The following is a 144179-nucleotide window of genomic DNA, read 5'->3' on the forward strand; positions in this document are numbered from 1 at the left end:
TTAAATTTTTTTTTTTTTTGCGGGAATTGAATTCACTCTTTTCTATTCTTACCTCATATTCGATATTTTTTTCACAAACGTTTTGATAACCCTTTGTCTCTGTGGAATACGATCCTGGACTTATTCTTGTATTACTTTGACAGCTTCTATGCTTGGAAGATAAAATTTTAAGCTGATCAGCACACAAGAATTTGATGTAACATTTAAGAAAACACAATCAAATACTGCCTTACCTTCATTTTACAACTACATGGATCTAAATAATTCAACCAATTGTCATAGATTAGTGTATCTAGTTTACCTTTAGACCATAGAGCTCGAGCAAGCACTTTGTCTGCAGGTCCTCATCTCTATTTGAAGGCAATGCTGATTTAAACAGACTAACACATAAGTGATCTATTCTAAAAGATTGACTGGATATAACTTATAATCCAGAAAATGTATTTAAAAAAAAAAAATACATAGTAGAACAACTTATTGTGTGGAGATCTTATAGCAACTAGTCTATGAGCGCTTTATACATACATATATATATAAGTAGTTTAATCTATCAATACTTAGAGAAACCTTCTTAATTTTTAAAAAAAAAAGTAAATTGCACATTGATCACAAAATGGAAATTAAAGTTGGTAAAAATATGTGAAAAAAGATGTAATAGCAGGACCCAAATTTTACACCAACAACCCCACCAACTTTTGAACCCTAAAGAAATCCAATTTCACCAATCCAGAACCACAACTTAGATGCACAAAACAGACCCACAACACAAATGAATCAAAAGAGACTCACAACTCATATGCACAAAAAAAGAACCACAACTATCTTCTGCACTAAAATGCCACTGCACTAAAATAGAACCACATAATAGATGAAATTTGTAGTGCGTCCAGTCACAAAGGCTAGTAGAATGCACAAAACACAAGTTGAAGAACACTTCTCTTTCTTTTATATTTTCTTTATAAGTTTTACTAATTTGAAATATAAAATAGATGTTAAACATGTGTAGAGCATCTGAAGGCATGAACCTTATTGTTAAAAAAATAGAGAAATGGACTAAAAATTGAGAGCAGTTACGATATGTGATGAGTGAATTTGTGAGTGAAAAACTGAAATGAGTGTTGCGTGAGTAGAGGAGAAATGAGAGGGAGCTTACTCCCGTGAGAGATTCTCAACAGCAACTCAAAATCGCACTGCAATATAGGAAAAATCCCCAAAACCCACCGACTGCACAAATGAAATTCATTTCATAGAAATTTCATGGGAGTGAAAATTAACTTGAAGTCAATGTGGATGTGTTCGTGAGAAGCAGAGAAGGAGAAGGGCCTTACCACCGATTGGCAACTTAGAACTCCAAGAACTCCCACAAACGCGTTCAGCATCAAACCCACAAGAAATCTACAGTGGAGAGAGAGAGAGGGTCTACTATGACGGCTCTAGGGTTTGAAGTTAGAGGGTAGAACGAATGTGAGAGAGAGAGAGAGAGAGAGAGAGAGAGAGAGAGAGAGAGAGAGAGATACGAAGATGAGCACCGTGCGAGAGAGGAAGAGAATATGAGCTTGGTTTGACCGTAGCTTACGTTGGAGGAAAATGGGGTGGAGGAACTAAGCTTGGGGTGGTGACCGAAAATGGAGATGAAATCGACGGAAATTGGTGGAGTAAGCAAGTAATCTGGACTGGTGCTTGTGCAATTTTGGAGAAGGGAGGAACAGAGAGAAGTGGAGAACGAAAGAAAATCGGGGGGGGGGGGGACATTTCGGGAGAATTTTGGCGCCCTCTACCTAATACGATAATTATTTGGGTGTTGTAATGTGTTTTTACTTCTACCAACGATCAAAATCGCTGTAAATACTATATTTTTTGCTGCAAATAAAAATTTGATACTTTCGAGTAAAAAATCAACCGATGATTCTAAAATCATTACCAAATGTGACTTATTGCAAAGATTTTTTTTTTTTTTTGCAACAATATAAAAATTGCTGCAATAGGTGATTTTTCTTGTAGTGAGTATCTAAGATCACTTCACTACCCCAACACAATCTTAGGCTATACTCGTGAAGTGAGATGTGTTGAGAATATCTCATTTCATCTTAAAACATCTCGTAATTTCTTATTTAAACATTACTCTAACACAAGCACTATTCAATTTCAAGTTTTTAAAATTTTCATCTAATCATTATTTAATTATTATAACTTTTTTAAACTTTTAAACAAAACCCAAAATACAATACAATTTATTAAATTTTAAAATAAAAATTATATTAAAAAATTATATTCAAACAATTTTTTTACTTTATAATATATTTATTTAACTTTTTCTCTCTCATTTTTTCAAAATCTAATAAAACATTTTAAATCAAATCATATCACTATTACAAGATTCTCATCTTATCTTATTACTCAAAGATGTTTTAAACTTAACATAGGTTCTAAGGGCTTGTTAGGAGAAAGTTTTCATCAAAAAATTGTTATCTCATCTCATGTCATTTTATCTCATTCCCAGACATCATTCAAAGATAAATACTTTCAAACTAATCATTATAATTTTCTCAAACTTAAAAAAAAAAAAAATCAACATTTTCAAATAAAAAATAATAATAAAAAATAATATTCTAACAATATTTTAATTTTATAATATTTTTTATTTAACTTTTTTTTTTCTCATTCCCAAAATCTCATAAAATATTAAGGGCTTGTTTGGGCAGTTCATTATTTTATCATTACTTTTCACATTCTTTTTATTATTTTTTACTACTATTCACTACTATTTAATATTTTATCATTATTTTTTCACTACTTTTTTCTTACTATTTACAGAATATCTAAGATCATCTCAGTATCCAAATATAACTTAACTCAAATTATCTCAATACTATTCACAAACTATCTTACTATTATTTATAAAATTCTCATATCCTCTCATTCCTCAAATTTGTCCTTAGTATTGGAGAACCATTATATGGTATATATCTCTCTCTGAAAATTAAGAACTAAATCTTTCTTAATCTAAAAGATTTATGTCGAAGTTTAGAAAATTTTAGGACAAATAATTTGATACTAAAAGATATTAGTCTATGTTATATTGAAGTCGTTATAAATGGTGATAATCAAAATTTTGACTTAAGTCACTCTAAGGTAACAAGATCTAAATCTCAACTTAGCTGCCTGCCCATAGCAGGGGCCAAGTTTGGGCCCCGAGCCTTGACTCTGTTGTTGGATGGGGGATTGGCCTATAGGCCTTCTGCCCGCAATCACACACTGTTATTGCATGGACAAAGAGACCTGAGAATGATGATGAGATTAAGGAGAGAGATTGTTATGATCGCACATCGATTAGTTAGTGGTTTATAAGCCCCTTGGTACCCTTCTTTTGTAAGTCGGTTTTCAATAGTGAGTTCTACCTAGTGGATTCATAACAAATGGTATTAGAGCCACCTCACGTATGAGCCATGTTGCGACGGTTGCAATCATGCAGCACAGGGGGTGATGCTGGCATAACAATGTTCATCTGGGACTAGGAAAGACCTAGCGCACAGCCAGCCCTTGTGAGTGCTGGGACTGCCATAGACGTCGGCTGCGGAGGGTGGTAGCTGTACGTTATGATCCCACATTGACTAAGTATGAGATTGGTTAGTGGTTTATAAGCTCCTAGACACCATTCCCTCGCAAGTCAGTTTTTAAAGGTGAGTTCTACCTAGTAGATTCATCATAGAGAGACCAAGTGGTGACGGCAAAAGAGGATGAGAGGAAAGACATAGGTGCGTGTGAAATATTATATGTATATATTTAATATATGTAATATATATATTCGAGTAGGATTGTACCCTACTCAACACCTGTCCCTCATTTTTTCAAAAGAGTAGACACTCGTTCGTCTGCTCGTCGGATGCAGGCAGATTGCCCTGCCCGAATGGCCTTTGAGAGCCATATCGACTAAGTATGAAACGAGATGATTTTAGACGAGTTGAATAAAATATTATTATTATTATTTTAAAATTTAAAAAAATTGAATTATTTATTATATTTTATGTGAAAATTTGAGAAAATTATAATGATAGGAAGACATGAGATGAAATGAATTGAGAAGATTTCAGAATCCAAATAGTTTTGCAAAAAATTGATTTTAATTTGATTTGTAATAACCAAAATTACTTTTCAAAACTAGTTCATATTATAATTAAAGTTTCTTAAAAGGGCAGTTCAACAGAGACTGAAGGTCTACAGATAGAACTGACCAATTATCACTAAAAAGATAATTTAATACATTTCTTAACATTTAAGAAAATATATATATATAAATGCACCCATAGGTGCAAATGATCGGATTGGAAGACCTAGCATTTCTCTTCTTAAAATCAATTACAAATTGAAAAAAACACTAAATAATGTGAGATTTATATATTATCATTTATACTCAGTATGTATATTCACTAAAACCTGTCATGAGGTTATTCCATAAATAATAATACTACTTTATCATCTTAAACTTATAACGTAAATAACTTTTTTTATGTGTCACCATTATATGATGGAACGTGGTTTATTAAGAAATTAAAAACATAAATACAAAAGAAGTAGAAAAATCTCAGAGTTTCAATATTTCTCTTTTTGTGTTTTTCAAAAGCTTTTGATTTAAACATATTTTTTGTATATATTTTTTAATAAATTACGTGGTATTATGTGATGGTACCATATCAAGAGGATAATTTTGATAATAAATTTTAAAGAAAAATTATTTATAAAAATTTCAAATCTATTTTTTTTTTTTGTGAGAATTACTTTTTTAACAAAAATATTCCATAAAAAACTTATCTATTTAAAATTTCTGCCTAGCATTAGTTAGTTTCAAATGGTCGAATTGGAGTCCTCTTCTCTCAATGTTACCATTAACACCAAAAAAAATAAAAATAAAAAATAAATAAATAAATAAATACAAAATTGTTGCCTTCCGCACCTGCTAGAAACCCAAAAGAACCTTTAAGAATTCCGTATAAAACCCGAGAGTAAAAGAGTGAAGACTGTGATTGGCTTGGAGGATCCGATCACATGGCCTCTTCTGCTCGGTCGGATCAGGCACGCATTCCACTTCCTTCTGACCCAGGTTTACTCTTTCTCTGAGAATATTTTTTTAGTTCGATTAGGTTTTACTAATTTCCTTTGATTTTTTCCGTGGATAATTGTTCTGGAGGTATAATGTCACTGTAACTGCGTGGTTTTCACAATTTGATCTTTTATTTTTAAAAGAAATTATAGTTGTAGACTAGTAGTTTTTTGAAATTACAAACATTTTTTCCTTTTACGCTCTGTTTGGACGGCGGGAAAATTCGGAAACGTAAAGCATGGCACGGGTTTTCCGCTCGCTAAATCCCAAATGAACATCTAATTCAAACTGATAGCTGATTTTCTTTAGTTTTCCTCCTTTTCTACACAAACAGACGGGGGATCAGCGATCAGCTGTTATGAACCTCTTTTGTCTCTAATAGAACTTACTGGATAATAGTAGAATGAAGAGATTGGGAAGATGATGATGATTAAAAGATGAAGAAGTGATTGAACAAACTGAGATTCATGTACGTATGGGTGAGTTCGACGCCATCCAATTCCTCCTGAAGATGCCACAAGGTCTTAACAAATTTCCAGAATGAATCCCCTCCCCTTTCTCCTCTGCCTTAGTAGTTAGTACTCTTATGCCTCCTAACAAACTTTTACTTAAAAGACTTAATGACCCACTACCCACTGCAATGCATTATCTAAACGCAGTGTTTTAAGACTAAATGAAAACTATGCCGTTTAACATGAATATTAAAGCTATGCTGTTTCTGGCTTACAAAACGAAGTTGTTCTACACTTTTATTAAATTTTCCATTTCCTTCTGCCCCGCTAAGCTCCTAACGATCTCACCCCGTTAAAGAACCTTGTTTTCAAGGTTAAGAGCACTAATACAACTCAAGGTTCCGTTCCTTCCCATTCAGCAGCAACCATTCAGCAACTTCTTCCTTTGAACTACCCTGATCAATCCTTGTGTACTGAGCAACTCTCTTGTCAAATGCAGTATCATCAAGCCTATTAAAAATGAGTACGGGAGATCTTAAAACTTGATCAGAGTCAAGATCTTTATTGCTGTCCCTGTTGCTTTCTTCAATACCATCTACAGCTGTTTTACTTAAGCATCATTTAAATTGGCTAGAGTCCTTGAAGTCACTATGCAATGACTCAAGCAAAAGGTTAACAGGCTCATGTAAAGAACCAAGAGCCCGCAAGACTTGAGCAAGGTCGTGCTCTTGGAAGGTTTGAATTATATATGATGTCCTTTTGGACAATTCTGAAAAGAGATCAGGGGCAGAATGATGCATTGATGCAAAAGCACCCGCAACATTAGCAACATTGTGAGAATTAAACTCTCCAACCTTTGTCAAAGCCAGCTCAGCAACTCTAGCCATTTTGGACAAGTAAAGCAGTGCATCTCCAATCGTGGACAAGGACCCTGAGATATTTGAGATACCTTGAGCTGCACATTCTGGTAAGTTTGTCATTGCAATGCCCACAAGCATAGACATCTCTCTTTGACGGGCAAAAGTCAGCCGATGTGTTTCCATCATTGAAATCTTCTCCATTTTCTTAGCAATATGATGAAGTACAGTAGCAATGTTCAAAGGACAGAGGGGCGAGGGGCTCAAGCCTTTCCCAACAACCATGATTGTCTCTACAATAACCTCCAACACTTCTTCTGTAGTTTGTGCTTCTATAATGGCTCCGTTCAAATTAATTTCTTTACTATGATCAGAGGGCCCTAAAAATTGGGATAGCCTCTGAACAAATTCTCCCATTGAGTGCTCCTTTTTTTCTTCAAACATCCCACCTGCCAATATACTCACCTGCGTCCTAAGGTCATCAATATCATCAACAGTTTTCAAATCTTGCAATTCAGATTCATCCTCCAAGTCATCAGATGTATTAAATCAAAAGCACCCTCAGAAACAAGACAATGAATATCATTCCACATAACACACTTGTTATCGAATTTTTTCAGCCCTCGTGACGTAAGTTGAAGTGCTCCTTCGCATGGCTCTAGAGACCTCATTCTCTTTTACAGAGATGTATGAATCAGGTCTGCAGAAAGTATTATGGTTATTTCCTTAGTCAAATATTTCAAGAACCCTTGTCACTGGGAAGTTCTTCACAATAGGAGCCAAAACCTTTAGATCTGAACATTCCTTGAAAGTGAACCAGCCCATTCGATTGGGAAACTCTAGCTTCCAACCATTATCCAAATTCAACGGTATAGCATGTGCGAATTGGTTGTGAGAATAAGGCCTCAAAATTTTTTTAGTCTTTTGTGTATATCTTCTTAATCCATCTTTCTTGACTACAAGAAGCCACTCCCTTGAGGCAGATATTTCTAACATAATATTGACACCCTCTACTCATTAACACTTGTCCGAGTCAATTACCAATATGTTTGCAGTGTAGCAAGATGAATCTACGTCTTGCCGGGATTCACATGAAACAGAACTCTCTTCTTTACTTTGTCTAAGTGAGCTACTCCGAATTTCCCAAGGCAGAGTTCTATTCATCAAATGATTTCCCACAAGATTTCTTTCTCTTCCTCTATCAAAGGGTCAATGAGGTGCCAATACATCGAGCAACTGAAGGGTGAAATTCTTATCTGCTAAAACTTGCAAACCTATGAGACTTTTTCATTGTTCTCCACCAAAGATTACAAGAGCACTGTAAAGGACACTGAGAATGCTTATAAAAAAAGAGGACACTAAGAAGATCCAAGAGGACAATCCCAAAAATGAAGATAATGCTTTCTAGAGTTCTAATTGCATGTTGCACTCCCGCTTTCAGCTTATCAATATTGCTCAAGGACAGGGCATCATAAGCTATGCCAAACTGCTTGGAAGCACTAGAGCCATCTGATTTCACAAAGGATTCAAATAATGCAATAATTCCATACACCCCATCTGCCGTTGACACTCTTGAGCGATAACCATGTAACTGCAAGAAATTACGGTAGTAGAAATCAGTCCCATACTCGGGTAAAAACCTATCACACTCGTCTTTGTTTTTTTGTTTTAACTTTGAGATTCATGTACTAAAACTTTTGTTGGCAATCCACAAGAGCAAATCCCATCTGGGCTGGAAGACTCTGGAGCTATTTTATTCCATTATCACTTCATGTTTCCAATTTAGTAGTGGCCATATATGAAGAGCACAACGCTGAATCAAACAAATTCCACTTCTGTAATAGCTTTAGTCTCGGTTCATCTTCACTCTCTGATTCCATGTCATTGATCTTCGAACCACCTGGATCGAAGGTTCCATACTGGTGTCCCAATTTGTCCATTTGAGTTGTGACTGTGGACGATGGCATAAGGTCAGAAGCAAGTAGTGATTATGATGAAGCCAAAAAAGCTAGATTTGCCGCCATCAAGCAGCCTTTTGAGGTTTCTCTACTATGAACAAAGTTGGCGACCTTAGAGACTGAAGATAAATCCACCAGTTCCTTCGAAGACTTTGAGATTTCACCATCAAGAAATGGGATCTCTTCTATAATTATAGATTTTCCATTTCCTCCCATTGAATCTATAGCCCCTTTCATCTCTTCCTTTAATTCGATAGAGCCCAAATCTTCACTCATGTTCATATCAAGAAAAAGATTCCCATCTTCAAATACCCGTATCTCTCACAGCGTAACATCATGTTCCAAGAGTAAGTCTTTGTACCTTAATTTGTGTTGTTCCAATGGATAGATCTTTCTCCCATAAGCATATTCAATATTCAGCTTCATGTAATAAATGTTGTAGGAGGATTCCACCAAGATGTTTAAATTTTTACCATCGACTTCACTATGAGAACCCTTTCTCTAGGCTCTCTAAATGTTTCATCATAGAGTGCGCGATGATAATTTTGAAAACAAATTTGTAATTCTGCATTACTCAACTCAGCCATGAGAATCGGTGGCTTTAGATACCACTTGTTATGAACCTCTCTTGGCTCTAGTAGAACTCACTGGATAATGGTAGAGAATGAAGAGATTGGGAAGATGATGATGATTAAAAGATGAAGTGATTGAACAAACTGAAATTCATATATGTATGGGTGAGTTCGAGACCACCCAATTCTACGGGTGTTAAATCGTGTGAATGGGTCGTGTTTGTATCATGTCAAGGCATGTGCATTATAGTTAATGGGTCAATCCGAACACAACCCGTTAAGGGTTTCGTGTCAAAATCTTAAACCCTAACACGACCCATTAAGATAACGGGTTGACACGATGCAACTCGTTACTGAATCTTACGAAAAGGTTAAGGGCATGTTTGGGGGTAGAGATAAGAATTTTGAGTTTGAGATGAAAGTTTAAAATATTATTTTTTAGTATTATTATTGTTTTGGGATTTGAAAAAGTTGAATTGTTTATTATATTTTGTGTGGAAATTTGGAAAAAATTGTAATGATGAGATGATGATTTTGACTTTGAGATGAAAATTCTCATCTACCAAACCTGCCCTAACACAACATGACATGACCCGTTTATATTAATGGACACGAACACGACCCGTTAATTCGTTTGACTTGATTAATTTTATATAAATATTAAAATCACAATGTCTATAAAAAATATAAAACTAACTACAATTACAAAATTACAATCCAAAAATAAATATACCGAAATTAAAATGAAAATCCCAACAATACCAGATATGATAAACAATAAAACAAAGTAACAAACTCACAAAACCATGCATAGTGCATAGTGCATTGTAAATATTAATATTACAATCCAAATATGATGATATACATACAAATCTAAACAAATTATGAACCCTCAGAAGATGGTGTAGTGTCCTCATTGCTCTTGTTGATGTTCAACTCCATTATATTTTCAGTTAACTCGTTCAAATTCATTTCTTGTGCTCCTATAACCAAGTTATCCGTAATTCTACTATCCCATAACCAAATTCTTTTGTTTATCCAAAGTCCTCACTGTTTACAAATAGCATTGCAATGCGTGGGAGATTACAAACCAATCACAAAAGCTTTTTGTTAGTCTTTTGATTTAGATGTAAGAACAAATAGCACATCAGCTACAATATATAGAAATATTTACATCCAATTGAAAGAGAAACCAAGCACCTCCTATGAAACCTTTGAGCTACTAGCTCACCATGTTCTCATAGGTGCCACCGTCAATGATAAGTTTATAAAACCTTCTTAGCAATCGTAGAGGTAGTATGAAAAGTATTTGTTCTCAAATAGTCTTTCCCAAAATCACATTTGGGAGTCAGTAAGCTTTTTCGGACGGCAAGATCTCATTACCATACCCTTACAAAAGATTTCATTCGCCGAGAAATCATATCCCCTATTCAGTGAAGAGAAAATGATAATAAAAAATGGATAACTCTTGAGTATTTTGTTTATTAAGCTAAATTGAAAAACATCAGATTAAAAAATGAAATAAATCGAAATTCCTATTTTCTAGTTCAATCTTGTACTATTTTACTTCAGTTTCATAGAAATGGCGCATTATAAAGGACAAGTCACAAACTACATCTTAAATACGGTAGAGAATTAAAAAGAATGAAGCAAACTTTGAGATTGATTAAAGGAAGGAGCATGTATGTAATACCGTGAGAGAGAGAGAGAGAGAGAGAGAGAGAGAGAGAGAGAGAGAGAGAGAGAGAGAGAGAGAGAGAGAGAGAGAGAGAGAGAGAGAGAGAGAGAGAGAGAGAGAGAGAGAGAGAGAGAGAGAAGATGGCCTGGAAGTGGAGGCTGCGATGTTGTGACTGTGAGATGGCTAAGCGGCAGCGGCTGAGCGGCGAGGTCAAGGTGTCGTGGCCACGCGGCGTTGGTTAGCTTGGTTAGGCCCTTAGGGATTTTTCTAAAATCAAAAAATAGGGAAAGAATGAAGACAGGAAGAGGAAAAATGAAGAAAATTAAAATGAAGATAGATCTGGAAGAGGAGTAAGGCAAGGGAGTGTGCGGCGCAGGATGGGTCTCTTTTCACTTAGGGTTTTTCTTTTTTATGTTTTTAGATAGAAGGGTAGAAGTGTAATTTTCATTTTCTTAACGGGTCATAACGGATTGACCTATTAGACCCGTTAAACAATCGTGCCTTAACGGGTCAATCCGTTTTAATCCGAACCCGATAAGGCTAAATGCAAACCCGGTTTTATCGTGTCATGTTCGTGTTGAGTTAATGGGTTGTGTGACTTGTGTCATATATTACCACCCCTACCCAATTCCTTTTGAAGAAACCACAAGGTCTAACAAATTTACTGAATGAATCCCCTCCCCTTTCTCCTCTGCCTTAGTACTTGTATGCCCCTAACAAACTTTTACTTAAAAGACTAAAATGACCCGCTACCCACTGCAATGCATTATCTAAATGCAGTTTTTCAATACTAAATGAAAACTATGCCGTTTAACATGAATATTAAAGCTATGCCGTTTCAGGCTTACAAAATGAAGTTGTTCTACACTTTTATTAAATTTTCCATTTCCTTCTGCCACCCTAAGCTCCTAACATCAGTGATCAGTTTCTTTTTTGTGGTTGGAGCCTTTGATTTGATGGATTATTTTCTTGATGATTTGATACTTCAGTCAATCATTTACTTAATTTTCCTGTAGGGGTTTACTCTGTAGGGGTGGGTCCGAAGGGCCTTGACTTGGAGAGGTTCCCCAACATTTAAAAAAAAAAAAAAAAAAAAAAACCTGTTAATTGACAAATATGTGCCGTGCCCTTAGCTTATATACCCTTAAAATTCTGGAATTCTTTTCATTTTGCCTCCTTTTTTTATTGTTATTTTCTCATGGATTTTCAAAATTTGCTTTCTGAAATTCTTGCATAATTCTGTATGGTGTTGTAGTTATGTTTCTTTGTTTCTTATTGCTGTGTTTGTATGTACACCTCATCTAGTGCTAAGTGTACTTGGATCTTAAAGTATATTTCAATGTTGAACTGAATTAGCTCATACACCTTTTTTTATTTTTTGATAATAACAGCTCATACACTTTTTCAATTACATGACTTGTACACATTTTTGTATGCATGTGTGTGATCTCAGTAGTGAGGATGTTAATTCTGGTACTTTGTATATTTTAGGTGAAAAGCCACTGGATGATGAAGCCCACTTAAAATTGGTTCCTATCCATATTGTGACCCATGCTTCTCAACTTCCCACTGCGTTTTTGGAGCCATCGCCTGAAAGTCAATTAGTCATTGGTTTTGATTGTGAGGGGGTTAACCTATGTCGCCATGGAACTCTCTGTATCATGCAGGTAAACTTAATATATTTTTAAATTAAACCTAGACTTACTGTTTTACCTATATATCAAATTATATGTGCATGCATGGAATAATACTGATAATTATAAAGGTTGGTAAGGTTTTCTTTTGGGTAGTTTAACAGTTTCTTTTACTAAAGATATGCACCAAAATTTTCCTATATAAGATAACATATCAGGGGAAACCTGCTGACATGTGCCCATGTACTCTCATAGCTGAGAGTCTGCTTAAATGAATGAAGCTGAATCTGTGTCTACTCTGATTTACCCACATGGAAAGTGAGTCAGGGACTCGGGGCTAAAGAATATGTTTTCATTGGTGTCAAACATTCTGACTTAACTTATTGTACACTGTAGTTCCATGCTAAATTAGAAGCTTAGTGTGTGTAGAAAGCTACCTTTTTTCTTTAGTTTCCTACCATTTTTTTATTTCCTTAAGTGGCTGTTCTTGTGTCATTTCCTGACTCTTTCTTGTACCTCTCTTTAGTGTTGTGTGTGTGTGTGTGCACGCGTAATGACAGATCATCTTAATTGTTTGTTTCCGGATGGGTTCTCTTTGGTGTTTTATCAAGCATGCTGGGATATTGTTAGAGAAGATATTATGAAGGTGTTTGCTGAATTTCATTAGTACATGAGCTTTGAGATGAGCTTTAATGTGACATTCATTGCACTTATTCCGAAAAGGTAGGGGCTGTGGAGATGAGAGATTTTGGGCCTAGTTGTTTGGTGAATGGAGTGTATAAAATCATTCCTAAGGTGCTGGCCAACCGTTTGAGCAGGGTGATGGAGAGGATTATTTTACAATCGCAAAATGCCTTTGTGAGGGGAAGACAGATTTTAGACTCTGTTTTAATTGCTAATGCATGCTTGGAGAGTAGAATTAAAATGGGGAAATCTGGTATTATAATCAAATTGGACATAGAAAAAGCTTATGACCATGTGTGCTGGGATTTCCTTGTTTATATGTTGAGGAGATATGGTTTTGGAGATAATGGTGTTCGTAAATAAGCATTGTGTGTCAACTTCAAGATTTTCAATTTTGGTGAATGGAGAACCGGTAGGATTCTTTAGTAGCTTGCATGGTTTGAGGCAAGGTGATCCCATCTCTCCTTTCTTTTTGTTATGACCATGGATACCTTGAGTAGAATGATTGAGACGGATGTGGATGGTAATTTTCTGTTCAGCTTTGTGGTGGGTGATGAGGACCAGAGTAGTTTAAGTGTTTCACACTTATTGTTTGCTGATAATACATTAATTTTCAGTGAGCCCAATTGTGACAATCTTCATGCTTTAAGAGCACTTTTTCTGTGTTTTGAAGCCGTATCGGGGTTAAGAGTTAATTTATCGTGAATTTATCTTTTAAAGGTGTTAATCATCATCATGATACTTTTTACCTGTCGGCTTTAATGAATCCAAGCCAGGAGGTTTCTGGTCCTCAACAGGTAATTGGCAATGGCAAAATCATGAAGGATGAGTTGGTGCTGGATGGTAGCAAAAGAAATGAAGCTTTGTGGTGGAAGCAGATTGATGGAAGAAAGAATGGTTGGTCTTAAGGGGCGCTGCAAAAACTTAGCGAAGTTGAAGGGAATCTGTGGCATGTAAGGGCAGAGTTAATAGGTTGGAAGGAGAGGATTGAAGAAGGTAGATGAAGGGTTGGGTTTGTTTATGGGTTTGGGTCTTTCTATTGTGGATAAGGAAGAGGGAAAAGGGAAGCTGAAGCAATGGAGTGGGCCTAAATGTTATAATGATAAGAAGGCTAATGGGCTGGATCAAGGCCTAGTTATTAGACAGGGTCAATGGAGTGAAAATCCTTTACATGAGAAAAGAAATCCCAACAGCCCAAGTGGTGAGGAGGCCCAGCCCAAGGGCTCGGTGGCTCCGTTTGGTACTTCGACGTCACAGACTGGGTTGACAGTGGTAGGTGAGTCGTCGAGTGGTGTTCTGACGATGGCTCAACCAATGGCGAATCTCCATTTATAATGATTTGAGAATCGGAAATCTGAGAAGGCACAGATCAAACCCTTGACAGCTCAGATGGGGGAGAGTTCAACACAAAAAGGGCCGATGATGGTTGTTGAATTTTTTGGGGGTTCACTGGTGGTGAGTTGAACTCCGGCATAGGGGGGGATTGTCGATTTCATCTCAGCCCGAGGTTTTGAGGGGAGTTTCTCCTCGACGATGGGAGATTTTCTTCTCAGCAGCCTTTGGATTCTATTGAGTTGTGTTCTGGAGGTTTTGAGCTGGTGTCTGAGGGGGTGGAAGTGGAGGATGTAACGGGAGAAGTGGATCTGAGTTGTAATGTCTCTGGGGTCTATCGTGGAGTATGCTTCTGGGGTCCCTTGTACCCAAATGTTCAATGCTGAGATGCAGATGGTTTTTGTTGGGGAGGAGGAAGCTGAGGTAAGTGAGTCAGGGTAGTTGAGGGATTCTGACAATGACTTGGATCCTGATCTGTTGAGTTCTATCCACCCTGAAATTGTTTGGCCTAATAATTCATCTGATTGGGTGTTGAGGAACATGGATGAAATTAAGGAATGTGTGGGAATCTCTTGTGTCGGCTTTGAGGAACAGTTTAGAGCACTTTTAATAGCTATAGAGGCTGGTCAACCTCTTTTGGCTAGATCTGCTGCTAAGAAGGATAGAGAATTGAAGAGATTATCGTGTTCTATAAATTATAACTCAAAGGGTGGAAGTGCCTTTAGAGATAAAGGCAAGGAGAGGGCTGTCTATAGTCTACCATGAAACCAATGATCATATCTTGGAATGTGAGGGGGCTGAACGACTATAGAAAACGTCTTCGGGTAAAGAATTTGATTCGTAGGTGGAGGACCGATGTTATTTGTTTTCAAGAAACTAAGCTGAAAATGGTTAATTAAACAATCATTAACAGTTTATGGAGTTGTCATAGTGTGGGATGGGTTGATTTAGTTTCGAAAGGGGCTTCGGGCGGTATTATTGTTATGTGGGATGGGGGGGTAGTGGAGATGATAGATTATTATGTGGGAGAATTTATGGTGGCTTGTCGATTCAAGAGTCTGGATGATGGATATGAATGGGCTTTTGGGGGGATTTACGGTCCTAATGTGGATAATGTTAGGAGGATGTTATGGGAGGACATGGCAGGAGTTAGCTGCTGTTGGGATGTTCCCTGGTGCTTTGTTGGGGATTTCAACATTACAACGTTTCCTAGTGAGCGAGTGGGGGATAATTATTTCTCTCAGGCCATAAATACTTTTTCAGATCTTATTTTTGAGATTGATTTGATCGATTTACCAATGGTTGGTGGGGATTTTATGTGGTCTGGTGGAAGAGCATGGTCTAGGCTGCACAGGTTTCTGGTTTCGGTTCGTTTTTCTGATTTGAGCCAAAGGTTATCGAGAATATGTTCTGACCATTATCCTATAATGTTGGAATGTCTGGCATTGTGAGCGGGCATAGGTACTTTAAATTTGAGAATATGTGGTTGGAGGATGAAGGTTTTGTGGATGGGGTGAGGTCATGGAGGTCTTCGTACTCTTTTTCTGGTACCCTGAGGTTTGTGCTGGCTAGTAAACTTAAATATTTAAAAATCTTGGAATGTGGAGGAGTTTGGGAATACGGAAAATAAAAGGAAACTTTTGTTGCAACAGTTGCTGAGTTTGGAGGAAAGGGAGCTGATGGGGAATTTATCTGGTGAGGATTTGGAGAGAAAAAAAGCGGTGGTGGATGAATTAGAAAAGATTACTTTAATGGAGAAAATCTCATGGAGGCAAAAATCTCGGGTCCTTTAGCCGAAGGAAGGTGACAAGTGTTCAAAATTTTTTCATCGCATGGCGAACTTTCATAGAAGAAATAATGCGATTGAGGCTATTCATGATGGTGATAACGTCCTTTTAGATCAGGAGTTCATTAAGGATCACATTGTGAATTTTTATGAGAAGTTGTTTAGGGAAGAATACTCGTGGAGACCAAAGCTTGATGGACTGTTTTTTGACTCCATTGACCAGATTAGTGCAGATTGGTTAGAGAGAGCTTTTGAAGAGGATGAAGTTATTGATGTGGTTAGAGGAATGGCAAGGGATAAGGCTCCGGGACTGGATGGTTTCTCAATGGCTTTCTTTCAAGCTGGTTGGGAATAGTGCGGGATGATATTATGAAGGTTTTTCTTGGATTTTATACATTTATGAAATTTGAGGAAAGCTTCAATGCTAACATTTATTGCTCTTATTCACAAGAAGGTAGGGGCTAGGGGAGAGCATCGGCCAGTATGGACTGGATGAACCGACCGGACCGGCCATCTTTGGACCGGACTGAATTGGTCCGGTCCAAAAATGGGAGGACCGAATTCATTCGGTCCGGTCCGTGGTCCAGGAATTTTTCACCCCGGACTGGACCAGACCAAATGAAAAATTAAGAAAATTTTTTTTATATATTATTTATATAAATAATTGTATAAATTAATTATATATATCACAATATTACATAAGTATTATATTTTTTAATGTATAACTATAATATATAGTACTGGTATATATTAATATATTAACATATTATAAGAGTTATGGTAGAAATTATAGTATATGTATAAATTTATAATAGTATTAGTTTAGTTAACTTAATATGTTAGTGTTAAATCACTATATCTACATACTACATAGAGTATTATTTAATATAGTATTACCAATTTATCACTAACATATAGTAATACTAGTAATACTACTAGTATAGTTATTAGTTATAGTATTGGTACTAAGTCTATAACTATATATATTTAGATCAATGTATTATTATATTCTTTAATGTATAACTATAATATATAGTATTAGTATATATTAATAATTGTACAATTTATTATGTAATTCTCATTTAATAAGTCACTTAATTTTAATTTAGTATTTTAAATAATTTTGTTTATTAATCAATTTTTTAAAAAAAGGGTTGGACCGAACCGATACCGGTTCGGGATAATGATGGACCTCGGTCCATCACCCGCACTGGACCGTGCTCTCCCCTAGCAGGGGCTGTGGAGATGCGGGATTTTCGGCCTATTCGTTTGGTGAATGGGGTATATAAGATCATTTCTAAGATGTTAGCTAATCGTATGAATTATTTCGAAATCTCAAAATGCTTTTGTAAGGGGGAGACAAATTCTTGATTTGATCTTAGTTGCTAATGAATTTGTGGATAGCAGAATTAGATTAAATGAATCTGAAATTTTGATCAAATTGGACATGGAAAAGACATATGACCATGTTTGTTGGGATTTCATTTTTTACTTACTTGGGAGGTATGGTTTTGGAGAGAGATGGTGTATGTGGATCAAGCATTGCATTTTGACTCTGCGATTTTCTATTTTGGTGAATGGTACCCCGGTTGGATTTTTTAATAGCTCTTGTGGTTTGAGACAAGGAGTTCTGCTATCTCCCTTTCTTTTTGTTCTTGTTATGGATGTGTTGAGTAAAATGATTGAAGTGGCGGTAGAGGGAAGGTTCTTGTCGGGTTTTGAGGTGGGAAATGAGGAGCGGAATAGCATTAAATTATCTCATCTTCTCTTCGCCGATGTCACTTTAATTTTCTGTGAGCCTAATCAAGAACATCTTCGATCTTTGAGAGCATTGTTGTTATGTTTTGAAGCTGTCTCAGGTCTAAGGATTAATCTTAACAAGTCTGAAATTGTTCCAGTGGTTGCAGTAGTCAATATTTCAGATTTGGCTAATATGTTGGAGTGTAAGATTTCTTCGTTGCCGTTGAAGTATCTTGGTCTTCCGTTGGGTGCCTCTCACAAATCTGTTTCCATATGGGAAGGGGTGATTGAGAAGATCGAGAGAAGGTTGGCTGGAAGGAAAAAGTTATTCTTGTCTAAAGGGGGGACGAATTACTTTGGCAAAGAGTACGCTGTTTGATCTTTTCCCACGTATTTTCTTTCACTTTTCCCTTTGTCAGCAGGGGTTGCAAAAAGAATTGAGAAAATTTATCGAAATTTCTCATGGGGAGGTATAGGAGAGGAGAAAAAGTTTCATTTGGTTAGTTGGAACAAGATTTGTCAACCAATTTCTTGTGGAGGATTGGGGGTGAGAAATTTGAGGATGTTTAACAAAGCACTTCTTGGGAAATGGCTTTGGAGATATCATTTAGAGAGAGATACTTAATGGAAGAATGTTGTTGCTGTAAAATATGGGAGTGGGTGGGGGGATTTGTGTTCTAGTGAAGTTAGAGGAGCATATGGGGTGAGTTTATAGAAGTTCCTTAGGAAAGGTTGGGGGGAGTTTTCGAAACATATTACATTTAAGGTGCGGAAAAGGAAGAGGATTCTTTTTTGGCATGATATTTTGTGTGGGGAATCAGCTCTCAAATCTGATTTTCCCACTCTTTTTAGGATTGCAAGGGATCAAAGCTGCTGTGGCAGATTATTTCCAACATACAGATAATAATATTCTGTGGAATGTTGATTTTATCAGAGGTAAATGACTGGGAAGTGAATGATGTTTCTGATTTTTTGGGAAGAATTTATAATTCAAAAGTGATGCAGGGAAGAGAGGACAGTTTACTGTGGGACCATGCTGGAGAGTCCAGGTTTTCTGTTAGTTCTTTTTATAAGCCGCTGACTTGTCATTCTAGTTGTGCTTTCCCTTGGAAAACCATTTGGAGAGTGAAGGTTCCTACTAAGGTGGCGTTTTTCAGTTGGGTCTAGGGTAATGCCTAGGGAAGTGGTGGATTTATTGGTAGGGTGGAAGGGTAGCAAGAATGCTGTTGATATTTGGAAGATGATTCATTCTTGTCCCATGTGGTGTCTATGGCTTGAAAGGAATGGGAGATGCTTCGAAGACAAAGAATGTTCACTAGGAGACCTTAGGGATTTTTTCTTGAGTTCTTTGAGTTTGTGGGGTAAAACTTTTGTAATGGTTGATAATTTCCAGAATTTGTTAATAGATTTCCTTTTGGTATTAGAAAGTAGTAGGTATTTCGTTTCTATACATTCTGTGTACTTGGGCTTATGCCTATTCTTGGGAATAAAATCTCTTATTACTTATAAAAAAAATTAGAATATCTTGATATCTTGTTTGTTAATTATAAGAAGTTTTACGTTTATGCAGCTTGCACTTCCAGATGCTATATATCTGGTTGATGCTATTCAGGGTGGAGAGATGCTTATGAGAGCCTGTAAGCCTGCACTTGAGTCTGCTTACATCACAAAAGTTGTCCATGATTGCAAACGAGATAGTGAGGTCTCTAATCGATTTATTTGGTTCTGCATGTCAGCTTGCATCAACTCTATTATGACATGCTCTTGCCATTCTTGAATTTATTTTTATTCTGTAGGCACTATATTTTCAGTTTGGCATCACGCTGAACAATGTTTTGGATACCCAGGTAAGTATCTTTATTCAACACGAAAGCTCATTTAAATGCTGGCATTTCCTTATAGATGCTTTCTTGTAAGGTGAAAAGCCAATAATCTTTTTGTGTTAATTTTTCAGAGAAAAGCCAATAACCATTGTACTTATATTTTATGTGATTTCATATTGTCTTTTAAGTTTTTCTCCTCTTTATTTGGCACGCGTGAGGTGTTGGGTTAGACAGCGTTTGATTCGTAGGACTGAATGACTTGAACCATCTGAAGTATGCTACCAATTGAGTACTCATATAGAATCTGCATTCCATTGCCATTTGTAATACATAGTATTGAGTATTGAGTACATTTGTAATACATAGTATTGAGTACTCTTATAGAATATGCAAGAACTTATTGGAGGAATAAGTTCTTGCAGTTTATAATGATTCAAAGGGACTCCAATTATAATCTTGACTAGTCCTTTTGGAGTATAGACTTAGAAGTGGGTTGGGCTTTTCCTTTGATTGTTACAATTCGGTGACTACTGCAATGTTGAATCCATAGGGAATAACCACAACACCATCATTAAATGTGTACCTATAAAACTTCTATGAGATCACTTGTTGATTGAGCATGTGTGTTGGCCATAAAGTCAACTTAGGGTGGGCATAATTCACACTTAGTACTTATAAAAAAATAATATTCATACTTAAATTACCTTTTCCCATTTCTAATACAAAATGTGGCTTGGGCTTTCCTTTGGTCATTACAAATTGTATTAGAGTCAATTCCAGTCAAAAGTGTGAGACTTGAACCATGCCACCTTGTAGCGCCGCAAGGGAGGCTCGAGTCACATCTAATCCCTATGCTAAAAGGACTTGTTAATGGTACAATTGGAGCCCCATTGGGATCATTATAAAGAGTAAGAACTTCTCATTCTCAAGCAATGTGGGATCTCATACACCACCTATACTTGTTAGTCAATGTGAGGTATCATACACCTACAATGGCATTGCTTAACAAGGACACTAGGAATTTAAGGGGGAGATTGTAATGCTTGAATTGAGTAGAGGAAGATGGTGAATGGAATCCCACATTACTTGGGGATAGAGAAATTCTATCCCTTTATAATAATTCCAAGGAACTCTAATTGTAACCTTAACTAATTCTTTTGGAGTGTAGACCCAAATGCGACTTGGGCTCTCTCTGGATCATTACACCATTCCTATAGATTTTTTATTTTTTTTTGGAAAATTATTTGTTCACATGATTTTTACTTAAATTGCTTCTTTTGTTTTTCTTTTTGGAATCTTTAGCTAGACGGTTTAGCTTGACTGTCAACAATAATGACAATTATGGCATGATTCATAATAACATCCTGTATTGAGTATCTTAGTAAAAAATGTGGGAATTGAATCAGCTGATGTTGATGCTAAGGATTTGATTTGGGGAGATTGTAACACACCACTAAGTCATAGAATGGTGGCAAATGGGATTTCACGTGGTATTGGAGGAATAAGTTCTTGCAGTTTATAATGATTCAAAGGGACTCCAGTTATAATCTTGACTAGTCCTTTAGGAGTATAGACTTAGAAGTGGGTTGGGCTTTTCCTTTGATTATTACAATTCAGTAACTGCTGCAATGTTGAATCCATAGGGAATAACCACAACACCATCGTTAAATGTGTTCCTATAAAACTTCTATGAGATCACTAGTTGATCGAGCATGTGTGTTGGCCATAAAGTCAACTTAGTGTGGGCATAATTCACACTTAGTACTTATAAAATAATTATATTCATACTTAAAGTACCTTTTCCCATGTTTTCAGGATGGTTAAACTTTTAGAACTAAAATAAATTTTAGTTTAGAGGTGTTGATGTACTGTAAAGTACATTGATATTGCCCCTTTTCATGTTCTTGTTCTTTTGTTTTGGTTTTCAGATTGCTTATTCATTGATAGAAGAGCAAGAAGACCGACCAAGATCAACAGCTGACTACATATCATTTGTTGGCCTCCTTGCAGATCCACGTTATTGTGGTATTATATATGTCGTGGTATCAATTTGGATTTATTTATTCTTTTGGTCAATGAGCTTCTTATGCGTTTTTTTTTATTTGATGCGGGGCTTTCTACAACTGAATTTGGACTATTCCTTCATGTTGGTTTTCACTTTCAGTGTTTGGATGTAGGCATATCTTATCTCGAGAAGGAAGAAGTTCGTGTCCTCCTTCGGCAGGTTAGTTTTAAACATTTTACTGTTGTTGAAAGACCTTTTTCTTTGTGCTATGTTTTAGTTTTGATTTTTTGGTTGTTTATGATTATTAAATTTTTTTTATTGAGTATTTGATTGAACATAAAGTGATTGATGGGAAATCTACTTTTGTTAAAGACTACATGTGTTGTTACCCTACAGTGGTAACTAAATACGAGGGTTGTGAGTTAAAAAGAATTAAAGACTGTATGTCAATTTTTTTTTTTTTTTTTTAGTTTGGCCATCTGAAATATAATTAACACGCAATCATATGGATTGTTGGTCAAACATGCAACAACTGCTTAGTTTTGATTCTACAAAATTAACAAAATTATAAGACTATGCGTTCTTTTTTTTGTAAGTAATAAGATATTTATCAATGCAAGTAGATAGGCATAGCCCAAGTACACAGGAAGTATACAAGTTGAAACACCTAAGTACAAGCTATGAAACTAGGAACTAGCAAAGTCTAAAAAGGAAACATATAAAGAATCCCCATTAAGTACAAGAGTTTTTGCCCAAAAACAAAGAGTTCGAAAGAAAAACTCTCTAAATTCTCCCAATGAGCGAACTCTGTCATCAAAACAGCGTCCATTCCTTTCTAGCCACAAATACCACATTAGACATAGAGGTACCATCTTCCAAATGTCAGCAATGTGATGGCTGCCCATGGATCCTTTCCAACAAGCCAAAAGATCCACCACTCTCTTGGGCATCACCCAAGCAATACCTGACCTGCTGAGAATCTCATCGCAAAAAGACTGCGACCTCACAATGCAGAAACAAATGATCAATCGACTCCCCATCTTTCTTGCACAAAAAACATCAGTCCAGGCATATTATACCTCGCTTCCTCAAATTATCCGTTGTTAGAATCTTCCCAAGTGACACCAACCAGCAGAAAAAAGCAACTTTGGTTGGAACCTTGGATTTCCAAATACACTTTCAGGGAAATTGATTGGCACAATGACATGACAGCACTTTATAGTAAGAGCTGACACAGAAATGAATTTCCAGCGTGATTTTGTCCTCTCCTCCCCGCACCATTTTAATGTCATACGGTCGACTGAAAAAATCAGTAATAATCGGCACTTCCCAATCATAAACATCTCTAAAAAATCTCACATTCCATTGGGGAATATCATTGGAAAAAGATACAGAATTAGCAACAGTGGCATCCTTGTCTCTTGCCATTCTAAATAGGGAAGGAAAAGCATTCTTGAGAGTCAATTCCCCACACCAAAGATCATGCCAAAAGCAAATCCTTTCTCCCCCCCTCCAACCTTAAAGGAAACATGTTTAGCAAAATCCCCCCAACCATTCTGTAGGTACTTTCACAAGCCCACACCATACACACTTCTAACTTCATTAGAACGCCAACACCCCCGTGCTATCCCATATTTAACATCAATAATATTTTTCCATAACACATCCCTCTCTAATTGATATCTCCAAAGCTACTTTCCAAGAAGAGTTTTATTAAAATATATGCGTTCTTATTAGTATAAAACATCTCACTGCAGGAAATATAAGACACTAATAAGTTTTCATCGAAGATTTGATCTTTTACACTTGGAAAAAAGGAACTATAATATCATGGCTAGACAGCAGTAGATATCACTTTATAGTGGTGGCCACATAAGCATTGCTGATATAGACATGTGGTTCTGGCCCAAACGAAGTGAAAAAAAGAACATTAAGAATTATTATTTTTTAGATAGTAACATTTAGAAGAAGTTCATTTTCTGGGGATGGCTTAATAGAATTCAGTGCATAAGCTCGTAATTTGCTTTGCAGCAATATTACTTATCAAAAAAAAAAAAAAAAAAATTGCTTTGCAGCAATATTCCTATTGCACCTGCTCTCTAATGAATGTCGGTTGTTGAATGATATTCTCTCTTATTTCATTTGCAGGACCCCAAGTTTTGGACCCACAGGCCATTGTCAGATCAGATGGTCCGTGCAGCTGCAGATGACGTCCGCTTTCTTCTCCGCATCTATCATAAAATGATGGAGAAATTGAATCAAAGATCTTTATGGTACCTTGCAGTTCGTGGTGCTCTGTACTGCCGGTGTTTTTGCATCAATGATAATGATTACGCTGATTGGCTACCTCTTTCTCCCATTCCAGGTTTTTTTTTTTTATAATTTGGATTGTAAGAACATATTATAAATGTTGGGTTCAGATCTTTCTCGACTTTGAAAATTCATTTTCTTCCAGAAATGATTTTAGATTCGAATAATGCCATCTCACAGATCTTAAATGAGATAGAGCTACTCAATATAATGATGCATGCAATAAGCCTGAATTTCAAGAAAATGGTGGGTTTTTATATGATCAAATCTACAAGGGTGAATGTGCCTACATAATTCCAGCATAGAGTCATATAGGGAAATATGGTATAGACAATAACCTCTTTGATGTTTTAGCAAAACTACCCTGTAATGGTACAAATCCTGTTGGGAATCTGCCACCAAGCAATATATTCATTTCAACCCCTATTTGTTCTATTATGCGTTCAGGCCATAGTAACAACCAAACTTATGGGGGGAAACTTAGTAGTTAGCTACCTAAATCTAGTTATGATACATATGAGGCTACCAGTTATGGCTCAAATGTGTATGATCGCCATATATTCAATCAATCACTAATCCAATTCTGATTTATCTTATAGATAATGTTTTGATGGAGGGCAATGCTCCTGAGGAGGAAATCCTTTCAATCCTAGATGTTCCCCCTGGAAAAATGGGACGTGTTATTGGGAGAAAAGGAGCTTCCATTTTGGCAATAAAGAAATCTTGCAAGTATCTCTCTCACACACTCTCTCTCTCAGAATAGATATATTTTTTTTTTCTTGTTCTTTACTTTAAGTGCATATATTGCAGTGCTGAAATTTTCTTTGGAGGTGCTAAAGGCCCACCTGACAAGGTTAGTCCGTCATTTCTTCATAGTGAACAACATAGTGCCTTGCTCACATTCATCGTTAAGTTTCTTATATTATCTTCAATGATCTTGAGCAACATGATTGCTTCTCCATTTTTCTCTCCCACAAAATTGTATTTACTTTCCCCAAACAACTTTTCCATGAGTTTGGGTTCTTCCCGAATTTCTAAGTTTTCAAGTGTGAAATAATCAATGAATCTAGGAGTCTTTCCTTGCTTAAAAAAACTGGATTTAGATACGAACATGGTGCACAACTGAAATTTTTGTGCAGGAAAATGCATAGTCGTAATTAATTTGGTTAGATTGAGAGTAGAGAACCCTGATCTTGCCGGCTGGTAATTCATTAATTAAAACCGTGAACTTACCTCCATTTGAATATCTGATATGTTGTGGTTTTCCATGTGTAGGCATTCATCATAGGACCAGTGCAGCAGGTGAGGAAAGCAGAAGCTATGTTAAGGGGAAGAATGTTGGACCCGTAAAAGATGAAATGCATGTCATGTTCTCTCGAACTATCTTTAAAACAAAAACTAGAGATTCTGAAATTGAACTGTTCTGCTGTGTAAATGTTTGGGGGTTGGAAAAAGAGAAAAAGGGGGGGGGGGGGGTTGTTTTAGTGTCTGGGAAAATGGTTCTTGTACTCGGTTGAGGAGCTGCTCCATCTAACTCAATACCAGCCATTGTGTTGTAAGTAGGGGGCCAAACTAACTCAAACGCAATGGTCGGAAGTCCTGGGACCGACCATTAACACACAAATAATGCATAAATTAGAATGTTGGACCAAGGTGTTGAAACAGTTCCCAGTTCACTTTAATTTAAAGGCTATAATATAAGTGGAGTAGAGTTGGAGGAAATCAGGTGGGTCCGACTCCTTGAGGCCATTCCAGTTAGGGGTGTGGGCAGCAGGGCCCTCACACCCCGCTACCCCGCCCTGTAGGGAGAAATCCCAGCTTGGGCAGGGGGAGGGATGACCCCAGCGGAATCCTGCCTTGCCTCCTGCCCCGCTAGGACATATATTTATATAAATAAATATTTGTTCATACATATTTATATAAATAAATTGTATATATTCTAGCAAATTTAAAATCTGTCATTAGGTTTTAAAATATGTATATATATTTACAAATGTTATTTTACATTTTAAATTGTGATAATTTGGGTCCAAAAATATTTTTTTGAATTCAGAAATAGTTTTTAGGCCCAATGGGCCAGGGGTATTACAATGACTGAGCAGGGGGCAGAGCGGATGGGCGGTCCACCTCGGGGGGGTGGGGTGTGGGGAAGTATAGCCCCTACCCAGGCGGGTAATTCCAGCTTTGTTAGTCATGCTTAATTTGGACACAATCAGTGACGTCCTTCGTTGTTATGCTCTGAAATAAATAGGGAGATCTAAATGGGACATGGAAGAAAACAAAAAAGACAAGACCTATTGATATGTGATGACTTACCATGTTCCCTTAATTATAGTAAAAATAAATACATTGTCGTAAGGTCAACATTCATTTTATTGTAAGAGTTGATTTGTCAAATCAAGTTACCATCAAACCTCACTATTATTGATAAATATAATAGAACCGTCAAAACATTAAAGGAAGAAAAGGATATAGTCAACAGGGTGGCAGGGACGCTTCAAAGCGAAAATCAGAGGTTTTATATCAAACCACGATCAAACTTAGGTTAGGTTAGCTAGTCTACCGACTTTGAAATTGAGAAGTATTATAGTCATAAAAAGATTTTATAAAATAAATATAAACTAATATGATTTTATATGATATGTGAGATATAATTTAACATAAAAATAAAGAGTATTATGAATTTATTTTTGTAAAATTTCTTTGTAATTAAAATATTTCTCTTTGAATACCTGCCCATCAAGATTAAACTCAATGAAGTCATTATAAAATGATAGGAGCTGTTTATTTTCCGTCTAACAGGCCCTACAATCGAGGGAGCGCTCGTTTTCTTCATATAAGCTAAACAAAGTGATGCACTTTTTATTTCCTGCCTATCCATTTCTGGGAACTAGTCAGACTCAAAACACCTGATTATCCCAAAAAAAAAAAAAAAAAAAAAAAAGGTAGAAAAAGAGAAGAAGAAGAAGAAGAAGAAAGGCACCAAAATAGGATTTTACTAGAAAGGTAGTTTGCAATCCATTACACATATATATACCATTATATTAGATAAACCCACTCATGACCAATACATTCTCAAATCATAATATTACTTGTGTATGGTGTAACAAGCTGAGCACACTACTAATATGCTAAAAGATTTCCAATGTACTTGCCAATCATGCAAAAGAATATTAAAGGAGAGAGCAGAGAAATGAGAAAGGACAAAAAACAATTACTTCTGGAAATCACCAAATTGGTATTGTTGGCGACTACGGTCAGAGAAGATGTCGTTCCCACCCATTGCCTGTGAAGATGTGAAACTGGATCTACCAAGACCGGATCCGGCACCCATTGCTCGCCCCATATAATACGAAGTTGGGGGTCCCTTCTCTCTTTCATCGAATCCATCACTTAATCCACCCACTACACCTACATCAGCCAAGGATACCTTCTTGGCTGGCAAGTATACTCAAATGAGAAGGCAATTACGAGAGGCACACCAATTCAGTAATAAATGGAATATATTAATTGCAGGAGTTATTCACAAAAGTTGTACATAAAACCATTGACTTGTGCACAACTTTGGTACAAACAGCATTATCATCAATATACCAAATAAATTTCTCACGCAACTTGAACAAGCATTGCTGAAAAAAGGATACTATTTGGCACACTTGCAAAACGATTTTAATAATACATATGTGTGTGTGCGCGCGTGCGAATAAATGATTGTCACATACAACCCTTTCAAGGTAGGGACAGTTATCTGGTTTTAACATGCCACAGTGCATTATTTAGAGGAAAAGGTGGGTCTTGATACTCGTAACACCACTGATCTGGCAGACACCAGTGCTTGTCATACCATCCTAGTGTTGTTATGCGCCTAAAGTGTTATGAGCATAATTTTTCAATGAAAATGCACAAAAAAATATTTTTGACATCACTATCCAAATCTCTTCCACATGTAGAATATTTGACACCTCTTAAAAATGAATTTTAACAATTTATCCTTTTTTCTTGTCTTTTTTCTTCCTCTTTATATCAAGTTTATCATTTGCAAGTTATTTAGATCATAAGACTCAAAAAAGCCAATTGTGCCCCAACACTATGAGATGGGAAGGTAATTTGTTAGTTGAGATAGTAGACTTACGAGCAGATATATTAAGGTCGATCAGTCCACGGCTCAGTGAATCGGACCAAATTCCTGACTTCACCTGGAAAGTATCCTTTTTCAGTGGAGCACTAGAATCTAACGAAGATTTTCCACCCAAATTATTGTTTCCACCATTGACATCATTCTGTGAGGGTTCCGAAGATGCTGAACCAGAATGAGAAGTGAATGCACCAAACAAATCAGATCCATCGAAATTGTTAAGGGGAACAGCAGCAAAGGGATCAACAATGTTAGAATCTCTCGGTGCAGGGTTGGAAGCTTTAATTTGAGGCTGCACAACTGGATCAGGGATAGCAAAAGGATCAACTACTGAAGGAACTGTGGCAGGTTGGGAAGCAAATAGATCAACCTCAGTCTGCACAAATCATACCATTAACGGTTAGTTCAGAAGAATAGGATCTTTGTACCAAAAGGAGAAATAATATAACCATTATCCTACCTAAGGATAATTAGTGCTTATGGATTTGTAAATAACACTTAACATAGTTTTCCTGCCATTGACTTTGCCGGTCTAGATTTACATGAGTTCCTTGTATCTATTGCTCCTACTTAGTTAGGACTTTTACTGTAATGAACTTAGCTTTGCCTATTCTTTGATTGATAATACTTATTTAATTATAAAAAAAAAATCTTTTAATTTAGGACAAATTACACTTTACTCCCAATGATGTGGGCTGATTCCATTTTACTATCCCATCCCCTCCTTTTAGAATCAAGTGCTGCTAAAGTTTCAAAAGTCCAGCACCATAAGTTTAGAACCATCGTTTAACCAAAAGGCAGAAAAGATAAGAGAAACAGTCAACAATAAATTTATGTAAGATATTTGAGTGACCTTTTCATGATCAACTCTCCCTTGCATTTCATAGGAGGGCATTTTGTCCTTGTACTAGTGGTTTAAATATATACCCAAGTTTACCTGGCATTAACTGATAGATAAGGGAGGGAAAAATGTCACTGATAGAATAATAAGGACAAAACTGCAGAGAAAAATCATTAAAACTGTAATAGGAACAGAAGGACTTTTTTTTTTTGGATAAGTAGGAACAGAAGGACTTTCTTCAGCTACTTTTTCTAGCCACAGGTCAGTACAGAAGGTTATACCACCACTCTTTTGAAAGTTGAGAATGTGGATTGAATGGGCAAAATTTTCAAGAGGTGAAGTGAAACCAAATCCAGCCAATCACGATGTGTGAATAAAGACCCATTTCCAAGCAATACTATCAGAGAAACACATCAATTGCAAATTCTCATTTCAAGTAAATACTTTTCCTAGATATCCATTTCAAAAATACTGGTATACCACTGCTGAACCTTCACTCACGTGGAATCCTCTATAACAGATATCATTCTATTTTTTTTATAAGTAAAATAAAATAAAAAAAAAACCATTTTTGGAGTTCAATTCGAATTTTGAGCTAAAACTAACTGTTTTGTAGCAGAAAAACACCTTTACTTTGTTCTCAAATATGTAAAAACTATCTCAAGCACAATGGATGACAAGGACAGAGTTTCACCAACTACTGGAAAAGTTACACTGCTCAAGGAAGCTAAATGGTCATTTATCAAATACAGAGATTCTAAACTAGCTTACAAGCATTCCACATTACAGCTCAAGTGTAAAGGGAACATCTAGTAACATTTGATCCTTTTATTTGGGATACCTTAGCTGCTGGATCAGAGAGCTGAAAATCCTAGGACAATATCAACATTGATTCTGCATTCTTTTTGCAATAGTTGCACAGTAGTAACACTGAGCTCAAACTTCAAACATATAAAATATTCATATATAGCTGTACGGTACATTTATAAATTGAGATGACAGGGCATCTGACCTGAGTTTGAGAATTTGGTGCCTTTTCTATGTGGGGTGATGCTGATACAAACGTTGCATCTGCAAACAGATCAACCTCTGATGAACTACTCTTCATGACTGGCTTTTCTGTAGGAATAGATGTTGGAGCATCCAAGAGGTCACCAACAAAACTTTGGCCAAACAGATCTACCTCGTTAGAGCTTCCAGCGGCAGCCTCTATCAAAAGCATAATTCACAACAAAAATGATCATATACATCCTATGAAAAGGATTAAAATCATGGGCACTAGTTCAACAATCAATATCATTAGAGTATCCTGTTGAAAAGCTTTGCATCTGGAAAAGCACAAGCAAGATTCATAGTAACAAATCTACCGTAATGGTTGAAACTCAGAAAACGCATGAGATGGAAGCCAAGGCACAAGAAATTTAAAACTCAGAGTCGCAAGACATACTACTCGAATAAGGGCACCAAACCAGGTTTCTACGGCATGTGCAAGTCTAAAACATCTATGCATAAAAATAATCCCAGCCTAGTCCCAGATCACAGGGAGGATGATCCTGTTTTAACTATCACACGATATTAAAGAACATTCAGCATAGGGACATGCCTAACTACTTAATAATCGAGGAATAAAGCACCAGATGACTGGGATTTTCTTGTCATTCCTTCTGTGATACCAAAAGAAATCGTGCCATCCTTATAAACAATAAATTTCTTCCTTCTATGATCTTTTGCTACAAGAACAAGTCAAGTACTGTCTGGAATAGGATCCAAAGGGAATCCCTTTTTCTTGTATTTTCAGTTGACCTGTCAGCAGAACTGCTCTTACTTAGTGAGTCCAGACAATTGGGAGTGCTTCACTTGACATAAGTTATGAAACATTTCAACATAAAATGGTGCTCAATATGCTGATTGTAGGCACAAGCAGCAAGTAGAAGCCAAATAACCTACCAAGCATGTGAACCACAAGATCTCTTCGTTACTGATATAAAAATTAACAATTGTACCATTGTACCAAAGGGAAAAGCATTGCAGGATACTTACTAGCAGTTCCACGTGGATCAAAATCATCAAACTCATCCTCGTAATTATTTGAAGGGACACTTGAACTTTCATCAAATGCATTTGATGAAATATTGTTTTCATCCTTACTGCATGACAGACAATCTATGATCAGAAAAATAGCAGAAGAATTTAATAATGACAGATGCAAATGTGTCAGTGTTTGCCAGTGTGTTGGCGTGTAGAGAGAGAGAGAGAGAGAGATGTACGGTTAACTATCCATTGGTAACTAAAACCATGTTTTCTACAACACTGTTTTCTGAGTCTTGAGAACTTTTTTTTTTCCTTGAGTTTTCTGAGTCTTGAGAACTAGCCGGTCAATCTTATTGGAACTATCAAAGCCCATAATTATGTTGACATTCATCATGCACACAGGTATAACTCTTAAAAGCAAGTGCTACCAGAAACTCTAATAGGTTTTCCCAAACTCCCACTGTAAGGATAATAATTGCAACACAGCAGCGTGCTGGTGCCAGTTCTTCAGTAACCGTAAGACTAAGAACACAAAAAATTGCCAATATATAGTGAATGACATGAGTTGCTTTACAAATAAAATGAAACCCAAACAAGTAAGAAAAGAATTGTAACGCCTCAATGGAAGACCCAAAACACATGGCCTATACTCCAAAAGGACTAGTCAATAATACAATTGGAGCCCCATTGGAACATTATAAAGAGCAAGAACTTTTCCTTCCCAAGCAATGTGAAATCTCATACACCATCTACCATTATCCTTATCCTATGGGGTATCACAGGAATATGACAAGATATAGAGCTCATCACCACCAAATAAGTCCTTAAAGCCAATCAGACTTTATGATATAGCATACTTCTACTGATCAAAAGAAGATATAGCATAGTCCAACTTGGAATATACAACATTATCATTATCATTATCATTATTATTATTTTCTTTTTTGGTAAATAGAAAACAAATCAGGAAAAATACATAAACTGCCTACCTTCCATTGCGTGTAGAACCCTTCTTCAAAGTATTCCCCTGCTTATCGCTTGTAACCCCAAGACGGGACTTCCCAAAGGTATCCTTCTCATACTTCTCTTCTCCATATTGATCCCTGTCTCTGTAACTGTCACTAAACCTATCACCATCTCTGGCAGCACTTCCATAGCCAGCACTTCCATAGCCGCCGCTACTAGATGTGGCTGAACCTGACTTGTATGTAATTCCAGTGGAAGAAAGTCCAAAGTACCTAAAAGTAGTGGTATTCACACAGTTCATTCACTGACAAAAACAAAAACAAAAAAATCCTTGAAGCTGACATTGACCATAAATTTTCATTTCTTGAAGCACTCCTTACTTATCACGGTTTGCAGCAGCTTTATTTCTAACTTCTTGTATTTTTTCCTTATTATTCAAAAGGGCCACAATGGTTTCGGCTTTCTTCCTCACATTTATTCCCATATCCTTCCCGTTCGGCTCAACATATTCAAAACTTGTGAGTGACTTTACCAACACAAAACCAAAGAGAATGTCAGAGAACATTCAATCTCATGATACACAATTTTAAGAATTGGGTGCGCTATGCAGAATTAAAAAGTCCTTACTGAGATTTGGAAAGTATGTTCTATAATGTCATCAACTGCACGTTCAGATCCATGTGCTACCAAATACTCTACGACAGCCAATGCCTGATATATTAAGCAATTTCACAAGTTGAGGGCATGAAAGATGGGGCACAATCCACCAAGGTTCAGAGAATAGATCATTCAGATTCTACATGTATCGTAAAGTTTCCATTCCAATCTTACCTTATACACATGGCGCCAGTCCTTGCCAGACTCGGCCAATCTTGTCCACAAAACAGACATAACCATCTGACACTCAGAACTGAAAGATATCAAAAGTAATAAGTTAAGCTTAAGTGGAGCGATAGATAGTTCTTTCATAAAGCAGTAACTGTCTAAAGATTTAATAGATGTGCGCAAGTTTTCTATTACAATTTCTTTGTAGCCTGGGCTATCTCTGCTAACGCGGTGCCATGAGGACCCCAAGGTTCATTATCCGTCGCATCCAGTACCTGAATTAATAAAGGCAGAAACTAATTTTTCTTGAGCAAGAAAATCAGCTTCTAGTCACTTAAAAAATGTCTAATAAACAAATTTCAATAATTGCAATCTGTTCATTCGCCACAAAGTGCAAAACCTTTAACCAGCTATGAGTATAACAAGAAACAAAGAGAAAAAAAGAGTTGAACATGAACACTGGTTTAGATTAAATTCCACAAATCAAAGATCTAACGAGCTTCTTCACATCTGTTAATTTAAATTTGACATCTTCAGTCAAGAATTCCGTCGAATATTTTACATCATAAATATCATCGTACATTTCACGAAGAAGAAGAAGTTGGAGATTGCAATATGCTTTAATAATCATTGAACCGAATATGACAATTCCAACTGCAAAATAAATGTTGATTCTAGTGGAAAAAGGAAATGGATAATAATTCGTGTCAAAATATATGATTACGTAGAGAACCGAAATTCTTCGCAGAATATTAAAAAGAATTCGCGTTTTCACCTTCTGTTCCATCTCAGGAACCTTCAAGACCTTCAAATTCACCTCCCTCTTTCTGCGCCAAAAGAGAAACAGAACAACGAACGGAGGAAATGAGATCAGGATTTTGAAAGCTTGTACAAACAAAACAAAAAAAATCAAGTCGAGAAAATCGTGAGGGAGACGGTTAGGAGCTCACATTTCTCGAACAGTTTGATCAAAAACCTTCATGAAATCCATGATAGACGGATCTACAGAAACTTCCCGAATCAAAAAGCAGAACTAAAATGTTGAAAATGTAGATCTGGAGGAATAGATGAAGTTCGATGTCAGTAATGAAATCAGATACAAAGTGAATTGAGGAGCTTATATCAAGGTTAAAGAGGAAGGACCTTCTAGATCTGGGAGAGTCGCATAGAAGGACAGACCTATATGGATTCTCGAATGGCCACTTATCTGCAGTGTCCTCAATCCTGATTTGAGGAGCAGAGCGGCGAAAATAAATTAAAATATGATCTTTTTACAGATTTATAATATTTAAAATTTAAAATTTATTTTTTAAATTAAATTATAAATAAATAATATATAGTGTAAATAACTTTAAATAAAATTATTTTTTCTTTTTATTTAATTAATATTATATATTTTAATAAAAAATGCTACGTCTACCGAGAATGTAGCACGAGTTCGGTCTTAAGAAAAGTAATTTTATTTATTTATATTTTTAAATATATTTTAAAAAAAATTTACAACATCATTAAAATATATTTTCTTAATTATTAAGTTAAAAAAAGAGAATCAAGATACATATTCAGAACGCACATTTGGTAAGTTTTGTATTTCTTAATTTTAATTGATTTGAAATGAATATCATATTTATCTATTAAAAACAAAGTATATAGTGTTACTCAATAATTTTCTCCCTCCATCTTTAAAATAGAAAGTCACATAAAATTTAAAACATCAATAAAATAATTAAATATAATAAAATTAAAGATAAAATATATAATATTATTTTAAAAAATTTATCTATTAAAAACAAAATATATAGTGTTACTCAGTAATTTTCTCCCTCCATCTTTAAAATAGAAAGTCACATAAAATTTAAGACATCAATAAAATAATTAAATATAATAAAAATAAAAATAAAATATATAATATTATTTTAAAAAATTAAGTAGTCAAAGACTTTTAAATAAGATTATTTTTTATTTATATTATTTTATTCATAAACCTAACTTACAATAAAAAAAATATATTATATTAGCTACAATTTTGTTCACAAACCGATGTTAAAGACATCATTTATACAACTTAGCACGATTAGATTTATAAACTTTTTTCATAAATTAAATTTTAATATATGTTAATTTATACTAAAACTTATTTCATAATAGCGTGGAAATAGCAATACCTTGGGCATTTCCTGTCTTGTGCTTAAGACTGCTAGTAGTTTTAGTTCAACGACGAGTCGTCCGTTACACAAGCTATACTCACAGCCTGTCACAAAAACTTGCCTCTCTCTACGTCTTCTCGACCACCAACCCGAGTCTTTCCTAGAACTTCCTTTCGCACTTCCAATTTTGAACCCTACAGTTCTGTAATTCTCTCAATTCGTTCTCTTTCAAAAGTCTAATATTGTTTTCAATATAATCAAGTCAGTTTTATCATTCTATATGCATATATATTTTGAAAATTTCATAATCTGTCAGCAAATAGTTGTTCAACCGTTTGATTCTTTTCCACAGATCGGCTAAATCCGCTGATCGGCCTCTTTTACTTTGTTTCAGGGCTCAAAATTTTTTCATTTTTCTCGTTTTCCGGCACTAGAGAGTATTTTCCAATACACAAAACAAACCGATCATGTTTCAGCGAGTGTTCGGTAAACCTAAGCAGGAGACCAACGCATTAACAACGTTGGACAAGTTAAACGAGGTTTGATTTCGATCTTCCTTTTCTCTTGGTTAGAATTTTCCCTAGACTTACAATTGTTGGAAATATGAAGAAATAAAGTTTTAATTTTATTTCCTGCGGATTGTCTCAGGGCTAGTTGAAACAAACAAGGTCCAATTTTTTTAAGTATCGCATAATTTTTTCTCTACCCTTAATGAGTATTTCTCATCCAAGTATGAGAAATTGCTTTATAGGTGCATATTATGAGTGAATTAATTTCAGGACTTGCGAATCTTTGACATTATAGAGTCCATTAACCTTATCGTTCTGGCTTGTCGACACTTTTACATTTCATTTACTGGTTTATCAACTGATTTGTCCCACGAGCAGTTTTGTGCTTTTATGTCTTTCCATAGGGTTATAGTTGGTGTCGTTAAGTGAATTCCCAATTGGTGTACATATATCTACTGATGTTTGATTAAGTACGAGACTAGTCTCTACAGGTTTTATACTTTAGGAAGATTGTAAGTTAATCTTCTAGGAGAGTTTTTTGCTGTGTGAGCATTGGAATTGTGAGGGGTGAGTCATAGGATGGTGTTAGGGTGGGCCTGGGTGTTAACTAATCACTTTCAAATTTAAAGTGAGATTCTTTTTGTGGGTTTTTAAAAATGACCCATCTCAATTTCTGACATATAGGTTCTTGTATCTAAATTAAAATCAAAATTTATATACGTTTTCTCTCCGTACAACCCTTCCCTCCCGCCCTCTCATCTCTGGTGCTTCTCGCCAGAGATGATCTTTTGGTTTACCTTTATTCACTTTGAAGTTTAGGAAATCTTAGTGTTTCTTAGAATCCATTTTTCTATACTCAAAACCTTTTTCCTGGAGCTTTTCTATCTGTTTTTTTCATATTCTTGTTGCGGTGTTGAGATGGAGTTAATCAGAAATGTTATTATTGAACAAAAATGCTTTGAGTTCAAAATGGTCAATGATAGGTGGTGGAGAATCACGGAAAGTAGTTTCCGTGCTGTGAAATACATCTCCATGGACCAAGACTCGCTGGGATGGCTGGCAAACATGGTGAAAGAAGGCATAGTAAATGGGGGTTCTTCTGAGTTTTTTAGAACGAAAAGAAGCAGGGCTTAGGTGTTGGTGGTGCAACAGCAAAGCAACTTCTATGGGAGATTCTTTTCTGTATCGGAGTTCGGTCAAGTGAAGAGGCATGGGATGCTAGTGATTCTAGAAGGAAGGGATGGGGTAGGGTGGAGGACTTTTGGGGATATGTTGAAGGAGATCTCTATAGCTTCCTCTGTTTTGGGAGGAAAGAACAGAGACACTCACGCATGGAAGCCCATTCTACTGCCACGTACTATGGCACTTCCGTTGTATAGGGAGGCAATCCAAGGTCGAATTGAGGGGCCTCGAGACACAAAAAAGCCAGAGGTGGCAAGTTTGTCCAGGATTGAGACGGGAACTCTTTTAGAAGGGGTGCAGTATGGTGAAGGGGGATTGTAGAGGAGGTGTTGGCCTAAAAGAGGAAAACTGGGTGGAGACACTAATTGAGATTGAAAAGCAAATGGGAGAGTTGAGTTTTAAAATGCAGAGGCTGAAGCGGTGTGTTTTTAAACAAAATGTAATGGATGTGGGCTTGAGTGGAATGGGATAGGGACAAGGCCAGGGCAAGGCAAATGGGCCCAGCTTGGAAGTAAAGTGCCCAGAGGCCGAAAATGAGGCATGGATTATCCGAGACAGAGGGAGAAGCCATCCGTCTAAAGACCCAGGCCCATTGGAGAGAAGGCCTAAGCCGTCGTCGCCGACAAGGCCTCAAGTGACTTCGCCACAGTTGATCAGCCCACCGGAGGATAGCACAATGCTAGCGGTGCTCACAACAGAGCAAGAAGACAGTTCTCGAGCTCTCCACGACGGCACGCCTAGTTCAAAACTCTCGGAATCTGCCCAAAAATGTGCAATGGAGGTCGCTGGGCTTCCTCGATGCCAACATAGGGGTTCTGTGAGGCCGGCATGGGTAAAGAGACACCAATCCATAACTCAGTTCCACTTTCTCTCTTGGAGGCAGTTATGGAACCAAGTGGCGAGCCCATTTCTTACCATGGGTATGCACATACGACGCTGATGGTCTTTGGAGAGCCTTTAGGTACAACTCAAACCGAGGTTCTGGTTTTGGAAACTGATGAGGGCACCTTTCAAAGCACGGGAAGCAATTAAAAGTTTGTCTTCCATGAATGTGCTAGAGGAAGGGGAGGTGAATATTGAAGTAGAGGGGGATATTAATAAGGAGATGTGGTTACTGCAAATAGAAAGGGGGTCAAAAGGTATGGAGGAGGTTGAGTTGAGAGAAATGGAGACTAGTGGGGCTGAGGGAGATATGGATAGCCCTATCCCGCTACGTACCCTATCTCCAAAGCTAGTGTTTAGATTTTCTTCGGACTGGGTGCTAAAAGAAGTTGAGAAACTTCATGAATGTGTGGGGATTTCGTGTCCTGGGTTTGAAGATCAGTTCAAGACTCTTCTAAGTGTGATAGAGGTAGGGAGAACTACAGTTCTGAAATTAGTTGAAATAAGACCGGGAGTTGAAACGCCTCAAGAGTTCTATTAATTATGATAATAAGGAAGTGTGGAGAGGGTGAAGGGAAGGGGGCCACCATCTTTTATTAATGCCTAAAATTCTTTCATGGAATGTAAGGGGGATCAATGATGTGAATAAGCGCCTTCGCATTAGATCTCTTCTCCGTATTTGGAAGGTGGACATTGTTTGCCTTCAAGAGACCAAGTTGTGTAGTATTGACAGGCACATAATTCATAGTTTGTGGGGTTGCTCTTTTGTGGGGTGGTGTTACTTAGCTTCATCAGGGGCTTCGGGAGGTGTGTTGGTATTGTGGGATAAGCGAGTGGTGGAGATGGTGGAGGAATGTATCAAGATGTTTTCATTGGCAGTATCTTTTAAGAATGTTGAGGATGGGTGGACGTGGGCTCTAGCTAACCTGTATAGGCCCAATGCGGATAGAGAGAGAAATTTGTTGTGGGAAGAGCTGGCGAGTTTACATTCTGTTTGGGAGTTACCTTGGGTCTTTTGTGGAGATTTTAATATAGTCAGGTTCCCTAGTTAAAGAGAGGGGGCATCCACATTGACAGGTGCAATGGAAGCTTTTTCAGAGTTGATATTTGAGCTGAATCTTGTGGACTTGCCGCTGCAAGGGGGGGCATATACTTGGTCCAATTGTCGAGGGGGGTCCCGACTAGATAGATTTCCTAGATCTATGCCAGAAAAGGTTGCCACGGGTATGTTCTGATCATCTCCCAATTTTGCTTGATTGTGATGGCATTCATGGGGGTAGGCGATATTTCAAATTTGAGAATATGTGGTTGGAATTTGAAGGATTTGTGAAGAAGGTATGGGATTGGTGGGATGGCTATTCTTTTGATGGTACTCCTAGTTTTATTGTGGCGGGTAAACATAAAGCTCTTTAAGTTTGATTTAAAAAAGTGGAATGTAGAAGTTTTTAGACATACAGAAGTGCAGAAAATATCCTATGGGAAGAGTTGCATGCTTTGGAGGAAGGGTATGTTAATGAGGCTTCTTTGTCAAGGAAGAATGTGGTTGTAACTGAAATTGAGAAAGTCTTGCTGATAGAAGAGATATCTTGGAGGCAAAAATCTAGGGTGCTTTGGTTGAAGGAGGGGGACAAGTACACCAAGTTCTTTTACAAGGTGGCCAATTCACATAGGCGCAACAATGCTATTGAAGTCCTTCATTCCAGCTCACAGGTGCTGCAGTTTACTGAAGAAATTCAAGACCACACAGTGTAGTATTATGAGGAACTCCTCGCTGAAAAGGTAGATTGGCGCCCCAAACTTGATGGTTTAAGTTTTGAATAGCTGGGTTCAGAGGTAGCAGGATGGTTGGAGAAACCGCTTGAGGAAGAGGAGTACATCTTGTGGTTAAAGGTATGTGTAAAGATAAAGCCCCAGGCCCGGATGGTTTTTCCATGGCTTTCTTTTAAGGATGTTGGGATATAGTGAAGGAGGAAGTAATGAAGATTTTTCATGATTTCATACTAGTCATGAGTTTGGAAAGTCACTAAACACTACATTCATTGCTTTCATTCCGAAGATAGTGGGTGCCAATGACTTGAAAGATTTCTGGCCTATCAGTTTGATAGGTGGGATTTATAAAATCATCTCTAAGGTGTTAGCTAAGCGCATAAGCGTGGTGATGGATAGTCTCATATCCAAACCTCAAAATGCTTTCGTTCGGGGCTGGCAAATTTTAGACTCGGTCTTGATAGCAAATGAGTGTCTGGACAGTTGGTTAAGGGAAGGCATTCCAGGGGTCCTCTACAAGCTAGACATGGAAAAAACTTATAACCATGTGAGCTGGGATTTTCTTTTCTATATGCTTAGAAGATGTGGTTTTGGGGGATAAGTGGTGTGAATGGATCAAGCATTGTGTATTGACAACTCGGTTTTTAGTAGATCATGTGGCTTTTTCCAATCTTTTAGGGGTTTGAGACAAGGAGACCCACTATCCCCTTTCTTTTTTGTTATTGTGATGGAGGCTTTGAGTCGCATGGTGGAGGCTATCGTAAGGGGGGGCTTTCTTGCTGGTTTTTCAGTGGGTAGCAATAGTAATGTTAGCACCATTTCTCATTTACTTTTTGCGGATGATACCCTCATTCTTTGTGATGCAGATAGTGGCTAGATTCGAGCCCTAAGGGCATTGTTGTTGTGTTTTGAAGCTGTATCGGGGCTCAAGGTGAGCTTGGAGAAGTCGAAGTTGGTCTCGGTGGGGGACGTGAGCAATATAGCCTCTTTAGCGGAGCTATTGGGTTGTAAAATGACGTCCCTTCCTTTAAAATACTTAGGACTTCCCTTGGGGGCACCTTATAAAGCAATGAGCATTTGGGATGGAGTAGTAGAGAAGATTGAGAAAAGATTATTGGGTTGGAAGATGTTATACTTATCAAAAGGGGGAAGATTAGCTCTCATTAAAACACCCTATCCAATCTCCCCACCTACCATCTTTCCTTGTTCCCTTTACTAGTAAAGGTTGCAAACCGGATAGAGAAGTTGTTTAGAACTTTCCTGTGGGGAGGCATGGGGGAGGAATTTAAGTTTCACCTTGTGAGTTGGCAAAAGGTGACCTGGCCGATTGCGAATGGGGGGCTAGGGGTACGAAATTTGAGTGTGTTTAACAAGGCATTATTAGGGAAGTGGTTGTGGAGATATCAATTGGAAAGGAACTCGCTGTGGAGGGAGGTCATTGATCAAAAGTATGGTTGTGCGTCGGGGGAATGGTGTTCTTTAGAGGGTAGGGGGTCATATGGAGTAAGGTTGTGGAAATTCATAAGAAAGGGATGGAATGCTTTTGAAAAACATCTAAAGTTTGAGGTGGGTGATGGAGCACAAACCCGCTTTTGGTTAGATGCATGGAGTGGGGAGAGTTCTCTTTGTACCACATTTCCAGCAGTATTTAACTTGACTATAAATCAGCAGGCCTCAATTACTAATAAAAAAAAAAAATTCTGACATTGTTAGTGGCAGTACTCAGAAATAACAATTTCTTCATTAATATATTGTTCTCTGTTTCACTGTCCATTGGAGTGTCTTTCCGGTTGATTTTGATCATATAGAAACATGAGTAATGCTACATACAGTTGTGGAGTGTGCAAGCGCCGCGCAATTGTTTTGAAAACATGTGGGGTCCAATATTAATTTTTTTTTTTTTATGTGAATCCTGTATTTACTCACTTTTTACAAAGGGATTGTGCAGCGCTTGCATATTCCAGGACTGCAAATATCATTTCTCTAGAAATATATAAATTTATATTATGTGATATCTATAGTCTATTATATGTATCATTTGTTGGATTAGTTTTCATCTCTCTCTCTCTCTCTCTCTCTCTCTCTCTCTCTCTCATGCACACACAGAGAGAATGGAAGTAGATTGGATAAATGTTGGATGAAAATGGAATTGGGTTGAGATTTACATCAAAGCTAATTAGGGAAGCACATTTGGTATAGCCTCCTGGTTATGACAGCATCATCATGCCCCCTTCCCCTCTTTTTGAATGATGAGTTGCCTGTCATCATTATTTTAGCGATGTCCTTGTAACAGTTTCTAGCTTTTAAAGCGATGTATTCACATGTATACTTCCAGTGTACCTAGCTTGTGCCTTTCTTTATATCAATAAAATTTAATATTACTCATCAAAAAAAATTTTAGTGATGCCAGTTTTCAACTTGTAGTTATATTTTAATTTTTCCCGCTCTCTTTGCTAAGTATCTTTTTCTACAATTTGAAGACACTTGAAATGCTAGAGAAAAAAGAGAATGTCCTTTTGAAGAAGGCAACTGCAGAGGTTGAAAAGGCCAAGGAATTTACTAGAGCAAAGAACAAAAAAGGTAAGACCACAACATCTAGGAATAACTAATATTGTTAAAAACATATATATTTGTTTTCGTGACATTCTCAATCTTTTTGCTTTATCTAGGTAGGTATTTCTTTTGGATGGTGCCTTTTTTATCATTAATAAAAGATTATCTTTAAAATATGTAGGTGTTCTTTCAGGGTTTGGATATGTATCAGTTGTAGTTGTTGTGCCTTTCTGTTTCTAGTGGAAAGTGCAGTTGCATACGTTGTTGTTTTTAGGTGCTTGCTTTTTCATGTCTAGTTCATAGTTTGCTTAAACCTTGGTTATCGCACTTGGTTCTTTATTAGATGTTGTAACTCCTCAAGGAAGGCTTAAGCCACATGTGAGCCTAAACTCTAAAAGGATTAGTCAATAATATAATTGGAGTCCCATTAGAACGATTATAAAGATTAAGAACTTCTCATTTCCTAACAATGTGGGATCCCATACACCACTTCCTATTATCACTTATCCGTCCTTATGGGGCATCACAATCTCCCTCTCTTAAATTCCCAACATCTTCATCAGGCCTGTTCGTCTTAGGTGACTGCTTAAGTCCCATATTTCTGATTAGAATACACTCTGATTCCATTTACCCAGGCCCCCAAGCTAGGCCCAAGCCACATCTAAGTCTATATTCCAATAGGACTAGTAAATGATACAATTGGAACCCCATTGAAACCATTGTAAAGAGCAAGAACTTCTCATTTTCAAACAATATGGGATCTCATGCACCATCTAGCCTTACCACATCAAAAAAAGATATTCTTTACAAGCTGATTTAGGTAATTGAATTGTAACACCCCACTCTCTAGGTTTAATAATAAAGTCACTTTTAGAAATTCTCTGGGAAGCCAGAGTGCTATTACTAAACTTAACTTATATATATTTTTTTCCCTAAAGGAAGCGCCAAGTACAAAAATTCCTTATAATAAATAAAGTAGTTTTGTATTAAAATATTGAAATCATAAATGAGAGTGTACAAAAGTATTTATTTAAATTTCACAAAATCTGTGCCATAAAAATCATAACTTAAAATCTCTATACATAATTTAGGTCACTATCACGCATCCTTGGATTAAGTCTCAACCTGTAGCTCTACCTTTATAAATATTTTGACCTAGGGTGGTTTAAAAACATAAAACAATTAAAATGAATTGATAACTCAGTAAGAAACTTATCAAAACATAAACATAATAAATATAAGGTTTTCATAAAAGTTTTCATGCTGAGAATTAAAATCATGATCATTCATACGTATGCTTATGACATGCATGACTTATCTTAGCTTATCTTACTTATTTTACTTATCATATTGGCCCACACACTTAACCTTGTGTGCAACGCTGTGCACCAGCCCCACAGCATGCTATGGTGGACTACGCTTAGCTCTGTGATTTGCACATCTACCCATAAATCGCATTGGTACCATGCATCTGAATGTCAATCTGGTTAACTATTCTGAGCTTATCTTGATCTTATGAAAGTTTACGTGTTTTATGTAACGTGAAATGCACGAGATGCATAATATCATACATAACTATAATATGTGGAATGAAACATGATAAATGACGTGCTTGCAAATATCATGACATGCGTGGTACGTAAACATTGGCTTCCAAAGAACTGGCTATAATAATAATACATATAACTAACTAACGTATGTTAATCCTAATTTATGATCAAGTTACTTACCTTGTAGTATTCCTAAAATTTTTGACACAAAATATCTTGGGTTCGGCCGCTGCCCTTATGGTGGTTTATGGTTTTTTTTTAAATAATATATAGAAGGGAGATATTTATAGGGAGATTTGGGAGAGAGTGCCAACGAGTTTTGAGTTGGACTTAGTTAATACATGTGATACTAATTTACTGAACACTCAGTCATAATCATCTAAGAAGAGAGTTTGAATTTAAAAACATAATTTAGTAGTTTATTCAATGTAGGATTGACAGTGACTGGGACTGTGTAGGGGACTTCAATCAATGATAATTTTAAATTGAAATAAGTTTTTAATGGATAATTTTAAATTCTAAAATGACTAACTTATTCAATAATCAACCTCAATAATTTATTGCTCGTGGATTTATCTAATATGGCCCATTAAATGTAATTTAGGCCCAATAAAATTATCAGTATTCCGACATTAGAATTATTGGGCTGGGTCATTACATAAATGTTCTCATTTCCCTTGGCTCTACCTATATATATATATGTATAACTGTTCTGTAAAGATGATAACCATCTTTAGGTGGGAGAACAATAATGATGTTGCCTACAATATAATCTGTTGATAAGGATGTCATATGTAATATGTTGCTTGTGCTCTCAGACTCAATTCCCTCTTGGTTTTACTTCTGTCTCTATAACTACATGATATATATTATGACCATATGTTTTCAGCCATTTATTTTGCTTTCTTAGTTTGGAGTGTTACGTATTGACTGCCTGAAGTAGATTTGATAAGTTAGGAGAGAGAGATTGTGTTTTTGGGAATTTCCTGATTTCGTCATTTTTTTGAAGAGTCACTACGATACTTCTGCTTTTTCCTCTGGTTCAGACTACTATTTAATTCTATACCTCTTGATGTTTTACAGCGGCAATACAATGTTTAAAGAAGAAGAGGCTTTACGAGCAGCAAATTGAACAGCTTGGAAATTTCCAATTGCGTATTCATGATCAGGTTCTTTTGTAATGTCTTCAAATTGACTCACCCAAAAAAAAAAAAATGTGGATTAATGATTTCAAATTCAATAAAAGTAATGAGAACTTAGCATGAGGACCCTTCTTTTTCAAACTTCAAATCAAGTATTTTCTTTAATATATATATATTTTTTTCCGGGTTGGCATTTCAGATGATATTGTTGGAAGGTGCTAAAGCTACAACAGAAACTGTCGATGCATTGAGAACTGGAGCAGCTGCTATGAAGGCCATGCACAAGGCAACGTAAGTTACATCCCAATTGCATTTAGGACAATCTAGTATTCTTGGTCCATCATCACCATAAGGGAGAATGATTTGAATCCAATTAAACTATAAAATGTTTTTGAATAAAATCTATAATTAATATGCGGTTATTTTCTGGTAAATGGTGTCAGCATACCTTTATTTTTTTCTTGATCAGTAAATGGTGTTAGCATATCTGTCATAAGATTGTTCGGATGGCCTTTTGAAACAGAACATTCTATTCCATTCTGCCCCGTTATATCTCATGTGGCATTTGGTTGTGTAGGAATATTGATGATGTAGATAAGACAATGGATGAGATCAATGAGCAGACTGAGAACATGAAACAGATTCAGGAGGCACTGTCAACTCCCATTGGTGCATCTGCTGATTTTGATGAGGCATGTATTCAAGTTTTAGTTCTTACATTCCATTCAATTTATTTCCTGATCGAGAAGTTTAAGCTATTCGACTTTGCTGTTTCAGGATGAATTGGAAGCAGAGCTTGAAGAATTGGAAGGAGCTGAGTTGGAGGAACAGCTTCTTCAGCCTGCTACTACTGCTCCTGCAGCTCCTGTACATGTCCCAGCAGGCCGGCAACCATCCCGTCCTCTTCCTCAGAAGAACACCGCTGAGGAAGACGAGCTTGCTGCACTGCAGGCAGAGATGGCACTCTAAGAGGTCATTCACTCATGTCATATGCTGATCTATTTTTTCCCCTTATTCATCTATGTTATTCTGGTTTTCATAGCTGAAGTGGTGATTTACTTAAAACTGTTTACTTAAAACTTCTTGGAATCATTTTATTTGAAAGTTCTAAGGGGACATACATATAATTCTTTTGAAAATATTTTTTATTATTCTTTATCAGCTACCATTATAAAGAGAAGAGTGATGCTTCAAAACGATATTGTTTCCTTGTCAATGAATCGTCGGCTTATTGCATCCCCAATTTATGTCCGACTTTCATTGAACACAATCAACATGTTGAATTTATCACGCCAGTCAATACGCTTTCGGTTCATTTATTTTAAAAGAACTTGAATGAAGTTGCACTTTCAGATTGATGATAGAATGCATTAGGAGTTGCCAATGCATCTGGAAAACTTTTCTTCTTGGTGCACTTCATCCTAACTGACTCTTTAATGTTGCTGTCCCTACAGTTACAGATGCATAGTGGGAGAATATTTCATAAAAGTCAGTAACTGCTGTACGATGGAAGAAGTTTGACTGCTTCAACCCTCCCTTCCCATGTGAAATTGAAAAACTCTCCATATCAACTGTTTGTATATATGGCTTTAAGTACAATACCTATTATCTAGAATTTGTAACCTGATGTTTCCTAAACAAATCATGTGCCAACTTTATTTGAGATATTTTATCTTGGGGTTGGAGTCGGCTTGAATCGCTCTTGAATTGGTTTATTGAATTGATTTTGTGGCTAAAAAAAAAAAAAAAAAAAAAAAAAAAAAAGGGCCTTAAAGACTTCATTTTTGACAAATTCAAGTTAATCGACTGAATTGAACCCTTTTTTCAAACCATGAGTAATTTAGTTATTTCAGCATTTTAAAGTATGAATAGGTTGTTTGGATGTGTTTGGTTTCGTTTGGTTATACAAATAAAATAAAAATTAAAAATTAAATAAAATATTATTAGAATAAGACAGTGCATTTACAACAAAACACTAGTCCTCGTGATCACGTTACAATCGAAGTCAATGGCTTGGAGCAACATTCACGCAAGACATGCCAACAACATTTGATTATAATGTACAAACCATTGAAGTAATTAATTAATGACGAAGACAATACATCAAGTGGTCTGCCATAAAATAAAAACAAGGATAAGCTTATCATACTCGATGAAACCAAACATGTTTTTATACTTAAAAATTAATAGCATGATATACATATAGATCAGAGTTAGAATATTTATGACACGTTTTCTTAAACGTGGGCGGGCTCTTTGTACTTGGTAATTTTTCGAGTCAATTTCAAATTCTCCAACATAATAATCCACTGAGGAATCCAATAGGAAAATCTTGAAAAATAATTAAAAAAAAAATTCTTGAAATATGGCTTGATAGAATATAAAACAAATATATAATTAATATATAAAAGATCTAAATCTGATTAATTTTAAGAACAAAGTTAACAAACTGATGTCATCTTTCATGCTAGGGTCCACGTACCATTATTTATAACTACTGATCATGAGGAAAACAATTGTTGAAACCTAGTTTAAGGCTCCACTCTTTTTTTATTTCCCATTGGAGTCGATCGAGGAATCGCTCTATGTACACTGTATAGCACAAAACATGCATGTTCTTATTGGATTTATAGTTTTATATGCATTTTGGTCGGTCAAGTAATTTTTATAAAATGTCTATTCTCATAGACTGATGACTCATGACATATGATAAGATTTTTTAAAATTTAAGAAAATGTTTTAGTTGAAAAGAGATCTCACAAAAATAAACTCACAAGCTAATTAACGTGGTTTGATCTGATACGTTAAATTGTAAAATTATTTTTATTATAAAATAAATCTAACGACGTTACGTATCATATGAAATCATCTCAATTTATAAATTTATTTTTATAAAATTTCTTTGTAACTGTAACACATCTCTAAAACTTGTATTCAAATTCTAATACAAAGGTTGTAACTCAGCGAACATATCATGACATCCAATCTTATATAAGTAAATCAACCACATTTATTTTTGTTTTGTTGTATAATATTTTTCTTGAAAATGACTTTCTTATTGTTTCTAGCTATATTGTTTTGTGCATTAATTGAAATTTGTCGATCAAAAGAACATCATTTCATTGTCAACCGACAATTAAATCCGACCATGCATGTTGAGATTTGAAATAATTCCGGTCAAGTATGTTTCCACCAGCTGTCAACCTTTTTTGTTTTTTGTTTTTGGCTTTTTACTGGTTTTAATATGCAAGCTGTTTCCAAGACAACATATACGAGAAAACAAGGTGTCGAATATTTTGTCATTACTTGCTTTGATTGCAAGTTCTTTGCTAAACATGTACTTTGTGTTTTTTTGATTTGACGCATGTCTTTGTGTATTATGGTTAGTGAATTCTTTTAATTGTGTTATTGTATTTCATTTTGATCCCTAATTATGGAGTTAAGGATTATCTATAACCCTAAGTATCAAACTGAAACTACAATTTTCTTCCGTCATAAGTAATTAAGGACATTGAATAAAATTGAATACCGTCCGTTTTAATATATATATATATATATATATATTTACAAGAAAACGATTTTCAAGCTCGGAGTCAATCAACATAAAACAAATTACTTACGTAATTCCCTCGTGATATATAGTTTTTGTTCATTAAATCTATATATCTAGGCTATGACAAAATACAGATTCCTTTTAATTTGACTGCCCTGTAGCTAGTCTTCCTTCGAGAATATAAACCAATTTCCTTTTAAATATTAAATAGGAATACAATATAACCTTTTGGAACAGTCGATAATTTAATTGCATTTTTCAAAGCAGTGGTTTTGAATTCAAATCAAGATTTTATACTCTTCATTTTAGTGAATTATTTCACATGTTCGACACACTATTAATTAAGAAAATTTTGGTCCATATATAAGAGAAAAGTATTGAAATATAAATAAAATAATTTAACCCGTCTAAAGTCACCATAAGAAAAATGAACATTTGAGACAAATTATATACGTTGAGAATGACTATTTACAACTAAAACAGACTCATTTTAATTAAAAAAATAGTCATTTTTATAAAAAATAATTGGCCACAATTAAACAGTTTTCTTGCAATGAGTTATCCTTTTAAGCTTGTGATACTCTAAACGAAGAAAAGGAAGTACTACGGCTGTGAAAAAAAGGGAGGGGAAATGGATTTTCTATTTTGTATTGATTTGGCTGTCTGTAAGGAATATTCAGCCAAATGCCACAAAGAATTGGAAAGATCAGGACATTATGATGCAAAGTCCAAAGTTCAATGTCAAAACATGCCAAAAGAAAACAGAATGTATGCCCAACTCATGGCCGAGTCCTATGATTCCTTTTAAAGCTTCCTTCAATTAAAAAACCTTATTACCAACGTACTGGCCCTTAGAGATTCTCTAAAAAAATAAACCATGTATTATGATTTATGGGTTGAGAGATCACTCTCCAAATATTTGTTAGAATTGTATAATGAACTCATAGAGAAATATATAGAAACACAACATTTCAATTCTACAATATTTAGGCCTCGCTCGTTTGTTTTTAGAAATCATGATCACAACCCATCTTATCTTATCTCATCTAATCATTACAATTTTTCCAAACATTTAAACAAAATACAATTCGGGTACATACTGCTCAAGGATCAGGATCTAAATCCGTGATTTATAGCTAGTACTAGAGACATGATTAGTTAGCTGATTTCCTTGAGAACAAATCAAAAACACTTAAATAGTTTATTATGATGGCATTGAAGTTATTATATATGGTGGCGTTTTCATGTATTAGGGAAAGTTCACACAGAAGAGGGAAGCCTCAGCCTGAGTCACTCTATGTGGCTCAACAATTTTCCGGTAAGAAGTAGCTAGCTGCTAGCAGCATCACATGCGCACACAGAGAGAAAAGCATGTACATTTCTTTAGTGCTCATGACAGACAGAGAGAGAGAGAGGTAGGAGTGATCACGTATATAACATCAATGAAAGTAACGTGCATGATCATCTTCAAAATCTGTCTTCGATCTCATCTTACATCTATAACTTTTTTTTTATAAGTATTATCTTATAACATCTATGTGCGAAAAGTATTCTCCATATATATCGAAGTTGCCGGACATAATTGACATTAATTATGACTGTGCATGTATTTGGGTTGAAGCCCTGCAGAGATCAGATCAGAGAGAGAGAGAGAGAGAGAGAATCTTTTTTGCATTAGCCAGAACACCATGCAACATTCGTGGTCACTGGACAGGCAAGAAACAGGCAGACATGCTGTTGGAATATACGTATACTGACGTTTATCATGTGCATCTTCATGACTCGGACAAACTAAATAAACCAAACCTCACAAAGACCCCATCATGACAGTACTGTCATCCTTTGAACCAATGCACCACCCCGAACACGCGCACTCACACAAAACAAACAGTTAAACTTGTTCATATTTTACTCATTTACAGAAGTTACAAATTACATTTACAGTATTCAATGTTCTTAAAACTCGATCATCTTTCAGTTTCACTGCTATATACGTACAATTGTACCATTACCCAGAGCATGATTCGAGATCGAAACAGTGAGATTTCTCCAGCTTTCTTGGCTACTTTTTAATATTGGTTTATGACATTTGGATCAAGTACTACTCCTCGAGAATTGATATCAGTGAATGTAAAATCACCCATATTTGGATAGTAGGTTGGACCAAATTCACCATCTAATTTCTCTGGAAAAGTTAGGCTGTTGTCCAGACCATAAGGCCGAGATGATCCAAAGCCCCAACCCATCAAAAGCCCGGAATCATCGACATAACCATTTCCGGCCAATGAGACAAACTTATCGAGACCAAAAGAAGACGAATGTGAGATGTTGCTTGAACGTTCTTTGTCTTGAGACAACGAAACAATGAGAGTACTAGTACTGTTCTTTGAAGTTGCACCAAATTCCGAAACATCCATGAGGCCCGGGCAGTATAATTGAACTGGATCTGAATTGCTCTGGCTGCCGTGAAAACTGGCTGATGATAATCCAAAACTAATATCAGTGACTTTTTGAGGTTGGGACGAAGCCGAAATAACAAAACTATGGGGTTCAGCTTTTGAGACGAAACTGTGATCGTGAGAATAGATCATTTTGTCACTCTTTGCTGTGGCGCTCGAATTTCCTGTCAACAGCTGCTTCTTCTTCTTCAATTTGGTGTTCCAATAGTTCTTCACCTCGTTGTCTGTTCTTCCAGGTAGTTGAGCGGCAATCACAGACCATCTAACCAACATAATACAAGTGGGATCTAAATGAATCATTAAATATTCCAAGTAAAAATGAGAATCTATATCTGAAAAGAAGGATTAGATCTCAACTAATTATTAGTTACCTGCTTCCCATTTGGCTGTAGAGGGTAAAAATAATGTTGTCTTCCTCTTCAGTAAAACCTCCATGTTTGATGTCGGGTCTGAGATAATTAAGCCATCTTAAACGGCAGCTTTTGCCACATCTCCTTAGGCCTGTTAATGGTGATCATGTATACATACATGAAATGGAAATATACATACATGGGTGCGTCGAAAGTGACCAAACTATGGCTAGAAAATGTTGATTTATCTTCCTAATTGAGAATCAACCAAAGGGTATATATGAATTATGAAATTAAAGAAGGGAAATAATTATGAAAATTAAGGAAATTGAGGAAATGATATCGAAAATTGAGAAGCTGCATGCTACGTACTACAGATCGAGCGAATATAAATTAACCTTCATGATGAGGTTCAACCTAGTAATTATTAAGCTCATGTCCCATTTCAAAAACAACTTTTGAGTTGAAGATCAGCATAAAGGTGAATTCTCATTTTTGTGGAAAGTCAGTAAAAAAAAATTGGCCCACAAATAAAGAAAACTTTTTATTTCCATGATTTTCCTCCGTTCATGAGTTGAGAATTAGAAACTAATAAGTACCATGAAATATAATTTAATCAGAAATTAAGAGAGAGAGAGAGAGAGAGAGAGAGAGAGAGAGAGAGAGAGAGAGAAACCAGCTTTTCTGGGCAAAGCCATCCAATTCCCACCAGTGCCATGATTCTCAATATAGCTCTTGAGAGTTACATCTTCTTCTAAAGACCAAGGGCCTCTCTTCACGCTATCTTTGTCACAACATGGAGCTCTTCCCATGGCTACCGGCCAAAACCTAAAGACTAAGAGACAGAGAGAGTCAGAAGATCAAAGGAAAACTCATACACGCAAACACTTTGATCAAGCAATATTATAAAGAGCTTCTCCTTTCGAAGAGTTTCTTATTGAAGTTGGTGGAGCCTTAAAAGTAGCTTGACTTTGTATGACTTTGCTCCTTGTGCTTTTGTTTATTTGTCTTTTGTTTCAATATACATTACCCTCTTGGGCATATTTCTTGTTTCTTAAGATTACGGGACCCCAGTCAATTATCATGACATAAATATATAGATATATATATATTTATATAATTATAATATATATCATCACGTGTCCATTTTAACAACTGTTGTTTGGAGTTTTCTTGTTTGTTTGACCTTAAAACATCGAATAATTTCTGAAAATCATGGTGGCTCCGCGAAAAGATATCTCCCGGCCTTTCGTTACACAAATTAGATAATATAAAAATTAAATAAAATATTATGAAAATATAATTTATTATTTTTAGTTTTATTTTAAAATTTAAAAAATTAAATTATTTTTTATATTTTATTTAAAATTTTGAAAAAGTTGTAATATTGATTAGATAAGATGAGATGATTTATGAATGAAAAATAATAATTTTAATCGTAAATACTTAAGTGTTATGTAATTACTTTAAAATATATATATATATATATAAAATCTACATAAAAATAAAATAAATTTTTAATAATAAATCTCGTTATTTTTTAAAGCGAGTGTATCATATGTACAAAAAAAAAACAAATCAGACCTAAGTATTTGAAGGTCAGATATATTTTTAACACAATAATATGGTGAGTTTAAGCAGGCCTGGACCTCGTGAAGGTTGCCTGCCAAGCACTTCCGGTAAGAGAGTTCAGTTTCAATCCTAAACATGACTAACCCTCGACGCATTTAATATTACTGTCGGACGAAAAGGACAGATATGAGATAATTGATCAGAATAATCCTAAGATTCAACCCATTTTGGTTCTCTCTTTGCTTCTGTCGTGTCTTTATACTAATCGCAGCTACCTGCGAGTATAATGACCTCAAAATTAAAATGATATTGTTCGACTAAACAGTGTAGAATGAGCGAAGAGTATTCATACTGTTCTTGAAGAAAACAAACGTTCATTCAAGGAAAAAAGTGGTAAATTATATAGTTTTCCTGATAATTATTTTATCATTCATACTCGAATTTATATTTTTTTATCAATTAAATTTTTTAAACAAATGATAATTTAACATGATATCAAAATTATAAAGATCTAGAATTCAGAAATTGAATTTACAGTAGAACCACATATCCTCTCATTATACTTAAGATTCTACAAAAAATTACTAGATCTTTCCTAAAATAGACAAATTCTATGAGTCAATATGACATTGAGCCATAGCTAGGGAATAATATTAGCCGCATATGATATTGAGTAATTTGGAGGTGAAAGATGACATTTTGAAATTAGTATGAATAAAGTTTTACTTTATGATGAAGTTAAAATATAGATATTCTTTATGAGGAGAGTTATCCTTGAACTAGACCGAACCGAAAGGGTTCAGCCCATGAGGCCCAGACATATCCAAAGCCCGAGGGCAAGGGATGGACCAGACCAATGGACCTAAGAGTCCAAAAGAATAAGCAGCTGGACAATACACTAGTTAGGGGTTAAAGGAAAAGATTATCTGACATCCTTACTGGCTGACAACTCCTTGCGTGCAAGGATAAGGACAGTCTCTGTCCCTTAACTCTATTGACTTGGCACGTCTTTAAGAGTAGGTGAGTCTAATTAAGAATACACTGCATTATAAAACAATTACTTATTTGAGATCAATATTTCTTATAAAAATAAGTCTATTTTTATTATAAATATTCATTTTTTATTGTTGTTACGCTTGGTCCCATTACATGAAAAGAAGCTTTTGAGTCACGGAAAATGGTTGAACAGCCATTGAAGCTAGCTGCTAATAAGGGGGGGTTCATGTATATGGGAAGGATCTTGGTGCCTGGTGGGGTTCTTTTTGACTTCACTGTTGTCGTTTTGCCTTTTGTTTTCTGGCTAAATATTAGATTCATTGTTATCCCTCAAAAGTACTACTCGATACTATCATCATTGCTCTTAGGGGCGGACGGGACTCTATACATATCCTATCTTTGTCTCTAATCTCCTGACTTCAAAAATAAAATAAAATAAATCATTAAAATTAAAAGTAAAAAACAAGAACTAGACAATCAATTCATCAACTGTTGTATTAACTGAAATGAATGTGCACTCTGAGCTGAGGCATCATGAGACAATGAGAACAACTGAAATATATATATTTTTTTAAAAAGGACCAAGTTGATCTTTATGATCGACCGTGTCGGTAATAGCGATGTATTAAGTATTAGTTATTACCACCTTATTTCCAACGTGTGCTAGCTGATGTTAAAAATTCTTGCACTGTTACACAGACACCTCCAACTTAATTAGATGGCAGTTGGCAAATCAAGACTAACGATTCATGAGGAAACTCATCACAATCCTTCAATATCAGTTTAATGAATTCTCGTTTGGTCGTTAAATTTAATTGAAATCAATTCAATTTAGTTTAATTTTAATATGAAACTTATAATATTTTTTAATTTAACATCTTTTTATATATAAAATCTACAACTTTTTTCAACTTTTCATAAATATTTTTAAACTCATATTAACATCCAAACACATTTAAACTCATTTTAGATAGTCCAATATAACTCACTCTATAAACTCAACTCATTATTATTCTTAAAAAATTCAATTTAATTCAACGCAATTCAACATCTAAACGCAATCTCAAAATCTAATTTTAATCAAGGGCTTATTACAACTTTAAAAAAGTCAAAATACTAATAATTTTTTAAAATACTACTTTATCTATAAATGAATCATATAAAAACAGAACTATAAACTGATGTGCCTCACCAATTGATTTATGGAATATTTTGACTGCTCGTGATTTTGCCCCATGGCTAGGGAAGCCCGTGCAAGAAAATGCAGCCCACATTTCTCTCTTACCTAAGGTTTTGGAAACTGAAGAACATTGGGTTGAGCCTAGGCTTTGGGCAAGTAGAAATCGGCTCAACATTCTTAATCATGGGCCAAGGGCCCAAGATGAACTATAAAGAATGAGGAGGAGATGTTGGACTTGTGTAAGATAATAGCCATAGAATGAGGAGAAGCAAACCTTCTATTTCTGTATTTCAGATGTAATTCAATTCATGCAATGCATGGGAACAGAGCGCCCACCTGACCCAAGTATGGGCCGTGTGGGACAATGGGTAGACAACCTCTCAAAGTTGCAGCTGCAAGAAACAATTGGTGCATAATCCAGTAAGAAGAAAAAATGGGTACCGAAGTATTGCCTAGAATATTTGATATGGGACTTTTGAATGGATGTCCTTGTCAAGTTGGGGAAGGAAGCAAAGAACAACTTCTCCCGGAAGAATTGGTGTTGATGAGCAACAGAAAAGTAACGACATTCCAGTCATTGTTCTGCTTTTTTTAAGTTTGCTTGATCGGATTCCAGCAGTAGATGGCTTCTTATTTGGAATTTGTATATGTTCTGAAATAATGCGCATAAAGTGAATGCTAAAGGTTGCCAATCAAGCATTCAGTGGCCAAGCCATAAAATTTTATCTGATATAAAAATAAAATAAATAAAACACATCTCATATAAAATAAAATACATATTTTTATTATAAATAAAATTAAAAAAAAATCTAATTATAACCGGTAGTATTTCTAACCTCTTTCTATTTTTTAAAGCATTTCAATCTCTAAGTTATGGCTTACGGCAATTTGTTAGACTGCCATTTACTGATTTACAGATTTCATTTCCTTCGCATACGGCACAACACCATACTTCACATCTTGTCCTTCACATTTTTTTTTTTCCATTTTCCAACATCAAAACACATATCATCTTTCACATTTTATTTTCTCCATTTTTCAACATCAAAATGAAGAATAAAATAAACAAGTTTTATCTGCTCGACTGTAACTCTGTGAGGCGCGACCACCGACTGACAGAATTAGAGCATTGTTAACGGATTATGTACATGTAAAAATAAAATAAGTTTTAACTATTAGAGATGAAAAGAGGCTTGCAATGGATTAGCTAAACTCAAATTATTTGGCTTTCAACTACAGTATTGATAAATATAAAGTCAAATTTGGTTGTTATTGTTTAAGGAGCAAATGTTTATTTTATTACTTTATGTTACTCACGATTACTAATTTAATTAGAATATAATTACTAATTAACGTATAATAGGTAGATTAGTAAAATATGATAAAATAAAATAAATTAATAATTAAAAAAATTAAATATTTTTTAATTATTAGTTACTCGTGTTGCTGCTTCTTGCTTCATGCTAACTTATGAGTATTAGGGACAGTTGTCTGCATAGGATTTTCGAACAGTAAGAATCTATGCGAACATTTTATACATTTAGATATTTCTTCGTATAAATTAAAAGGGATTTCAATACTCTATTTGAATTTTTCACCTGACAGGTTTGGTCTCAATAGATTATGCGAATTGCTTCTGATGATGCTCCAAATTGGATTGCCTTAGCCGAAATGCTTATTTCAGTGCGCAACTTACATTGTAACCCAAGATCAAAGCAGAAATAAATATTTAAGTCATTGAAAACTGGATTCAAAATCCCGATCAGAATGGCCCATAGTGAGCAAACCTAGGAGCTATAATTCATACTGAAAACTCATTTTCACCCAATCTGCAAGACTCTGACAGAGATTTGGCTTGTAATCAAAGAAAGATCAAAATAAACATCTATATATATATCATTAAACAAAAGCTTGTGGTTACCCTGAAAAATAAATAGGAAAAGCTTCAATTCCAATTCAAGCATACCAAACTGCAAGACAAAGCAAAAGTACGAGAAGGCTTACTTATTAATTATCGATTTCATTATCGATTACAAACAATAGAAAACAAAGATTTTTTCTTGGGTTTGGATTGGTTGTTAATCAATAATTATTATTGTTTGATCGGTTGAATCCAGACAAAAGGAAAACTGGGAGAAAGCCAACGGCTTTTACAGTGGAGGGTTTCTCCTATTGGTTTGGTTGAATGGGCCCGCACTTGTCGTAGACTTCAAATCGCAGATTTAGAACGCGGGGACGCGTATATAATGAGAAGGGTCTCTGCCTGCTGCTTCACAAGCCTGTTCTCCGGGATTCACAGCAAGCACGATAACAAGAACAAGCATACCCAGGTAGTCTTTTTGTGCTGTTGTTCTTCTAATTTCAGAAATAAAAGGAACTGTTTATGTTCGTAACATAATGCTTTTGATAGTTCTCTAATAGAATCTAGTTTTGCTTAATGTTTGTGGTGGGCTAGAGAACCAGAAAAACTATGGAGAACCCCACGAACAATGCCGGTGACCAGGTGGAGGTATGGAGTTGTTAATTTGTTCAGAATTTCTGAAATTGTATTTCTATTGTAGTTGGGTTTCTTACAGAGGCGTATTGTCATCAATGAGTTCCTTTTTTTTTTTTTTTTTTAAATGGTGTGTAGTATTCGTTTGTACTTAATAATGTAGGGCAGTCTAAAACTTACCCAATTTAGGGTTTAAATGGTATGGTGCATTGTTATATTTGTCCCATGGAGTGTACGAGTCTATCCGAGGTGGGAAATTCGGTTGATGTGAGAGATTCTTTCTTTTTCTTTTTCTTTTTCTTTTTTTTTTTAAGAAAAGGACAGGAAAAATAATATGGGAATCACGTTTGCAGAAAATGAAATAATGGTGAAAGTTATAAGAGTTCTAGCATTTGCAGAAAACCTCTTGATTGGAATCACGCTCCCAACTTAGAAAGCAACTCTACTTGATATTACTCCTTGTCATGGAGCTTATAGCAAATGATATTTTGAGCATATATAATATTTTGGGTTGGGGAGATTTCTTGGTATATTTCTATTGATGATTTTGCTGTATGAGCTTACTTATTCTTATTCAATGAAGCCGCTTCATGAGTCCAAGAGCTCCCAAATTGTGGAAGGAAACACAAATGACTCAAATCGCAGTCTTGCTAGGAATATCATACTAAACCATGACTTCTCTGAAGAGCTGCATTTGTGGCATACCAACTGTTGTGATGGCTTTGTTGTTTCAGTCAAGTCAGATTACCCACCAGGAATATCAGAAAAGTCAGGTGGTAATTATGCAGTTGTTACAAACCGCAAGGAATGCTGGCAGGGCTTAGAACAAGATATCACTGCCAGGGTTTCCTCAGGTTCCACTTACACAGTTTCTGCCGACGTTGGAGTATCAGGGCCTCTTCAGGGATCTGCTGATGTTCTTGCAACTTTGAAACTAGAATACAGAGGCAAAGGGACTAGCTACTTGTTCATTGGAAGGTAATGGATTTGTTATTCACAATATTGCCTTTCCCTTGGGGAAGAAGAATCAATGTCTTTACCATCTTACAATCTACAGAACTTCCGTGTCTAACGAGAAGTGGGAAAAGTTCGAAGGCACTTTCTCATTGTCAACCATGCCAGACCGGGTTGTATTCTATTTTGAAGGGCCTCCTCCTGAAATTGACCTTCTTATCAAGCCAGTAGTGATCGTGTGTTCCAGCCCAAGTGAGGTAACCTACGACTTGAGCATTTTTTTTTCCTCCTGGATTACTTTCTATCAAAGACTTTGGTAAAAAGCTGGGATGCAAGAAGTTATTGATGATATAAAGAGTAGTTATTAAGTGTCATTGATAAAAGAAGCTTGCAAGTCATTCCTATTTAGTAGTATTTTTTTCAAATCTGCCTAAGCATTCCCACACCCTACTCCCCAACCCCCAAAATCAAAAATCCATTTCAAAATGTTTTAACTAACTGATTCTATGAATTCTCTTCTTCCTTGAATTTCTTAGAGTGCGAGTCATGGATGTTTCACAGCTGGAGATGAGAATATCATCCTGAACCCCAGATTTGAGGATGGCATGAATAATTGGTCTGGAAGAGGCTGCAAGATTGTTTTACACGATTCTATTGCAGATGGAAAAGTTGTTCCACAGTCTGGAAAGTATTTTATATCTGCAACAGAGCGCACACAGACCTGGAATGGAGTTCAGCAAGAGATCACTGGAAGAGTGCAGCGAAAGCTTGCTTATGATGTGACTGCTGTTGCTCGGATATTTGGTAACAATGTCACTAGTTCTGATGTGCGAGTGACTTTGTGGGTCCAATCACCAAATCTTCGTGATCAGTATGTTGGCATTGCGAAGTTAGTTCCTTTTCTCCAATTCTCATTCCTGTGTTAGTTTCCTCTGTGCACGTGTGTGTAATATATCTTTAGGAGAGTTTATTCATCAAAAAAAAAATCTTTAGGAGAGTCAAATTTGTGAGATATAAATATAGACACGTGCTGTTACATTTTCTCAATTCTTGTTTTCTGTTTCTTCAAAAAAGAAATAATCTTCTTCATATCCTGAATTCCCACCTTAACTTAACGTGGAGAGATTCTCTCATTTTGACAAACTTCTCTAATGGAAGCTGTTTTTCTATAGTGCTCAGGCAACAGACAAGGATTGGGTACAGTTGCAGGGGAAGTTCCTTTTAAATGGTTCTCCATCAAGAGTTGTCATATATATTGAAGGTCCCCCTGCAGGTACTGATATCCTCCTCAACAGTTTAATTGTAAAGCACGCAGAGAAAATACCCCCTTCACCTCCACCTGTTATTGAGGTTAGTTGAATAAGATCTATGCTTTGATATTGATTTATACATGCATCTAGAAGTTAAGTCCATAGTGTTTTAAGGATTCAAATATCACTTCTATTTTGTAGGATCCTGCCTTTGGAGTTAATATAATTGAGAACAGCAATCTAATCGATAGCAGCACCAATGGGTGGTTTCCCCTTGGTAACTGCACTTTGAGTGTTGGTACTGGTTCACCACATGTACTCCCACCAATGGCAAGAGATTCCCTTGGAGTTCATGAACCATTGAGTGGTCGCTATATCCTTGTGACCAAACGGACTCAGAATTGGATGGGTCCTGCTCAAATGATCACAGATAAACTGAAACTCTTTTTGACATACCAAGTGTCTGCTTGGGTTCGGATTGGTTCTGTAGCTTCTGGTCAACAAAATGTCAATGTCGCACTTGGTGTGGACAATCAGTGGGTCAATGGGGGACAAGTTGATGCCAATGGTGATAGATGGTATGAAATTGGTGGTTCCTTTAGAATTGAGAAGCAACCATCCAAGGTTATGGTTTACATTCAAGGTCCTGCTCCAGGTGTCGACTTAATGGTTGCTGGGCTTCAGATTTTCCCTGTTGACCGACAAGCAAGGTTTAGATATTTACGGAAGCAAATCGATATGGTAATTTCTAGATTTGACTTCTTCCATCTATTTTCTATTTCTGCATCTGGTACCAGAACATAGATTCGATATATACACCCACAGACAAACATATACGCATTCATACATATGTACTCTCACACCTATTAATGACTTCATTTTTCTTCTCCATTTGGTGATTTGAATAATTCCCTTGCAACACTGGGGATGTCTTATCCCAATTTTGATCTGGACTACACATTTTTTGGAATGCAGGTTCGTAAGCGTGATGTCATCCTGAAGTTCTCAGGAGGGGGTTCAGATGAATTTTTTGGTACCTTTGTCAAAGTCATACAAACTCAAAACATTTTTCCTTTTGGGACATGTATAAGCAGAACAAACATTGATAATGAAGATTTTGTCGAGTTCTTTGCAAAAAATTTCAACTGGGCTGTGTTTGGCAATGAGTTGAAGTGGTACTGGACAGAACCACAGCAAGGAAATTTCAACTACAAGGATGCTGATGAGATGTTAGACTTGTGTAAGAAGCAAAACATAGAGACTAGAGGTCATTGCATCTTTTGGGAAGTGGAGGGTGTGGTCCAGTCATGGATCCGCTCACTGAACAATAATGACTTGATGAAAGCTGTCCAAAATCGTCTAACAGGTCTTCTCTCACGCTACCAAGGGAAGTTCAGGCACTATGATGTTAACAATGAGATGCTGCATGGTTCCTTCTATCAAGACAGACTCGGTAAGGAAATCCGAGCAAACATGTTCAAGACTGCACACCAACTAGATCCGTCTGCCCTCCTATTTGTGAACGATTATCACGTTGAGGATGGATGTGACACCAGATCATGTCCAGATAGGTACATTCAACATGTTATTGATTTGCAAGAGCAAGGCGCACCAGTTGGAGGTATAGGAATACAAGGACATATAGACAATCCAGTGGGGCCAATTGTCTGTTCAGCTTTGGATAAATTGGGTATTCTTGGTCTTCCAATCTGGTTCACAGAGCTTGATGTGTCTTCCATCAATGAACATGTTAGAGCGGATGATTTGGAAGTGATGCTTCGGGAAGCTTTTGCCCATCCTGCAGTAGAGGGTATAATGCTATGGGGATTTTGGGAGTTGTTTATGAGCCGGAACAATGCGCATCTAGTGAATGCAGAGGGTGACATTAACGAAGCTGGTATAAGATATCTCGCTCTTAAACGGGAGTGGCTGTCTCATGCTCGTGGCCATGTCGATGACCAAGGAGAGTTCAAGTTTAGAGGCTTTCATGGAACATACCATGTTGATATTGTTACTGCATCCAAGAAAGTTTCAAAGACATTTGTTGTTGATAAGGGTGACTTGCCGCTGGTGATATCCATTGATTTATAAGCTTGCTGCTTCAACTAAAAATAAGGTACATAATGTTCCACAATAAGGTACGTGATTCATCATATGGTTGTGATATTGTACCAATGGCTCTTTTGTGGCATTACCTCATAAATTTTACCTTCCAATGAATAGATATTGTACGATAATACTATTGATGTACACATGTAAAATGCCCTTTCCTCCTGGCTAATAAAAGAACCAGGAAACAAAAAGCATGAAAATTATACGGGATTGATGTGATTACCCCTTTATATACGCTATGTACCTGGTGCTGAGCTTTGTAAGAGTCCAGAGTGAGGAAAATATATGTATTTCTTATTGATGAATAGCTTTGTACAGGATGTATATATATACATGTTATGAAATGTGCAGCAATTAGTGATGAATTGTACGGAATAATCAAAATAGAAAAATCAAGAGAAATCAAGAGAGATTTAATGTTATTCGACAATATGCCTACATCTATAAGATCGAGTGGTGCGAAAATTCACTATCTGTAAAGTAAGGTTACATAATATGTATTTGTACTAATCCTCGATGTACAAACGTATTTAAGAAAAAATTACAAAAATACCTTAGTACCATACCGCAGGAGCCCCCAACCTGATCAGTGTCCCAAACAATGTATCAATCTCGAAAGGCAGATGCCATGTCACTTCAATCTGCACGCTCCGGCATCTGCCTACTTTCACTATACAAGAGATCCAAACAAACTTGAGAATATTCTCAAGCAGTTGGTGTGCATTACAATTCCCTGCACATTACACGGTTTGTTACAAGGTGTCTGCCATAATGTTACAACCGTACCCAGAGGATAGGCACCATCCTAGTCTAAGTAATTCCAGAAGATTCTAGTTTAGCATCTGACATGGTGAAGCTTCTTGAACCAGCTGAGGTGGTAGAGCATCCTGAAGGGGCAGCTGAGGTGGTGGAATGCTGCTGAGTCATGTGAGGAGTAGTAGATAATGCGGACTGCTCAATAAGGCTTCAAAACCAAATTCAGGAGCGCAATATTAGCTTGCGTCATTTGGTTTGGATAAAACTGTCCAGTCACATATATTCCCAGTAGCCATGCCATGATTTTCTTTAAGTAAATTTTAATATATTTGACCTATTTTAAGGAGTACAGTTATAAGAAATGACTTTATCTGACTCCTAACCTCTCAACCGAAGACTACAGAGCCCAATAGGCCGAAAGTTGCATTTACAAAGCAAAAGGACCGTGCTGGAGAGACATTATAAGAAAGAAAGGACTCTTTCTGACTCCTCACCTCTCAACCGAATACTAAAGAGCCCAATAGGCCGAAAGTTGCATTGGCATTAGGGCCTTATTGGAGAGACATCAGTGATTTTGATACCACGTACAGCCCAATGCAATCAATTAAAGCCTCGGCCTTTCAAGGTTGGATTAGAAGTCATCGATTTCCAATTCCCACGCCTATATTGCATCTGGAAATGCATCATCACAACATAATTAAATCTTATGAATCCTTCCTAGAGCCGGAAAAAGAAAGATCCACACTCGCGGTATTTGAATATAAATTATAGTGCTTTCAATCAACTTAAGATTCGTAACCGAAATGCTGTCCCAGAAGGCACGGAAGCATGATTTTTTAGGGGAGAACGAGTGGCCTGGGGGCTGTAATTTGTAATGTCAAGACCACAGAATAGAAGAAGAAAAAAAGAAAATGGTGGATTGGACATGAAGCCATACTATTTGGGTGGGTACTGGAAGAATAAAGGAGCATGTAATATCAGATCAGAAAAAGCAAGCTGCTGGATGGAGATTCTTCACCTACAAAGGATTTGCTTCTCTACAAACCTGTCTTCATTTGTTTATGATTTTATCATAAAAATCAAACGAAATCATGGGTTGCTTAAAAAATAGGAGAAAAAAGAAAAAAAAATGAAAAATAAAAAGAAAAGAAGCCTAGATAGGTCATTAGGATGGATTACGTCAAGGATACATATATGGTAAGATCAACATCAAGAATCAACGGCAGCAAGGACTTTTTCACACTCATACGATCATAATATTATATATGTTTGAATTTTGTTAATAATTTCACTGTCATATTTAAGAGAGAAAAAAAAAAAAAAAAAGCTTCCCCACAAATGATTTGCAAGTCTAATTTAATATCCAATGCTTCCCCCACAGCAATCACATCATTATGATAGACACCCACCATCTACTTCTCTCTGCTTATCTCAGTTCTCTCTCTCTCTCTCTCTCTCAATTACATTGCATGATGATAGGACCAAAAACAGTCCCATTCCTGTCTCTAAAAACCTGTAATTCTCTCCACACCCTGGACCCACTCCCCACATGGGTGCACAGTAGCCAATTGCCGGACCTCTGGAGCTCATTTACCCAACTCAGCTCCGTCCCCATCTACTTCCCCCCACATACAAACAGATGAGCATTCGATGGCCGTGAACATCAGATCGGAGTTAACGTTTGATATGATGGTGGGGTCGATGTGGGACCCGGAAACATCAGAAAATTTTAGAGAGAGAGAGAGAGAGCGCGATGGGTAGTGAAAGTGGGGAGTAGGGCAGTGGGCAGGCAGGGTCATTGCTAATTTGATGTCTACTGCACTGCACCGCATCGGGAAACAGCTCCCGCGCTGTTTTCGCGCGCCCTCTTCCAAACGACAGCTCCTTTATGGACCCATGCCTCCTGCGGTCTGGTTTCTGACCCCGCAATAAGCCAAAACCGCGGGGTTAGAGAGAGACCTGGTGTCAGTGTGATATTGTGAAAGACACAGCACTCGTATTTCTTCCAACAGCAACCACCAACAGTTTTAAGATTAATACTAGCAACCACTTCGCTTATATTTTTCGCTTGGAAAAAGTCTCAGTTCAGTGTTGAGTCATCATATTCAGTGGCTGCATTCCTGTGCGTATATGACTTCTACTTTTCTTCTTTTTTAATGCTTTTAAGCCTTCGACTAGTAACTTGGCAAGTGACATTCTGTCTTGCTCGTATGTCTAGTCTCTTGTCTATTCCACTTGAGGTGTCCCCCACCACCTCTCACTTTCTAGGCAGATTTTAAGTCACATTTTGATGATTTAGACCTCAGAAAATAATGGGCCTCGTCCTCCATTATTTCGCAATTACAACGTTCAGCTAGCACAAGGAGAAAAAGATTCTGCAATTATTCGATGGATAGTTTTGAGGCAGTTTCCGAATGTTATTATGCTTTTTATGTTTTCATTTCCTGCCCTAAAAGGTGCTGTTTCTTCCTTGAATTTCTTCCATTTATCTTTCTAAATATGGGAATATGGATTCCTTTTGTCACAAAATTAGCCAACTTGAAACTCATCTTTCAAGCAATTATGCCTTCACATATGTTCCAAGCTGCCTCCAAAGTTGTCTAGCTGGGATAGTCAATGATTATCTGATCATTCATTTCAAACTATCCACATGGGACAAAATTAGTTGGACGGCTGCATTAAAATGTCTAGAGAAAACGTTTACAACCTGTCCTAGTTTCCCATGCATACCCTATGATATGTATAACCCACCAACACAACAATAATGTAAACAGTTTTTCTCTACTTTCTACGTCTTTAGATTTTCATATTGTGTTGGCAAATCATCCGTCAAAACATGTTTTTTAGATGTAAACATTAATCGAGCCTCGAGTTAAATGTTAAGTTAATGATAAAGTCTGAAGAAAATAAGAAAAATTGAAGTTATGATAGGTTTGGTAATTCAAAATTCTTATATTAAATTTAAAATTTTTATCTCATTATTATAATTTTTTAAAATTTTCACATAAAATATAATAAATAATTTAACTTTTTTAAATTTCATTTAACTTTTTTAAATTTCAAAATAATAATAATATTAAAAAATAATATTTTAAACTTTTATTTGTGAGATTAAAGAGAGTATTCTCTTCAAAGTAGTTCTCAAGCGTCCCAAACTTCTGAATGTTCGAGATATAAAAAAGTACATTATTTGGGAGAGGAAAATATAGAGGTATCGCCCAATTTAAGATTTTTTAATTGTTCTAGTAGAAGGCAAGTGGTTTGCTTGTCTTGTGAAAAGAGATTTTGTTACAAGATGTTATAAATAGAATTATTTTAGTTAAGATAATGTAACGACTTGGCCTAATGATTTTAAGTTTGAAATATTGATAATTTTTATTGAACTTAAATTATATTTAATGAGTCATATTAGATAAGCTCATAAGTAAAAAATTATTGTGATTGATTAAGAGTTTTAATTAGGCTCAATAATTAGATGAAATCACATTTAATATTTATTGAACGAGCTAAACTCTTTTTAATATTTAAAGATCAACCATTAGAAATTTATTTCAATTTAAAATCATCACTGATTGAAATCTCATATGCAATCTCAATTACTGCCAATTCTACATTGAATGAACTGTTAGATCAGATTTTTAGATTCAAACTCTTATCTTAGATGATCAAGATTGAGTGTTCAGCAAATTAGTGTCACTATATATATATTAATTGAGTCTAATCCAAACTCTTCTGCATCCTCTCCCAAATCTCTCTATAAATATCTCCATTTTGTGTGTTCTTTGAAAAAAAGCATACACCTCAATGAGTGCATGTCCCATGTTCGGCTCTTGTGATTTACTAAAAAAAAATAACATATTTCTTAACCGTGGGGAGAGGGTGTTAGTGTGTGTGTACATGTATTGCAAAATACCTATTCATCACCCTCATTGGATATTGTTAATTTCAAGTGATAGAGAGGTTGTGAAGAGTATATTTTAGTATTTTATTTAGGAAATGCTATATTTGATTAATAATAGACAATGTGTATTTTAAATTGTTAAGGTTAATAGATGAGATTTTAAGAAATATAATTAGTTTTTTATTTTACTTTTTTTTTAATTCTAAAATTTGAATTTACCATCTATGTAGTGAGATGGAAGGAACTACAAATTTTATTTTATTCTAGAATTTCAAATATCTCTTCTAAATTAAATTATGCTATATAAACATTTAATTAAGTGTATTATCCATACCGATTTATAAATAGAGTTTTTTCTAAACAATAGTATACGATGAAACTTATTGATAATTTAGAGTCCACATTTATATTATTCGTAGTTTATAGTGCACACTATAAAGTACTATAAAGTGGGTGGTAACATGAAGCTGCAAAATATAATTCTCTCTTTATTTTATTAAATACATACAATTTTTAAAATTCTATCTAGTAATATGGAATACATAATAATTACATGTTGCATATACATAATAAATAGTTATATTCATATGTTACATAATAATTATATTCACATGTTATATCTAGTGCCAAACTTCAAAGATATATAAAAATTTGTTAGGGTTGCCGCTATTCTCTCTTTTCATTTTCTCTCGAGTCTCGCCTCTAGTAAAAACCAGGCTCCCGGGGGGAGGGGGGATTGGAGCTTTAGCTCCTCCTCCCTCCTCCCATCTGTTTCAACTAGACAGTGTGTAGTGATTTTTCTTTTTTAGTTTTTTGTTGTGTTTTTCATTCAAAGTGTAGCGAAATACCGATTTGCTATTTTCCAGAACCCAACAACCACTACGCGTCCCATTACAAGATTTCCAAACAGCCAATCTTTTAGATGGATGAAGAATTTCATCAAACAGAACAATGTGAGTCATACATGCGGGTCAAAGTGCGAGTGAGTTCCGCACGTCGCAGTTTGGGAAAGTTTCTGTTGCTGCCACACACAACATTTTTGAGACTGGGGTCCTCGATTTTTTCAAACCAGACTGTTAGCTACACTTTTAGGATGGCGCGTGTCCCTCACCAGCCATCACACTAGTCTATTTCTTTTTTTATTTTTTTCCTGCAATGTTGAAAATGCGGATCTACAGTTTTTTAAAATGTAATTCGTCATTTTCATATCTGTCTTTTTTTTTTTTTTGTTATTTGCCTTTGTTTAGATTAAAAAAATAGTCTTTTGGACATTTTGTCTATAGAATGAAAGTCATTTCCTCCTCTAGACGATGAGAGTACTTCTAGAGGGTGAAGTTTAGAAGCACTCTCATCCTCTAGAAGGTATGGGATGAAATTATCTCTGATTTAGGCAGAGTGTTGTCTCTCAGATGGTTGTATGTAAAGAGTTATGGAAGTTAAGGCCATACTAATCATAAATGAATTTGTGTACTGGGAAAGCCCAAATTGTAAATAGTTGGCGTGTAATTATATTAAGTTATAGATGTAATTTCTTTTTTATAAATGAATAAAATCTATTTAAAAAAAAATGTCGTGCTTAAACTTCATAATCTATTTATCGTGGAATATAATAAAAAAATTGTATTCAACTTTTACCCGTAAACGAAGTTACCATTCTCATTTAAATATATATCAATATTTAGTGAAACTTGCTCTTCATATCTAATCTTCTACCTTTTAACCCTTTCTCTTATGGAAAAAGACGAAGGCACCATCGCCTTCAAATTTGCAGAGTCAATAATATAATTAAGTTTTATTTCTATAATATGTTTTCCTAAGCTATCGAAAAAACTACACAATTACGTGGGAGATTGAATTGATACTTTCTCTTGTCAAGGTTTTTCCTTGTTTATTTTTAGAAATCATCTAATCCCATCTTATTCAATCATCACAACTTCTCAAATTTACATAAAATATAATTAAAATTTAACTTTTTCAAATTAATTTTAAAATTAAAATAATATTTTAATAATATTTCATTTAACTTTTAACTTTCATTTCATCTTATTTATATAAACAAACGAGAACACTTTCTAAGCAATGAGGTAATTGTTTGAAGACAAATAGAAAACTTCTAAATTCTCTGAGCAAATTGAACGGTTCAATTTTCAATAGCGATATTTACAACTTGTGAGATCAATAAAACTGAGGGATCTCACAAGTTGTAAATACTTAGGGGATATTTGAAAATAATTTTTATCTTATGTTATTTCATCTCATCTCATTTACTTTTTAAATATCATTCAAATACAAATACTTTCAAACAAAAATTAAAAAAAAAATCAAATTTTTTCAAATCTCAAAGTAAAAATAATATTAAAAAATTATAGTCTAACAATATTTTAAAACAATATTTTAACTGTATATTATGTTTTATTCAATTTCTTCTCTCTCATCTTACAAACCCTAATAAATATTTAACTTAAACTATCTCACTACTATTCACACACTATCTTACTATTATTTACAAAATTTCATTTCATCTCATTCTCCAAACTTCCCCTCATGCATATCAAGAAACAAGTGAATTATCTATGTTAATTAATTAATGATTCTAGTACGTATTACATGGATTATCAGGTTCGTCGTATTAGTTGTAAAGAGGAGATATTGCCAGACAAATTTCTAGTGTCTTAAAAGTACCATTCCCTTGATTGATTCTGTTCGATGTGTCATAGTATAATGTGTGTATCTGAATTGTTTTGGAGTCAACCTTAGGATTCATGCTTTAACTCACTGTAGACTCGTAACGGAAAAGCTAAGTTGGGTAGAAAAGCTTTAAGTTAGATTCTTTTGGTTGTGACTGAACATCAGTATAGTTGCTTGCATTATCATGGTGGACATTCAAAGCTGTGCAAAAAGGTAGAAGATTCTGTACTATTGACTTTAGCTGCCCATTTTTATATTCTTGTGCAGAGGAAACTTAATCATGTATTTTTCCAAAAGAGCATGCAAGTTTAATATTTTAAGTTAGCATCACTTTGAGAAAACGTTTTAAATTATGAGACACCTACCAAAATTAATAATTGATTAAATGTTTCAAAAAGAGAAAAAGTGGAAACATAGTCTCAATAAAATAATATCAACATGCAAGACCTTTATTGCATAGGTTATTTTAAAAGAAACATCAACTTTGATCTCTAACTAATCAGCCTAGTGGAACGGTAAGCTGTTTTCAAAACAAAAATAAAAGAGAAAATCTTTGAAAATAAGTGTACAAATATTCTTACGAATTTCGTGAGTTGATGCGATAAGTCAAATAAAAATTTTTTTTATTATAAATAAATATGAAGTATCACATCAAACTATATCGATTTATAATTTTTTTTTTAAATTTCTTTAAAAACCTAACAAATTCACGGTTTAAAAGATAAATACTTGTATTAATTGAAAAACAAACATAGAATAATCTTAATACGCGCATTATATACTATGAGTGAAAAAATTATGCCATTTTCCTAATTGTCCGGTAGTATTTATGGAGATACAAATATGCATTTCAGCCTCACATCTAGGGAAAAAGAAGACATGCAAGCATCTTATTATAGGATTATCGAATAAAAAAAATATCAAGCTACGTACTATAATCAGTACTATCTCCTTTAATAACCTCAACTCCCGTTCTTAACACCAATCGAGCACCATGAACAGACATGTCTATGATGCATCATTCTAAATTGAAGGTACAACGACATGCAAATTATATATATAGTTGCTCGAATTTTTGAACACTTGCATTAGTCTTTAAAAGCCTTACTTCGACCATTGCCTCCTTTACATTCTTGCAAGAAAGAGCACGATCGAGGGCTATCTTGGAGTTACCATTGAAAGATTGTTGTGATACTAAATAATGGGATTTAGTATATTTGGAGAACTCAGGTCCATTTACCATGTTGTTTTATATTTGAATTACAACTATAATGTGAGAGATCATTTTGTCCTAGTGCCTTTAATCTTGGTAATTATATTATTGCTCACAATTAAACGTTAACGATGACATGACTAATTTCTTTGTCACCACTCGACGTTTGATTACGTACCATCCATATCTTTCATCTTTAATGAGCTAGTCTTTTTTAAAATTAAAAACTCTATATGCAATAATTTTTATGTATTTCTATGTACTCCACTAATATGATTGGTTGCATTATTTTTTTTAATATAAAATAATTAATTTAGTCCATTACATTAATGAAATACATAAAAAAATAAATAAAAGTGACTGTATATGACAGAACTCTTTTAGAATTATACAATCTTTCCTTATTTAGTTTGCTCGTCCTATCTATAAGACTAGACCTTCCAATCCATCACATTGCTCGCCTTCTTCACCTCATGCACCGACGGCCCTACTATTGGTTGCCTGCATGATCTCCTCTAATCGTTAGTCACCTCCATCACCATATTGCTAGACTACATCACCTTTTTAGAGTAGAGTTTTGTTATATACAATTACAGTCACATACTAGTCTGTGTACCAATACTGATTTATTTATATTTAAAATTTAAATTAACATTTTTTTCAATAAAGTCTACTTTTTGACCAATCACATCACATTGGTGCACAGATTAGTACACAATTGTGCTTGTAACTATATTTTTTCTTTAGAGTATTGTTCTCTATAACTATAAGACTAGACCTTTCAATCCGTCGACATTGCTCACCTTCTTCACCTCATGCACCGACGGCCCTACTATTGGTCGCCTGCATGATCTCTTCTAAGCATTAGTCACCTCCATCACCATATTGCTAGACTACATGACCGTTTAGAGCATTGTTAATGGATTATGTATATGTAAAACACACCTTTGATACATATAAGATAAATTTAAATTTTGATTATTCTATTTATATAAGTCTCTATATTGAAATAACTATTTTTTCATTATATAATAATAAAATAATATAAGATAAATTTGACTTTGACTATTTACATCATATCTCCACATTGGATTATCTATTTATTTATTATATAATAATGAGTAATTAATAATTTAAAATTTTTTTAAATTTTTAATTTTTAATTTAATTTATTTTATCATATTTTAATTATTAATTATTAATTTATTTTATTTTATCATGTTTTAATATTTAATTTAAAGAAATTGAGGGAAATTTGTGGATGTAAATAGAGAGAGAGAGGGTTATAAAAAAATAAATAAAAAAATAATTATTTGATGCATATACAGTAATTATCAAATTTAGTTTTCGTTTTAGAATTACTGTAACTAAGTTACTGTAGCTATTTTTTTCCTAATCTAATATAGACAATTTTATTATCTTAATAGTTAAAAAGTACAATATTTTTATATTTAGATATTCTGATGCGCTCTTACAATGTTCATCGGCACAAGCAGTTGGATTAGAAGGGTAACTTTCCCTCCATATGATATTGGGTATATCATATGTTAATTGTAGCAATTAGGATAATTTATTTGGGCTTTTTCTGTATGTTTGATCTCCGCTATACTGTTTCTCCTTGTTTGAGAATGGTAAATGTGAACCGCATGGCAAGGTGCAATCATTTACTTCCTCAATGTTACAGCCTGGCTGTAGCAGCCCACAAAACACATTTATTCTTTTTTTTTTCTTTTCTTTTTTATAAAAAATAAAACAATTTATTAATAACAAATGACAGAGCCACCAAAAACTCTATCGATTATTTATACTGAAATGTATTTTTTTTAATATTGTATTTTTTATTTATTTACACAAAATCGACACTTTAATGGTATCAAGTGTCGATGAGTTTTCTCCATGTGAGTAGCACCATCCTTTATTAATAGCCCTCTTAAAGGAAGAAGTTATTATTTCAATATTGTATTAGTAAAAATTACAGAATAATGGCTGACCGTTATGTATATTTGATGATGGAAAAATTTAATTACAAGCATAACTGCATACTAATAGGTGCACCAATCTAATGTAATTGATCAAAAAATAGATTTTATTTAAAATAATACTAATTTAAATTTTGAATATGAAAGAATCAGTATTAGTACGCAGATTAGTATGCGACTTTATTTGTATGTAGCAAAACTCTTTGATGATTCGCTATAGACAATGGTTTTTAATCAAGAAAAATATAGTTGCAAGTATAATTGTGCACTAATCTGTACACTAATATGATGTGATTGGTCAAAAAGTAGATTTTATTGAAAATAATGTTAATTTAAATTTTAAGTATTAATAAATCAGTATTAGTATACAGATTAGTGTGCAACTACGGTTGTATTTACCAAAATCCTTTTAATCATGCATAAAGAAATTTGGCGGACGAAGTTGCGAATCAATGACTGCTGGATGTTGCCAATCAAATGGTTATCCAATTAGCTAGGTTTGATCTGTAAACTTTTTGCATTAAAATTAGAAGTCAAATCTACTTCTATCTGCCAACCGGCCACCACATTCCACGTGATACGCTACTGTTTTTCTCTTAATTGATCTTTTAGATGAACATGATCTCGTGCTATAACTCCACAACCATGTGGTGGTAGCCCTTTATGGTGAAAATTCAATGACTATTTTCTTCGTCTAAAGAGTATATATCTCAACAGACTCAACCTAACGTAATCATAAAATATATACTTACCGTCATTTAGTTTAAAGGTTCTGTTTGGAAACATGGTTATGTTTAGATAATCTCAGATTACTTTATTATTGTTTGATCAAATATTCAATCTCATTATTCTCAATCTCCCTCATTATTCTCAATCTCCCTTATTCTAATCAGGGATCCGAAATTTCCGGAGATTTTATTCAACCTGACAATCATGTGCTATAGTACTGACAACCATATCACAAATCTAAACTTGCTATTGCATCCCCCCAACCTCCTCATCACAGCGAGCGTTACATATGTAGGTACAGCTCCTCCATGCTCCTCTTTAATGGGTCTAATGCCGCAACAATCAATCAAGACAGCCATGACCAACCTTTTCTTCTTCTCTCTTTTTCTAGGATCGAAGAAACTGATTTAAGAAAATTTTTATAGAGTACCACTTCTCTATATCTATCTAATTTTTATTAATATTACCTTGACAATAAATGAGAAGAAAAGGCGTTTCTTTGGCGTCTTGCCAAAGGCTGCTTTCACATTTGCCGACATTACGATTCACCCGATATTTTAAAATGGGAAAGGTTACAGTAAAAAATTCACAAAAATTGAAATGATTTTTTAAACTAATTTACTTTATAATAAAAAAGTCTATAAAATTTAACGTACGATATTAAATTTGTTAATTTATAAATTTATTTTTATAAAATATATTTATGATTAAAGTATTTATCTTTTAAAAATAAAGCTTATAATGAAAAGTGGCATCCTCCCGGGACAACAGGACGAGGACAATCTAGGAAACATCAGATACATTTTTTTCTTTATTCGACTTCAATGTTTCTTGTCACATTGAATTACGCTACCTCTCTTCATGGAATCAAACCTTTAAAGCATAAATTACGTGGGGCTAAGATCTATTCCAAGGCCTTAATCGATACTTAGTGCTTAATACTGTGTTCTCCTGTTAAAGTGATTAAATCATACATCTTTTCCTTTTCAGAAAGGAACCTTTATTGACTAAATTACTTATGACCATCAAATCTTTCTTTCATGTTCATTAGTGGAATATTTTACCCAATAAAGCACATTGACAGTTGTTTTTAACTCTGCTTTAATTTTTATCATGCACGTTAAAACCCTAAAGACTATTTACCAATAATTTTGCAAAAAATCATCTTCCTGTAGCCTTCAATACAAATATATTCTAAACCCAAAAAGATATTTTCATCTCCCACAAAAATATCATCATCTAATTATCAGAGGACATTAATATAACTTCCACAAACACTCAAAAAGATCACAATAAAAGCAAAAAACACTAACAAAAATCTTCTTATATCCTAAGTGAGTTCTAATAACACTAATAAAAACTGAAAACACATCTATAATACCCCATATTTAGTATGCCAGGTGCTGAATAAGAGTATTTTTGTGTATTTTTTTTACATTTGCGTCATTTTCTAATATAAAATCACTGGTTTGACTAATCATATAAGTAAAGTGTATAAAAAATATACAGAAATGATTATATAGAATATTATTGGTCCTTCTTAAGTATATATATATATATATATATAGTGAATTTTTCAATCGTCATCTATAATATCAAAACCAATTACAGGCAGATGTGCGGCATTTGAGTCATGCATGCGAAGTCTTCAATCTAATTATCACAAGGGAATGATTTGACAAATATTTCGGACGTATGTGTGAGGAAATCGTCAGAGCCTATATTGATTGGAAAGAAGAAGTTTTTGGCATTGATCGTAATCGCAACGAAGGTACTTCAATTATTTTTTTTAACTAACCATATAGGAGGATAATAAGCCTACCTATCATAATTTATTACAATCTCTCGAACACAGATCCTAACATCTCGAGAGTTCAGTTCATCCTCGCTTCTATGACATGGTCAAGTCTCACAGTTGTTTAATTCAACATGGATACTAATTAAGGAGGAGGCGCTTCAACACCTGAAATACATGGAGAAGTGGTAAATGGGATATCAAATAACTTAGGAGATAGATGCTATTAATTGGTATATCATTATAAGAAAACTGTTTAATTATAGTCAGTTATTTATTAAAAAAATAACTATTTTATGTTAAAATGAGTCTATCTTAATTATAAACAATCATTTTCGTTGCCTATAATCTATCAAAAATGATTTTTTTTTTTAGTATATTTATAATGATTTGAAATAAGCTTCTTTCCTAATAGTCACTAAATGACTTTTTAGAATATAAGCTCAAATATTTTCCCTAAATTATTACAGCACATCTTAATCAATATTCGTTTCAAATGTCTTCTCATTAGATCTCACGCTCTTACAGATATTAATACGAAACACCTCAATTCTGTCTTTTTCCCCTTAATTTTCAAAGCTTTAGAAATGCAAAACATGCTGTAAGCAGCTGGCTGGAGGGAGAGGAGAATCTTTGAGCAATAATCCAAATCATGGTCTTGTACGTGAAGCCGATCGGGTACATGCACCGTTGATGTGATTCAGCGTAGCGTGTTGCTCACAAATATTTTGTGAATCACAAGCTCAACATTATCTTCTAGGATGCTTAATTTCTGATATAAATCCGTTCAGTTTATTTCTTAAAAAAGTAGCAAAACAAAAAACCTGTTCGTGATTTAATAGTAACGTAATCATGGACATGATAGTTTGGTAGGATTGATTGCTACCTAATCGGCTAAGGCTATATTTGGATGTAGGATCGTTTTAATTTATCTCAAATTAATGATTGATGGACTCTTATATTTTTTTTAATTTTATATAAAAAGTTAAATTCGTCTATCTCACCTTAATTCGTATATTTAAATACATATTTTAATTTATTTATGTTTAAATATATATCAATAAAATTTATAAAAAATTATTATTTATAAATCAATTCAAATTATTTAAAATTATTTCAACATCTAAACGTAAATTAAAAAATTCATCTTTGTAGAGAATTAACCCTATAAATGCCCCCATTGTTATTTACACACCTAGATGAAGATAATTTGCCACGTGGTACCGAGATATTTCTTTTTATTATTTTACATTAAGCAATATTAGATATAATTTTAGTGCATGTCATGCATACGTTATTTTTAAACAAATGAGGTCTACCAATATTTTTTTTTATATAGATTTTAAATTTATTTACTTTTTTAAAAATAGTGCACAAAATCTATATATTTTAAAATTGTAAATATAATTTTTTTTTTTACCTTTGAGATCTTGTTTATAATTAGGAAAAACCTAGTTGTAAGTATAATTGTGTACTAATTTACGCACTAATTTAATGTGATTGGTCAAAAATTAGATTTTATTAAAAAACAGTATTAATTTAAATTTTAAGTATGAAAGAATCAGTATTAGTATGCAGATTAGTACGCGATTATACTTGTATATAGCAAAACTCTTATAATTATTGATTTGGTCGTGTCCTACATGAACGTAGAGAGAAACAAAAAGATTACGAGTTTTGCTACGTATAAGTAAAATCGCGTACTAACCTGCTTATCAATACTGATTTATTCATATTTAAAATTTAAATTAATATTATTTTCAATAAAATTTATTTTTTGACTTGTCATATTAAATTAATATACATATGAATATATAATTATATTTACAACTAGATTTTTTCATCACTTATTACCTTTGCATGTGAATTTAAAAAAAATAAAAAATAGAAAAGGTGGTCACGGTTTTCCCTTTTCCTTTATTGGGAAAGGAAGGTTTGATTTTCTTATGTAGTGTTTTTGGTAGGACAGTAACTCTTCATCTTCTCTTCTTTTATCTGATGTCGATAATGGAGCCAAGGAAGACATTTTTTTTTTCCCCTCTTTAAGAGATCAGATGGTGTCTCTAAATGCTGTCTCTGAGACAAGAGAATCCTCTGTCTCCTCTTCACATTTCTCTCATTTCTTAATTTACTATCTGAAAAGTGCCAAAAGTTCATAATTTGCATCTAACACCCTCTTCTTCTCCATTTTTCCTTTCTTAAATTCATATTTTGTTTTTTCCCCATTCTTCGACCTTCATTAATTGTAAAAATTTATGTGTTCAAAGGAATCCACGGTCACAAAAGAAAATGTGAAAGCATATACCCTAAAACCTTCTATCAATAATTAATCTTGCATTTACATATTCCCATCAAAATGAACGTAAAGTTTAGATCTAAGGTTAGATTGAAAGAGACCTATTGCCAAATTAACAGTAGCCTTCGTTTTCACTAACAATCTTAATACTTTTTGATATTGGACTTTTTACAGGCTTTCCTTTGACAAAATTGTTTCCTAATTTTCCTTTCGCTGATTTTCAAATTACCACATTGTGGTATAAATATTCTTGTAAGGCTTTTCTGTAGGGAGTCTGATTCTTTTTGTGTGTAATCCAATTTGATGACCCGATTGGCAAGAATTCGTGACAATTTTTGGTAATTTTCAATGAGCTTTGAGTCATGATCGCTCCAGCTTGAATCGATGGTTTTGGCTTGATCTGTCCAGACCCGTTATTTAGGAATTACTGCATATTGTATTATTCTTTTATAAGGTCGATGCACTATATTTACTTATTATTTGAAATAAAATAATGAGTTTTACTGCTTATTATCTTATACATCAAATTTAATTTTTTTTAATTTAAATTTTTTAAATTATATGAATTCCTTTACTCATTATTTATATATTATATATTTGATAAAAGAAAAAAAATTAAGAAACGATAAGTTGAATTTTTCTAAAACCATATACAACTGTCCCATTTTTAATAGATCCGAACTAGTGTCGGCTGATGAGGATTAAGTTGGGATCGAGAAAATCTTTTAATCCATTTTTATTAATTTGAGAAATTAAACATGCAGTACGAATTGTGAAGCGTATGCAAGATTTTCTCTCTACTTTCCCAAGTGACGTGACTGGAACAGCTCATTCGTATGAGATGAGAAGATGGCGATGTGATTGGGAAAAGGGCACCCCAATAATAGACAGATAAACTGTAGACGACGGAGATGATGATGAAGAACATAACATTAGGATGAGAACTTGCCACGGTAACTCATTAGGTAAGATCCATCTAATATTTTAGGGAACTATCATATGCATGTGTATGATTAGCATGCCTTTTCTTTCATTTCAACGGCAGGGAACCGACGTAGTTAAAGTTCCACGATGATATGGTCACCCATGCTCCATCGATCGTTAGCAACCAGCTCATGTCTTGCTATAAATTTTGAGAAAATAATTTTTTTTTATAGTTATTTTTACATATTTTTTTTACTTATTTTATTAATATGATTTATTAAATATTAAAAAAATTAATATAACTAATCGTGTCAATAGAGTGTATAATAAATACGTAAAAACTTCATAAAATATCTTAACTCAAATCATTTTATTGTTATTTATAAATTATTTCATTTCATATTATTTCATTATCTAAACAATGCATAAGTGTGTAAATTTTGTATATTTTATTAAAGGAAATGGATAAAATTTGATATTTGCATATAAAAATTATATAATTTTTCATAATAGACTCTATTTTTTTAAAATAAATATATGAGATTTACATATTTTTAAAATATATCTAGCATTATTTGTTAACTTTTTCTTGTTTGGATTCAAAATTGATCTTAACTTATCTCATTTAATCAATATAATTTTTTTAAATTCTTATATAAAATATAATAAATAATTTAATTTTTAAAAAATTTAAAATAATAAATTAATAATATTAAAAAATAATATTTTATTTAACTTTTAACTTCAATCATCTTCTCTCACTACCTAAACCTATCTTAGTTTTGCTTGAAAAACTTATCAAATTATTAATAATGCTCTAATACTGATAAAGGTAGTGCTACTTATTTAAATATGAAAACTTCTTAATATTTCTGTGATAGAAAATATAATAGAACAGGCCTCATTGTATTAGTAAAAATGGAGAGTCATATTCAAATACATTTGGAAAGAAATAATTTTTTAGAAAAAGTTTAGTTGCAATCATATTTGTGTATTAATATATATATTAATTTATTATGATTGATTAAAAAATAAATTTTATTAAAAATATTACTAATTTAATTTTTAAATATAAAAAAATTAATATTAATAAGTATCTTAATATACGATTTTCCTTATACGTAATAAAAATTAATTTTTTAACATTAGAGGACAGCATATTATTAGTGGAAATGGCTTTGGTTAGAGAACTTAATTGCACGTAATTCTATCTCTGAAAATCCGAAGACAAATGCCATCGGAAAGAGGCGAAGAAGAGGGCACTGGAGTTGTGACTGACTGATGACTGCAGACCGAGAATGACAACTGAAATGAGGGGGGGTTTCTGACTACCCACCTCGAGTCTATAATAATGGAAACGTCCAATCTCTGCAGATAAAGAAAAAGCAAAAAATAAAAAAAATAAAAAATAAAAAGGGCTCTATGGAAAGAACAGGAAAACCTATCTGCCATGGCCCCCACTGCTAGTAGCGCGGGACTCTCGGGGGGTGTTAAGCTCAGTGGGTCTCTGACTCTCAGCTTTGGCCCCCCCGATTTAACCCTTCAGTCGATCGCTGGCGCTGTGCGTGCGCACTGTGTGAGCGTGTGAGATGGCAACAGAAATGGTGGTCGTCGCCGCCAGCTATACCTCGTTGCATAGCCGAGCCAACGAAAGGGAACAGAGACGCACCGCGCTTTTAAATGTACACACGTTGTTTTCTGCGACTAGTTATGTCAAAACCAGCAAACATTACAATTTTGTCAGTGTTTGGTTCAGAGGCTTCAGACTCCTTTTCACTGTTTACCGTTGAAATTCGTACTGTATAAAGACATACGTACTCTCCATAACTTCCTTCGTAACTCACGGTCTCACCCACCACGTTACACAGTGGTATTCAACATGATGTCATTCCTCGGGAACTGTCCATGCTTCCTTTTTGGAACTTGAAGAATATTGCAGTATAAAAAATGCAATGTGGCATTCTGCTTTCGTTCTTTCGCTTTTACGCCCCTGTTCTTCATGGGTGGCAGAAAGTTTTTTGAGATTTTGTTTTTGAGAAAATGATTTTGAGATGAATCACTTTTTAGTTCGTGAAGGATTTTTTTTTCTGGTAAAAGTAGTAGTGCAGAAATCGAGTCATGGAGAAGGAAAACAAAAATCGAAGGAAATATCTAACAAAATGAATTTTTGACAAGAAAATGTAAAAGGGGCAGATAGATCGGCAAAATCCCTTCAGTCCAAACATAGATACCGAACTTGTATGGACTTATCTGCAAGTAATTTTTCTGTTTTCCATAGTAACTGGCTGCGTTTTTGCTGTTCCTATCTTTATTTTTTATTGCATGTTAAAATGCTTTTTGACCCATTCTATGCTTAGGAACAGTGCTACACCCCCTTAAATGAAAGTCGAAAGGCATTAATTATACAGTAGTTTGTAGAAGGAGCCAAGTACAACGTCCAAAACGTCATTTTGTAGATGATTTTTCCAAATTAGGAGAACATTTCCGGGGCTAGGTATTTTATTTTCCTGTGTTTTCCGAGTGTACTACGTACCTGTTAATCAAGATTCACTGCATTATGGCAACTGAAAGTTGAAAAAAATGGGGAAATATTTTTCCGACCAGTTTTTCTTCCTTGGAAAATTATGTAAATTTATGTTAGTAAAACAAGGGGTTGGATATCCATCAAGAAGCCTAGCAAAATTACTACACAAACTAAAAAGAAAAAAGATTGGACGAATCCCAAATCCGGTGGATCAGACTTCAGCCTATCTAAAACCTGAAAAGTAAAGTGAACAAAAAAAAGGTAAGAAAAAATTGAAAAACAAGGATCTTATGAATTGGGAGCATTCTAATTAGCTTGGTTAAATGAGAAGGATGGCCAAAATTTAGATAATTTGTACCCAAAAAATCCCCACATTAGATTGGGCATATTTAAAATAATTTAAATTTTAGCTACAGTGCTTAACTAAAGATAGAAGACTACTATTAATTCATCAAATATTAAAATACTAGTCTCTCACTCCAAGCAAAAATACTATTTGGTTAGTAATTAAGAAATTTAGATACAATTTTAGATGAGTTTAATCAAATGTTTTTTGTTATTAGCATTAAATGACATTTGAAAATATGATTTTTTTAATATTAATTTAAATAGAATATAATTATTATTAACATTTAATTGGTAAAATTATAAAATGTGATAAAAATAAATTAAATAAAAATTATTAAATTAATAATATTTTATTATTATATAAAGAGTGAATGGATATATAATCTAATGTGAGGATTGAATTTAAATGATGTAGACAAATATAAAAAAGTATAATATTAGCTAAATTTTAAATATTTATTTGGCTAAGCCAATGACAATGCTGAGGGGTGTGTGATATATGATGATGGAGGAGATTCGGATAAGAGCATTCTCATTTCTCATTGAATTGGCTAAAGGCATTTTCAAATTTTAGTTAATATTACATGAATTTACATTTGCCTATTTTATTTAAATTCAATATCCACATTGAATTTACATTTGCCTATTTTATTTAAATTTTTATCACATTTTGTAGTTCTGCCAATTAAATATTAATAATAATTCTATTCTAATTAAATTAATATTAAAAAAAGTATTATCAAATGTTAATGATAATTATATTCTAATTAAATTATTATTAAAATAATTATTATTAAATGTTAATAATAATTATATTCTAAATGTTAAATGTAAATTATATTCTAATTAATTTAATTTATTTACTTGGAATGAGAAACTAGTATTTTAATGTTTGATGAAGTAACTGTAATTAATTATATTTGATGAAATATTATAGCTAAAATCTAAATTATTTTGGAGATACACAATTCAATATAGGGTCTTTTTAGCATAGATTATTTAAATTTTGACCATCCTACTTTTGCCAAGCCAACGAAGATGATCCAAGAATGTGCATAAAGAATTTCTATTTTCTTTTCTTTTACCATAGATTAAAATGCCCTTTTATTGATTGTTATTTACTACGAGGTAGCTCTATTCCTAGAGACAGGACTGCTAGCTACAGATTTTGCACGTCCAAGAAATAAAGAATGCACCGAGGAAAATAACTTTGAAACGATTGACCAGAGCATGATTCAGTACCTTTCACATTCCCCTTTTAATTTTTTAGCAGCAAGTAGGTGTTTTCATTAATTAAAAGGACGAGGTTAGCTTTGACAATCACTCCAAGGACGAGGTCTTTGACGGTTGTTGCCAATTTGAATAATTTATTTCTATAAGTTCTTGCAGTAGGATGGTAAGAACGGAATTTAGCAGTTGAGGATCTTCATTTTCACATTTCGCACACTCCTTATAAGATGGTAGGTGGAAAATCACTTCTAAGCAAGTGAAAGCATGCAGGTGGTCTAAAAAAGTGAGGGAAAAGCTGAACTCTTCGAAAGTGTTGATATATCGAGTTTTGGAACACCTACACACCAAAACCAGTAAAGGTTTCAAATGATAAAGTGCTACCAAGGAAAATAACGTGAGCGATGCTACTCCATCTTATATATTGTCATCTTTAGTTACATATTTTAATGTGGCACAATTTAAGTATCTTCGTATATTTATAATTTGAATGTGCAGCTTTATTTGTTTTCACAGATGAGATGAGATGAGATAAAAATTAAAAATTAGAATAAAATATTATTAAAATATATTTTTTTAATATTACTTTTAATTTAAAATTTAAAAAAGTTGAATTGTTGATTTTATTTCATGTGAGAATTTGAAGAAATTATAATGATTATATAAAAATGATTACGAACACAAATGAGGCTACATTGAAAGTGCCTAAAACTACCAATTAAGGGTTTTTAACAAAAGCCAAAGGTTCTGGCAAACATATCTTGCCTTAACAAAATAGAGAGAACTACAACTCATAGAAATAGTGCAGCCAAGGGCAAAGACAATACAAAGTTGTGCTGAAGTTGTAAATCACCGCCACCAATGGCTGCTTGTGGTGTTGACATGCTTGGTGGGGAGGTGGCAAGGAGAAGGGAGAGGACAATATATGGTTGGACGCGCGTGGGGGTCAACGGCAAGCTGGGAGGCATAGGTGCAAAATTAAAGTGAAGAAGATCGGTAACGGGAAAACAAGGTAGTAAAGGACCTGCTGAAGGAGAATAGGAGCCATTCTACAATATTGCTGAATTCAATGAGTTCCTTTATTTTATATTACTATGGTTATAATTCTACAATAGAAGCCTTGACGGACCCTTTTAGAAAGTATTGTGATCACATGTCTGGGTGATTAATTCTCAATTTTACTCAATAAAATCTTTACTTATAGCGGATAAATACCGTGGAAACAAATAAAAAACACCTAAGAATTTACAATAATAAACATAAGAACCAAAAAATTCAGGTATCAAAAAACCCCAAAACTAAACAAAACCAACAAAAAACCCAAAACCATCAATGTCTAAAATAAGGAATATCGAGCTTGTCTATACGAATAAATCCCCAAATAGGTCCTTGTATGGAATTCACACCACAAAAATCATCATTATACCCTTGAGTCCCTTGTTTTGCTAAAAAATCTGTGACTATATTAGTTTATCTAAAAATATGACGAAGACGGACATTGAGTTCAGAAACAAGAGCTTTAACTTCCTCCCAAAAATTCCATAGAAACCAATACTTGCATACCCTTAATGCCAACCATCCAACTATAACCATTAAATCCGACTCGACCAATATATCCCGCAAGCCCAAATGTCTACGCAATCATAGACCATCTAGAAGAGCACGACATTCAACAATAGTATTAGTAGCATGACCATATGAGGGAGCAAAACCTGTTACAACCATGCCTTTATAATTTTGAATAATACCACCCCCACCTGATTCTCCCGAGTTACCACAAGAACCTCTATCCACATTTAATTTAAATATCTCTCTCTCTTTGGTGGTGCAATTAATTTAATTACCTTTGTAACCACATGAATAATCAAACAAGATAAAAACTCTATTATCACCTTATCAATTTTGCCCAAAAATCAAAAATTTTTAATCGTACTTGAGATATTTCTAATTAAGAATTTTATGGCTTAGATAATATCATCAGGAATGAATTTAGCCCTTTCCACTATTGCTACACATCTGGCTCTCCATAACGTTCAAGAAATTGCAATAGAAAGAACTCCCCGAAGCCACCCAACCTAAGAAGATGTTGAAGCTCTCTGCCACCAAAAATTCATCATCCTTTCCCAGTTCTGGATTTGAGAAATCCTCATACGACCGGCTTTAGCAAAAAATTTCCAAACTTTTTGAGCTCCTTCACCCTCACATAATATATGATGTAAGGTTTCAATTTGAGGTTAGACACAACATTCACATTTAGAAACTAACGGAATGCCTAAAGTCTGAATAATATCATCAATTGGGATGGCCTTTTTTTTTGCTCTCCAAACTAAAAGCGACATCTTCTTTGATAGCCAATTCTGCCAAAGCCATATCTTTTAGGTGCATAAATCACCTCATTGGCAAATCAATTGCCATGCAGATTTAGTCGTAAAATCACCATCAATAGACGGCTGCCACACACACAAATCAGCACCCTGTTGTAACCTTATGCTAGAGTCATGTATGTTCCTAAGAACTTCATCCGAAACCAAATCCCACAAAATAGCTAAGTTTGGACTCAAATTGAGATGTCATCATTCTACCTTTTAATATGTTCTGTCACAATCCATTGTATCTTCCTCAAAGAGCAATCTACTCTTTCACATACCTCCTCTTTGTAAATGACGTATACACCTTTGCTTGTGCAATCCTAGATGAAGCTCACACAATATTCTATACTTTTTTCATTGTTGGAGTAAGCTTAACTCATTCCAAATCAATCATTAATGAGATTTCGTTACTTTTTTAATTTCACATAAAAAGTTAAACTCATCTTAACCTACTTCATACATTTAAACACATATCTCAACCTAATTACATTCAACTATATTTCAATGAGACTTATTAAATATTACTATTCACATATTAACTCATATAATATAAGATCATCTTAACATCCAAACGTAACCTAGTATTTCGAATGTTGATTCAAGTAGAAGATGAACACAAATCAAGCATTTTTGCTGGAACAAAAAGGTCCCTCGACCTTTTTAACTCTTTAAGCACTACACTTCACCATATCCAATCAACCAATACATCAGAGAGCCCTATAACTTCTCTAATCATGAATTGCTCACAAATTCAATGCATAGCAACAATCCAAGCATACACGTAAAAGAGTTATGCTACATATAATCATTTTTATATATTTTTTATGTACTTAATTGATGTGATTGGTTAAAATAATTATTTTATATTATTTTTGTTATATTAAAAAAAGTGAGGCATCTAATCACATTAATAAAATGTATAAAAAGTACATAAAAGTGACTGTACATTAAATTTTTGCAGGCAAAATCCTTATCCAATCAGCTGTCTTCACCCTCATCTTATACCTTGTTCCGTTTCCTCTTAACCTAAACACAATGCATCTCCCTTGACTAAAATGGTGCGTCGATTCTGATCAAGAATAGATCGAGGACAAGAGTGAGATTGAACGGAGTTAATTCGTAATGTTAACTACATTACAACAATTTTACTACTATATAATAAAATAGTTTTTATTCTAAATTCAAACGAATAAAAATAAAACAAAAGAAAAATTTAAAATTAATATTCTATTAATAACTTGAAAAAGTTGTTAATTAATAGCAGTAATTATATCATTTCCGTTTCTTTAATATTTTTGCTATGGCCCCTAATTGCTTAGATTTCTTGAAACTATCATATTCCTCGGAACGGGGCTTTTTAAGATATTCGAAGAATTGTTTATTAAGGATTGCTTGTAAAACATATATAGAAAAGATAAGTTCTCTAAAGTAACATATCTCAAAGAAGGTACAAATATATATATTTTTTAAAAATACTTCTTAACAAAATTAAAATAATCTATAATGTTGGAAATCCTGTTTTTAAGAATTAGGTCTCATTTGGTTTTACATATGATCTCAACTTAATTCATTTCATATCGTTTCATCTCATTTTAACATTCAAATATCATTTAAATACAAATACTTTTTAAGTTTAAATTTTCAAGATTTTTCATCTAATCTTAATCATTACAACTTTCTTAAATAAAAAAAAATTTAACACTTTCAAATTTCAAAATAAAAATAATATTAAAATTTATATTATAATAATATTTTAATTCTATAATACTTTTATTTAAATTTTTCTTTTTCATTTTTGAAAAGTTTTTAAAATATTTTAATTCAAATTATTTATAAAATATTTTATTATTATTTATAAAATTTTTACCTTATCTCTTTTAACGACGCATCAACGTTCCTAATTAAATACAAAATTAACAAAAAAAAAAAAAAAGAGAGGAAAAAATGTGTATTGGTAGTATGGTTGGTAGATACATCGGTGCCAATGAAGAAGGTAATAAATTGGAAGTGATTAATTACCTGTTTTTTTTCTTAACAGTTAACACTAATCTCGGTTCAAAATTTGAGATTCTCTAACGCAATAATGAATAACCATCAATCAAGAGAAAGACATACACTAATTTTGAGATTCCTTAACGTAATAACAATGATCATCTAGCTCGTCTAATATTCAACAGTCTCCAAAATATTGATTGGCTCTCGCTAGGAAACTGGCACATCCTTCCACGAGCTAGGAAATTAGGACAGCTTAGTCCCAATAGCTAAAATAAAGTAGAATTAAAAGCATTAATTAAATACTCTCATAGGCCAAAATTAATTAAAATCCCTATAAAGCCATAAACGTGAAACAAAGGGGTAGTAAAATAATCAGAAATGTAAAAAGGAGAGGTAGGAAGAAGAAAAATCTACGATCTATAGTTGCCTTATCCCCTTGGCCTAGCTTCCTTGCTTTTCTTAATTTACAAATATTTCTTTTTCTTTGAAGAAAGAAAGTCTTGTCCGCCACCCAAGAAACGGAGCGGCCTCCGGTTCCGGCTAAGCAAGCAATCTTCTCTCTTCCTCTTCGCATCAAGTTCTTCTGATCATTTGCTATTTCTGCTGTACTAACATGCCCAAATCCTGGTGCAACTTCACTTCAATACCTCCTTGAACCAAAGTTTTCTGTTGATTTTCATTCCTAATTTTTCCAAGTTGTAACCTTATGTGTCGTTTTGGGTAAGTAGCAAACCACAAAGGAACCAGTCATGGTTGTGTTCTTTGGCTATCTACAACTTGCTATCCTCATAATTTAGGGTTTTGGGTTCTTCCTCTACTAAACTATTTCTTCAATTCTTGCTTTTTTTAGGGTTTTAGGATCCTTTTTCTTTCTTGTTACAAGAGTTTTAGTGGTTTTTTCGTTTTCTCATCTGAGTTTGTTGAGAAATGGAGGAATATCACAATCAACTTAATGAGAATTCAGCTCCAAGGGGGAATTTCTTGTACGTGTCACCGGTTCTTGCAGCGAATTCTGCTGGTTATGGAAGAACAAGCAGTGGCTCAAACGTCGGCAATCAGCAGACCCAGATACCCATCTCCACCTTTCCTCTCCAATCAGGCGGCGAGTGTTTTCAATCAGAAGCACACCCGATTGTGAAGACCGAAGCCAGTACTTCACAACATTTACAGACATTTCATTACGCCTTGATGAGAGGGCATCCAGGAGTTCAGCAGCAGCAGCAGCAAGGGAATGACTCCTCCAGTACTGATGTTGAAGCTATCAAAGGCAAGATCATCGCCCATCCTCAGTACTCTAATCTCTTGGAAGCTTACATGGATTGCCAAAAGGTGTTTTACCCTCCATAAATTCTATAGTAGAAGATGAAAGATGAACATATATATATATACATATATATAGAAGATTGACCCTCTCTCTCTCTCTCTCTCTCTCTCTCTCTCTCGTTGTAATATAAATAGGTCGGCGCTCCACCTGAAGTGGTGGCTCGGCTATCAGCAGCTCGCGAAGAGTTTGAGGCGCGGCAAAGATCTTCAGTGACTTCTAGAGAAACTACAAAGGACCCAGAACTCGATCAATTCATGGTGACTCCTTTACTCTTCCTTGTAACTTTCATATATTTAATATTGCAAAAATGAAGTCTCTCCATATTATAGTCCTTTTATCTCTCCTGCGGTACACTGGGTAATTTCCCCAATGTCTGACAACATTTGGGATGTGTAAGCAGGAAGCTTATTATGACATGCTGGTGAAATATCGGGATGAACTAAATAGGCCTATTCAAGAAGCAATGGATTTCATGCGTAGGATCGAAGCGCAGCTTAATATGCTTGGCAATGGCGCCGTGCGGGTCTTCTCTTCTGGTACTCTTTCCGGACATATGTCTAACTTTTCTTGCTTTCTTGTTTCTTTTTTTTTTTTTTTTTTTCCCGAGTTATCTGTCCTATATTTTCCATAAACCGTCCTATTTCTGTGCCTAGAAAAGATATCTGCACATTCAATGTGAACAGCAGGTACTGATTTAAGTCGTCGCCCCAGAGATATGGGTTAATTTCGTTTGCAAATATTGATGGCCTTAAGTATACTCCGGTTGTCCTGAGAAGCATAGAGAGCACTTTACTATGCGTCACTTCTCGTTTCCAATAATGAAACTTTGACCCAGATAACGCGTTCCAATAGTGAGTCAGATGACCCGAGAGAGAGAGAGAGAGAGAGAAGAGGGAGGGGGGGGGGGGGGGGGGGGGGGGGAGCAAACTACCTTTGTAACGAGTTGCTTGGTAAAAACCCTAATCACGAGCGCAATTGAAATTGGACAATTTTATATGCAGTCGAAACTCCACATGAAGGAGGCAGCAGACGAAGCCCGCACTCGTATGGTAGCATAAACAAATGATGAAACATACGCACATTCGCCTCCTAAAAAGGGTTAGCTTTACACGGTCTGAGTATCCCGACAAACCATTCTTATTAGAGTTTCTTGCCGGAAATCTACACACTTTTCTTTCTTCATCTGCCCAAGAAAATCCGATTCGTATTCTTCTATGGGTTTCCGTGATAAACAAACACCTCGAAATGTTGGCAAGACTGTTGTCATTTCCCAGCTTGTCTAAGATAAATATGGACATATTTATTTATTTTGTATTTCTCTCTCTGTTTACTCGCATCATTAGAAAAAGAAGCGTAGGATTCTGTTCAATTCAGTGCTACTCCTTGTGTAGCTTGTACGGTCTTTGTCAGAAAAATCTAATTCATGGCTAAGGTCCCTATATAATCGTATACGCATTTTGTTTTCTTTGTCGCCCATTAAGATCCAGAATTTTCCTTCTTGCCCAGATTAACCAGGAAACGGGAAAAATATTACAAACACCATGATTAGTAGAATTTAACGTTGTTATTTAATTCCTTATTGCTGGGCTGTTGGCCGGTGCCATGTTTGGTCGGATGTAGCTTGAGAGAAAGGAACCCGATAACTATTCTTATTGGGGAATACATTATTCCCTCTCTAGTTTCTATGACTGCAAGGCTGATTTTTTAGATGTATGCTCTCTCTCTCTCTCTCTCTCTCTCTCTCTCTCTCACACACACACACACACAATTTGTAAATTTTATGACGAAGCAGGCAAAATTATACTTGGCATGTTGGCTTGAATTCTTGCACAGCTGATATTTGACATTGTGGATGCGAAGATAATGATTATAAATCCGAATTTTTAAGTTCTATGCCTATGGGTATGATCCTTAATATAAATGATGCTTAAGAAACACGCTTTGAAGTGTAAAGATATAAATTAATCAGAGAATGATCTAGGGTTTACCAAATCATACTAATTATGAGGCTTGTGAAAGTTGGTCGAAATTGATTCATCTTTGATATTTTCACAAACATGATAATATTTTAGGTAGACGCTTGCTAGTTTGAATGGTCAAGAATCTAGCTCAATCAGCAATGTTTTTAGCAAACTGCCTCCTCCACAGCTACTTTCTGTATCTCCTGTCTCCTATGTCATTTTATATCTGTATAGGAGAAATTATATATTCTGAAATCATCTGTCAATTCGTGCCAACAGACGAGTTACTTTGAAAACCAATTTAAAAGACTTTGCTGACACGTTGTCAGTCAACGTATGTAAGAAATGCCTGAACACAAGGATTATACACTTTTGTTTCGTATCTATTTCTTCTTGTTCATAATGCTTCATGGATTTTTTTTATAGGATTTGTTTTAATTTTTACTCTTAAGATATAGTACTAGAGCATTAAATTGTTCAACTCAATTGAAACTGATTCGACTGGTGCTGTATCTTAATCAATTAATCGGTATTGTTGCCTGCTGTATGTACAACAAAATAGAACTTCACTGAAGTAAAAGACACAGGATACAAAAATGGAATGACTTTTTAAAATCATGAATAAATCACTACTGTTTCTCACTGGTGCATTAATGGTTCTCTCTGGTAACTGAAGTACTTTCTTACTTCATTGATCTTTGCTTCATACTTTGCATTTTATTCTGGAGCATGTGGTTTCTGGTTTGAGATTTTTCAGTTTGACATACAGAAAAACTCAAATTTTAGAGGTTGTGATTTCATTTTTTTTTAGTCTAAGGTTCGGGATGCTAGAGTAGGGATGTTCTTTATAGAGCATCATTAGTGCTGTTTCTTAAGTCATATGGTAATTGCATAGTGAATGCCTACATTGGCTGCAGTTTTAAATGCCAAAATGTTTGGCTGTCTTGTTATACTTGGTTAGGCACGCTAGACAATACATTCACAATGAACCGTTGTTGATTAATGGATGTTGTGAGGAGGCGTTGTTGAAGGAAAAAAAAAAAAAGGAAAGGAAATGGAATTTAATGTTGTAAAGTGGAAATGTGTCCTTCAAAAGGAATTGTCTATAATGAGATTCGTGATGAATGCTAAAACCTTCCGGATGGGCAAACATCAAATGAAATGATTGTAGTAAATATTTTTTTTCAATGGATATGACATTCTCAAGCCGGTATATAGCAAGAGTTTAAAGAGTTTGCTAATGGAATGTACCCAAATGGCACTCGCACCACCCTTACACGTGGTGGTGAGCAAGCTAGGGATCACTTTTTTCGGTGGTGGATGGGTTAGTTTATCAAGTTGAAAAGAAAACGGAGAGCGCATCTAAGGCTCATGAGGTCTAGCCCATGAAATTGAAAATAGGGCCTATTAGGAAAGGGGAAAAAAATCTGCTAGAACTTTGTAGGCATACATTCTTTTTCCTAGCAAGCATGCTCAATGGAGTTGGATTGTGGAATATATGGTTTGTTTGGCTATCTCATTGTGATCTTTTGTTTTGAATGGGTGTGGACATGTTTTATGTTTGATGTGATTAGATGTTGAAAATAACATGTAAATCTAATATATTTGGTAGCAGGGCAACACAATGGTTTAGTTTTTGTTGGCTTCTTTTTATGGTTTTTTGAAATGGAGATTACTCCTGTGATATTATTTCTTCTGTGAAGCATTTCTGCTGTAATTAGGTTAACTGAATATGGACTCCTTGGAGCAAACAAACATTACTTTGCCTGTCTTACTCGGAGAGAACATAACTGCATACAGATGATGATGGTCTTTCTATAAAGGATATTTGAGAGATTACGATATTGCTGTAAATGAAGAAGTTATCTCCGCTAGTACTTCCATTGTAACAATTTAAAATTGATGTTATCACAAGTGAATTGGCGAAGGTTTTCAGTTAAATTCTTTTAGCTAACAATATACCCACATACGATTTCTTTCTTTCCCATTTTGAAAAGGAGAATTAGTAGAAGGATAAAAGGAAAAAAAGTAGGCTGCATGGTTCCCCTCCTTCATGATAGATATGATTTAACAATTTTTCTTTTATTTTCATGGTAAGGATTTTGTCGTTTATTGCTGAAAATGTGATGGACACTGGATTTGCCATAATCATCTAGGACTAATTGGTTATATGCTAGAATATCATTTTATGAAAATTGCCATAACTATCCGGTTTTCATGTTTCAACGTGAACAAATGTGCAGACGAGAAGGGTGAAGGTGTTGGCTCATCTGAAGAGGATCAAGACAACAGTGGTGGAGAAACAGAACTTCCTGAGATTGATCCACGTGCCGAAGACCGCGAGCTTAAGAACCATCTGTTGAGGAAGTATAGTGGCTACTTGAGCAGCCTCAAGCAAGAGCTTTCCAAGAAAAAGAAGAAAGCTAAACTACCCAAAGAGGCCAGACAAAAGCTACTTAGTTGGTGGGAGTTGCACTACAAATGGCCTTATCCTTCAGTACGTGTAACCCTTGAAATTGAATGCGGAACCATTTTCAAACTTTTAGAGTACCTAAGTGCATCACAGTAAACAGGATCTCGAGCTATCATTAGATTGCCTGATATTTTGTGATAAATGTGCAGGAGACGGAAAAGGTGGCATTGGCTGAATCAACTGGTTTAGACCAGAAACAAATAAACAATTGGTTCATAAACCAAAGAAAACGGCATTGGAAACCTTCTGAAGATATGCAGTTTATGGTGATGGATGGACTACATCCACAGAATGCTACTCTCTACATGGATGGTCACTACATGGGTGATGGTCATTACCGTTTGGGACCATGAGCAAAATAAAATAAAATAAAATAAAATCACTAGCAAGCTGGTTATTGAAGTTGTAATGGTTTAATATTGTGCTGTGAACTGTCTAGCTAATAATGCAGTGTGAATTGTCATCATTATAATTAGTTGAAGCTAGTCCGTATCAGATCAGTAAGTAATTTCATGCAATATGATCTGGATATCTTTTAGGAGGAATGCCATCAGTATAGTTTAGTGAAAGCTAGTCCGAATGCTGTGCCGATCACTCACGTTGGACTGATGGAGTACTGCGGTAGTTCTCATTACATCAAAAATCTGGGACGTTTTGATTTGTTCTGTGTTAGAGGATCTAAGGCAGATCTTGTGTGTTACTTTGATGTGTGCTTTTATTATGCAAGGAGATGATAATAGGAGTAACATTTTCATTTTGAGCCAGCTGTACTGTAAACTCTTAATTTAAATCTCTGACAGCAATTACTAGCTGTAAGTGTATATATTAAAGACACTGAATATGAAGTCAATGCGGGTGCATGTAATATTATTTGTTCGTACGTTTCCAGTCTTTTTCGTTTTCATTAATTAAGACCTTCAAGCAAATTGTTGGTTTATTGGCTTGTCATATCTGTGGCTTTGAAGAGTCGATCCCCTTAAATGATCATTTGTTGGAGGATTAGCTTGTGGATGTGGAGAATCTGTCATTCATTGATATGATCTATAGATAATTCCAAACCAAGGAAAGTTTTCAAACATATTAACTCTACTTAAAGAGAGGTAAATTGATCTCCAAAAATCAATTCAAACACTTGAGGAAAGAGGTAATCCGCATGACATCCTACAATGAATCAGTGATGGCGCATCTCGTGAAGCTTCATCATGAGTTGGCGGAGGAGGAGGGGTCGGAGGGGGAACATGAAGATAGAAGGAGCTGCAGGTAAATCCAGTTGCTTGTTCGGTGTGGTACCAAATCAGTATATCCTTTCTCTAGTTGGTGGGGGGCGCACACTTCTCTTTTATAAATTTATCATGTATTAGTTGATTTCTCGTATGTTTTAGTTTGCTTAGTATAGGAGTTGGCTAGTTGACAAACCTAAAGGGCAGTTTAAGTGGGAAACAGAAACTTGACAAGCATCTCGATTTTCATGGTTTGTTCCTAATTACAAGATCAAGTAATTTACCGAGCGTTCCTTATGTCATTCTCCTTCACATTTTGCTGATCAATTCAGATGACCATTGACCAACACTAAATTTGACAATTATTGCTATCATGATATCGGCGCCCCGTGTAAATCCTTGCATCCACAGTCGGAAACTAATTCAGAAAAGATAATGAAAAGCAAATAAAAGAAATCTCATTTTTCACAATGATTAATAGCGTGCATCAGGGTGTGAAAATATAAAAGGATACAAGACTACAAATTATGAATTTATTTTTTAACAGTTCGTCTAGGTGCAAACGTTTTGGTGGACGAATCTGCACACAAAGCTGACATGGTGTGCTGCCACATTATAAAATATTGAGAGAATGATAATAAAATGAATTATAAATATATCAAAATCTGTACATGGCATGTGTGTGCATAAATATTGACTTTACATACTGACTTTTTCATTTATATTCCATACATTAGCTTATCTATTTTTCTTTATATTATTTAAACATTATAATTCAAATATAAAGTGACATCTTCCATGTAGTTAGTAACCACCCATAGTTTAGTGTGCCAACTTTGCTTACTTTCTTTACAAAAAAAGAATCAAAATTTAACCATCCATTGGCTGGTGTGCTGTAATCAATATTCATTCATATGTGGGCTTTAGGTTTGTGTTGTGTTCTATACAAAAAATGATCAAAATAGAATTTTCAAAAGTGACTGCATTGTTACTTTTCAAAAAATTTTCATTTGCAGCCCATACCAAACCCAGTAATGGTTTTGCAGACTTTTGCTTCTCAAGATTTCCAATTGTAGGCAATGGAAATACTCTTGCTGCATTGGAGGCAAACTTGAGGTATCCATCCTCATAATTTCCTTATCCTCTCTCTCCGTTGGTTGAGTTCAATTAGTCTTTCTTTTGTGAGGCGGATAATCTCTTTCCTATCTTTTTGCTTCTCAACATTTTCTCTCTTCTTCTCTTCTTTCATCTCACTCACCAAGGCAGCAAGATTGGAAGTTGTCTCATCTTGCCTCTTTTGCCTTTTTATTTTTTTAATTTTTATTTATCTCTAGCCTTCTTTCCAACGGGTCTCTCTAGATCGGGTCCAAACTAGCATTACGCCAAGCCGATACTACTAAATTGTCCTCTTCTACGTTAAAGTTTCCTTGTCTTGATTTTAATTTCTGAGTATTATTCTTCAAATGCTTTTTATTATGTTTATAAGGCACTTCAATATAATTATCTAAACAAAAATTCTATATGCAGTTATTTTTGTGGACTCCTTTGTGCACTCCAGTAAAATGATTGGTTGTGTATTAAAAAAAAATTAATCCAGCCAATCATATCAGTGAAGTGCGCAGGGAGTACGTAAAAGTGACTGTATGTAGCATTACTCTTATCTAAATCACTGGAGTTACAAAGGATGTCAAAGCTGATTCTTAAAAAGAAGGGTTCTTATGTTGCATCTGCATTATTAGTTTCTACTTGTAATGCTTTGCTAGTGCCCCTAAGAGGGAATCTCTTGGCACTTGATCGGAAGATGGATTGTCCATATACTAAAAAATCTCAAAGAAGAAAACATTATGAAATAAAATGTGAAGCTAACAAAATAGAATCCTAACAACTCGTGGATGCCCAACTTAAGAAACCATGTGATGCCAAAGCCATTACACTAGAATGAAATGGGTTGACACGAACTAAACCTTGGTCCTTGGATTAAGTAGAACTAAACCTTGAAATATTTCATATTTCCTAACTGAAATTGGTATTTTTCCAAGCCATCAACCATACCACAAAAAACCTCTCACCCAAATTTTCTTGCAAAATTGGAAAGAAATATATTTCAAGGCAGCAACCTAAAATAAAACACATGTTGCTAGTTGATGACCCAAGAAAGATAAAACTTTCCAACAAGGCAGCACCCAAATTTTTCAACAAGTGGTTGCAAGTTGCTGAACCAAGAAAAATAATACAAAAGGCCCTAAATATCCAGCCATTCCCAAATTTGCACAAGAAAAAAAAAAAAAAATCCAAAATCATATCAACATGCTTGAAAATCTCAGATTTTATCCACTAAAGTTTTTTGCATAGCTTATCAGAAGGAGAATGGAGAGATTAAAAGATAAGAGATTGAAGCATACCAAAAATCACTCGAAAAAGAGAGAAATGACAGGCAGAATGTTTTAAAAAATTTACCTTAGGCAAACAAGGATGCTTCTTGAGCTATGTTGTTTGTTATCACTTTGCAAATCGTTGCCTATGAGATTGATGAGTAGAACCAATCTTGTAAGAGGAAGTGAAGATGGCGTGAAAGAAACTTGGGGTCGAAACAAAATAAGAGTACTTCCTGCAATGAAGAAAAAAAAAAGTAGAAAGTAAAGAGAGAAATGAATAAAAAATTTATACATTTGTGTGTACAGTATCCACTAAATGTAGCGGTGTTACTATAGTAAGTTGCGAGCACTCTCAATGGATTATCTACAACACAATTTTCTTTAAAATATAAAGAAATTCTCTCAAAAGTGTCCTCTAATGAATCTTGTATTTCATCATTCATTTTACATTTTGCTACAGGAACTCACTAGATGTGGAGGAAACTATTCATCATTGTAAATATTTTAAATTAGTTTTTTTTTTTTCCTGTTGTTGATTTTTCATTGGAGGAAAAATATTAAATGTATAATTTTCAAATGATATGAAGAAAAAATAGATAAAATGATGTATAGTACTATTTTGTAAAAATCAGTTTGTAAAATAGAAAAAGTGGATTTTGATGATGTATTTTAAAGAATAGGATGAAAAATCCATTGAGAGTGCTCAATGAAATACATGATTCATTGGATGGGTATTTTGAGCTATTTCGTTTAAAGTTTACAAAAAGTTGGGTTTTACTTTACCCATTGGGAATGCTCTAATGTGTGTGCACATGCATGTATATGTATAATACCCATGCACACGTACTACACTCACATTTAAGCCCTAGTCGGTACGTAGAGAGTTCCAACCACGTATCTACTTGATTTTGATATGGAAATATAATAAAATGAGTAGTATTCTATTACTTATTTAGTGGTCCAACTTCTGGTCCAGATCATGGCTTTGGATCTAGCTAGCTTATGGCCGCTCAGCTTGTTTTCTGTACGTACTAGTGCTATATATTGAGCTGTACGTGTGTTCTTGTTATATGTATTTCTTGAGTTCATCATGTGCAATAATCGTACATGTTTGTTTCTAAGAATCCCCTTCGAAAGCTCTGACTCTGTGTCTGAAAGAGATCAAGCTCTAGTTTGAGAAAAGGTTCCACCTGTAAAATGCCATTTTTTTTATCATAATTTCCTGGACGCAGATATTGTTGACAGGCTGCAGCCTAGTTTTGCACCGAAGGCCTCGTTCAAAATCATACATCCGTTGAAGCCCAAAACGTCTAAACTCTTTAGGAATGCATAGTGAGTCTGTAGGGGCCTTGGGAATAAATTGTTCTTTGCCAAGTCCCTGAAAATCCCACTAGAAGTCAGAAGTATTTCCTCATCAAAACATGTAATCCAATTTGAATATTGAATTGCGTTAAAATAAGTTAAGTCTTTTTATAAATAGTAATGTTGAGTTGAGATGGTGAAATGAATTTTATGAGGCTTATCTAAAATGAGTTTAGATATGTTTGAATGTCAAAATGAGTTTAAATATATTTATGAGAAGTTGAAAAAGGTTGTGGATCCCGCGTGTAAAGTTATAGTGAGTTAAAAAAAGTTATAGGTCCCATGTGTAAATAGATGTTGAGTTGAAAAAAATTATAAGCCTCACGTGTAAAGATATTTTGAGTTGAGATAAATTTAATAATTTAAAAATTAAGTATTTATATATTAAATTCAACTTAAAATTAGATTGAATTGACTTTATCATATCAATTCAATTCAAATTCCAAACAATCCAAACAAGACCAGCCTTACAGCAATAAAAATATTTTTGCCAGAACCGCAAAAAACTCTCCATCTCCACAAAAACTTCGATGACCGTAACTATAGTCCAACTGCTTCCAAGAGTCTCTCAGCCCAATTTCTCACAGCGGAGAAAATGAAGGCAAAATTGAAGGCTAGAAGCAGAGCTCTGCATGCATAATGGAGTAAAATGATAAAATTGCACAAATATTCACGCTAAGCGTCAGAAGAGAGAAACATAGATTTCGTAAGATCCTTCGACCAAGTGGGAATCGAATCCAAATGTCATGAGATGCGTGTGAGACCTTGATTTATTATAATTAATTTGATTTTACTTGAGTTGATCTTAAAAATATTTTAAGTACCTTAAAGTTGAATTTGGCCAAAGTAGTTGAAGAGATTGTTATTTGAAAAAAACTTTACAACCTCCTAACACCCCAACACCCCACTTGTTTTTTAATTTTTATTATTTTATTTTTTATCAAATATTTAATATATAAATAATGAATAAAATAATTAAATTAATTTAAAAAGAATAAATTCAAAAAAAAAAAAATTAAAAAAATATTAAAAAATTGAAAAAAGGTGGGGTGTTTGGGTGTTGGGAGGTTGTGTAGCAAAACTCATTAAATTTTATTGAAAACAGTATTAATTTAAATTTTAAATATGAATAAATCAGTATTGATACACAGATTAGTACGCGACTGTGCTTGTATGTAGCAAATCTCTATTCAAAAAAGACTTTAGCCAAGAAGATTTTTCAGAGATTTGCATTTTATTGTAGAAAAATATTACTTTATCCCTCAATTTTATCTACTCATTTTGATTGCTTATGTATTTAATTATTTTTAATTTTTTTTATCTTTTATTACTAATTAAAGATGTGGCTATTAGTGTATTATTGATATTATTTTTATATTTTAAAAAAATATAAATTAAAAAATTAAAAAAAATTAAAAAAATAAATACAAATTTTACTAAAGACTAGTAAAGAGCACGCCCAACCTTCACTACTATACGAGAACCTAGCAGCACTCTTTTATTGTATTTTACTGGTGAAAGCACGCAAGTGCTGTTGATCTAGTCAACTGCTTAGATGCACAGTTGCTAGTGTTTGCTGGCTGACGCTGTAAGCAATAGCATGATGTCCAAAGCATGCCTGTGATCATATTCTGCAATTAATATAATATGCGTCCTTTTTCTTCTATCAATAATATACCTACTCCATGTTAATTTTTGTCATGGATTACGCAAACCTCTAAATCCTAACCTCTTTTTATTTTTTTATTTTTTTGCAGCCAATGAGACATAGAGGTAAGAAAAGAAATCCAAACTTTTTCTGCATTATGAATTGGGGCGTGCTAGAATCTGTCGACGGCCGACGGGTACAAACAATTGATGATGTCAACAATGACGAATGAATCGGTGAATATGATCACGACAACAGTAGTGATGATGATGATCTGTGACACCATTGCCTGCCATTATTTAAAGCCTTCACCAGATAGTCCGCTTATCAAATAAGGTGCTAGAATTAATCAGCAGTGATCCCTTCGTATCTTTCCCTTTTCTTTTCTTTTGTACCCACAAGAAATCTCTGGGTTTTTTTCCCAGCCAGTTAAACATTATAAAGATTAATTTCTCATTTATCAGAACATGAATTATATCCTAATTCTCCGCTTATTTTATGATCTCATACTCTATTCAAAGCTATCTTGGAAGAAACCCATTTCTAAAAATTTTTAGACCACATATGTTTGGATGTTGAGGTGAGTTCAGATGATTTGAATTGATACGTAAATAATAATATTTTATATGTTTCATTAAAATGTGTTTGAATGTATGAAACAAGTTGATATGTGTTTAACTTTTGTATAAAAAGTTGAAAAAGTAATGAATCTCATTAATGTTTGATTTAAGATAGATTAAGTTGATTTCAACAACCAAAAACATCCTAATATTCTTAGGCCAGCCAACAAAAAATGGTTAAAAAGGAAAAAAAAAAAAAGAAATTTGAAATTTAATGCTTTCATGCAGACGTAGCCAATTCGAGATTCTCGATCCATACAAACGAAGTCAATTGAATGCTTTTTCATGGTTTCAGGTTTCTTTTACCCTTGTTGTATCTTAAGTTCATCTCTAGTTGGCATTAATTATATATAGTGCCTTGACAAAACCATATGCGTTTCAATATAAAAAAGCTTTTAATTAAACGCCTATAGTATTTTTTTCGATTGCCAAAGAGTCAGATCACTCGTACGAAGTTATATATATAATTGATTTTCATGTGTTGGAACATGAATTTACATGCTTCTATATCCAACAGTGAATTAAAGATAAACAAGATGTTGCTTGCCAATGAAATATTTAATGCGTGTTATCTAAAAACCAAAACCGGCCGCCAATGACTATTCTGTTTTTTGTTTTAGAACTGATGACATCTCTTTTAAATTAATGGGATGTGAAAAATGTTGTTGAACACTTATTTCTTTGGTCCAATGTATATATAGTTCGGAATCATGAGTTGCTGTTTGGAATTTCTGAGTTTGTGAACTTTCTTTGATATCTTCTCACGCGCGCGCGCGCGCGCACATATATATACACAGCTCGCAAGTGCTTGATCCATTCCCTCTTCATCCTTAATCGCAATGATTAATGTTATATATTTTAAATGATTTCATAAATCAATCACTTGAATTAAAAATAACTTATAATATAACACATGTTTGATGATTAATGGGTGCGATAAATTCAGAATGAATAACTTTTATAAGTTTTACTCTTTGAGCACAATGGAATTAGGACGTTGCTCATCTCAGCCATGGACTATGGGATAAGTGTAAACGCACTCAAATGAAGGAAGATGCTATACGTTAATCCGGAAAGTTTGTGCGTCAAGAAAAACTTCTTTCCCACCGGGTTATTATATATAAATTCTGGGAAGGCACGAAATCAATATTGATCTTTCAAGGGCAACCCGTGTCCGCGATTCTATACTATTTTTGTCGGATGTTTTCATAGCTCTTTAATTTGGTTTTAAGCTCTGGGTCCATTTCTCTCTTTTGTCAGTTTTCCGAAACAGGATCTACATTATAATTCTATTAATTACAAGATTTTTTGCATCTTCGAAACAATTTTTCGAACAGATAAACTTATAGGTGTAATGTCACCATCTAGCTAGCTAGACTTTGCACAAGTGTCCGAGAGCTTGAAATGGAGTATTGTTGAAAAATTTATTCGATAGTTTTGGCGCGTACGTATAGATGGTATGATATTCCTATCTTATTACGACATGTCATGTAATTAAAAATATATATACTTATACCAATTTTAATTAGCATGATATTATACACTATAAGAAAAATCGCCTTTTACGATCAATTTATAGTAACGAAAAGACTATTAATAATCAATTTTAGTTATTAATAATCTTTTCGTTGCTATAAATTAGTCGTAAAAAACTATTTTTCTTATAGTAATATATATATTTATTTATATATAAGACGAAAATATCATATAAATAGCCTGGCTACAAATGTCAATTGAAAATGCTTTTGTTGCCAGTTTAGAAAGATGGAGTGTTTGACCCTCATGCTGGTGAGATATTGGTCCCCTCTTGGACCCATTTTTTGGCTAATATATAGGCTAGGAGGCCCCATACCAAAGATAAATGGGAGGAATGGGATTATCTTGCGAATGAGAAAAAAAAAAAAAAAAAAAGGGAATGGAAAGGGACTAGCTAGCTCGTCTTGGCCGGGATGATCACATGACATGCCTAATTGCGCTTTATTTTTTATTTTTATTTTCATTCTTTTCGTTTGTCTAAAGCCAAAAAATAAAACAAATTAGTTCCACAGACGTTAGCTTGCGTTGCTTTTTTGATTTATCTTTGACTAGTGACTACAAAAAGCCTGCCCATCATTATTCGGAAAATATGTATATAGAGATTTACTTGGTCACGGGTGATCATCAAGGGCTCACTTTTATTTTCCTTTTTCGTTCCATTTTTCTTCAAAATTATGAATCATGCAAAGACTCAATCCTTGATATATCTAATCGAACTTATTTAGGATATATAAGGACCATTTAACCACTCAAAATCAATTTTTGGGGTAATTAAGGAACTATTGCCTTATTTGAATATGTGATGATATAGTACTACTTCCTCAGCAAATTAAGTTGATCTGCTCAGAATTAAGGAAGTTGCATATATGGCCTACGTAGATAGACATTGATAGCAAAGGATCATACATTCTGAACCTCAATATCACTTGCTAATTTCTATATATAGTTGCTAATATATAGGATATTGTTCTTAGTACCAATCAAGATCAATCAAGATCGATCTTACTGATTTGATCTTGACGCATACAGTTTCAACTTTGCATAAAAGACTGGAGAATATAAATACATAAGAGTTGCTGCATGTTCATGGCGCGGAAGAATTACAACATCAGAAATATATATCTATATATATATGTATATATAGGCATGGCTTTGAATATCAAATCCTTTCTGTGCACAAATTTTAACCTTAGGTAACAAGATATTACTAAGTATGAATACATTGCCATGATCAGTGACTGAATTTGCGAATTTGCAAGAAAAAAAAAAAAAAATAAATAAAAATTGCTGCATAATATTTGTCTTTTTAAATAATTACAAACTGGAAATCCAAAAAGACAGATGATCAGAGAGAATTAAAGTTCTAATTAACTGATTAATTATCTCGTTTTTATACTATATATTGAACTATATAATCTGTACAAATTAATTAAGCTAATTTATTAATCCTACATATATATTATATGACACAGATGGTCCTGAAGAAATCGGAGTTCTGGCCTTTAAGGATATGCCTAGCTAGCAAGCTGCTGATGGATGGGTGAAGGGATTGTAGAAGTGAGGTTTTGGCGCCCCAATTGAGAAAGGATTTGTAGAAGAACCTGCATCACCAGCTGAAGAAACCCTCTCGCAGGAAGGGCACAGAGTAAGCGTGGCTGCAGGAAGCTTCATATAAAAAGGCGCAGCTATACTTCTCAATGATTTCAGCTCTTGGAGATCTTTCTGTAGCCTCTTGTTCTCTTCTGTTAGTGTCTCACAGCGTTTCTTCAGTAATTCACAATCTACTTCTGTTTGTTTCAGCTTAGTCCTATATATAAATATATTTGGAGATCAAGGGAGGAAAAAGGAATCAGAACTCTTTCATTCATTCAAACATATAATTAAACCTTGGTGGAGATTATTATTATTATATATCTTTGAAGACGTAAACAAAGGTTAGTGAATAGAACCTGGCTCTCCTGTTCTGGAACCACACTTCTACTTGTCTCGGCCGTAGATTCAGCTGCTCAGCCAAGTCTTTCTTTTGCTTCTAATAATTTCAATAATGAAAAAAGAGAGAGGATAACAATATTCAGCACATAATTCATGAGCGCGCATACAAGGAATGATGTTTCTGCAGAGATATTAGGGATTAACAAAATAAAAGAAAGATGGCATACAGGGTTGAGGGTAGCGTGTTCTTTAAAGCTGTCTTCCAAAACACCCGATTGCTGTTTTGTGAGTCTGAGTTTCTTCCTTGGACTAGCCTCTTCATCCTCATCGTTTACCCTTGAAGACACTCTTTCTACCTCAACCTCTTCTTCCCCGGATTCTCTCTCCTGCTTGATGCTGGATGAGTTAGAAAACGATGATACTCCGCTCACAGAAGATGCCTGCTTTTGCAAATCCACAGATTCACCGCACACTTTTCCTACTTCCATCTTTGTATCAGGCAATAGGTACGTGGTTGTCGTTTCGACCTCTGATGGACCTAACGTAAGAGAAGGGAACAGGTTGTCGTACTTTAAGGAGAACTTCTCCTTCTTCCCCTTCTTCTTTTCTTGATGATCAGGCTGCAAGTGGTTTTCTGGCTTTTCGTGGCTGCCTAGAGCAAGAGCAAGGCCTGTGTTACGAACATCCTCGAGATCACCCATTGTATCAACCCTATTATTCTTGTTGAAGTAGAGCACCGAATATATATCGAAAAGATTATATATATGGAGGGCAAGGTGATCTTCTTGATCCAAAAATAATGGAGGAATGTGTGAAAAATGGTATTCTTGTGGGAAGGGCGGCGTGGGTACTCGGTATTAATCAGCAAGGAAAGAAACGAAATGATCAGTAGAGAGACGAATTGGGGTCTGTGGAATTATAATTTCCGATCCCCCTCTGTCGTCATATGTTGACCATTACAAATTGAAATCTCTCTCTCTCTCTCTCTCTCTCTCTCTCTCTCTCTCTCTTCAAGCATGCAATGTATGGATCAGTATGGAGTCACCCCCAAATAAAAAGAGTATACAATGTATTGAGTTACAGGAACAAGGTATATATACGTGGAACCACACATGGAAAGTTGATCATGTACATAACCCCTTAATAAAAAGAGAATATATTTATATATATAGGCTCTTTTACCTTTTCTTCGACATTAGTCTTCATAATATTTTAACTTTCCAATGTCCAACAATTAATTTATTCAACAATTAGTGTCAGTATAAACTGTTTAAATATTACTCTATACGTATGTGCTTTGGTAATTACAATCTCTAATTAAATTAAATATTATATATTAAGGATCATTAATATTCTTTATAATTTTTTTATCAAAATAATTTTACAGTTCGGGGAAAGATAGACATAATATATGAATCTCGGTGTTATTCATGCATGCTGTCGACGGGCAACATTATTTATTACTAAAGTATCTATTAATTGTGTCTATGTCTTTAGCATTTAGGTTAAAAAACTTATAGAAATCTCAATCTCATATACATATATATATATATGTAAACTACTGAAAGTACTGATATCTTATAATGAGGTACATATAGAACAATGCTTGGAAGTGAACATGCAATTTCCCGGATCTTGTCCAGGGAGAGGGGTTGCATTATTTAAGCTACATGATTATATTGTACATGCATGGTCCCCATGACGAGAGAAAATAGTAATTACATGATCATATATATATAGTGACTACAATGAAATTACATGACTTTCATGAGTTTATACTGAAAACAATTCAATGCATGGAGACAACACTCGTGAGGGTCAGATCGATGCTAACACATGATCAGATGTGTGCGCCACAATGTTCACCTAATTGCAGACCACCCGAAATGTTCCCCCACTACATGCCTCCATCACTTCACACACATGCAATTAGATATAGAGCAGTACTCCGGCAGGCTTGGCTCTAACGGGAAGTTAGTTTTGGCATGATCATCAATTAATTGATAGTTGCTTTGATTTATTTTGACTTGATTATCTCTGGGGGGACATGGAGATAATGATCATATGGCCGATAAGATAACTCACCAACGCAACGTTAATATCTCAACAAATTTGTTAAAAATTCAAATCATGGCCGGGAAGATGTAAATTTAACTATTTAAATTATAGCTTAATTAATTCAATTACCCGATCACGTACTGATAACTTTTTTTTTTTTTTTTGAAATAGACTTCAATTCAATTCCTGAATGAAGAAAGTTACAACTGTGACCAATAAGTCCGGGTACCAACCCTGATTACAAGCCAACTACTCATTTGTTTTAAGCTCCCCCGCACACAATAAGTGACGGACACTGTCTAAAAAACTTTAGAAACTCTCTGATGACACAGCCCTTTTGAGATGCGAGACTCTGTATAAACTGAGATGTCCATCTCGACTTGTCTATGAGACACCAATCCACACCACTCCCACCCTCCAAAAGAAGGAAATGACTCACTACCCTACTCCTCCAAAAGAGGAAAGGGACTCACTACCCTACTCCTCTAAAAGAGGAAAGAGAATAATCTATTTCAATTTTATTTTCGTTACCCTAATAAAACCCACTAACAACCGTAACTGAAAAAGTAAAAAACAAAGTAGCATAGTACATCACTACCCAACCCCACTAACTGCACCGTATACTCTGTGCTACTCTAACCCACTGACTGCGACGTTCTCTCCACTAACAGAACAATCATCTGTTGCATATGCTCGTGCCCGTTGCTGTCCATGCCCAGGAAAAACCAGCCCCGTCGCCGTCTCCTCTCACATGCACATGCACATCTTCAACTTCGTTTATGCACCGAAGCCCAGAGGCCAAACAACCTCCTCCTCTTCGTTCAGACCCCATGCGCAGAGCCACCGAGAGCTTTATTCCATACACACACAAAAACCAACTAGACTAACCAGATTTAATGTAAGAAATAAAAGAAGAAAAACAAACAAAACCGCCTGACTTTGATTCAAAAAAGCTCCGACCATCATCCCCAAAAACATCCACCATGAACTCCGGCCAGATTCCACCCCAAAGATGCTTTATCCCCTCCATACCGCTCGGCGTGCATCCCCCAAAAAAAACCTCTGTTTTCCATGGTTAAAACAGAGTATAAATACCCCATGGAGAAGCACCCCAAAACAGTAAGCAAACATCCATCTCCCGAACAGCAACTGACCGAGCCACACCGTGAACCCACTGCCATCCCCTCAGAAGACCAACACCACATGGTCAGGGACGCCGGCCATACATATCCGAAAACTCCATTTCCCACCGAGAATGACTTTCCGCCCAAACTGGGTGAAATGATATGGGTAAGGACACGGACCCAGGCCTTGTGATGGTCTTTCAAACAGAGCAAAAAACTCAGCAAAAACAAGACAGAGCAGCTCTTATTAAAAGCATCCCCGAATGGTTAGCTTTGCCCATACCATGACCACGGCCAAGAACGACGTCGAGGCCCTCCTTCACCACCGTGCAAGCATCACTCCGCCCACTGCGAGATATAAAAGGAAGGATGGCTTCGGGCTCCTTGACCGGGAGGATGGCTTCCACCTCCAAACTAACACTTTCTTGTAAACGTAAAAACACACAAACAGAAAAAAGGAACGGGAAAAAGACCTTAAAACTAAGAGGGAAACAAAGAGATGGAGGGAGGGGGAGCCTAGGCTCCCACCTCCCTCAGACGAAACTCGGCCTTAGTTGTTCTAGAGAGATGGAGGAGCTTCTCTCTCTAGGACCTTTTTCCGTTATCCTCGTCTTTCCAATACTACGTACTGATAACTTGAGCATGTAGATATATAGAGTTATTATATTTTTAGGTCAATATGTAGAACACACCATCCACATCATTTAAATTGTACGATTTATTTTCTAAATTAAATTATGTTACACAAATAGTATGATCTAGACGCTTTAGAATAGTAGTAATTTGTAGACGAGAAATTCTACATGATGAAAGACTTACACCACACACATCCATCTAATCAATATGTGATATATTTGTCATTTTTTCTTCTATCTTAATGCTTAAATTAATATGTATGTTTTAAATAGAATGACAAATTAATCATATGTTAGTTAGATTGGAGTGTTTTGTACTAGGCTTCCTTATAACATTTCTCATTTATAGATATACGTTGGCAACCACTTAATTTGGTGAGCGTGGAGGATTAGTAATTAGAAATGATCGATCATAAGGCATGCAGCAGAAAATTCAAACTCAGATTCAAATGCATGCAACAAGTTGATCGATCTCTCTGGCCAGGATATATATGATCACGGCCGGCCAACGTCCTTTGAATTCCAATCTCAACAGATTATTTTACTCTGCTAGATATATAATTTTTTTTGTAATTCAAATTAGTGTATAACTTTCGGATAGATATGATTGTAACTGAATCATTTATAACAATAGATGTGCAATATTGATGTTTGGTAACGAAGAAACCAAACCATGACTAATTTACACCAATTTTCATTAACTATTAAATATTATATAAATAAAAGTACGTAGTCATGTACGTGGTCCTATGTCATTATGCTGCATGTTGTGAATATTGGCAATGAGTTAATGGGATTCGATCGTTCGATTAACCATGCCATGAGGCATTCTTGCTGGTTCCTTTAATTAATCAAGCTGGAACTATCCTCAAATCCTGCCTATACTTTGTGGATTAAAGCAAATGAATTTATTCTTGAGAAATATTTTAGTCACAAAAAGTTACACAAAAGTAAATCTACAAACTGACGTGGTTTGATGCACAAACTGACGTGGTTTGATGCAGTACGTCAGATTGTAAAATTATTTTTAGTGTAAAATAGATCTAATAGAAAATATGAAGCCACACCAGTTTATAGGTTTTCTTTTAACTAATTTATGTATCTGTATAATTCTTAGTTGACTGAATTATTCCACCCTTACCAATCAATTAATTTCTCCACTACTGTTGTTTGTCCAGCCATTCCTGATGCTGATTTGATTTGCCTTAACCATTGCATCCTTTTTATCCCTTCTTTACTTCAAAATTCTCATCTCGATCTTTTGATGGTTTTCATCCACCCACAACAATATTGCCAGATTCATGCATGTCCTCAAAACATCAACCCCTACGTACAAACCAACAAGCAGAAGTCCAAGTCCTCCTCGTACATATTGTTGCATGTACTAGTCTTGTGTCACCACCTAGGGTTTTTTAGAGAATTTGCTACCCTTCTAGAAGCCTCCAAGTCTTTTGTAATCTTGTGGAATTGTGTGGAGTCATCTAGAAGGGGCGTTCTAGACAATTTAGAGTAGTGTTCTAGAAAGGGCCTTATAGACAATTCTAGAGTAGGAATCTAGAAAGTTCTTTACCGTTGGATTGATGACAAGTGTCACAATCCTAACCATTCTTTGTACCAAGAGTTCCCTATAAATAGAGGGGCTCTCATTTGTGTAAATCACCAAGCAATAAGAGAAACAAGTTCTCTAGAGCATCTCTCTCTATCTTCTCTCTCTAGTTTGTTCTCTATTGTCTTGAGTCCTTTAGAAGGCTTACTTAGGAGCTTTGTGGGAGAGAAAGCCTCCTAAGGCCGCACGGGTCGAGTGAAGAAATTCTAAGTCCGTGACAGTTGGTATCAGAGCCAACCAAGTTAGGATGGCGGATCCAAGTGAGATCACCATGGAGGTCCAGGAGACAAGGAAGAGCAAGAGGTCGAAGGACTCAAGCTCATCTATGGAGTCTCGTCTCGATGGGATCGAGAGGGCCGTGGCCAAGATATTGGCCAAGATCGAGGAATGGGATCAGTCTCACAGGGAGGTGAGCACCCTCGACAACACGGTGACCAGGATGGAGGTGGCAGTAGCGGATGTCAGGGACCGACTTGACATCGTGGAGCAAGGTATGGAGGAGCTAGGATTGGAGGGACAATCCGAATCGCTCAAGGAGTCCATTCTAAGCACCATCCAACCTACCATCGAAGCACAACGTGTTGAGAACGTTGCTTTCCAAGACCGGGTCTTGGGGGAGCTAACGAAACTCCATGGGCAAATGGAGGAATACCGCGTCGGTCTGGAGGAGACCAAGGCGGATTGGGCTATATGCAAGCGTGCAGTGGCCAATGGGGGCGTCGTCGGAGCTGGGATGATGGCGACACCAAGGGTGGATACCCCCAAACCAAAAGAGTTCGATGGCAAGCGGGATGCCAAAGAACTTGACAACTACATGTGGCACATGGAGCGCTACTTTGAAGCTTTGAACATGCAAGACGAGCGTGTCAAGGTACGTACTGCTTCCCTCTATCTTACTAATCTTGCTGGTACTTGGTGGCGTCGTAAGCATAGTGAGATAGAGAAGGGTACTTGCTCCATTGATTCTTGGGAAGAGTTCAAGCGGGAACTCAAGAGGCAATTCTATCCCGAGAATGTGGCAATTCATGCGCGGAAGAGAATGAAGGAGTTGAAGCACACTTCTTCTATCCGCAACTATGTTGAGGAATTTTCTGCCCTCATGCTTCAAATTACAAACATGAGTGAAGAAGATCTCCTCTTCAACTTCATCGACGGTCTCAAATCTTGGGTGGCTCAAGAACTCAAGCGTCGTGGAGTCAACGACATCTCCACCGCCCTGACCGTGGCAGAGACCTTAGAAGAATTTGAGTACCATAAGAGTGACAACTCTTCAAAACCCAAGTCTTCGAAGGACAATCACACTAAGGGTGGGGGAGCGAAGGGGTTCAAGCCGCCACAATACAAAGACCGTGGAGACAAGCCTTCAACATCAAGGGAGGGCAAGAAGGACTACTCAAAGGACAAGAAACCAAAGGATGCTTGCTTCCTTTGTAACGGCCCACATTGGGCTAGAGATTGTCCCAAGAGGAAGGCCCTCAACGCTATGTTGGAGGAGAAGGAAGTTCAAGAGAAGTCACACCTGGGGTGTCTACAACTTCTCAACTCTCTGAAGGCAAGCACAAAGCCAACCGCTAAGGATGGGTCTTTGATGTTTGTAGAAGTGTTCGTTAATGGGAAGAAGAGTCACGCCATGGTCGACTCTGGAGCTTCTCATAACTTCATTAAGAAGGAAGAGGCCTCACGGCTAGGGATTCCTCTTAAGAAGGGTCAAGGATGGCTGAAGACTGTGAATTCTGAAGCCAAACCCCTTGATGGCGTAGCTCACGGGGTGGAGCTACAACTTGGCACTTGGAGAGGCACGGTGAATTTCTCTGTCGCTCCCATGGATGATTTCGATATCGTGTTGGGGATGGAATTCTTGAGACAATTCAATGTAGTGTCTCTTCCCCACTATAACTCGGTGTGCATCTTGGAAGGGGGTCCATGCATGATACCCACCGTGTCCAAGCCAAACACCACCCAGCTTCTATCCGCCATGCAATTCAAGAAAGGATGGAAGAAGGGCGAGGTATCTTACTTGGCATCGATGGAGGAAGGTGAAGTGAAGATTTCCTCCCCTCCACCCAAGGAGATCCAAAAGGTCCTCAGGGACTATGAGGAAGTCATGCCTCCAGAGTTGCCCAAGCAACTACCACCTAGGAGAGAGGTGGATCATCAGATCGAGATGGAACCCGGCGCCAAACCACCCGCCAAAGCCCCTTATCGCATGTCGCCTCCAGAGCTTGAAGAACTAAGGAGGCAACTAAAGGAGCTACTTGATGCCGGATTCATCCAACCCTCCAAGGCACCATACGGGGCACCCGTGTTGTTTCAAAGGAAGCATGATGGGTCTTTGCGGCTGTGCATTGACTACCGAGCTCTAAACAAGGTAACCATCAAAAACAAGTACCCTATTCCTTTGATTGCTGACTTATTTGATCAACTAGGCCATGCAAAGTACTTCTCCAAGCTTGATCTAAGATCGGGATATTATCAAGTAAGGATTGCGGAAGGAGACGAAGCCAAAACAACTTGTGTAACTCGCTATGGGGCATACGAGTTCCTGGTGATGCCATTTGGCCTCACAAATGCTCCAGCTACCTTCTGCACGCTCATGAACAAGATCTTTCATCCCTATCTTGATCAGTTTGTGGTAGTCTATCTAGATGATATCGTCATCTATAGTTCTACCCTTGAAGAACATGTGGAGCATCTAAGGGTTGTTTTCCGTGTCTTAAGGGAAAACCAACTCTATGTCAAGAAGGAGAAGTGCTCATTTGCACTAGACGAAGTCCATTTCCTTGGCCACAAAATCCAAGGTGGAAAACTCAGCATGGAGGAGGGAAAAATTGAGGCAATCAAGAAGTGGGAGCCTCCCACTAAGGTTACCGAGCTCCGATCCTTCCTTGGGCTTGTCAACTATTACAGGAGATTTATAAAGGGATACTCCACAAGAGCATCCCCCCTCACCGACTTGCTCAAGAAGAACAGGGCCTGGGAGTGGTCATCAAGGTGTCAGGAAGCCTTTGACGATCTAAAGACAGCCATCACGGAGAAACCGGTCATGGCCCTACCAGATTGTACCAAACCTTTTGAAGTACAATCCGATGCATCAGACTTTGCCATAGGGGGAGTTCTCATGCAAGAGGGACATCCCATTGCATATGAGAGTCGCAAACTCAATGAGACTGAGAGGCGATACACTGTGCAAGAGAAGGAGATGACGGCCATCATCCACTGCCTCAGAGTTTGGCGACACTATCTACTTGGCTCCCGTTTTGTAGTCAAGACAGACAACATTGCCACTAGTTACTTCCAGAGTCAGAAGAAACTAAGCCCAAAGCAAGCCAGGTGGCAAGACTTCTTGGCAGAATTTGACTTTGTCTTGGAGTACAAACCGGGCAAGGCCAACCTTGTTGCTGATGCATTGAGTAGGAAGGGTGAACTTGCTGCTATCACTCAAGCTCAAGGGGAGCTACTCAATGTGATCCGTGAAGGCATGGAGCACGATCCCTTAGCCAAGAACTTGGTGAGCATGGCTAAGGAAGGGAAGACCAAGAGATTCTGGGTAGAAGACGGTCTTCTCTACACCATCAGGCGGCGAATCTATGTTCCAAAGTGGGGAAACCTACGGAGGAACCTTATCAAGGAATGCCATGATTCCTTGTGGGCTGGACACCCGGGCCAACGACGTACTCGAGCTTTGCTGGAAGCTTCATACTATTGGCCTCAACTGAGAGATGAGGTGGAACTCTTCGTGAAGACCTGTCTTGTGTGTCAACAAGATAAGGTGGAGAATCAGAGTCCTGCAGGATTGCTAGAACCACTACCCATTCCTTCACACCCATGGGAGAGTGTGAGCATGGATTTCATAGTGGCTCTACCTAAATCCGAGGGTTGCGGTACCCTCATTGTGGTGGTGGATCGATTCTCTAAGTATGCCACCTTCATCGCGGCTCCTAAAGATTGCTCAGCTGAAGAAACTGCAAAATTATTCTTCAAGCATGTGGTGAAGTATTGGGGCTTACCACGGAGCATCATCAGCGATCGAGACCCTCGCTTCACAGGAAAGTTCTGGTCAGGACTATTCAAGCTTATGGGGTCTGCCCTACATTTCTCTACCAGCTTTCACCCTCAGACAGATGGGCAAACCGAGAGGGTGAATGCCTTGTTGGAGTTGTACTTGAGGCACTTTGTGAGTGCAAACCAATCCGATTGGGCCAAGTTATTGGATGTCGCTCAATTCTCCTACAATTTACAAAGGAGCGAGTCCACAAACAAGAGCCCCTTTGAGATTGTAATGGGACAGCAGCCACTTACTCCCCAGTCATTGGAGACAAGCTACGCGGGGAATTGTCCGTCAGCTTTCAAGGTTGCTAAGTCTTGGAACGAGCAATTGGATGTGACCCGTTCCTACTTAGACAAAGCAACCAGGAAGATGAAGAAGTGGGCTGATCAGAAGAGGAGGCACGCAGAGTATCGTATAGGCGACTTGGTGTTAGTAAAGATCTTGTCGAGCCAACACAAGTTCACAAGAAAGCTACACAAGGGGCTTGTACGACGTTACGAGGGACCATTCCCAATCATCAAGAAAGTAGGGAAGGTCTCCTACAAGTTGGACTTACCCTCCAAGTTCAAACTTCATCCAGTTTTCCATGTCAGCTGCTTGAAGCCTTACCATGGTGATGAAGAGGAGCCAACACGAGGAGAGTCCAAGCGTGCACCATTGGGCATAACTACCACTTTCGATAAAGAAGTAGAAGAAATCTTGGCGGACCGTGTCATCAGGCGAAAGAGTCATATGCCACGCCAAGAATACTTGATCAAGTGGAAGGGGTTGTCCGAAAGCGAGACAACTTGGGAACCAAAGGAGTCATTGTGGCAGTTTGAAGATCACATCCGGAGGTTCCATGAAGACACCGCGTCGAGGACGTCGCGAAGCTTGGTGGGGGAGAATGTCACCACCTAGGGTTTTTTAGAGAATTTGCTACCCTTCTAGAAGCCTCCAAGTCTTTTGTAATCTTGTGGAATTGTGTGGAGTCATCTAGAAGGGGCGTTCTAGACAATTTAGAGTAGTGTTCTAGAAAGGGCCTTATAGACAATTCTAGAGTAGGAATCTAGAAAGTTCTTTACCGTTGGATTGATGACAAGTGTCACAATCCTAACCATTCTTTGTACCAAGAGTTCCCTATAAATAGAGGGGCTCTCATTTGTGTAAATCACCAAGCAATAAGAGAAACAAGTTCTCTAGAGCATCTCTCTCTATCTTCTCTCTCTAGTTTGTTCTCTATTGTCTTGAGTCCTTTAGAAGGCTTACTTAGGAGCTTTGTGGGAGAGAAAGCCTCCTAAGGCCGCACGGGTCGAGTGAAGAAATTCTAAGTCCGTGACACTTGGCTGGTGTCAAAGATATTTATATATACCAAATTAAACATTTTTCTTGACCCATTCTTTTCAGCTTGTTTATGTTTTGTAGACTGAGTACAGATAAACTCATTGACATAAAATAATCAGACTAAAGTTAAGTATATTTTAAGTCATGATGATTTCATCCCTACTGTTACGGCCAATTCAATGCCTGATGATCATATGTTTTCTTATTAAATTAGTGGAATTGAACCATTCTCAATCCCAACCGAATTATTATTACACACTACTTGTAATTGTAATTCAGCCATATACATGATTTTTAAAGCTGCAGTTAGATAAAGCATCCCTTTCGTTTGAAATTAGTTGATGGGAAATGATTGCGATACGGTACGGTTGATCCACCGTCTTGCATGTGAATCATAATAAGAATTTCGCATCAATCCGACATCCAACTGTCGAGAAATGAAACACGGATTTCCTTTGATTAATTTGTTTTAAATGTTAATTGCATGATATCGTGTTCTAAGAAATTAAATAGTTCAATAATGATACGACCATGAAGAAAATGAAGTAGTCAAAGATGTTCATTGCTAGGTCATAAAAAGTTATCTTAATTGGAGGCACTAATAGAGGACTATACGAGCCTTAATTGACAAGTTTCGATGTTTACAATATTATGGGTGCATGAATCAACAGATAGACATTGACTTTGATACAGTGGACAAAGTGGGTGTGGACATATTATATTTTATAGTACTCCAAAAGGGATGATTCAGAGAAATTGGAGGTAGAATAGAGTAATCTTTTCTTAATCAAACACTAGCCCAAACGACAAAAAAACAAAAGGAAAATAGAAAGCTTAAAAACAAAGGATACCCAAAAGCACTAATGTTGGTTCTCCTTCGATCATCAACTCCATATGTATTTAAAATCAAAGATTAATATCCGACATGTGACATGCAGCATGGAAGTGGCAAGGGATAGGGCTTTTTGGACCCACTAATGATTTGGCATGATGGGGAATTCGAGTCTAAAGATGAGGATGATGACGATGATTATGACGACAACGAGAATGAATTATGGAGCGTAAATATTGGCAATGATAGAGGCCAAGGAAAGGGTGGTGGTGGTGTTGGATAGATAAGGTTTTTCAGACCATGTGTTCCGGGCTATAAGGCCAGCCAACCAGTGGGAGTATGGGATTATGCTCTTTTCTTGGCTTTTCCCACTTCCTTTTTTCCTCACATTCCAACCGTCCATAACGAGGAAGCCCCCACCTTTTGTTCCCTTTTTTCTACCATAATGGCTTTTGATTGTCACCGACGTTACCTTTAAGCAATATTATTGTTAGCATCTAGTTCTTTATCTAATCTAGAGAGAGAGAGAGAGAGAGAGAGAGAGAGAGAGAGAGAGAGAGAGAGAGAGAGAGAGAGAGAGAGTATGATCATTGGCCCATGGCGCATGTGACTTTGTTAAGCATGCAGATACCTAGCTGGTCACGCCAAAGTTTTTTCTTAGGTTTTGAACTTGATCTATGTTTAAATTAGCAGAGTTTGCCCAGGTTCTAGACGAGAATACCCTAATAATTCTAGGAGATATTGACTCTGTATATTGTAATTTACTAGAAAGAATTAAAAACCAGTAATCAATGCATGCATGGTCGCAACATAATGCAGAGCTTTAGCTTGAAATCAGAGGATCGACTCAGAATTTGCCCCAAGATTGTGGAACTTCGTCAAATGAACTGTATATATATGAATACTTAATTAAAAGAGATCGAATTTAGAAGGACAAAGAAACTAAAGGCTGTTAAGATTTAGGCTGGATTTAGGTGGTGAAGTACTATTCACTTCATTACTATTTACTTCATTACTATTCATTATTTTATCATTACTTTTCATATACTTTTTACTATTTTATACTACTATTCATTACTATTCAATACTTTTTTATTATTTTTTTAATACTATTCATAGAAGATCATCTCATACCCAAACACAACCTAAATTCCTGTGGTTATCACCTAAAAAGTTAGTTGGACAACATATATAGGAGTAGCAAGGTACGTAGCGTAGTAGTATTACAAAGCAATAATCTGTTCGAATAAGTAATCCAAGTGGGACAACATAGGTCTAGTCAGAGTAACATAATCCGGACCTCTTTGATTTTGAGCCATATAGAGCATTAGCTATGCACCGACTTTTTTTCCAAAAGCAAAGCATGGCTACCCCACCCATATCGTCTTCAATATCTTCATACTATTTGGGTGGGGACTAGGCATTCAGAAAGAGGGCATCTTGCTTGCTTGCATTGCCCTTTTAAGGGAGACCCATGTTAGCCCCCACCTCACCCACCATGAAGGGTGACTGTTTCCTTCCAAAGCTACAACCTCTAGGGAGCCCCATACGATGATATGACATATTAGCAAGGTAGCAATTGCTATTTTTGACCACATTCAAGAACCACACGTCTCCACTGATTTTCATATACGTGCAAGATATTGGGATAAAGATTTCTTATCCAACTTGGAGCTTTCCTATATTATTTATTGAACATTTCTCTTATTTGACCCAGATTTTTTTACAAGATACGCTTATACATCTAAATTCAATGGGTTAAAACTTAATGAATCTAAGAAAAAATCTAAAGTTAGATCTGTTGATAATATCATTAACAGGAACATTCTTTGTATCACTACAAGAAAAACGGATATTTATGACTAATTTTTTGCAATGAAAATGACTATTTGCGACTAAAATAGACTCATTTTAACTGAAAATAGTTATTTAGTTGGATATAACTGGTCGCAAATAAATAATTTTTTTGTAGTGTATGTATATAGCCTTGGATGAAAGAAAATATTGCTTAAAAATTTCACCTATTCTGAAATAGGATGCATGTGCATCCAATCAATATGCGACTTTAAATCGCTTGAGTGGCTTCTTGTAACTGTTTATGTCGGTCGGAACAATTCATCTAGCAACAAGAAGCACATCTCTTTTAAGCATGGAGGCAAAGTTTGGTCAACATTTGAGGCCCAACCCAGCTTTGATATAGACAGTTGGGCTGATCTCAATTGGCCCAAATTTCTGATTCTTCTGCGTCTTATGATCCAAGTTACAAGAGAAATATTACCATTGTAAAACAAAAAGAAATATATTTTTGTAGTTTCTATAAAATAAAATATTTAAAAAAATGATATTAACAATAGTAGAATGCAAAAACATCGTATAATTTTTTTTTAAAAAAATTGCATAAATATGAGATTCATGTAGATCATACTATTTTTCAAAACAATTAAACAGCACTTTCACACTTTACAACTGTACATAGTATTACTCAAACATTTATGTTATTTAGAAAATCAAGGTAGGCTCGTTTGGATACTTAGAGTATCTTATAATTTTGTGAATAGTAATAAAATAATATGAGTTAAAGTATTTTATTGGATTTTGAGTTAGAGTTAAATAAAAATATTATAAAGTTAAAAAATTGTTTGAATATTATTTTTATTTTGAAGTTTGTAAAAATTGTATTATTTTTTATGTTTAGATGATGATTAGGTAATAATTAGAAGAAAAAGTTGAAGATTTTAAATTAAAACGTATTTTCTATTTAAAAATGAAATTATAAAAAATTTTGAGAATTTTATGTCTTGTTTCTATGTCCAAACAAGACTAATTTTTTTGATACATTGGAAAAATGGGGTCGAATCCAAGACATCTATTTTGAAAACTTGAGTGTTATGTCATCAGGCCACGTGCCTTTAGCATCCAAACATGCCTATTTATTTTTTATAGGATCCAAACATGCCTATTTGAATCCACATTCCACACCCATTTTTAAAAATTGCCAGATCAAACTTTCTTTGAAATTAAAATTTTAAGTTAGATCTTATGAAGATTACAAGAACCATAACTGTCGTCGGTCCATTTTTCTTGGAGTAATCTAAATATAGTATTAGTTGTGCAATTTTGAAAAAACTGAAACTTATCATTGAAAATTGTTTTTTTTTTCACAATGATTTTATATTTTTCTATTTATTATATTGGAAGTACGTAAAATTTATATATTTTAAAATTAAATAATGCTATATAAAATTTTAAGGTGTGTAAGTCTCAAGCAATTATTTTAGAAAATGGTAATATTTATTATTAAAACTTAATTTTCTAATCCGATATTTAAACAATTTTTTTAAAAAATATATGAGACTTACATACCTCTAACCTCAAAACATAATATCATTTCTATTTAAAATTATATTATATTTTTTTCCGAGGGTGTTTGCAAAACAACACTCGCTTTAATTCTTTACTATCTTTATTTAAGAGAGAAAAATACATTTAAAAGGATAAAGTCCCAATGATTGGTTTGGGTTCACTATTATTTATTTTTTTATATTACTATTTACTATTATTTAATATTTTATTTTATTTTTTTATTACTATTCACATAATACAAGAGGAGATTAGCTTGATTAGAATATCTTCGATCTTTCGATTTCCTTCAAATAATAGCATCTAATGGTGGCCAGCCACGTAGACACTCTATATTAAGAAGCCTGGAGCACACTGCAGAAAGAAAAAAATTTCTCTCTCTCTCTCTCTCTCTGCACGCCATTAATGAAAAGTTCAAAACTTGAGGGAAAAAAAATTTGGTTGATGGCTTTTTCGAGTCCAACTTCAACCCTCTTTTGTTCTCAACCATTTTAACGAAGAGTTATTCTATAGAAAAGCCACTGTAGCAGTACATTCACTAAGGGGCTTCTTCTATTTTTATTTTTATTTTAAATTTAAACCAAAACGCACCGTTTTGAATCAATTTGAAGTACAGTTTCAATTTTTATCCATATTTGAAATCAGCCCATGAATCACCCTCCTCCCTCGACAGCAACTAGCGGATTGCTTCACCTACCCAGTGCCTCCCAGCGACAGTGTGTCTCTCGTCAATGCCTTTCTCTTGCGTCGCTTCTTCATCAGCCTAGCGCCGCGCTAGTAAGTATCAATATTTGATTTTTTTTGTTTTTTGAGATTGGCATGATAGCTTAGGAAATGGAGAAAAATCTCAGCTTTTGTTTGGCTTCTGTTAGGATTGAATGATTGTGGATTGTGACATAAAAATATCAACTTTTGCTTCGTTTATGTTAGTTTTGAATATGGAGGAATGCAATACTTGTTAGCTTTTTCTACTAACAATGTATGTACGTACATGAGCATTGAGATTAAATATTTAGCGTGGTTGTTCTATAAGAGCAGTACTGAGGTTAAATATTTAAGTTGGTTATTATATAAGAGTAGTGAGCTTAAATATTTAAGATGGTTGTTATATAAGAGTAGTGAGCTTAAATATTTAAGATGGTTGTTATTTAAGAGCTTAAATTTTGAAATTCATTCTTACATAGATTTTGATAATGATCCTTCTCTTGCTTCATGAAAAAAAATAAAATCTATATAAATGGGTGTGGCTGTGTGTGTGTGTTTCATGATTTGTATCATGGTGTTAAATTATAAGTAAAAAATGATACAAGTCAGTAGAGTTACATGTGTACAAGTCAGTTATGTTAGGTAGCTATCAATGTATATGTATAAATAGAGGTCGAATTCATGTAAAGATAAACAAAAAACACAAGTTTTTGATCATTTTCCAATCCAAGACTCTGTTTTTCTGTTTACTTTCTTACAATACATTGTCTTTCTTCTATTCTGATACATGGCAATATATACTAGCTAGTATATTATCATCCAGCTCCTTAATTTTGCATATAAATTAAGTACTAGTAGGAGTGCATGCATGTTTCTTCATGGGATTCATGATAGACCATGTTATAAGATAGATAATTCATGAATGACTCTTTGTTGATTGTACACATAATGCTTTTGGAATACCTTAGAAATAAAATATATCTCAATTCTAGAAGAATACCTTAGAAATAAAATATAATAAAATAAAAGTGGCAAGTAATTTAATAACACATTTAGGATTTGTTGAACAAGATTCGATCTCAAATTGGTTTTGAGAGATTTTCCTTGACCATTATCTTGCCCTCTGTTTTTGGTTCATGGATTTGTCTCCACTGGTAGAAATACTTCGCATTGAGATAAACATGTAAATTGCTTGCGTTCTTTTTAATAGTTTTACATTATTTGGTAGTTATCCTAATCTCAACAAAAAGTAAATATGGAAACTTCACTGAGTCTCTATAAAGCAGCAAAACAAAACGTAATATGATACACTTAGCCTTATATTTGCATCCATGAGAAAGTCCAATATCCCTGCCGTAGTTTCCTTACTATTAGGTGACAGTAGACACTTCCACCACCATTCTAATGTTGTGCCTTCTCTGTCAAAAGTCCATGACAACTGCACAATGAATATTTAGTATGGACATTTTTATGTGCTCCATTTTTACTGGTTTATGGTTTAATGGAAGATTGACTATGCTTAAGAAGAAATCAAATTAAGCAAAGATGCATTCCAATGCCAATATTGAACATGAGTTTTTCAGTGCTCTACTTAATATTTCCCATAGCAACAACACCCAGGGGGAGGATATGGTCAACCTTTGACAGAAAAAAGTCTTTACGCCCAAAATGAATTAGTGATCATTCATTTATTTCTCTTGAAGAGACTAATGCCACCAGGTCTTGGTGTGTAAATACTTCAATCACTAACTAAGTGGTCATATATATGTTTTTTTATAGGTTTATAGTTCACATTCTTCCGATCTAATTATTACAAGAATATGGTTATGTCCTAATTAATTGCTATGCATAAATATTCTGCATAGTTTTTATTTTACTTTTATTTGTTAATATCTTCTATGCTTTTCAATTCACTTCTGTTATAACCAATTTGCATAACCATCAAGCTGCAAATAAATAGTTGTGTTCGTATTATAATTTGGGCAGGCAAAAAATCTTATTCCAAGATTTTGTTAGTGTAGGACGTCTTTAGTGGTGTTTTCATTTTGCAAAACCAAAAACAAATTCAAATTCAAATACAATTTGTGAGTGAGTGAGTAACTTTAGCTGCCTCTCGTACCAAAAGCTTTGACATTAATGAAACACAGGCAGGATTTGAAATTTCAATGGCATATTAGTTTTGGTTCATCTTTTCTCATGAGCGATGAAAGTTGCATCAACAATTGATAGAAATATATAGGCCTACCTATACATACTTTTTACATGATTCAATATGAAAATACCTAAAACTAATAAATGGTTGTGTTCGTATTATAATTTGGGCAGGTAAAAAATCTTATTCCAGAATTTTTGTTAGTGTAGGACGTCTTTAGTGGTGTTTTTCAGTTTGCAAAACCAAAGACAAATTCAAATTCAAATACAATTTGTGAGTAAGTGAGTAACTGTAGTTGCCTCTCGCACCAAAAGCTTTGACAGTAATGAAACACAGGCAGGATTTGAAACTTCAATGGCATATTAGTTTTGGTTCATCTTTTCTCATGAGTGATGAAAGTTGCATCAACAATTGATAGAAATATATAGGCCTACCTATACATACTTTTTACATGATTCAATCTGAAAATACCTAAAACTAGAATCAATATTTGAATCGGAAAGTCCAAAATGTTAACATGTCAGCTTGGTCAACCATTTCCCTTTCAATAACAAACTCATTTCCATGTGAAAATTCTCCCTGTTTGGATTGCTTTCCAAGTTTGACCATAAACAGAAGCAAACTTGTTTGAATTGATTGATTGAAAAGGAAGTCTAAGTTTGATTGTAGTGGTAGAACAGTTGGTAAGAATGGTGGAAATAAGGAAATAATTAATTGGATGCAAAAATTCAAATGAAGACAAGGTGAAAATATTACTGCAATGGTTGGCATTACTACTCAGATATCCAAAGTCGTGGATTTGAGCTTAAATTAGGTGTGCAAAATTTAAGCTCAAACTAAAGGAAGATGATGATACATGAATTAGAATAAGAGCCACACCCAATTGACAAAGCTGAAGATCTTTCTAAAGCAGATTTGTATATGAATGGTGTTAGTCCTTGATTATATTTGACCAATTATGCTTACCACAAAAAAGAAGTAATCTCGGTAAAACATCTTTTCAATTAGATTTTTTTTTTCTTTTTTTTAGAAAATGTCACAATTTGGCATCTTCCAACCTTATGTAAACAATCAATACGTCTAAGCTATTGGATCACATTAGGGTTGATAAAATTCAAACCTTTTATTTAATTATTAGAATTGAAACCTAGTAATCTTAAAATCAATACTAATCCTTAGTTTGTAATCGCCAATCACTAACCCCACATGGTAAAGAAAATAGCCAAAAATTCAAAACCCTCGAAACTTGTAACAAAATCCACCCACAAACTCAACTACGAGCACACATACATGAAAGCAACAAAATAATCCCAAGAATTTCAACCCTATTCTCCCCACGAAAACCAAATCAATCGCAAAATCCGAAAATCCAAAACTAGGAGAAAAGGCAAAGAATTATTTACTGGAATATGATCAAGTGGAAGTCTCTAAACAATGGTCCAGGAAGCAAGATTTTATTTTGCCCTAGGTATCATAATGGGGAGAATTTGAGGCCGGATGGACGGCAAAGGAGAAAGCACGAGTTGATGATACGTGTATTAGGGCTTCGATGGTGGACTGAGGGACCGAGGGCTTGGGGCTGATGGGAGGGCTGAGGTCATGGTGTGTAGGGCTTAACAAATAGGTGGGGAGGGCTAAGGTCATGTTAGGGGAAGGTTGAGATCGTGGTGGGGAGAGCTATGCTTGGCTGGCTTCGATGGCAAGAGAGAGAGCTTGGGGGGTGCTTGCTAGGGAGAAGAATGATACAACGAAGGGAATGAGCGCTGAGAGATGGAACGGACCGGTTGGTTTAGTGGTGTTAGTGAATCGGTCTCCATGTCATGTGTATATTGCATGTAGTCGAATAGTGGATGTTGTGTAGCTTTTTTCTTCAAGGAAAGCCTAAATGCTCTTTGGCTTATGCAGAAAAAATTTCATAAGATTAAACACATATTTAATGATCCACAAAGAACTAATTTCACAATGTTTCAAAAATAAAATCTGATTACCAGCACTCCAAATCTATCTACAAATCACCGTGTACAATCTTGACAATGTCGTCGAGTGTAAAGCCAAAGTTTTGGAAAACTTTGATTTTGGGTTTGATGTTAGAAGCAAGTTTAGTAGAAAAAATCTATAATTTTCAACCAACCTCAATTCATCATTAACCCAAATCTACATAAACCATTTTATATGAAAGGTGTCCATTTTTCTGTAATGGTTTCGTTTCCTACAACTTTTCAATAAGCAAATAGAAGAGTGATCCCAACATCCAGGGAGATAGACAAAGGATGATGGCAGTCTGGTTATGGAGGCGAAAGGGTCTGACACAACGATTTGAAGGGGCACGCCGGTCTGGTTTGAAGCTCCTCCATTAGTGTGACGGTCGTACGTCATGAGGTAGTGGAGTGGGTACAAAGTGCAAATGTGTCAAAGTGGATCTCTCTTCACATGAGGAAAATACATACACGGATGAAATGGACATTTTTGACTACAGAAATTTTGATTTTTCTATGCTGTGACGTGGTGCAAGAATTTTAAAGTGCGAATGTGTCAAAGTGGATCTCTCTTCACACTAGGAAAATACATACACGGATGAAAGTGACATTTTTGACTATGGAAATTTTGATTTTTCTATGCTGTGACGTGGTGCAAGAATTTTGTATAAAGATTCTGATGTGTCACATGACATTGGCAGCCATAAAACTCATATTCGATTACCGTTCCAAAGAGGAACTCTTAGCTCGATACCAAAACGCAATCTTAATACATAGGTCTGAGATACAAGACTGCTGGTTGTACGAGCTAGGCAGATAGGCGAAAGTCGTCTCTTAAAGATCGACGCGAAGGAGAAGTTAATACAGCTTTAGGGAAAGGCTGGGACGATGTGCTACGAGGTGAAGTGCTCTGTTTGCGGCAAGACCACATGGGACGGCTGTGGAAGGCATGTCCTTTCTGTTTACAAACGAATCCCGGAAGGCCAGCACTGTCGTTGCCGAGAATGGCCTGGCGTCAAACCAGGAGATCATTCTTCTAGCAATGTTTCTCAAAGTCAACCCTCTTCTTCATGTGCTATTCTCTGAAATGCCTCTCTCTCTGTCTTACGTTTGCTGCCTTCTGTTTTCCCTCAACTCGGTTCCTTGCGTGTGGAGCTAGTGCTTTGTCTGTGTGCGCTTCTCTTTGCGTATATATTTGTGCTTTTCATATGCAAGAGTTTGTTGCTAAAGTTGTGAACATATGCAAGATGGAATCGGGGAATAAAAATTCTGGTGTGGTTGATGTGTGTTGTAACAGAGACCTAAAGGCAAATAAAGGCTAGATTTTTATCTCTTCGGTTTGGTTTACTCCTTTCGGGCAAGAGAAAAGCCACGAACTGTTTGAATAGATTCCTCTGTGAGGATCGTTCATTAATCAAGTCATTTGAATAACCAACACAACTACAACCCAGTTCTAATTCTAAATCCAAATCAGCTAGCAATCCTGATCTTAAAATTATCCTAAGAATCGTTTATTGGATCCGTCTTTGGGTAGTTAAAAAATATTATTTTGTCATATCGTCTCTCTTTTATAAACCAAAAGATCTCAAACTTTCTTCTCTATTGTATCAACCGAAAAGGGCTCGAATCTCTCTCTTCTTCTTCAATGACTAATCTGACAATAACTTTTCTCATTCTTGCACATATGGTTTCAGTTAATGGCTAGAGAAAGAAAACTCCTAAAGCCTAGATAATAGGCTAGAAAACATAGATTCTACAAGAGTAAGTAATAGGCCTTTTTTAAATATATACTATATATATATTTAGAGTAATGATAGTATGATATCCTTAAATTTGATCAACAGCGCCTCTACAACCAGCCCATGCGTTTTTTTTTTTAGCGAAATCTTCTTGCAAGCAGAGTTGAAGCACTAATTCTCGCGTCAATATTGATATATAAGACATATTTAATAAAATGATGTAAATTAAAAACGAAAATAATTTTCATGAGATATGAGATTTTTTTCTTCTCTAAAAAAGATCTTTTTGACTAATCATAATATTCGTAAACTAAACGTAGTATTTTCAAAAGGCTCAGCTTGGTCAATTGAATAAAGGGACAATATAATGAGTATAGTAGTGGATTTATTATTACAATCGAATGACAATAGGTAATAAACACAGACAACGTTAATCTTAAAACGTTTGGAATTCCTTTCCGATTACTCACTTGAATGTCAAAGTAAATGATGCCGCAAGTCTTCCTAAAAAATATAAAGAAAAGATTGAAGGAAACCAACGCTATTGACCTCTTTAAAAAATTGTTGGTAATGATCTCTTAAAAGAAGCGTTATTAATAAATACTATTTATTAAAAAAAATACCAGCCAGCAACAAGCACTCTTACGTCTAAAGCATCTTAATTGTTTCTTTTTCTAAAGTCTAATACTCATAGAATCATCATACACTGTCTTTTTCTTTCTTAACCAAAGAACACGAAATTCAATTGAATTGAAATAAACAAGCTTGCCAAAATTTTTGTCAAAACATGTGTTCTGTTCTTGACCTTTTATTGTTCAGCCTACTTGTTCTATATATCGATTCAGATTATTTGAACTGGATCGCTCGAGGGGCTTCTTGTTACTGTTATAAGTCATGTTGGTCGGAACATTCATCTAGCAACCAGAAGCACATCTCTTTTAAGCTTAGAGGCAAAGTTTGGCAAACATTTGAGGCCATAATTTTCAACCAACCTCAATTCACCATTAACCCAAATCTACATAAACCATTTTATATGAAAGGTGTCCCTTTTCTATAATGGTTTCATTTAGGGCTGAAAGTCGAACGGTCTGGACCGGAAAAACCGACCGGACCGGACCGAATGAGTCCGGTCCGGTCCCGGTCCAATTTTAAAGGGACCGAAGGTATTCGGTCCGGTCCCGGTCCGGGGGTTTTTCACCCCGGACCGGACCGGACCGAATGGATTAAAAAAAACTTATTATTTATATAATAGTTGTATATAATTAATTATATAATTATATATAGTATAAAAAAATATTAATAGTCTAATATAGATTGTAGTTATACTTATACTAATATAGTTATATAAATCACTATAACGAATACTTCAACAATAGCTATAGTGACCTATACTAATAGTTTACTAGTAATACTAATATAATATTACATATATTATCACTATCATTACATATATTTATTAGTTATAGTATTAGTACTAGTATGGTTATTAGTACTAATAGACTAATAATATTAGTTATTAGTATTACATATAGTTACATATATTACTATTATTATTACATGATATAGTTACATATATAGTTATCACTATTACTATTATTACATATAGTTATTAGTTATAGTATTATTACTAATAGACTAATAGTAGTAGTGTATTACTAATATATATAATAGTATACTATATGTATATATATTAAATATGTCACAATATAATTACATAAGTATTAAATAAAATGTCATTGAAAAAAAAAGAAGTCATAGGGTGGACCGAACGGACCGGACCGAATGGGACCGGACCGTATGAAGTTCGGTCCGGTCCAAGGTGGGAAAACCCTGGACCGAATAGGTCCGGTCCGGTTCGTAAAACCTCTCCCGACCGGACCGGACCGAATTCACCCTTAGTTTCATTTCCTACAACTTTTCATTAGGCAAATAGAAGAGTGATTCCAACGGCGATGGAGATAGACAGAGGATGACGACAGTCTGGTTGTGGAGGCGAAAGGGTCTGACACAACGATTTGAATGGGCATGTTGGTTTGGTCTAGAGCTCCTCCATTGGTGTGATGGTCATACGTCATGCGGTAGTGCGGTGTGTGCAAAATGCGAAAATGTCAAAGTGGATCTCTCTTCACATTAGGAAAATACATACACGGGTGAAAGTGATATTGTTGATTGTGGAAATTTTGATTTTGCTATGCTATGTGTCAGCATAGCATTGGCCGCCGTTAAACTCACATCTTCGATTACCGTTCCAACGAGGAACTCTTAAGCTCAATACCAAAACACAATCTTAATAAATAGATCTGAGATACAAGAAAGACAGTCGCTGGTTGTACGAGCTAGGCAGATAGGCAAAAGTCGTCTCTTGAAGATCGACGTGAAGGAGAAGTTAATACAGCTTTAGGGAAAGGCTGGGACGATGTGCTACGAGGTGAAGTGCTCGGTTTGCGGCAAGACCACATGGGACGGCTGTGGAAGGCATGTCCCTTCTGTTTACAAACGAATCCCGGAAGGCCAGCACTGTCGTTGCCGAGAATGGCCTGGCGTCAAACCAGGAGATCATTCTTCTAGCGATGTTTCTCAAAGTCAATCCTCTTCTTCATGTACTATTCTCTGAAATGCCTCTCTCTCCGTCTTACGTTTGCTGCCTTCTGTTTTCCCTCAACTCGGTTCCTTGCGTGTGGAGCTAGTGGTTTGTCTGTGTGTGCTTGTCTTTGCGTATATATTTGTACTTTTCATATGCAAGAGTTTGTTGCTAAACTTCTGTGCAAGATGGAATCGGGGAATAAAAATTCTGATCTGGTTGGTCTGTGTTGTAACAGAGACCGAAAGGCAAATAAAGGCTAGATTTTTATCTCTTCGGTTTGGTTTACTCCTTTCGGGCAAGAGAAAAGCCACGAACTGTTTGAATAGATTCCTCTGTGAGGATCGTTCATTAATCAAGTCATTTGAATAACCAACACAACTACAACCCAGTTCTAATTCTAAATCCAAATCAGCTAGCAATCCTGATCTTAAAATTATCCTAAGAATCATTTATTGAATCCGTCTTTGGGTAGTTAAAAAATATTATTTTGTCATATCGCTTCTCTTTTATAAACCAAAAGTTCGCAACCTTTCTTCTCTATTGTATCAGGAAAATTTTATGTACAATCATTTTTGTGGACTCTTTTGTGCACTCCAGTGATATGATTAGTTATGTATTAAAAAAAAATTAATCTAACTAATCATATCAATGGAGTACATAAAGAATGCACAAAAATGACTGTATATAACATTACTTATTGCATCAACCGAAAAGGGCTCGAATCTCTCTCTTCTTCTTCAATGACTAATCTGACAATAACTTTTCTCATTCTTGCACATATGGCTTCAGTTAATGGCTAGAGAAAGAAAACTCCTAAAGCCTAGATAATAGGCTAGAAAACATAGATTCTACAAGAGTAAGTAATAGGCCCTTTTTTTTTTTTTAAATTTATATATATATTTTTTAGAGAAATGATAATATGATATCCTTAAATTTGATCAACAACGCCTCTACGACCCAGCCCCTGCGGTTATTTTTAAGAAAAATCTTCTTGTAAGCAGGGTTTGATCACTAATTCTTGTGCCAATATTAATATGCAAGACATATATTTAACGAAACGATATGAATTGAAGATGAAAATAATTTTCATTAGATAGGAATTTTCTTTTTCTCTAAATTTTATTTTTTTATTTTTTATTTTAAATAAAAAAGATTATCAGTGTGCGAATTGGTGCACAAACTTATTTGTATTTAGCAAAACTTAGGAAGGGCCTCCCTCCTCACCTTTATGTCTTGCTTCCTGTGGTGTGACCAACCCGAGAGAGAAAATACCACTTGGGACACATCATGCAATAATTGTTAATGAAATACATAATAATATAATAAAAATTACAATTAAATTAACATTCAAACGAAATTAGTTTAGATTGAGACACGAAAATTTTGTTCTCTTTAATGAGATCCTCCCTTCTCACCTTCACGTCTCGCTTCCTGTGGTGTGACCAATCCTAGAGAGAGAAAATACCACTTGAGACACATCATGCAATAAGTGTTAATGAAATACATAATAATATAATAAAAATTACAATTAAATTAACATTCAAATAAAATCATTTTAGATTGAGACACAAAAAATTGCTTCTCTTTAATGAGATTTAAACTTTCTGCAGTATACAAAATTTCAATTTAACCGGTACAACAGAACTTATCTTTACTTGATTTCTTCATGATACAACAACTTATTTGATTGTCGTATAACTCAAACCCACTCTGCACAAAAGGTTGAGCCCAAAGCTCTACTCAAAGAATATCTTTTTTTTTTTTTTTTGTCAAGAAATACTCTAAAAAATATGTCTATGTACTCCACTCCGTGAAAGAAAACAACCACACTAGAACGAAAAGAGACCCTATACGAACGCCAACCTTTTTGAATAATCATAATATTCGTAAACTAAACGTAGTTTTGTCAAAAGGCTCGGCTTGGGCTATTTGAATAATCATAATATTCGTAAACTAAACGTAGTTTTGTCAAAAGGCTCGGCTTGGGCTATTTGAATAATCATAATATTCGTAAACTAAACGTAGTTTTGTCAAAAGGCTCAGCTTGGGCTATTGAATAAAGGGACAATATAATGAATACAGTAGGGGATTTATTATTACAACCGAAAGACAATAGGTAATAAACACAACCAACGTTAATCTTAAAACGTTTGGAATTCTTTTCCATTTACTCACTTGAATGTCAAATTAGTAAATGATGCCGCAAGTCTTCCTAAAAAATATAAAGAAAAGATTGAAGGAAACCAACGCTAATGACCTCTTTAAAAAATTGTTGGTAATGATCTCTTAAAAGAAACGTTATTAATAAATACTATTTATTAAAAAAAATACCAGCAACAAGCACTCTTACGTCTAAAGCATCTTAATTGCTTCGTTTTCTAGAGGCTAATACTTATAGAATCATCATACACTGTCTTTTTCTTTCTTAACCAAAGAACAAGAAATTCAATTGAATTTAAATAAACAAGCTCGTCAAAATTCTTGTCAAAACATGTGCTCTTTCTTGACCTTTTATTGTTCAGCCTACTTGTTTTATCTGCAAAACTTGCCTCGAACAAGGAAGTATATATGTCTCATTGCCAAACGATGTCAATTCACCCTATTCGCTGTGTTTACTCTTGGCTTTCCATATCTAATGTCTTCTTTCTTTTAAATATTAAGTTTTACAGATACAGAAAGCTGCAAAAAGAGATCAATGAAGCTATGGGTATAAATTATAAACCGCATTAGATGAAATTATAGTCGAGATGAACAACATGAAACTTTTTTCCCAGGAATAAAGGCAAGTAATGCCTGCAAAATCACGAACTAGATCATCCATGTTTTGTTGGGTTGTATGTGGAGACTGGTCTGGGAGCAGAAAATCGCAAAACCCGTGAGTTCGCTTGATTGTTGCTAGACAGTAGGCTTGAGTGAAGCTCAACTCGTGAGTTCGCTCAGAGTGGGCTCGACAGTGAGCTCAAGCGAAACTTAACCTGTGAGTTCGCTCGAGTGTTGCTTGACATTAGGCTTGAGCAAGACACAAACCTTCGTGTTCGCTCGAGTTGCACTCGACACACTGCTCAAGCCAATGTTAATTAGTTGCTCACTCGAGGCGTGCTTGACATGCCGCTTGAGCGAATGACTTATTTTTTGCCAATTAGGATTTCTAGTGTCGTTTGCTATAAATATGTTATATTTTGACATGTGGTGTACGATTTTCAGCATATTTTGAGAGTGAACAATTGTCAAGTGAGTGCATATTGTGTGAGAGACAAAAATCTCTAGAGAGTGAGTTGAAATTGAGTGATTGTAATCTCCTCTACTGCTCTGTGGATGTAGGCAAGTTGCCGAACAATGTAAATATGTGTCATGTGTTTGATCCTGCTTACTTTTCTTCATTTGCTATCATTGTGTGTGAGTATTTTGCACAACAATTGGTATCAAAGCCATGTTAGATATATAAGGAGAATGATGGTTGGAGACAAAGTGAAAGCATGCGGGATCGAGAAGCTTGATGGCACTAATTTTGGGTACTAGAAGATTCTGATCGAGGACTATCTTTATAGAAAGAGTCTCCATCTTCCACTGTTGGGAAAGAAGCAGGAGCACTTGGATAATGCTGAGTGGACTCTGTTAGATCGATAGGTTTTGGAGATTGTTTGACTAGCTTTGTTTAGAACAGTGCCACACAATGTCGGTAAGGAGAGAACCATGGTGGATCTTATGACGGCTTTGTCAAGTATGTATGAAAAACAGTCGGCGAATAACAAAGTGCACCTGATGAAGAAATTGTTCAATTTGAGGATGTCAGAAGGTATGTCCGTGGCCCAACACTTGAATGAATTCAATACAATCACAAATCAACTGTCTTCTGTAGAGATTGAGTTTGATGATGAGATCAGAGCATTACTTCTGTTGGCATCATTGTCAAATAGTTGGGAAGTCATGATGATGGTTGTGAGTAGTTTAGTTGGTAAGATGAAATTGAACTACGACAACGTACATGACAAGTAGAAGAGACTTGGGTGAGTTATTGGGTTCGAGATTGGCCTTGAATCTTGATAATTGGGATAGAGGACATGATAGGTCAAGCTCCAAAAACAAAAGGAAGAGTAAGACAAGATATGGGCCGCAAATCATGTGTTGGAATTGTGGCAAGCTGGGCCACATCAAGAGAAACTGTAGGAATCAAGAAAGTTTTGAGGATGATGCTGTGAATGTAGTGGCTGAAGAGATACATGATGCCCTAATTCTTGTAGTGCACAATCTGATTGATGATTGAGTGTTAGATTTAGGGGCTTCGTTCCATGGCACCTCGCATCCAGAGATCGTGTCGAATTATGTTGCTAGTGATTTTGAAAAGATATATGTGGTTGATGGAAAGGCACTGGATGTAGTGAGAGTGGGTGATGTGCACATCACATTTCCAAACAGGGGTGTGTGGACTTTACAGCAAATCATACACGTTCCAAATTTGAAGAAAAATTTGATCTTTGTGGGACAACTTAATTATAGCGATTATTCAGTAGCATTGTTTAGAGGAGTTTAGATGGTCATTAAGGGTGCGCTAGTTTTAGCACATGGTAAGATATCTAACTCTTTGTATTTAAGATCAGAGTCCAATGATATGCAGGGAAATACAAGATTGTAGAAAGGCAGGCTTGATCGAGCAAAACATATGAGAAAGCTAAATGGAGTTAGCTTTGTCGTTTCTTATGTAAGCTTGGGAAAGCTGGTTGAGGTTGCTAAGATCGGTTAGACCGGATACGCTTAGTGCAATGGGAGTTGCAATTCACCTAATGGATGTGCTGACTAAGGGTGATGTACATGGGAGACTGATGTCAAGCTTGAAGACGGGAGCTGTGAGCTATAGAGATGATAAGGCTTGGCTAGAAATAGTGATTGGCATGTGGAGACCCAGTCTCCAAATGGGAGATTGTTGGGTTGCATGTGGAGACTAGTTTGGGAGTAGAAAATTGAGAAACATATGAGTTCGCTCGATTCTTGCTCGACAGTGGGCTCGATCAAAGCTCAACCCATTAGTTCACTCGAGGTGAGCTCGATAGTGAGTTCGAGCGAAGTTTAACTGGTGAATTCTCTAGAGTATCAAGCGAGACACAAACCCAAGTGTTCACTCGAGCTACGCTTTACACACTGCTCGAGCCAATGTTCCTTGGCTGCTCGCGCTCAACACGCCACTAGAGTGAAGGACTTATTTTTGGCCGATTATGGTTTCCAGTGCCGTTTTCTACAAATATGTTATATTTTGACTTGTGGTGTATGATTTTTAGCATATTTTTAGAGTGAACAATTGTCAAGTGAATGCATATTATGTGAGAGAGCAAAAAACCTTAGAGAGTGTGAATTGAGATTGAGTGATTCTAATTTCCTTTAATTAATAATATTTCTACCGCTCTGTGGATGTAGACAAGTTATCGAACCATATAAATTGTGTGTCGTGTGCTTGATCGTACTTACTTTTCTTTGTTTGCCATTGTTGTGTGGGTGTTTTGCACAACAAGTTCATCACTTTTGATATTATCTGTGATAACTCGCTTTCGCGTGTATTTTCGCTGAAATGTAGTTTTTATTTTAATTAATATATTATTTTATTTCACGTTTATTTGATGTTGTGTTTTATTTATTTTAGTCGTTTTGCAGTTTTTAATCTCTTTCTTGGCGGTTTTGTTTTGTTTTTCCGGAGTGAGGATTGGACCTCATCTTTTTCCTACATCTCTTTTCTTTTTCATCTTTCTTTTTCTTTTTCTCTTTTTTGTTTCTTTTCTTTTTTTCTTCCTTCCTCCCCGCGTCGGCCCCGTCTCTCTCTCTCTCTCTCTCTCTCTCTCTCTCTCTCTCTCTCTCTCTCTCTCTCTCTCTCTCTCTCTCTCTCTCTCTCTCTCTCTCTCTCTCTCTCTCTCTCTCTCTCTCTCTCTCTCTCTCTCTCTCTCTCTCTCGCCGTTGCAGCCCAACCCCTCGACCCACCGTCGTCTGGCCGCCGTGCGGCACACCGCCCCCACCGGTCGAACCCCCTCCCTCTGGTGCAACCCCCCACCAAATCCCAGCCCCATCCGGCCGGCCGTTTGGCCGGAAAACGCCCTTGAAGCCCCACGGATTTTGCCTCGATCCGCCGCCATCGCTCCACCTCCGGCCACCATTTCTTCACCACTTCATCACCGGTCCCTTGCCGTCCTAACCCACCCATTTTCGGCCTCCAATAATCACCGGAACAGCTCCCACGAGCTAGCTTTCCATTTTGGAAAATCCGGCCATCAACCTCCATTTCCGCTGCCACCCACGGCCAACCACCACTTTCAATAGTTTCATAATCATCCCTAGACCATTCCCTATCAATCCCAAGCCCTGGTTTGTCCCCGTTCAAAAGTGGGTATTTTACAACCCACGGCCACAGTGAATTTTCACTGTTACGTTACTTTTTCTCCGCCGTTTGCAATGCCGCAAGCTTTCTAAATATACCATATAGCGCTGTAAGTATTTTCCAAACCCTATTTTCAGATTTAAAAATATATTGCTCATTCAATAATTTTATCTGTTGGTTGGCTGATTCCGGACTGAGTCCGAGGAGTTCGGGGGTCGGATGGATGGAGGACGGAGTTGCTTGTTTTATTGAATTATGTTGGTTGATTATTTTTGTGCATTGATATAGCATTTACATGGTGCATGCACGTGTATTTTTGTTTAATTGTGAAAAGCCTGTTTATTGGCGTAAGTGGACTTACGGGTGCGTGTGTATCACGACCCCAAGCCAGGATGTGGTATTATCTCCGTGGAGCTCCTCTGGTCACTCGGGAGCAGAATAAACTAAGTGATGTCCCCTGGGTTGTCGCTAGGCGACGACGGGAGCGGGGGCTAGGGGGTGCTTGGCTACGAACGCGCCGGGCGCGGAATCGGGCATCGCTCTACGCACCGAATCCGTGGCCCTTCGCTGGCGAGGGCTAGAGGATGCTTGGCTACGAACACGCGGGGTGTGGAACTGGACATCGCTTGTTAGGTGTCACATGCGTGGTGGTACTCTGCGGTGTGGCACTGGAGCCAGGGTGTGCGGATGACCCCTGGGGGAGGTCATGGTGCATACGGGTTAAAATGGATTATGGTTTGAGATGAATAGAGGCCAAATGTGATTTTTGGCGTGTGTGAAAAATTATGTTTTATGGGTTTTGCGCATCGGCATCACTTCATGCATGTTGTTTGAGTTCTATGTGTTTTTATCTGGTGGTGTTTGGGTTTTACTTACCTGCGGTACCATTTTTGGTTCCGTTGATTTTGGTGCAGGATTCGAGGATGAGGAGGAGGAGGCTGAGCTCGAGGATGCGGCTCCGCCGGGTTGCTGATGTTAGGCTTTATAGTTTGGTTTAAAACTATATTCGTGTTTTGTAATATTTTATTTATTTAGGTATGTTTTAAACAGCTTGTATTACGTTAAGAAAAATTCTGGTACTTAGTTATATGACTTTCGTTATCCGCTGCGTGTTTCTTCGTGCACATATGTTGCTTTTGCACACACTTGGCACCCGTCGTTAGGGTGGTGACCCGGGTTGTCACCATTCGGACGTCTCGATTTCCCCGTGTCCATGCGTGGGGATTTGGGGGCGTCACAGGTGGTATCAGAGTGATTTGGCTCTGGATAAAACCACATGTCCCGTAGGTAGTACCAGAATGTTTTTTTTTTAAAAGTTGTGTTTTAAAATTTATGTTAAGTAAAGTTATTTAAGTTGTTTTATTTGCTTTATTTGTTTGAGCTTGTTTGTTTGTTTTTATTTATTTAGTTATGTTTTTGCAAGTTGGTTTCTTTTGTTTTTTGTGATGTGGTGTTGGTCTGTGGTTCTGTTTTTGTTTGTTGTTGATTTTATTTGTTTTTATTTTCTGAAAGGGGGTCAAAGGTTGTGGTGACAGGAAAAAAAATGGGAAGACCAAGAAAATCTACTCAGGAGCCACGGGGCAATACCTCAAGAGATGACTCCATAGCCGAAGCAATACGGCAGATGACGGAGTTCATGCAGCAGAATATTAGGCCACAACAGACAGGGCCTTGGCCACAACAAGGAGGACCTTGGCCACAACAAGGGGGTCCCTGGCCACAACAAGGAGGGCCTTGTCCACAGCAAGGAGGGTTTTGGCCACAACCAGGAGGTCCTTGGCCACATCAGGGAGGGCCTTGGATGTACCCAGGAGGGTTCAGTAGCATGGTGCAAGCCGGATGCACCTATGAGCGCTTCCTGACGCATAGAACCCCACACTTCACTGGAGAAGAGAATCCACTCCAAGCTGGAAAATGGATCAAAGACCTGGAAAGAACATTTGAGGTGTGTGGATGCACCGAGGTGCAACAGGTACTCTACGCCAGCTATTTGTTGCAAGGCACTGCGTCTGATTGGTGGGATACCAAGAGGGTGATGCTGGAATCAGAATTGGGATCTTTCGCTGCTGTGACCTGGCAGCGCTTCAAGAAAGAATTTAATGACCGCTTCTTTCCCGCAGCGGTAAGGAAGCAAAAGGCAAGAGAGTTCTCAAATCTGGTCCAAGGGGGCGCGACAGTGGAACAGTACGCCCGGAGATTCATAGAACTTGGGCGATTTGCTCCCCACCTTATCGCTACAGAGGAGATGCGAGCTGATCGTTTTCAGGAGGGACTACGCCCTGATATATGCCGTATGGTGGTCAGCCATCGAATATCCACTTTTCAGGAATTAGTGGATGTGGCCACCCTTGTGGACCGAGTAAATAATCTGAGTATGGGCTCCCTTCCAGGACATAAGAGGCAGAGTTTTTCTGGTGAAGGAAGCAGCTAGGGTTCGCCTCAGAAATTTGTTCAGCGGACTGGAACTCGACCTCAAACGTCCTCAGGTGTTCGTATGGGAGGACGGGTGCCAATTTGTGGGGTATGTAATAGAGCTCATGAGGGCGAGTGTCGGCTGAGTAGTGGACCCCAGTGTTACCGGTGCGGCCAAGTGGGACATATTGCTCGGGAATGCCCCGTCAGAGTTCAAGGAAGCCGTGGAGGTAGACACGGTGAAAGAACCAATCCGAGACAAGCAGTGCAAGCCCGGGTTTATGCTGTCACACTCGAAGAGGTGGATGATGAGGCACCAACGACCCATGATGCTGAAGTAATTACAGGTATGGATTAATTTAATTTTAAGTTGGATTTAATTTTTGGTATTTTTGGTTTCTCCTTTGCTTTTTGGATTTCATGGGTTAATGTGTTTGGTTCAGGAAGAGTCCGTTTGTATGAGTTTTATGCTTGCACTTTGTTTGATTCCTGTGCGTCACAGTCGTTTGTATCTTCCGCTTTTGCTCGGGTGTGTAATTTGGTCACGGAACCGTTTCCAAAGTCTATGGTAGTGACTCTACCCGATGGTGAAATGGTGTGGTGTTCCAAGGTTGCTTTGGGATGCCCATTAAATTTTGATGGAAGGTTCTTGGATGCTGATTTGGTGGTGTTTAAGCTGTTGGGTTTTGATATCATTCTCGGGATGGATTGGCTATACCGATATTTTGCGAGTATTAAATGCAGAAGTCGGATAATTAGCTTTCAGCTTCCAGATGGTGATTGTCTGGAATTTGCGGGGAGTAAATTGAAAGAAAAGTCGGTAATTATATCGGCAATTCAAGCAAGAAGAGAGATTGCATGGGGAGCGGATGCATTCTTGGTTCAGATGGTGTCCACGCCGTCCGAGGAGAAGTCTTTGACAGACATTCCAGTTGTGGAAGAATTTTTCGATTGGATGACTTGCCCGGACTACACCCTGTGCGGGAAATGGAATTTGTTATAGACTTGGAACCTGGAGTGGCTCCTGTGCATAAAGCTCCTTATCGCATGGCACCGGCTGAATTAAAAGAGTTAAAAACTCAGTTGCAAGAGCTGGTAGAGAAGGGATTTATTCAGCTTAGTACTTCACCGTGGGGTGCACCAGTTTTGTTTGTTAAAAAGAAAGATGGAACCTTCCGTATGTGCATAGATTATCGGGAATTGAATAAGGTGACCATAAAAAATAAATAGCCTCTCCCGCGGATAGATGATTTATTTGATCAGCTTCAAGGAGCAGTCGTGTTCTCTAAAATTGATCTGAGGTCGGGATACTACCAGCTGAGGATCAGAGTCAAGGATGTGCCTAAAACTGCCTTCAGGTCGAGGTATAGGCATTATGAATTTAAGGTAATGTCGTTTGGGTTAGCTAATGCCCCTGCTGCTTTCTTGGATTTAATGAATCGAGTATTTCGACCTTATCTGGATTCCTTTGTGCTAGTATTCATCGATGATATTCTGATTTATTCCCGAGATGTTGAAGAGCACGTGTATCATCTTCGTCTGGTACTTGGGAAATTAAGAGAACACCAATTGTACGCCAAGCTCAGCCAGTGTGAATTCTGGTTGGAAGAAGTTAAATTTCTTGGGCATGTAATTTTCCGAGACGGAGTGGCTGTTGATCTTAGTAAGGTAGAAGCCATTTTGTCATGGCAGCGCCCGACTACAGTGCGCGAGATCCAGAGTTTCTTGGGACTCGCCGGATATTACCGAAGATTTGTGGAGGGTTTTGCTCGCCTATCCGGACCTCTCACAGCTTTGACTCGGAAGAATACAGAATTTGTTTGGTCAGATAAGTGTGAGAGAAGCTTCCAAGAATTAAAGAACAGGTTGACGACGGCACCAGTGTTAGCGCTCCCAGAACCGCATAAGCCATTCGTAGTCTTCAGTGATGCGTCTAAGTTTGGTTTGGGTTGTGTCCTTATGCAGGAAGGACGAGTTGTTGCCTATGCATCTCGTCAGCTAAAGGACCATGAGAAGAATTATCCGATGCACGATTTAGAATTGGCTGCGATTGTTTTTGCTCTCAAGATCTGGCGGCACTTCTTGTATTGGGAAGCTTGCGAGGTATTTACTGATCACAAGAGTTTGAAGCATTTGTTTTCCCAGAAAAATCTGAACATGAGGCAGAGGCGGTGGCTAGAGCTAATCAGTGACTATCAGTGTGAGATCAAGTACTATCCGGGGAAGGCTAATATAATTGCTGATGCTTTGAGCCGAAAGTCGCACTTGGAAGATGAAGCCGAGCCGTCAGAATTGGATTCTTTGCTTTGTGGGATGAGAAGGCTCCTTATTGAGAGTTCGCAGCAAGAAGAGATTTTATCTTCAGTTCTTGATATTCGGGTAACCGATTTTGAAGAATTGAAGACTCTTCAAAGGAAAGATCCGAAGCTGCTGAATATCAGAAAAAGAGTCAGAAAATCTCGAGGGCCATTGCATTATAGCATGGATAAAGATGGGATACTTCGGTTCCGAGATCGCAGAGTGGTCCCCAAAGATTCAGAATTCAAAGAGTGGATCATGGCAGAAGCTCATGCGGCCCCTTATTCAGTTCATCCCGGCAGTACAAAGATGTATTGGGACTTGAAGAAAAATTACTGGTGGGATGGAATGAAGAGGGATATTGCCTTATATATTGAGAAATGCCACACATGCCGTCAAGTGAAGGCCGAGCATCAAAGACCTGCAGGTATGCTCCAACCCCTCCCTATTCCTTAGTGGAAATGGGATGACATCACGATGGATTTTGTAGTGGGTTTGCCGAGAACGCCTAGTGGGAAAAATTCTGTTTGGGTGATTGTTGACTGGTTAACGAAAAGTGCTCCTTTCCTGCCTGTTAATAACACCGACTCCTTGGGTAAGTTGACACGCTTGTACGTGAAAGAAATAGTGCGGCTGCACGGCATACCAAAGAGTATAGTGTCGGATCGAGACCCGAGGTTCACATCGCAGTTCTGGAAGAGTCTGCAGCAGCTTTGGGTACTAGGTTGAAGTTCAGTACTGCATATCACCCGTAGACAGATGGCCAATCAAAGCGCACCATTCAAACCCTTGAAGACATGTTGCGAGCATGTGTCATGGAATTTCAAGGGAGTTGGGAAAACCATTTGCTGCTCATCGAGTTTGCTTATAATAATAGCTTCCATGCGACCATTCAGATGGCTCCCTATGAAGCTCTTTATGGGAGAAAGTGCAGGTCGCCCTTGTGTTGGGATGAAGTCAGGGAGAGTAGGATAATTGGACCCGAAATAATTCAGGAGATGCAAAGCCAAGTCCGGATCATCAGAGACAAAATGGCGGCAGCTTAGAGTCGCAAGAAAAGCTACGCTGATACCAGGAGGAGAGAGTTGTCTTTTGAAGTTGGTGATTGGGTTTATCTCAAAGTCTCTCTCATGAGAGGTGTTAAGCGTTTTGGTAAGAAGAGGAAGTTGGATCCGAGGTATGTCGGCCCTTTTCAGATTCTGGAGAAGGTAGGGTCCGTCGCCTATAGAGTTGCTTTGCCAGGATGTTTTGGGGATATTCATGATGTCTTCCACGTATCATCCCTGAAGAAGAGTTTTGGACAGCAAGAGCCACGCTTCGTCGACCCAGAGGGTATTCAGTTGCAACCGGATCTCACTTATGAAGCTGTTCCGTCGCAGATCATAGATTGGAAAGAGCAATAGTTGAGGTCCAAGACGATACCTTTGGTTAAGGTGGCTTGGGGAGATCCGTTAGCTCAAGACTTCTCTTGGGAGCGAGTAGCGGACATGAGGGAGCAGTACCCGTACTTGTTTGAATAATGAAGGTATGTATCTTAATCTTGGTCACAGCTGGTTTATGTGTTTTTATGTGGCTTGTTTTAAGTTGGCGGTTGATCTTGCAAATTTTGAGGACGAAATTTGTTTTTAAGGGGGGGAGGATGTGATGACCCGCTTTCGCGTGTATTTTCGCTGAAGGGTTGTTTTTATTTTAATTAATATATTAGTTTATTTATTTTAATTTATTGCGCTTTAATATTAGTTTTTAATTTATTTGATGTTGTGTTTTGTTTATTTTAGTCGTTTTGCAGTTTTTAATCTCTTTCTCGGTGGTTTTGTTTTATTTTCCCGGAGTGAGGATTGGACCTCATCTTTTTCCTACATCTTTTTTTTTCCTTTTTTCCTTTTTCCTTTTTCTCTTTTCTTTTTCTTCTTTCTTTTTCTTTTTCTCTTTTTTCTTTCTTTTCTTTTTTTCTTCCTTCCTCCCCGCGTCGGCCCCGTCTCTCTCTCTCTCTCTCTCTCTCTCTCTCTCTCTCTCTCTCTCTCTCTCTCTCTCTCTCTCTCTCTCTCTCTCTCTCCTCTCCCACGCCGTTGCAGCCCAACCCCTCGACCCACCGCCGTTCGGCCGCCGTGCGGCACACCGCCCCCATCGGTCGAACCCCCTCCCTCCGGCGCAACCCCCCACCAAATCCCAGCCCCATCCGGCCTGCCGTTTGGCCGGAAAACGCCCTTGAAGCCCCACGGATTTTGCTTCGATCCACCGCCGTCGCTCCACCTCCGGCCACCATTTCTTCACCACTTCATCACCGGTCCCTTGCCGTCCTAACCCACCCATTTTCGGCCTCCAATAGTCACCGGAACAGCTCCCACGAACTAGCTTTCCATTTTGGGAAATCCGGCCATCAACCTCCATTTTAGCCGCCACCCACGGCCAACCACCACTTCCAATAGTTTCATAATCATCCCTAGACCATTCCTTATCAATCCTAAGCCCTGGTTTGTCCCCGTTCAAAAGTGGGTATTTTACAACCCACGGCCACAGTGAATTTTCACTGTTACGTTGCTTTTTCTCCACCGTTTGCAACGCCGCAAGCTTTCTAAATATACCATATAGCGCTGTAAGTATTTTCCAAACCCTATTTTCAGATTTAAAAATATATTGCTCATTCAATAATTTTATCTGTTGGTTGGCTGATTCCGGACTGAGTCCGAGGAGTTCGGGGGTCGGATGGATGGAGGACAGAGTTGCTTGTTTTATTGAATTATGTTGGTTGATTATTTTTGTGCATTGATATAGCATTTACATGGTGCATGCACGTGTGTTTTTGTTTAATTGTGAAAAGCCTGTTTATTGGCGTAAGTGGACTTACGGGTGCGTGTGTATCACGACCCCAAGCCGGGATGAGGTATTATCTCGGTGGAGCTCCTCTGGTCATTCGGGAGCGGAATAAACTGAGTGATGTCCCTTGGGTTGTCGCTGGGCGACGATGGGAGCGGGGGCTAGGGGGTGCTTGGCTACGAACGCGTCGGGTGCGGAACCGGGCATCGCTCTACGTACCGACTCCGTGGCCCTTCGCTGGCGAGGGCTGGAGGATGCTTGGCTACGAACATGCGGGGCGTGGAACTGGGCATCGCTCGTTAGGTGTCACATGCATGGTAGTACTCTGCGGTGTGGCACTGGAGCCAGGGTGTGCGGATGACCCCTAGGGGAGGTCATGGTGCATACGGGTTAAAATGGATTATGGTTTGAGATGAATAGAGGCCAAATGTGATTTTTGGCGTGTGTGGAAAATTATGTCTTATGGGTTTTGCGCATCGGCATCACTTCATGCATGTTGTTTGAGTTCTATGTGTTTTTATCTGGTGGTGTTTGGGTTTTACTTACCTGCGATACCATTTTTGGTTCCGTAGATTTTGGTGCAGGATTCGAGGATGAGGAGGAGGAGGCTAAGCCCGAGGATGCGGCTCCGCCAGGTTGCTGATGTTAGGCTTTATAGTTTGGTTTAAAACTATATTCGTGTTTTGTAATATTTTATTTATTTAGGTATGTTTTAAACAGCTTGTATTACGTTAAGAAAAATTCTGGTACTTAGTTATATGACTTTCGTTATCCGCTGCGTGTTTCTTTGTGCACATATGTTGCTTTTGCACACACTTGGCACCCGTCGTTAGGGTGGTGATCCGGGTTGTCACCATCCGGACGTCTCGATTTTCCCGTGTCCGTGCGTGGGGATTTGGGGGCGTCACATTATCAAATCTTTCAACACAATCTACTCTTCTTCTATTGTCTTGCCCCATTTTCCTTTTTCCTTGTCTTTGATGAACTAGAGAGAGAGAGAGTGTGTGTGTGTGTCTGTCTAGGGTCAGTGTAGTTGAATGGTGGCCACACCCCAAGATGTGTGATGCAAAAGGGAGGGGGGGCTTGGCCTAGACAAGAAAGAGAGGAATAGTGCTAGATACAATCATGAATTGTGTAACTATATGTACTCTTTTTAAAAATAGTGGGATCTAATAATAAAAAATTAATTTTTCATATGTATCTTATATTTTACTTTTTTTTTAAAAAAAAAAGTGTTTAATACTTTATATACTTTATAACTATATCTAATACTAATCTGGCTACAAATATTATTTTTCGTTGTTATAAAATATAAGAATATTATTACCTTTTCTTAGGTTGAAAAACAAGACATTCATTTAATGCATCCAAAGACTTTCTTCTTCTTAAATTTGAAAATTGTCAGAAAGAAAGGTTAATCTCTTTTGGGAATACATGAAGTGAGAGAAGCTCCTCCTTTTCTCTAGAAGAAAAAAAGGAGTAAACCGTCCGGGAGGGGGGGGGGGAGCTGAAGCTTCCCCCTCCCTCCAATCCCTCCAATCCCTTTGTTGGTTTTTTTCTGCTAGTTTCCATTCATCAATAAGCGTCGGTTGGCGGTGATTATGGTGGCCTGAAAGTTCTCACTACATGGTCAAGGACGTTTGGAGCTGTCTACCTTTTTTCTCATTCGGACGTGATGAAGGCAGTTTATACAATGAAGTTCCTGGGCTTTGACGTCGTAGGGATACTGGAGCCTTCTACCATTGTTACTTCACTCGGACGTGATGAAGATGTCTTTACACGATGGAGTGGAGGGCTTGGACGTTGTTGTTTGGCTGTGAATGCGTTTCGTTTTCAAAGAGGGACCATCATGGAAATCCACGTAGCTGGGCGTGGTGGTGAAGGGGAGGGTCTCAGTGCGAGTAGAGCCAAGGTTTTATGTGCTCAGCAGCTACGGTATGCATGAAGATTTAGGGTGTTTCCCGCGGGGTTTTGTTGCTCTGTTTTATCCATGGAAAACAGAGATGGTTTTCGGGAGGCTCGCTGGATTGCATGGGAGTTTTCAAGGAGCTTTCTGAGGTAAAGCCAGGCGATACTCATGGAGGAGATCCTTGTGGAAGGTGGTCGGAATGGGGGTGACGCAGCTGGTTTTCTTTTTGCTGTTTTCAGTGTTTCTTTGTTTAGTTTTTCTATTTCTGAGTTCATTTTTAGGCCTTGTTCTTTTGTTTTTGTTTCTTTGTATTAGTTAGTACTGTATTTGCTTTTATTTCATAATATGGAAAATAAGGCCCTCAACAGCAGTGGGTAGGAGGGAAGAGTGCCATCCACCGCGGCGTCCAGGATGGCCTAGATGCTCGCTGTACGTAGTTGCTCAGAAGTTTGTTGTGAGTAGCTGCTGTACGTAGCTGCGCAAACGGTTGACAGTGGGGCAAAACGTGTTTTGCTCAGAGTATGGTGCGCTGTCGGGGCATACGGGTGTCATGTACTGTTGGTGCCGTAGTCGTACATACAGTGTAGTGGATGGAATATTGAAAAATTGCTCAGAGTATGCTGTAGTCGTACTTACGTGCCGTACAGCACGTGGTGGGTGCTTGCTGTTGTGGGGGCCATTAGTGTTTTTACCCGAGTGAGGTAATGAGCTGCTTGATCGGACATAATCTGGGGTAAGAGTTGATCGAGAGTGGCGGGCGATGTTATGGCTGGTAATCGTATGATCGGTCTCTATAGTAGCGGCTGTTTGTCCATGCGTGAGCTGGGTGCTCGTGCCGTTCTGGGCTCGTGTAGCTGATGCCTGCGGTAGGTGTCCTGTCGGGGTTCAGGCTGGTGCTTGGGGTTTTGTTTTATGTGTTGTTTTACATTGTAGTTTACTTTTTAGTTATTAATATCGTAGAATTAGGCTATTGGACTTGGTGTCCATAGTAACAGCGTGCTGTACTCCATCTCCCTGGGAGGATGGAGGGGGTCTTTCCTCTCTGTTAATACAGAGTGCTATCTTCTCTCGCTCAGGAGAGATTCAGAAGTTAAGATAATGTTCGCTACTATATGTGCGGGGATGCTTCAGAGCAGATGCGTAGGTTGGCTTATAGTCTGGTTTTCCTGTATTGATAAGTCACACTTGTAACTTCGGTTTATTGATGAATTCAATGATCTATTTTCAAAAAAAAAAAAAAAAAAAGACTTTCTTCTTCTTCTAGAAATAGAAGCCAAGTCAGCACAAACTAACCCAGGCTAATGCTAGAAATAAATGGCCTGACTTTGTATGCCGTTTTACAAAGGGTGTTAATAAGATTCAAAACTTAATTTGTCTTGAGAACCAAAAAAAAAAATAAATAAATAAACTTAATTTGTCTTGGATTTAAAAAAAAAAAACATATAATAAATGCGTTTGAAAGGAAATTAGGTATTGACTTTTGGGGTATGATTGACCGATCGAGCGATAATAGTGGAGACGAGTTTGTTTGGTGACCTCTTTGCCTGGTTGGATTTGCCTAGTCATTTAGAGGGTGCATGTGAGTATAAACAGTGAATGGATCGCATATTGCTAAAGAGAGAGAGGCTATTTAATTATTTCAACAAGCTTTAATTATACTATTAACTAG

General features: G+C 36.2%; 7 protein-coding genes and 2 long non-coding RNA genes across 14 annotated transcripts; 5 read left to right on the forward strand and 4 right to left on the reverse strand.

Moving 5' to 3' along the window:
• The first annotated feature begins 4941 nt into the window (after positions 1-4941).
• LOC122295411 (egalitarian protein homolog) lies at positions 4942-25593 on the forward strand. 2 transcript variants are annotated; one of them, XM_043104419.1, is made up of 10 exons: positions 4942-5098; positions 12107-12282; positions 19362-19493; positions 19588-19638; positions 21543-21656; positions 21779-21838; positions 23768-23984; positions 24529-24658; positions 24740-24782; positions 25205-25593. In XM_043104419.1, the coding sequence occupies exons 1-10, from the start codon at positions 5044-5046 to the stop codon at positions 25277-25279; spliced, it is 1053 nt and encodes a 350-aa protein (XP_042960353.1). In that variant the 5' UTR covers positions 4942-5043; the 3' UTR covers positions 25280-25593. The 2 variants fall into 2 exon arrangements, with proteins under 2 accessions (XP_042960353.1, XP_042960354.1); XM_043104420.1 differs by having other exon boundaries at positions 21543-21639; positions 21792-21838.
• A 1314-nt stretch (positions 25594-26907) lies between these two features.
• On the reverse strand, positions 26908-33989 carry LOC122295407 (clathrin interactor EPSIN 1-like). The gene is made up of 12 exons (XM_043104416.1): positions 33871-33989; positions 33678-33782; positions 33503-33554; positions 32923-33002; positions 32734-32812; positions 32530-32613; positions 32283-32428; positions 31926-32174; positions 30946-31052; positions 29918-30114; positions 28062-28440; positions 26908-27367 (listed from the first exon to the last, which is right to left on the reverse strand). The coding sequence occupies exons 2-12, from the start codon at positions 33716-33718 to the stop codon at positions 27144-27146; spliced, it is 1638 nt and encodes a 545-aa protein (XP_042960350.1). The 5' UTR covers positions 33719-33782; positions 33871-33989; the 3' UTR covers positions 26908-27143.
• Positions 33990-34916: 927 nt separating this feature from the next.
• LOC122297060 (vacuolar protein sorting-associated protein 32 homolog 2-like) lies at positions 34917-46155 on the forward strand. Of its 4 annotated transcripts, none has more exons than XM_043106849.1 (8): positions 34917-35073; positions 35269-35413; positions 41695-41794; positions 44401-44486; positions 44659-44750; positions 45037-45151; positions 45237-45431; positions 45914-46155. In XM_043106849.1, the coding sequence occupies exons 2-7, from the start codon at positions 35342-35344 to the stop codon at positions 45426-45428; spliced, it is 657 nt and encodes a 218-aa protein (XP_042962783.1). In that variant the 5' UTR covers positions 34917-35073; positions 35269-35341; the 3' UTR covers positions 45429-45431; positions 45914-46155. The 4 variants fall into 4 exon arrangements, with proteins under 4 accessions (XP_042962783.1, XP_042962782.1, XP_042962785.1 ...); XM_043106848.1 differs by having other exon boundaries at positions 34920-35078; XM_043106851.1 differs by having other exon boundaries at positions 34920-35078; positions 45920-46155.
• Positions 46156-49898: 3743 nt separating this feature from the next.
• On the reverse strand, positions 49899-51827 carry LOC122295575 (transcription factor MYB87-like). Its single transcript, XM_043104653.1, has 3 exons — positions 51498-51827; positions 50843-50972; positions 49899-50733 (listed from the first exon to the last, which is right to left on the reverse strand). The coding sequence occupies exons 1-3, from the start codon at positions 51631-51633 to the stop codon at positions 50082-50084; spliced, it is 918 nt and encodes a 305-aa protein (XP_042960587.1). The 5' UTR covers positions 51634-51827; the 3' UTR covers positions 49899-50081.
• Positions 51828-56332: 4505 nt separating this feature from the next.
• On the forward strand, positions 56333-61744 carry LOC122297174 (endo-1,4-beta-xylanase 1). Of its 2 annotated transcripts, XM_043107127.1 has the most exons (9): positions 56333-56557; positions 56687-56899; positions 57025-57078; positions 57647-58041; positions 58121-58274; positions 58554-58906; positions 59190-59367; positions 59469-60008; positions 60243-61744. In XM_043107127.1, the coding sequence occupies exons 2-9, from the start codon at positions 56816-56818 to the stop codon at positions 61356-61358; spliced, it is 2874 nt and encodes a 957-aa protein (XP_042963061.1). In that variant the 5' UTR covers positions 56333-56557; positions 56687-56815; the 3' UTR covers positions 61359-61744. The 2 variants fall into 2 exon arrangements, with proteins under 2 accessions (XP_042963061.1, XP_042963060.1); XM_043107126.1 differs by having other exon boundaries at positions 56333-56899.
• Positions 61745-61771: 27 nt separating this feature from the next.
• On the reverse strand, positions 61772-64486 carry LOC122297175. Its single transcript, XR_006238676.1, has 2 exons — positions 62227-64486; positions 61772-62112 (listed from the first exon to the last, which is right to left on the reverse strand). It is a non-coding gene; the product is annotated as an uncharacterized LOC122297175 (long non-coding RNA).
• A 21999-nt stretch (positions 64487-86485) lies between these two features.
• On the forward strand, positions 86486-92772 carry LOC122295361 (homeobox protein knotted-1-like 2). The gene is made up of 5 exons (XM_043104366.1): positions 86486-87452; positions 87582-87704; positions 87848-87983; positions 91652-91905; positions 92031-92772. The coding sequence occupies exons 1-5, from the start codon at positions 87051-87053 to the stop codon at positions 92232-92234; spliced, it is 1119 nt and encodes a 372-aa protein (XP_042960300.1). The 5' UTR covers positions 86486-87050; the 3' UTR covers positions 92235-92772.
• Positions 92773-101909: 9137 nt separating this feature from the next.
• On the reverse strand, positions 101910-103583 carry LOC122295564 (homeobox-leucine zipper protein HAT22-like). Its single transcript, XM_043104642.1, has 3 exons — positions 102802-103583; positions 102592-102671; positions 101910-102449 (listed from the first exon to the last, which is right to left on the reverse strand). The coding sequence occupies exons 1-3, from the start codon at positions 103273-103275 to the stop codon at positions 102161-102163; spliced, it is 843 nt and encodes a 280-aa protein (XP_042960576.1). The 5' UTR covers positions 103276-103583; the 3' UTR covers positions 101910-102160.
• A 14376-nt stretch (positions 103584-117959) lies between these two features.
• Positions 117960-123725, forward strand: LOC122295798. Its single transcript, XR_006238273.1, has 2 exons — positions 117960-118337; positions 123095-123725. It is a non-coding gene; the product is annotated as an uncharacterized LOC122295798 (long non-coding RNA).
• The last annotated feature ends 20454 nt before the right edge of the window (positions 123726-144179 follow it).

This window comes from Carya illinoinensis, chromosome 15, assembly GCF_018687715.1.
Source record: "Carya illinoinensis cultivar Pawnee chromosome 15, C.illinoinensisPawnee_v1, whole genome shotgun sequence".
Classification (NCBI taxonomy): domain Eukaryota; kingdom Viridiplantae; phylum Streptophyta; class Magnoliopsida; order Fagales; family Juglandaceae; genus Carya; species Carya illinoinensis.

Excerpts from the sequence above, each read along its gene's own strand:
- LOC122295411 (XM_043104419.1), top strand. The coding sequence starts at position 5,044 with ATGGCCTCTTCTGCTCGGTCGGATCAGGCACGCATTCCACTTCCTTCT. Across the intron at positions 21,839-23,767 it reads TTCGTGTCCTCCTTCGGCAG|GACCCCAAGTTTTGGACCCA; the intron begins GTTAGTTTTAAA and ends TTTCATTTGCAG. Across the intron at positions 24,659-24,739 it reads GCAATAAAGAAATCTTGCAA|TGCTGAAATTTTCTTTGGAG; the intron begins GTATCTCTCTCA and ends CATATATTGCAG.
- LOC122295407 (XM_043104416.1), bottom strand. The coding sequence starts at position 33,718 with ATGGATTTCATGAAGGTTTTTGATCAAACTGTTCGAGAAAT. Across the intron at positions 32,614-32,733 it reads ACTGGCGCCATGTGTATAAG|GCATTGGCTGTCGTAGAGTA; the intron begins GTAAGATTGGAA and ends TTAATATATCAG. Across the intron at positions 31,053-31,925 it reads GGTTCTACACGCAATGGAAG|TAAGGATGAAAACAATATTT; the intron begins GTAGGCAGTTTA and ends TCTGTCATGCAG.
- LOC122297060 (XM_043106849.1), top strand. The coding sequence starts at position 35,342 with ATGTTTCAGCGAGTGTTCGGTAAACCTAAGCAGGAGACCAACGCATTA. Across the intron at positions 41,795-44,400 it reads TAGAGCAAAGAACAAAAAAG|CGGCAATACAATGTTTAAAG; the intron begins GTAAGACCACAA and ends GATGTTTTACAG. Across the intron at positions 44,751-45,036 it reads AAGGCCATGCACAAGGCAAC|GAATATTGATGATGTAGATA; the intron begins GTAAGTTACATC and ends TTGGTTGTGTAG.
- LOC122295575 (XM_043104653.1), bottom strand. The coding sequence starts at position 51,633 with ATGGGAAGAGCTCCATGTTGTGACAAAGATAGCGTGAAGAGAGGCCCT. Across the intron at positions 50,973-51,497 it reads GGCTTTGCCCAGAAAAGCTG|GCCTAAGGAGATGTGGCAAA; the intron begins GTTTCTCTCTCT and ends CACCATTAACAG. Across the intron at positions 50,734-50,842 it reads TACAGCCAAATGGGAAGCAG|ATGGTCTGTGATTGCCGCTC; the intron begins GTAACTAATAAT and ends TATGTTGGTTAG.
- LOC122297174 (XM_043107126.1), top strand. The coding sequence starts at position 56,816 with ATGAGAAGGGTCTCTGCCTGCTGCTTCACAAGCCTGTTCTCCGGGATT. Across the intron at positions 57,079-57,646 it reads ATGCCGGTGACCAGGTGGAG|CCGCTTCATGAGTCCAAGAG; the intron begins GTATGGAGTTGT and ends TATTCAATGAAG. Across the intron at positions 59,368-59,468 it reads CACCTCCACCTGTTATTGAG|GATCCTGCCTTTGGAGTTAA; the intron begins GTTAGTTGAATA and ends TCTATTTTGTAG.
- LOC122295361 (XM_043104366.1), top strand. The coding sequence starts at position 87,051 with ATGGAGGAATATCACAATCAACTTAATGAGAATTCAGCTCCAAGGGGG. Across the intron at positions 87,984-91,651 it reads CGTGCGGGTCTTCTCTTCTG|ACGAGAAGGGTGAAGGTGTT; the intron begins GTACTCTTTCCG and ends ACAAATGTGCAG. Across the intron at positions 91,906-92,030 it reads ACAAATGGCCTTATCCTTCA|GAGACGGAAAAGGTGGCATT; the intron begins GTACGTGTAACC and ends ATAAATGTGCAG.
- LOC122295564 (XM_043104642.1), bottom strand. The coding sequence starts at position 103,275 with ATGGGTGATCTCGAGGATGTTCGTAACACAGGCCTTGCTCTTGCTCTA. Across the intron at positions 102,672-102,801 it reads AACACGCTACCCTCAACCCT|AAGCAAAAGAAAGACTTGGC; the intron begins GTATGCCATCTT and ends TGAAATTATTAG. Across the intron at positions 102,450-102,591 it reads TTCCAGAACAGGAGAGCCAG|GACTAAGCTGAAACAAACAG; the intron begins GTTCTATTCACT and ends ATTTATATATAG.